At 42.4% G+C, this 144,179-nt stretch overlaps 2 protein-coding genes across 7 annotated transcripts; one reads left to right on the top strand and one right to left on the bottom strand.

Moving 5' to 3' along the window:
• Positions 1-898: 898 nt before the first annotated feature.
• On the bottom strand, positions 899-78,368 carry MORC1 (MORC family CW-type zinc finger 1). 6 transcript variants are annotated; one of them, XM_053304822.1, is made up of 27 exons: positions 78,247-78,368; positions 76,500-76,553; positions 72,589-72,623; positions 70,757-70,825; positions 60,370-60,457; positions 59,581-59,689; positions 58,118-58,277; positions 56,775-56,880; positions 53,020-53,145; positions 48,415-48,494; positions 43,666-43,739; positions 34,842-34,915; positions 34,103-34,246; positions 32,853-33,007; positions 28,190-28,318; positions 26,412-26,517; positions 25,222-25,357; positions 17,656-17,724; positions 13,280-13,519; positions 12,444-12,536; positions 10,202-10,277; positions 9,083-9,158; positions 7,211-7,357; positions 5,780-5,870; positions 4,933-4,983; positions 3,245-3,427; positions 899-1,576 (listed from the first exon to the last, which is right to left on the bottom strand). In XM_053304822.1, exons 1-27 carry the CDS (start codon positions 78,315-78,317, stop codon positions 1,415-1,417), a joined length of 2,904 nt encoding a protein of 967 aa, XP_053160797.1. In that variant the 5' UTR covers positions 78,318-78,368; the 3' UTR covers positions 899-1,414. The 6 variants fall into 6 exon arrangements, with proteins under 6 accessions (XP_053160797.1, XP_053160798.1, XP_053160800.1 ...); XM_053304823.1 differs by lacking the exon at positions 70,757-70,825; XM_053304825.1 differs by lacking the exon at positions 53,020-53,145.
• A 2,651-nt stretch (positions 78,369-81,019) lies between these two features.
• Positions 81,020-88,053, top strand: C3H3orf85 (chromosome 3 C3orf85 homolog). The gene is made up of 4 exons (XM_053304828.1): positions 81,020-81,090; positions 82,891-83,027; positions 85,394-85,479; positions 87,547-88,053. The coding sequence occupies exons 1-4, from the start codon at positions 81,042-81,044 to the stop codon at positions 87,623-87,625; spliced, it is 351 nt and encodes a 116-aa protein (XP_053160803.1). The 5' UTR covers positions 81,020-81,041; the 3' UTR covers positions 87,626-88,053.
• The last annotated feature ends 56,126 nt before the right edge of the window (positions 88,054-144,179 follow it).

The raw sequence follows: 144,179 nt of genomic DNA on the forward strand, positions 1-144,179 counted from the left end.
AACAGCTAGCTACTGACCATAAGCTCATAGTTGCTGGTTTTGTAGTCTATTTCAGAGCAGCCTACTGTCAGTGGGGCAGGGGTGTGTGTGTCCATGTCAACCGCTGTGGACCAGAGGCAGCAACACTAGCAGGAGAACTCAAGGAAAAAGACTTCCTGCATTACTGACCCACGTGTATGCCTCCAAATGCCATTACCTCTGAGTTTAAGGGTTCTGGAACCTTCTTGCTTAGAGCAGCAGAAGCACAGTTCAATAGGACCTGGTAAACTTGGGAGAGGACTCTGAAAGTCATCTGCCCCCCATACCCCTGTTTGCTACCACCACAGTTCAGAGGAGCAGAGCCAGCAGCCACATCAGTTCAACATCAGCCTGGGTGAGGAAGCCTCCCCCAGAGACTAAACACATCTGGTTGCTGATTTGGAGGGAGGGCAGTTCCGTGCCCCCTGCTGAAGATCTGATGAACTCTTCATCACCAGCAGGATTCCCTCACCAATGCTCCAGTAGCTATTGCAGGAGAATCACTGATACTATCTGCTCAAGGCAGCAGTGGCAGCAGGAACACCAGATGGACTGGGAACATCCAATTGCCCCCACTGTCAGCCACCATTTTCAGGGAAACAGAGCTGGAAGCCCCATGAGCCCACAGATAGCACCTTTTATTTTGGATCTGTCATTGTGAGGTAAATATAATAAGCTTATTAATCTGACTGAAAACCATTATGGATGAAAAGCGGTAAACAAATATTGAAAAATAAAACAATCAAAATGAATCTTAGGACTGTTTATATTAAGATATGAACACATTACCGGAGGAATGTACTTAAAATAATCCCTGTGGATTTAATGCCTCAGAGTGTATAAACACATGTCAATTAACTTCAATACTTGGAGACTCAAGGAAACTGCAAATTATCTTCTTTTATTATGCAAGATAATTTGTTATCAACAATATCTTAAAATGAAAAGCTTTCATTTTCACTAAAAAAACACACCATGACAGTATTAATATTGCTACAAGCAACCATGTGACTAGTGGGGTTAATACTTCCAAACAAAGAGAAATGACATTTAAAAGACTCCAACATAAATGTTCAGTACCTCCACAAATCTGTGGGAATACTTGCATGGTTTCAACAAGCACTTCTGTTGAACCAGCTCTGTGCATTTCAGTGGGCCATGTGAACGTTCCATTTATGTGACTGAATGCTGCACACTGCTTGTGAGATTACTCCTAGTATAACCAAAACATGGTAGTCAAAATAAATAAATAAGTGAAAGAAAAATGAAGAAAAGAAAAGAAAATGTACATGACGACATTCTACCCATTGCAAGCTCCTCCACTACAGAGTTTAAGACTTCTGAAGGAGATTTTTGGGGTGGATTGTGTCCTGCCCATTATATTTTTACATATGCATTACATAGTGTTAAAAGATGTTTCGCTTTCTTCACCCAGCCGTGCAGATATGCTTGCTTCAGTGGTGCAGGTGTTCACAATGGCAAATGTACTTAGATTTTCTTGGAGCAGAAACTCTTCCAGGTAGCTATCAATGTCTTCCAGGTTATTTATAAGAGGATGCTGAAACAGAATCCATGCAATAAGACATCACAACATTTAGAGACACTCCAGTGAGAGAGTTCACCAGAACAAGTAGCCCTTGAAACAGCAACTGAGGTTCAAACTACGTTATGCCCAACTGTATGTAACAGTAGCCCAGACACAACTGTTAGAAGAGGAAAGGCAAATTATGCATTTGGAATTGCATGGGGGGAAAGCAAATGGGGAAGGTGATTTCCATTTTTTAGGATGTCAAAGGAAGTATGAGATAACTCAATATAATAAGCATATCATACAATCATAGGGCAGGGTTCACATGATTGATCTAATGTCAGCTCAGTGGGAATCTTGAGATTCCTGCGGTGTGTGTGCACCAATGGTCTAACTCAGTATAAGGCAGCTTCTTCTGCTATGCTTCCTAACTAACTAAAGGAAGCCAGTGAGGGGCTAGTGGTTAGAGTGCTGGACTAGGACCAGGGAGACCTGAGTTCAAATCCCCATTCAGCCATGATACTTGCTGGGTGACTCTGGGCAAGTCACTTCTCTTCATTCATTCGATTTCTATACCGGCCTTCCAAAAATGGCTCAGAGCGGTTTACACAGAGAAATAACAAATAAATAAGATGGATCCCTGTCCCCAAAGGGCTCACAATCTAAAAGAAACATCAGATAGACACCAGCAACAGTCACTGGAAGTACTGTGCTGGGGGTGGATAGGGCCAGTTACTCTCCCCGTGCTAAATAAAGAGAATCACCACGTTAAAAGGTGCCTCTTTGCCAGGTTCTCTTTCAGCCCAACCTACCTCACAAGGTTGTTGTGAGGAGAAACTTAAGCATGTACATCACTCTAGGCTCCTTGGAGGAAGAGTGGGATATAAATGTAAAATGAAAAACAACAAACAAACAAACAAACAAACAAAAACTTAGGATATGAGACCATTGCTTTGCATGTTGATGGTCCCAGGTTCAATGCTTGGCATCTCCAGGTGCAACTGGGAAATACCCCTATCTGAAATCCTAGAAAGCTGCTGCAAGTTAGAGTTGACAATACTGAGCTAGAAGGACCAATGGTCTGTCTTGGTTTAAGGCAGCTTCCTAGGCTATATCCCCATGCATCTTACCAAGCAGATCAATCAACTGATTAAACATCACAGCCCTACTAGAAATAAAAAAGGGATCCATTCTCTTTTCTCAAATATAGTGGGATACACAAGTATAGTGGCTGACACCCAGAGCAGGCAACTAGGAAAACATATAGAGCTGCATCCCTGTGCAGAGGTTACTCTGGACCCAGCTAGTGTCTTGCAGAGCAGCAGAGCATGTGTGTATGTGTCAGAGAGCAATTTTCACTGTTCTCCCCCTGCTACCCAAAGGGGCAGTTCTTGGGGACATATTTTTGGAAGGCAAGGCATACTTGGGCACGGGAGGGCAACAAATACAGCATCCCCCACTCCCCACATGTGCTCTGTTGCTTGGCAAGACTCTGGCTGAATCTAGAGAACAGGGACGCAGCTGCATGGCACCTCCAGTTGGCTGCTCAGGATGTCCCCTGGTGCCCCTACTTTGTATAATATCTGGACAAGGCTAGTGAGAAACAACATGGTGAGAGGAACACCCTTCTCCCCCACACCCCCAATACAAAAATGTGGAAAACACTCAATAGCCCTAGAATTAAAAAACAGGACTTACTCGGTCAATTTTCAGCAGCAATTTTGCTAGTTTCCCCCAGAGATGTTCAAGTTTTTCTTGTTCATCCTTTATTTGTAACTCACACAAAGCAATCTTCCCTTCAATGGCGTGGGCAATTTGAAGGGCACATTGATTTACAGACTGGATTTTTTCAGCAAATCGTCCTTCATATTGTGAAAGATACTGAAAAACACATACAGTACACTCTTGATATTTATTGTACAGTTTTAAATATGGTTTTCTCATTTACACGCCACTATTAATTTCTCCCCGTCCCTTTAATAAAAAAAAAACAAGACATTGTTCTTTTTAAAAAATATTGCTCAAATATTCCATGGAGCAAACATTCTAATGTTTCCCACAGGAAAATAATGGAGAAGATGCAACTTACCGAAAGGTTAACCATTATCTGGCTTAAATGAAGGAATTGTTGAGCTACAGGTTCTCATGAGTACAGGAGTTTACTGGAAGTTATGATCACCTTAAGTGGCGCAGCAGGGAAATGCTTGACTAACAAGCAGATGGTTGCTGGTTCAAATCCTGGCTGGTATTCTATCGGGCAGCAGCGATGTAGGAAGATGCTGAAAGGCATCGTCTCATACTGCGTGGGAGATGGCAATGGTAAACCCCTCCTGAATTCTACCAAAGAAAACCACAGGGCTCTGTGCGTGCCAGGAGTTGAAATGATCAGAATATTTCACTTCGCAAGCACTGGTATATTGCAGGTGGAAGTTCTATAATATGGTAGTTTGCAAATCATCTGAGAGACTCTCACACAGCCCACTTAGAGCAGCAGCTGAGACTCCTGAGGTCAAGATACCTGTGACTATATTTGCTATCATGCACTTTTATGGTGACTCTTCAAACTCGGTTTAAGGATGACAGGGGAATATTGCTGAAAATTACACACTTCAAAATCAACTTCTGCTGCTCCTGAGCAAAGAGGATTGTGCTCTAAGAATGCTGTCAAAGGATGCAAGTGCTTAATTTCCCTAAGGCTCGCATGAGAGCCCTGCCATCTGTTTTGGGAGAAAGCTCTCCTCCTGTAATTTCAAGTTATGAGGACAAGCTGCAGTTGCTCAATGGTTTCAGAAAGGCACTTTGCATATGCTCAGATATACTTTTTCTAAATATGGAAGTGGATGGTTTTAAATGTGCATAGCTAAAGCCAAGGTTGCCAGTGTGTGTGGGGGGGGGGAGGGGGGGGAGTTTCAGATGATTGCTGGGAAATTTGGCTCCTGGGCAGCGGGTGCTCCTGGCAGACATGTTGTCTGAACCTGCCAAAATCTGGTTCCTGAGCCTTCTGTCTGACATTTGCCTGATATTCTCTATGTATTTGTAACCTACATTTGAAATTGGGCAGAGAATGTTGGGTGGAAAGCATGGGAACCGGACTTTGGCATTTTCAGAAAACACAGCCACCAGGGGCACGCACTCCCCAGGAACCAGACTTCTCAATATTCATCTGAACCTGACATATGATTCCAACGGTAGCAATTTAACGGAAGCAATGATGTCCTTTTCTTTTTATTCACTTTGTACAGTTAAGGGAGTCAGCCTATGTCCCAATATCTCATGGATCACATTTCTGTTAATACATCTCATACCTTTACACACTATGATTACTACTATTGACCCGGTGAGAAATTAGTTCAGAATATTAGTTGAACGGGTTAAATAGCCTTTACCTGGTCGATATATAAAGTTACATTCTTGTTCTGCTCAGAACCATCTTTCAGCTATTATAAATAAAACAAAATGCACAAATTTAGATAATGGTATAAGATGTTAAAAGCTGTTTACACTCAGAAATAGCTAGAGAGAACTGAAAAATGTAAAATCATGGGCCCAAGCCCACACTGACTGAGCTAGCCCCATTTCAGGCAACATTAGTACTGAGAAACAAAAATACCAAAGAAAGAAGAAAACACAGTGTAGGGCAAGAGACATGACGTTGGGCAGCTAGAGCAGTGGCCCACTATCCTTTAGTACTAACAATATATCTGTATATCCATCTCCCATACCTAAAAACAAGAAACCTGTGTGATTAAATGCTGTTGTATAGCTAATTATAAATATGCTGGCCAACATCCTGTCTAGTGAAGTGTGAGTGCTGAGAAGCTGTGGTACTGCTGCTCTTTCCTAATGAATGCCTCTGTGTGGCTGTCAGGGACATATTTTCAGGTGGCACAGAGCACTTCTGGAGGAAAGGGATGAAATTGTGCATGCTTCCATGCACATGCACAGGTTGGTGCTGTGTTAGTTGAAGGCATCCTCAGCACTCGTGCTTCTCACATAGAATTCACACTTCATTATTCAGGACGCCGTCCCTTGCTACATAATCATAAACATAATTTAATTCAAAATTTGTTTTAAAATGTTGTAATAGTTTTTAGCATTTTTTAAAATTTCAAATTATTGTAATGTTTTTAACCTTTTATTTTGTTTTGTTTGTATTGTTTTATTGTAAACTGCCCAGAGATATAAGTTTTGGGCAGTATACAAATATGTCAAACAAACAAATAAATAACTTACCTTGAACATAACTAAAATATCTTCAGTGGACATACACATAAGTTGTTCTACTGAAAGCTCACATTCAGGTAGAAAATAAAGCAGGATCTCTCTAGAAATGACAACATAAACAATATACCAAAAGAAAAGTCCTCTATTATTGGTTCAAAATACTGAAATTCAAAATCACAGCAGATTTAAATTCCAATCCTTTGTTTTTAGTCGGAAGGAAGTTCCACTGAACACAGTGTGACATGCTGGTACAAGGTTTTAGGCCTGGAATCTTATGATCTATTTTTGTGAGCTACTGGAAAACACCTATATCGGGAAGGAGTGATATAGGAAGATATTGAAAGGCATAATTTCATACTGTGTGGGGGATAGCAATGGTAAACCCCTCCTGTATTCTACCAAAGACAAGGACAGGGCTTTGTGGTTGCCAGGAGTCAACATCGACTCGGTGGCACTGGCACACTTTACCTTTAACTATGCTAAGCAGTAGCCCTCATACAGATGCTAGAGCCTAAAGGAAGGGCAAGGGTAAGCTACCAGTATTGAGACCCAACTCCTTTCTCGGCATTGGCTCAAACAGTAGATGTATAGTCACAAACAGAAGGCAAGCCACAGCCGGACCTTCCATAGGAGCATTTCAGTAATGATTCCACACAGTGGCTGACATTCAGACTAACAAAGCTCTGTTGTGAGTTCAGCTAACTCAGCTCCACTGCTCATGCAGACTTCTCTTCTCCTGGAAGTGCTCTGTGCCACCTCCCAAAAATGTTGCAGAGAAATTACTTACCTTCTACAAGTAATTGTATAGGAAGCAACTTTAACTGATAAACAACAGTTTGATATTTATTACTAACTAAAATACAGGCTAAGTAAATAATAAACAGGCTAACAGTCCCTCGTGCAGAGAGAGGGAGAACCTCTCAGTTTGAACACAAGTCAGCAACTGAAGAGGAGACAAACAAAACTAGAGTCCACCCTGCCAAGCCAATACATAGATACATTCAAACGGACAAAAGTACTGTACTGTATAGAGAAGAGCACAGAAAATGTACACAATGGGAATTTTGTCAACAAAAAGTTCCCCTCACAGGCATATTTTTGGGTGGTGCAGGCTGTTTCTGAGGGAAGGAGAGGTCATAGAATTCTACCCCTGTGTGTGTGTGCGCGCGCACACACACACACACACACACACCCCTGCAGCACTGGTATGGAGCTATTCAGAAGCACCAGTGCTTCTCCTGTTGCACCAGTTCTTCCTTAGTCTGGATGTCAGCCAGTGTATATAATTCATTAGTTTAGAATCCAGCAGACCCATCACTCATCTGCGATCTTGATTCATATTTAGCATAAAATCTTGTTGTCAGGAAACAAGGGCAAAGCAAATTTCTGGATTTTCCAGAAATGGAAATCCATCCATATCTGCATGGATGTAGTGCTTACTTTATGTGAGATGTTAACATTTTTATCATTGTGTTTTCAGAAATCCCTTGGGAAGTCTCCTGTGTCTGTGAAACTGCAACACTGGAGTCCTTCACAGCAACAAAGACTTGCTCTTTACTGTCTTCTTTTGAAGCCTCTGTGGAGCCACTGAATATAGATAACATAAATAAGTTAGTCATGACTAACTTGCTGCATTGCTTTTATGGTGCTTAGTCATGCTTAGACAGTGCTTAGTCGTGGCTGACTTTCTTTGGATACAACCCGCTGAGATTAACGGTAAGTTACTGGTCACAAGGAGCTCAAGCAGCACAACTGCATCACAACAAGAGTTCTAATGTCTTCCCAGGGAGGCAGGATGGTAAGGCCTCCCCGACTGTTTAATGGCCAGCTAAAGCTGCACAGAGATTCAAAAAATAAAATAGTAAAAATAAAAATAAAAATAAATAAATAAATAAATAAATAAATAAATAAAATAAAAAGCAACCATTCCACCAGAGACTGATGAAGAGGAGTCATATTGATTAATGTCACAGGAACACAGAAAGCTGCCTTCTACATGAGTCAGACCCTTGGTCCATCTTATTATCTACGTATTATCTACATAGTGTAGTGCTTAGACTGCTGGACTAGGACTGGGAAGACCAGAGTTCGAATCCCCATTCAACCATGAAATTCACTGGGTGACTCTGGGCCAGTCATGTATCTCTCAGCCTAACCTACCTCACAGGGTTGTTGTGAGGATAAAAATAACCATGAACAGCACTCTGAGCTCCTGTGAGGAAGCATATGGGCTCTTCCTCTCCTCTGCTGGGCTTCTAGCCCAGGGGTTTATCTTCCTGACCTATTATTTTGAAGCAAGCCACATTCAACGCCCTTCCCCCGCACACACACTTTTCAGTGAAAAAGGCCCTCAAAGTGTCTAGCAAGGAAATAATAAATCAATAAGATGACAGTAATTAAAAACAAGACAACATAACCCACCACAAATATAATACCACAAAGGAATAGCCAAAATGTTATAGATTAAGGCTGCCATGATAACTGCAGCCAAAACTTTGTTTCTAAATTATGATATGCTGAGGCTCAATCCTGCTTGGCAGTTACAAATAGTGGCTGACATCCTAACAAGGCTGTTGTGCTAGGCAGTTGTGCAAAGCCTGGAGTTTGCATTCCAGACAAGCAACAAGCTAGGTGCACAATCTGTGGCATGCCTCATATGTTTTATAGGGAACATTTGTGCAACACAGTGCACAAATGGGTGTCCTGGAAGCAAAATTTAGGTTGCTAGGTAGGACCCCCCAAGGGTAGCATTCTCAGAAATGCTACCTGTTCCACGTGCAGGGCCAGCAAGACAGGCAGAGCTGAGTCTCACTGCGTGGATGAGGGTTTTAGATTTGTTAGGCACTGGCATACATTTTGAGACAAGATGGGCCTGTACAAAAGAGACTAGTGAATCTGCCCAAGATGTGACATGCCTCTAGTTCCCTCAAATGGAGTATTACTTTTATCACTTTTACAAAGCTTCACAAGCCATACATTTATTTATTTGACTTATATTCTGCTCTGTCCCATAGCCTGAGAGTCGGTTATTGCATTTTGGGAAAAGTTAGTAGCCTGCCTGCAAGGGACTCATTATCCTTTATTAGCCACTGCAGCTACACTGTGGTTTACTTCTTTTCTAATGCTAACGCCCGCCCCCCCCCCCCCGCCCCTCCACCCCGGATCAGCACCTTAATTATGACAATTGACTCAATATTCTTGCCCTTTTTCCATTGTGACTTCCTTGCCCATAAAAACCTACTGTAATATTATATACATTGTAACTACTGTGTAACCCAATGTGCAGTCCAGTAAGGATTCCAGTACACTCACCTTTTCAAATCCTTTCCCTCAAAATGTACAGAACCATGACTGAAGCAACTGTCTCCGTTTTCCTCACTTTTTTCCTCTTTTATAAATGGGTTAAAGAGAAATAACAAGCACAGTTAACAGTTGGAGATTTAATCTTATGAGCAGGTCTGGATGGGAGGCAGAGCTCTGTGCAAGGTGCTTTCCAGACTAGACCCTACACCAGGGTCAGGACGTATCTCGGAAGTGTGCTTTCACACTTCTTGTCTCGTGGTACCGTGTAACCAGGTACCAATGGTACACAGGGTACCATTCACATTTCCAATGCCTTGTTTCGAATTTAAACGTTGTGAAATAGAGCCAGGATGTCGTATATCCGGCATGAAAAAGTTGCTTTCTTTTCGGGTTGTTAGTTGCCACGAGACTGCTCCCTCTACTCTTTTTGTTTCAAATCTGACTTGCCCAGATGGAGGCATTTTGCTGCTGATAAGCAGCTAGTCTGGAAAGTGCCCAAACTGCTACGATTTTCCCAGAGGAAGAGTAGGAAAGAAACCTGGTTATGTGGAACTGGCCCAGTGTTAACAGAATGAGAGTTGGAGCCTGTTCATGGATTGGAATGCTATACAGCTCAATGTGTGGGTCAGGCTTCGTTTATGTGTCACATTTTCATAGAAGCCAATAACATTTGCAGCCTCCTTGAGTACACAATGAAATAGCAGTAAAGGGGCCTTTACTCACTGCAACACTTCTCCTGCACAGAGCTCTCTAGCTGCTTGTGCACTTTTAAAACGAACTCACTCACAGTCATTCTTACAAAAATATGTACATTGTATACAGGCATCTGAATGCATGTACAGTACAATGTATGAATAGAACTTTACCGTGTGCTAGATGGAATGATCCTTGTTGCTTTCACTTACGCAAGCACATGCATGAAGAATAAACCAAACTATTGTGTGGATGCAATTCTCTTCCCAACAGAAGTTTTTGGTTATGTATATGGGTCCTCAAGCATGTTTCTTTCTCCAGTTCTAATTCAAAACTATGTGCAAGTGGAATTACTGATTTTGATCCATACAGATTATAAAAAGAATCTACTGATTAAAACATGGAGCTATTGAAAGTGTTCTTATTTGATTTTACCTTTGTGCATGACTGCAAAGTCATCATATTCTTCATATTTTGGCAAATCTTCAGTATCACTATCAGATATTACAACCTACAATGTAACATTTAATATAAATGTATTATAATTTTAATATTATAAACAGGGTTTTTAATTAAAATATTTAGAAACAGGTCCTTGGAACTACAAATTTCATTAGAGACTTTGTCCCAGTTTGGAAGCTTGCCATTTGGCAATCTCTTTCTGCATATCACCTATTCATGCAGCTCATATATTTCAGAAAGTTCTCCTTATGGTGTCCTCCAGAACCTGGATATTCTTCCTAGACAACTTCTCTCTTGTCTATATCTCTCCCAAACCAAGTACTTCTGGGATCTTCGCTTGAGATGCATCATCATGCAACTTGTCTATGGGGCAGGCTTTACTCCTCAAGACTGGGAGAGAGATAGCTGCTGTGTCACAATGTCATGAGCATATTACGTGATGATATTTTCTATATCTTGACCTTCAAAGCTACTTATACACATATTGAAGAGGGCTTACCCTTGAAGGGTTCCGCCTCTTGACACTTCCTAATTTGATACTGATCAATTAATAATTATTCTTGTAGCAGGGAGCACTTCACTCAAACATCAGTGAAGATTTCCTGGGCTAAATTACTAAGAAACAACAATGAAAGCAAAACAAAACCTTCCTATCACATTTGCATTTCAAATTGTTTCTTTGGGAACTCCAGCAAAATTGATTTTAATCTCCTGTTATTACCCCTTATAGGCATCTATGGCCTAGACTAATCTTAAGCGATTCCAAGATGTTTGTCTGCATTACTTTCCGGAAGCCATCTCTTATACTTGTTGATTGTTTCTCATTATTGCTACTTGTTATCACCACAGACTCTCAAAGTAATTGTAAAATGTGAGATCCATCCGAAATAGGTTAGTGTACTCTCATTTGCTGGCATTCTTTTTGTTTTAGCTAGCCCACCTGCTATTTACAGTAAATGGCAGGGACATAATTAACTTAGAATAGCAAGCTTTTTTAAAATAAATGTGCTAATTACTTCTGCTACAGTTTATGGACTGTTTTTTCTTCTTCTGTCAGCGGCATTGACAAACCAGCACCGTAGAGCAGAGGAGCCACAAGTAATTAAGGCAAGTTGTATTTCAAAGTAGGGGTTTAAAATGCTCAAAGCAGCCAGTAGCATATTAGGGGGCTTTAAGTAATTTAATCCCTGGCTATGCTACATTTTCTGCAGTGAAAATTGTTTTTTCTACCAGGGCATTATAAAGACAGACAAGTGCATTCTTTTTGAATATTGTTACTGCTGCCAACTGTACAAGACCCCCCCCCCCCACCGCCCAAAGTATGTATTACCATGGAGTGGTGGAAATGTGAATTTCATTCAATCCACACTTGGCTCAAACTATATATGGCACTGTTGGATTTGTTTGTTTAACAAGAACTGCTCAAATCATGTATAAACAAGGGAGGCTGTTCTCACACGCAGGCAAAATCGAGCTAACAAAGCCAAGCCAAGCCTTGCCCGTGTGTGAGAACTGCTAGGATCATGCCCGATCCCACCGACATCTTGGTAGCAAACCAAGCGAGCCAGCCACCCTCTCTTAACCAATTTTGCTGACTGTCTGCATGCAGCCAGGGCTGGGAGACTGTGGGGCTCTCAGCTAGAGTCAGGTGGCTCCCCATAATGCATTGTGCACTCGCGGTGGTGCATTATGGGAGTTCCGGGGGCCTTCCGGCCTCCACCAGCTGCCAGTAGCAGCCGGCGAATGTCTGGCCAAGTGACCCGCTCATCCAGCAAGAAGACCAGGATAATCTGCGGTGGAGGTAAGCATGTTAAGGCTTCCTCCCCTGCAGTGTGGAGCCCCTTCTCCGTGATTGTGAGAACAGGCTCAGTGTGTGTGACATGTGTGTGCACACCTGATTTTAAGAGCAAGGGGGTGCATGGGCAAGGAGAATGGGGCCCTCTTCTCACCCGTGATTTCTTTCCAAAGCTTCCTCCCTGCAGGCACTGCTGGTCAACCTCACTTCTGATATTGTGGGGGGTGGTAACCCATTGGTAGAACAATGTAGTCATATCCATTCTCACCGGAGTCCCTATTTTGCCTCAAAATTGGACCCATCCATCTCTTTATACATGACTGAGGAGATCTGGGTTTAAAAACATGGGTCTACCTCTGCCTTGTTTAGCCTGAGGCTTAGGATCTGTTTTACACAAAGAAAGAACAAATGGGCTCTTACACAAATAACTTCTGGCTCGCTATCTGTTTCTATTTTGATGACCTCAAGTTTTTCATTATATGGCTGTTCATCTTGTTTTTTCAGAGGTAACACCTGCATTAGAAATAGAACTAGTAATTAATTACACCTCAATAACAATGGTATCAGTGGGTAGTAATAGCACATGAAGGAGTGCCTTATTCAAGATAGAAAATACTTTGCTTCTTTCAAGCAGTGTGCCAGCTTCATTACTTACAATTAATTATGACAGAGTGAATTGCCACAGAGGCCAGGTAGCTCAAGGCTTCAGGTACACAAGACTTCTAATGCAGAATCAAGCAGTCTGCCCAGAATAGTGGGAATTGTGTGTATGTGTGTGTGTGTGCGTGCACATGCATACATACACACTAGTCTGGAACAGAAGCTCCCATCTTTATGGACCTATCTTGGACTATGTCCTCATGTTAGTGCAATATATTTGCAAGAGTGCAACACTAGTCTGGATGTTTGCCATTGGTTTAAGTAGTTTGATTGTTCATTGGATGTATCTTTTTAATGTTGGTCATGTTAGCTGCCTTGTTGGGGCCTAGGCTTGAAAAGCAGGGTATGCATATTTTAAAATAAATAAATATTACCCTCTCTGTAAGAATCAAATTGTGTCCTCACATGATGAGAGCTGAAATTTATCATCCTAACCTAGAGAGACACTGCATTCATGCAACATTTTGATCATATCGTTTTTATATATGATGACCGTATCCTTTTAAGCAAGATTTGAATTACAGTAAGGATGATGAAGCATACCAAATACTTTAAGACCCACTGAATGTTTTCAGCACACAATGCCGATACTGTACCATTGACATATTGTGATCCTTCCTATCCTCCAGCATGGCAAGGGAATATTCCTCTTCCTGACAAGGATGCTGTTTCCCCCTAGAGAGAGTCTTTTGCTTCGCGGGTGGCTGCTTTTGATGGCTCGAGTTTTGTATGCGTCCTTTATTTGTACCACTTTTAATCAAAAGTCTGCAGGCTGGAGATGGATCTTTATAAAAGGCTTTCCTTCGGCACACTCTCTTCTTGACATTCTCATTTTTCTTGAAAAAGAAATTGGCATCACTTTTTTTAGCCAGGACAGAATTGTTCCACTGGGGAAAATATATATATCTGGTAGTTGGAGCCATGAGAGAATATAAATTCTGATTTACTTGGGGACAAATCCCAAATCCACTGAGGTTCTTAGAGATTGTTTTGAGGTCCAGGGGCTGCCAAATTATTTATTTTGCTATGTCATTTTGAGGGGTATTTGTCATTTTCAAACTTCAGATTTGCCATTTTGCATTAAGTAATTTTGCATGGTATTTGCATGGTATTTGCCATTTTGCAAGAGAGAACATATAATGGATGTTATTATTTTCTTGGTAGAGGATAGAATGAAGTATAGGTGAGTACACACAAAGTGCATTCACCATATCCATTCCTCACATCACCTCCCTTTCTGCACACCCCTTTTCTTCTAACACCCCTCTTATTACTAAGATGTTAGATGTTAAGCAGAAGTTAGGCTTTTACAGAGGCATGCTTAAAATCAGACGTGACATGCTTCTTATTAAGCCCTATTGCTTAATAAAAGACAGGCCCATTTTAAGTATGCCTCTAGCCCTATTCCCATGTTTAATATTCATACAATGAGTGTACAATGTATACAAGTACAGATTCTATCTATCTATCTATCAAACTTCTATACCGCCCAAACTCATCTCTGGGCAGTTAACATAAAACAATTAAAACACATATAAAAAGTTAAAACAATTCAACAATTTAAAATCAACCATAAAATTAAAACACAATTTTAAAAAGCTGGGAAAGCTTGGGTGAAAAGATGGGTTTTCAGATGTTTCTTAAAAATTGCCAGAGATGGAGAGGATCATATCTCAACAGGGAGCGCATTCCACAGTCTTGGGGCTGTAACCGAGAAGGCTCCTCTCTGTGTAGCCATCAGATGGGTTGGTGGTAACTGGAGACGGACCTCCTCAGATGACCTCAATGGGCAGTGTGGCTCATAGTGAAGAAGATGTTCTCTTAAATACCCAGGGCCTAAGCTGTTTAGGGCTTTATAAGCTATAACTAGCACTTTGTATTTTGCCCAGAAACCAACTGGCAGCCAGTGAAGCTCCATCAGCAAAGGAGTAATGTGGTCTCTCCGAGATGACCCAGACACCAACCTGGCTGCCACATTCTGAACCAACTGAAGTTTCCAGACTACATACAAAGGCAGTCCCATGTAGAGCGCATTACAAAACACAGGTACAGTTATTCACATGTTATTCTGAACACAGGCACAGCAGTACACCTTCATCTGTACCATGCATTTGAGGGGCCTGTAACCAGGCTCACTTTTAAAACAAATGTAGGTACTGTTGTTCACACAAAAAAACATGTCTGCGGGTACAGAGAGTACACTGCTGTGAACACAGATACACTGAGTATGAACATAGATACAACATAATGTCTAAACTAGGGGTGTGCACGGAACCGTCTGGTCCCGTTCAGTTTGAGTCTGGACCGGATCTGAACCAGACTGGGCCAGTTTGGTGTGGCACCCCCTCAAATCCCCCCAGTTTGGGGGGTGGGGTGGGGTTAGTGAATAATTTTATTTTTATTTTTTTACTTCGGGGAGTTTTTTTTTACTTATCTCCTTCGGGGGAGTTTTTTTTACTTATCTCCTTCGGGGGAGTTGTTGGAGGTGGCAGGGGGGTAGTCTATGGAGGTTCCCCCTCCCCCGCCAGCCTCCCTTGTTGCCACCAATGGCTGTTTGGCTGGCTCGGGCCTTCCCCCTCTGATGTGGTGGCAATTTTGGAGGCCACTGTACCTGCGCAATTGGCCTCTGTGTGACCCAGGCCATGCAGAGGTCAATTGTGCAGGTGTGGCAGCCTCCAAAATGGCCACCGTGCTGGAGGGGGAAGGCCCGAGCTGGTGGCGACAATAAGGGAGGCCAGCAGGGGGAGGGGGAACCTCCACAGACCCCCCCCCGCTGCCTCCAACAGCTCACCCGAAGGGGTAAGTTTTAATTTTTAAAAGAATCCGAAAACCCCCCGAACAGTCGGGGGGGGGGTGTCGGTCTGGGGTCAGACCGAACAGGGGATGGTTCAGTTCGATCCCCAACTTTCGAACCAAACAGGTTCAATGTCGAACCTGTTTGCACATCCCTAGTCTAAATATGGCTTCCATAAAATGCATTCAGTCAAATGCCTAGTATGGTTCTAAGGGCTGCACAGCACACCAGAAACCATGATTGATTGATTTATTGTTAAATTTCTATACTGCCTTTTAGTAAAACAATCTCAAGGTGGTTCACACAAAAGTTAAAACAAGACAATTAAAAAATACAGTTAAAATATTAAGCTAGAACATAAAAATACAGATCTGATTAAAAAGGATTAAAAAATAAGCACAATATAACCATAAAAATTACAAACCAGCAGCAACAGAAACAATCATACAAAATCCTGTGTAAAAAGCCAAGATTTTACAAGCTTCCTAAAAACCAAATACTTTCTAAAAAATGATCAAAATATTCACACTAAATCACCAAATAAACTTCATGAAAGATGAACCAAGTATCTGATTTGAGTTTGCCCCATACACATAGGCAATGAACGACGGGTAATGTGCAAGACCAAATACAAATATATTCCCAGGGCAAATATATTCCCAGGCTAATTTTTAATGGCTTCAGAATGTAACCAACAATACTTATCTGTTTATTATAATATTAAAATATAATAAGCAGGTAAGGGCTGATGGTTATATTCTGAGGCTATCAAAAATTAGCCTGAGAATATACTTGCCCTTTCTATTCAATCTGACATATTATCCATCATTCATTGCCTGTGTATACAAGTGGAGTAAAAGCTGGGACCTGGACCTAGACCTGGAGGGGACTCAAATCCTTGTTAGGCTTGCCAAACAACTTGGGAAAATGCACTCCTCCACACTGTTAGATGGAAATAACGAATCTACCTCACAAATAATGATTATAAGTCTCTGTGCATTGAAGTTTGTATCCAAAGGACATTGAGTGCATCAAAAACAGAAGCTCTGCAAAAGGGGCTCTGCAAACGTTTGTGGAAACACTAGCACAATAGTCCACAGAGTGCCATAACAGGATGGGCTCTCTGGCAGTACAAGCAGAAGCACATCTTTGGATTTAGGGTCAAACCAGACAGGATACTTAATTTGGACTTGCAGGCCCCCCACCCCCAAATGAAAATAGCAGGTACAGTAGACCAAATCAGGACTATGGTGTATGGGGAGTATGCATCACACCTTTTATTCTCAATCTGTGGTGTTGAAAGATTCCTCTCCTCACCCACCCACCCCACCCCACCACCACCCACCCACCCCCGCCAGCTGCAGAGGAGCATTTTCATTAGAATTGCGACACAAGGGGAAAGGGTTAAATATATCACAGTTCCAATTCTGATTACCCCCGCCTGCTATTTCATTTAGGGGGAACAGCAAACATGCCCAAATGATGTGTTAAGCATCATATCTGAGTTCACTCTTTAGTTTTACGTTTCTTAAACAACAATCTAGAGTTGAAGTGCAAACAACAAAAGTTCTTCCGGCAGCAGAAGATATCTTCTACGTGTGGAAGATACCTCGGATGAAACCCTCTGCATACCATGCAGCTGCTTAATAGCAAAACAACATAACAAATGCTTGAAAGATCCAATACGATTGATTTCTACTCAGAAGTAAGTTCCACCAATTTCAGTTAGGGATGTGCATGAACTGATACAGCACCTCCTTAGGGAAGCGCCAAACCGGCTTCGGCACCCACAGCTCAACTGGTTTAGTGGGGCAGGGAACGATTCCCTTAAGAAGCAGGTAAGCAGGACCTTACCTACTCTGATGCTGCCCTGCCGCTTTTCCAGGCACGGTGCTCGCTCTATGTGCATAGTCATCAACACCATGCTGTCCACACAAATGGCCACCCATGTGCATGCCGACACCACACACAGGCTGCGGGGAACAGAGCAAGCGCTGTGCCCAGAAAAGTGGCAGGGCGGCAACGGAGCAGGTAAGGACCTGCTTACCTGCTTCTCAAGAGAACCGCTCCCCACCCTGCCTGGGGCTGCCTGAGCCCGTTCGGGCACATCCCTCAATTCAGTGTGGGGCATTCTTTCAGTTTGGTGTGCATATAAGAATTCAATCAATTCTTACTCACATTCTTAGCAGGTGTTTTGCTGTTATCTGTATGCTGGACAATTGTATGTGGCTGTATCAAGTGAAGTTTCTGTAAGAAAAAATAACACTTAAGCAGACATTTGAGTATATTCATTATTCTTATCAACTGAAGCTATGGTCCTATCAATGCATGCCTTGAAATAACCTGGACTTAAATCACAGGTGCGACATTTCTTGTACAGAACTCACTTCTGTGTGGAACTAAACATATTGCAAATGTGTGGATCATCACATATAACTGTCATACACATGTTTTTTCCAGGGTATGTACACTGAATTTACAATCAGCACAAAATACTCATGATCGTATTTTTATAATATATGCTTCTGAATGAGAAATTTTGAATATCAGTAACTGGATGATTGTTCTTCAGCGACAGAGTTAATAGTTTACTCTGCCAGGAAGGAAACTGCCTTTGTTCCCATTAACAAAAGTTGATCACTAATCCAGGAACTAGACTTGTTCCCCTTATCAGTTGTGAAATATGCACTCCCTTGATGAGGTTGGCATCAAGGCTGAGATATAAAACAGAGAAACTCAGGTAGTCTCACATGTGTACTATATTTCCCAAAGCAATTCCCACATTCAGGAAAAGGGGATGCAAGGTACTTTACTTTATATGTTGTCATTCTCAGTAAACACATATACTATGGTATATGTGGTCATTCTCTAAAAATATAACATTAATTCTGTCACTGCCTTTTGTGTAGTAGCATTATAACATATATTCAATAGTAAAGGCTGATTCACCTTTGTTTAGTACTGTAGCTATGTGCTTGACATGTTATATAATTATTACTTATAATTGCAAGAAATAGAAATTTTACAGTTTTGCCCAGCTAAGAAACAGAATAATATACAGTACATGTTCAAATGCATCACATGTGAAGATGGTTATATTGTTCAGATGGTTTGGAGTGAGAATGAACATTTGATCAGTTCCTAAAGCACAACCTTATGGGCAATCTAAAACGATGAGCATATACTGCCATGTACATACTGCTTCTAGAGATAATGTATGATATACAAACATGGAATGTATGCTGAGGTCCATTTTACACATAACCTTTCCTTGTGGGTAAATTCACTATGAGGTGCTTTTGCCACGTCAGTTTCATATTGTGATAATATTGTTTGACTCAATCCCACATGTACTAAGAGATAAGCACTAGTCACACATTATGTTAAGTACATGTAGAAAAGTACACTTATCTATGCCCTTCATTTGAGGGGGCCTATGCCCAGGTTCAATTTTTATGAACACACATGCAGTCATTCACACATAAACATGTATATGAGTACAGAAATGCACTTGCACATACAACATCATGTCTGAATAGGCCTTGCATATCAGAGCCAGCTCCAGGATACTTCTGGATGGAAAGCCATACAGTCTGCTTCCTGACACCTGAAAGCTGCATGGAGAGAAAGTTGAACTACCGCAATCTCAAATGGCAGTTCAAGGCCAAACAATGTTAGTGTAGATTGTACAGTCCCAAAGTGACACTGTAGGCCAAGTACTTATTTTCAGCTAGCACTGGCTAGTTTATATAAGAAAAAGCAAGCATGTTAGTGCCAGAGATGTGCTTAAAGTAACATCTTGTATGGCAATGTGATGTTGATGTAAGCAGCATGCCCAATGGATTTTTAAAAAAGTGTTGCTTAAAAAATAGCAGATCCTCCCCAACAGCTCTGTGGAAGACAATCCTCAGTGGCATAGAACTTGCAGAAGCAGAAGATCTCAGCATCAATCTCTTGTATCTCTTCTTAAAGTGTGCTCCCCATCGTAGAGATGGGGTTTGGAAAGACATATGCCTGAGATCTTAGAGAGCTATTGAAAAGTAAAGTAGATTATTAATTATTATTTTTGTTTACAGTCAGACAGGTGTTATTGACTGGTTTGTTTTATCCAGACATTGAGTCCTTCCCAAGGACCTGGGATGGCTGAATTTTATTATCAATATGGTTGCTGTTATTATTATAGATAGCGTCGCAGAATATAGGCTGTTCCCAGTAAAGCTGATTTTTGTAATTGACTGATGGTGATTCACCTCTGAGGAAGGTGAGAGCTATGCCAGAGGTCCAACCATACTGGACAGTCTCATCAGAGGAGCCAGACGAAGAGTGACAATCCCATTAACAATATGGTGAGACATAACTTTAATAAATCTATACCAGATCGCTCGTTGCCCGGGTCAACAAGGACCGCACCAGGTGGTGGAGTCCCTGGACATCTGGTGGCAAGTGGGTTACAGGACTCAGGATCTTCAGTTGAGCAACCAGGGCTGGAGACAGCAAAGTTACTGGAAGAAACGTCGCTTAACTGGAAAAAATATAGGAAAAACACCAAGAAGGAAATAATGATTTGCTATTACAAGTCTAGTCCAACTAGAAGAGGTTATTTAAAAAGAATCTGCCAAATTTGGAAAGAGAAGCATCCAGATACAGGAATAATAGAACAAAGGCTAGCAGACCAGAGAAGATTCATAATAATAGAACAAAGGCTAGCAGACCAGAGAAGATTCATAATAAGAAATAAAGTATTCACAGGAGTTGAGCCGGTAGAACTGCAAAGAGCAACACAGACTCAAGATATGGAAGAAGAACTACCACCAACTGAAGAAACTGCTCAGGCACAGGTGGAGGAAGTGATGGAAATAGGAGGATGCCACTGTTGCCGAACTGTTTCAAAATCAAAACCTGGCAAAAAAAAACCCACCACCACCACCACCTTTGCCTTCACCTAAAAAACCTGAATGCCATTTAACAGAAAAGCAACAAGAACTAAAGCAAAAAAATAACTGAACACATGGACCAAATAACCACCAGGGTTCGACTTCCAGCTCTAAAAACAGTTGCCAAAAAACAACTTGCTCAGGCATTAAAAGATGTCAATGCTGCACTTGCACCAATAATAAGTTATTAGTGCAATAACTTGCACCAATAATTTGCAAGAAACAAACCAACTAATGAACAGTGCAGCAACGATAACAACACAAGATCTCAGATATAAGATCAGTGAACCTCTAAAAAAGGAAAGTAGTACATCACCTAAATGGAAGATAAGATTAGAAAATAAAATCGTCAGGCTTAGATCAGATGGTAGTAAATTGAAAGATATGAAAGACAAGAAGCTGACAAATGAAAACACCAAACAGTATCTGATTCAAAAATACCATCTAGATGCATTCATTTATTCGATTTCTATACCGCCCTTCCAAAAATGGCTCAGGACAGTTTACCCGGAGAAATAACAAACAAATAAGATGGAACCCCGAAGGGCTCACAATCTAAAAATAAACATAAGATTGACACCAGCAACAGTCATTGGAGGTACTGTGCAGGGGGTGGACAGGGCCAGTTACTCTTCCCCTGCTAAATAAAGAGAATCACCACGTTAAAAGGTGCCTCTTTGCCAAGTTAGCAGGGGTAAGCCAAGTTAGCAGGGGTTTCAAGGAAAATTAGAGGAGTCCTGGAAATAATAAAGCAGCAAATAACAGCAGTGTCAAAGAAGATTAGCAGGTACGAAGCCAGAATTACACAACACAGGCAGAATCTCTAATTCCAGTCGAATCAGAGACGTTTCTACCAAAGCATAGAAGGAGAAAAAGAAACACCAAATAAAGAAGAAACAGTGCAATTCTGGGAAGAATTATGGGACAATCCAATAGATTATAATAAAAAAGCAGGCTGGGTGAAAGAGGTCGAAAAATGTAACCAACAAATACAAGATCTAATAATAACACCAGAATTTATAAGTGAAAGAGCAAAGAAAATTAAAAATTGGACTGCTCCAGGCGACGAACTGCATGGCTTTTGGCTTAAACACCCAACAAGCCTTCATAAGCAACTATCAAAAAAGTTCAATCAAATTTTACAAGGAGATGATATTGAACAATGGCTAACAACTGGGAAAACTCATCTCATCATGAAAGACCCAGCAAAAGGTGCAGTTCCAAGTAATTATTGACCGATAACCTCAATGGCAGGAATAACGTACAAGCCATATGGGAACACCATACAAGCCATAAACACCTCGGCTATACCTTTTATCAGATACACTGCAGGAATAGTAGACTGGACCCAAGCAGAGTCCAGTAATTGGCACCCTAGGTGCAATTCCAAAACACCTTGAAGAGCACCTCAACACCATAGGGGCCACAGAAATAACCACTAGCCAATTACAAAAAGCAACTTTACTGCGAAAAGCCTATATTCTGTGACGATATCTATAATAATAACAGCAACCATATCCTCTCTAATAAAATGCTTGGTGTTCGTCCGTGGACGGACACCAAGCGTGCGTTCATGTCTGGCCTGTTCTGGGCATGCGCGCAGTGCATGCCCAGAACAGAGCAAGGGAGGCACGAACGGTAGGACCCGGCGGCCATGTTGGGGCCGGGAGAAGGAGAAGTGGCCGCCGCCCACGCCGGGAGGAGAGTGCGGGCGAGGCGGCGGCGGTGGAGCTGCGGCCACGGCCAGAGGTGGCGGTGGCTGTGGCGGGGCAACTGGCGGCGGGAGTGCGGGTGAGGCGGCGGCAGGGCCAGAAGCGGCCGCTGCAAACAAAGGAGAGAGGCGCCGGGGGAAGAGGTGGTGGCGGAGCCGCCGCCGAGGCCTGGCACTGCCGGCAAAGCCGGGCGGGGGGGGGAAACCTTGGGGCCCTAGCCCGATCCCACCATTCCCGTCCCCCCCCATATTACTAAGGGCCCTTTCCACTCAAAGCACCAGTTTGAGAAGAGCCTTTGCAGAGAGAGAAGCTCTGCTAGGAAGCTCCTCTTTCCTGTAGAAATGGTGGGATCGGGCAGCTGGGAGGGCGGTTCGGCAGCAGCGTCCGAGGCGGCGGGGGCCGAAGGCATTACTAGCGCCTGTTTTTCAACGGGCTAAAATTCATTTGTTGATAATAAAATTCAGCCATCCCAAGTCCTTGGGAAGGACTCGATTTCTGGATAAAACAAACCAGTCAATAACACCTGTCTGACTGTGTAAACAATAATCATTATTATTATTAGTAGCTAAGTAGATAGCACTGGATGGACCAATGGACTCAATACAAGGCAGTTTCATGAATCCATAAATCTCCTTAAAAGTATTTTCCTACTTGTGCGGCTTTTTTGGATCTTGGATAATATGGATTTTATACAAATGTGAAGCTGATACAAATATTTCAAAAATGCAAGGAAATGTTGTGAATACTGACTAAAAAAGAAATACCATCCCACTAAATAGGGCAATTTTCAGTGGAGATAAATTTAGGCAACATTTTAACTACTTTTTCCATTTCCATAAAGTTGTTCCTAACTTTTATATGCAAAACAAAAATACATTTGTTTGCTTGAATAGTGTAGATGTAAACATATGAATAAATGGCTCATCTCTGTGCACAGGGTGTCCTGTTGAGTCTATTCACTATCCAGAAGTTTGAAAAGTGAACTGAAATACCAAAGTCAATTTTGTCCTTGCAACTGTGACTTCCCCCCCATCAAAAGCACAATTCTTTCTTTGAAATTTTCATAGCAAATGAAAGTAGTTTATTGTAATATGTGCAGGATATTTGCACAGTTTGAGCGATATTCAGCGCACTTATCCTTAAAAAAAATCCAGCAGGCCAGGTACTGCTGACAAGATAAAGGCAAACAGAGTGTGCATAGTATAGTTAATTGATTAAGAGAATGCACTGAACATGAAAGGTATGAAGTATATGATGAGAAATTATCTTAAACAGAAAAAATGGCCCCCGGCATGTTTCTTAAAATAGGAAAAGATGAGTAATCCTTGGGTTTTCTTAGATTAATGTGCAAAATGTTGGAAATTCTCTGTGGTGAGAGAATCCCTTTCTCATTATAGCAGAGTGCACAGAGGCACAACACACAGCGGATTTAGTTAGGCATGCGTGTATGCTGAGAGTAAAGTAACTTGGAGCCAATTCATAGTTTCAAATCAATATATAAGGCATTTATTAAGGAACTCCATTCTAGATAGGAAAGTGAGGAGTTAGGATCTCTAATCTATCTATCTAGCTGGATGCAGATGGATTCTGCATCTTCTCTGCACACATGGTGCAGGGAGAGAGGCTTGCCATGTTGCAAGGTAGAAGGGCAGGTGGGGAAGAGAGAGAGAGAGGAAGGAAGTTAATCCCTGAGATTAGCAATCTACATATCCAAAGGGATAGTGTCAGAGCAGTGGAGAAGGGGTGACCAATGTCTTGACCCTCTAGCCCTCTGACTCACTAGTCTGTCCTCCACTGTCTGACAAGAGACAGCGCAAACACCCTTTAACTTCCAACACAAAAGAGGCTGCATATGTATTCATGATCAAAGTTAAAACTGTTGGGGTAGTTCCCCCTCCACTTTCCTAGAGGCTACCGGAAGACCTGTGTGCCCTGAGGGAAAAGGGAAGCCCTGGCCAGGAAGCTTTTGCTCCCTTTCCTGAAAGAACCATAAATAGCCTGAAGGAAATTTGGGTTGGTTTTGATGATAAAATTCCCACCCTCTCAGTCAGGAAGGGGACACACAGAGAGCACTCACTGGGATATTCTCCATGGACATCCTAGTGCTTTCCTGGCAAATCCCTTTATCATCTTGAGGGGAGGAGAAATTCATCTAAATAACCCCTCATATTTGTAGACTTATTTGGAGTATGTAGAGAGGACATTTGGATGAACAGGCTATCTGATAGGGATAAGTGACACATTTTTGTCACTTATATACATTTCCTGTCACCATATCTCAAAATGAACAATGTAGAACTGGAAAAGGTGCAGAAGAGGGCAACCAAGATGTTCAGGAGCCTGGAAACCTTCCTTATGAGGCAAGGCTACAGCATCTGGGGTGCATTAATTTAGAAAAAAGGTGATTAAGGGAGATATGAGAGAGGAGTTATACATGCTGTGGGGTGAGTGGACAGAACCCCCCTCCCCAATGCCGCTGGGTTAAGGCCGAAAACTGGCAGGAGAGCACCCAAAGTGGGCAAGGGGGTCATTTAGAGGTCCGGCGGGGGGAGGGGGACCCTCCGTGGACCCTCCTGCCACCTGCAGGAATTCCTTCAACGGGAGTACAAGGTAATTTTTTTTAAAGACACTTCTGGTCCACAAACCCTCCGAGCCTTGGGGATGGGGAGTGGAGTTGGTCCAGGTCTGGACTGAACCGGGGGGGGTCGGTTTGACCCCAAACCATAGAACCCCCAAACCATCAAACCCCCAAAACAAAAACTGTGAATTGTGAACCCCCGAACCGGTTTGCACATCCCTAGGAGCAACAGCAGGAGAGAGCATGCCTTCATCTCTTGCCTGTGAGTTTCCCAGAGGCATATGGCAGGCCAGTGTGGGAAACAGGATACTGGACAGGATAGGCTTTAGGCCTGATCCAGCAGGGCTGCTCTTAAGGATTTATTTTTCTCATCTATAGCACCAGAACTGTAAGATGCCAAACCTATCCTATTCAATAAAAAGTATGAAGTATTCAATTTTAAATCTTACAATTTAATTCAAAGACAAAAATAATAATACAACTCTATGGACATTTTCATAAACCTCAGCAAATAGCTCACTTGAGATAGGTATTCCAGCTTCCTTTTACGTTGCTGAATGGAATCTATTAGTAGCTTTTGTCTGTCCTTCACTGACCGTGATGGTGGGTTGAAAGTGCCCAAAGGGATGGAGGGCAAACGTTCTGGTATATTACACCTACAAAGTGATATCAATCAAGGCAAGAAAAAGAAATGACAGTAAAGAAATGTCTTTCTGATCACAGACCATTCACAAAGGAAACAATTCAAAGCCCTGCCTGCACAGGAGCTTCTCTTTCACTCAAATAATGAAAAAACCTTCTGAGTATGCATAAGCATTCAAGATGCCTGCAAAAAGTCTCAGCCCACAACCCTCCCTTGTGTATATGTGCATGCTCTTGGTTGTCCTCCTCTTGTGAATGGGTGTGGAGTATCTCCAAGATGATGTCAGACACTTGCACAGTATGCAAACCTGCTACATTGGCACCATAATGGCCAAGCAGCACTCCATAAACTTCATGCAATCACAAGTCTAGCACCATTTTGTAAGACTTAGGCTTGTGCCCATTACTGCTATTGGTGCTGCTACAAAGTCTCATGTGAGATTGCTGTATTTTTGGCAAAATTTATTCAAAATTTGCCACTTCTAAATTTGACCCATCTTCTAAGGTGAGTTTTTAACCTGTTTTAGTTAGTGGTTGCCCTTGGATATTCCCCTCTGCATATGGCGATTGTTCCCCCAGTCACAGAACCATGTCAAAGTGCAGAGAACACTTTGTGCAAGCAGAGTTCTGTATGTGCATCTGAGACAACAGCTTGTGGTCAGGCTTTGTAATGGCAGCACTGCTCTCCGGCTGAATGGTGGCCGCTTCTCACGTAATTTTTGGAATGGAAATTCATGCTCTACATAGTTCATATGTATGCTATGAAAAAGTAACATTTATAAGAGCAGATGTATTCAAATGTTAATATCTGTACATGACGTTTCAGATTGGGTTCTTCTCTTGCAAATAGGCCTACACATTGTATTTCTGACATATTTTAATGCATTTTAATGTACAAATGTGACAGTCCTTCTTCAAGCAGATTATTAATAATTCACATGCTCAAGTTGATGTGAATATAAAATCATTGCTAGTAATACATCTTTTTGTTACCGCTGTGTATATCAAGGAATATGAGCAAAGAGGAAACTCTGTTACACATTGTAGATCTAATTTTAAAAAGCTTACTTATTTTCTAGAGGGTTAGGGCTCTTTGCACAATTCCAGATGCCATGATGTCCTCCATTATTTATATCGGTGTCGAATGACAGGAGTCTCCATTTAAGGCAAATATCTAATTATATTAGTAAAGATATTTCAAAATTAACTATTAGTTAATTATTTATTTTATATGGCATGCAAATCAGTTACCTGAATTGTTTAGTCTTAATTATCAATGCCTTGACAGGTTTGATTACTAACAGGTTAGTGAATGTGTGTGTGCTATTGTTTTTAGAGAAATATTCTTTCCCTTCAAATTTAGATTGTCAAAGATTCAAATTTACAATAGTGAATAGAAAAAAAAATGTACATGAAGGAAGCCTCCAATTGCACTGACATTTGATAATTAGTAGGCCTGTGCAAAGTCAGATCGGCAATGCTGGAACTGATCTGACATTGCTGCAATCTGTTAAAAAAAACCTCAGCCAAGTTCTGATCCCATACTGGGTCCCCGATATCTGATCAAAATGGCCAGAAATCATGTCGGACAATTGGAATTCATGTTGGAGTGTCGGAAGCACAAAATGATGGAAACTGCCATTTTGAAACCCAAAGCAAATCAGATTGTTCCCCACAGAGGTCAATGGGGAAATAGAAAAAAATAAATAAATCAGGAAAAACAAACACCTGGGCCTAGGACCTCAAAATTTACGGTGGTAAAGTCCACACTGGCAGGGGAATTCTCTGTAGGGAACTTAAGTGAATCGGACAATCCTGTCATTTTTAATGTTTTTTGTTTGTTTGACGAGGGGTTCTTGCTCAAGAGCACCATTCTGGCAATGGTAAAATGGTGTTCTTGCACAAGAGCACCATTTTCCCATTGCTGGTTATCTAGAGCAAGAACACCACTTTGCCAAACTAAACAGGTGTTCATGCACAAGAGCAACTCATTAAAAATAAATCATTAAGTGTTGCAGGATTGTTGAATTCATTTCAAATTAACTACATAGAATCCTTCTAGCCTGTATTTCAATTCTGCCGAATTTCAAAGTCCTAGGAGCAGCCCTTTATTTTTTCCTGAATTGTTTCCATTTTGCCATTAATCTCTATGGGGAACAATTCAATATTAAGTTGGATTTCTGACTGGAATTCTGACTCTGACCCGACTTTTGACATCCCAAGGGGCCCACAAATCAAATTCTGATATTTTTATTGGGTTTGGATTGGATCCAATTTTTTTGTATGTGCACAGCCCTAATAATTAGATGAGAGTCTTCCTACATGCCCCAAAGAGAACAAAACACAGGCATTCCCAAAAGTCTGGCTTAGCCTTCCTGACCTCATTCTGTTTGTACTTACTCCTCCATCTCAGCCCAAAAGGTATTTCCTCACGCAGAGAGAGAACATTAAAAGCAAGTATATTTTAAAATACATCTATATTATACCATACAAACAAAAAGCTGATAACTTGCTAATAATCCTCTTTATCAGACACTAAGGCCTACAAAGCCACATATGTTATATGCTGGCAGCCTTTACAACAAAACATGAAGGAGATCTCTGTTATATTAGCTGCCCTACAGTATGCTTTTAATGGAAGTAAAAGGTGAAACAAAAGAGTTGTTGATAAGAGGAACCTTTCAGAGGAGGAGGAAGTGAAAAGCACAGCAGTGTACAGTATGTGTTATGAAGAGGAAAGCTCTTATGAACATGTTTGAAGTCAAAGAAACAAAGAAAACCCTTTTATCCTGCTGAATTCTATTTTTTCACTTTCTCTTTTTATTTGTTCAATTGTATAAACTCACCACACTGAACAATGTCGGGAATTTCCACTGCCCGCCTTCTCTTGTACTGAATTGTATCTGAAGGTTTCTCATTCCATTTGTCATTTAGATATCCAAAGTCATTCCAGAACAAAGTTTCTCCTCTTTGACCTTGGAGGACAAATACTGTATGTGTCATGTTATACTATATATTGTTAGTAGCAAGACAGCAAGCAGCTAAGTGTCACCAGGAATCATTGGTCTGGGGCACATGTGTGGTTCACCATACATTATGTTCAACATTCATATGAGTGTATTTTATTTATTTATTCATTTTCTATACTGCCCTTCCAAAACTGGCTCAGGGCGGTTTACACAGAGAAATAATAAATAAATAAGATGGATCCCTGTCCCCAAAGGGCTCACAATCTAAAAAGAAACATAAGATAGACACCAGCAACAGTCACTGGAGGTACTGTGCTGGGGGTGGATAGGCCCAGCTACTCTCCCCCTGCTAAATAAAGAGAATCACCACATTAAAAGGTGCCTTTTTGCCAAATTAGCAGGGGTTTACAAAGGTACAGACCTATACACAGGTACAGTCATTTACATGCTGAATGCATGTACAGAAGTACACTTCCTTTCTGTACCATGCATTCCAGGGGGCCTATAACCAGGTTCACTTTTAAAATGAACGCAGGTACAGTTGTTCATACAAACACATGTAAAAGTGTACAGACATCTGTACACTCATACAGTGTAATGTCTGAATCAGGCTCATGAGCTCTGGATTGGGTTGCACAGACACTGCATTGTGCAGGGCTAGCACGTTTACTGTAGCTTGGGGCCTAGATGTCTACATCCGTAAGAGAACACCTACTGAAGCTATTCTCACGAGCAAGCAAACCTGGGCTAAGGGAGCCCAGCCCAGTTTTGCTTGCTCATTAGAACCAGCAGGCTCGAGGGCAAGCCCAGTGGCTCCACGGCGGCAAGGCCACCTATGTAGCCACCCCCTTCAACGAGGTTAATGGAATGAGCAGCCCGTTAACCTCGTTTTCCAGATCACGTGTCAGCTGCAGGTGCTTGCACTCGCACGTAATGCACTCCCACTCCCACAGTGCATTACTGGGGCTCCGGGTGCCACACGGTGGCGCTTTCCTTAACCCGACCCCCGGAGCTGTGGGGTGAGGCATGGCAGGGCACGGGTGGCCCACAGGAGAGCCGCTGCTCATCTGGACGGGTGATCCGCCCACTCAGCGACAGGCAAGTGCTCATCTGCGAGGAGAGCGGGTCAAAGCCACCCTCCCTGCAAACCTTCTCTCAGTGTTTGACACTGCTCATGTGAAGCACCTCACTCTCTCTGAGCCCTGGTCAATCAGCCGCTTCTCTAAATGATAGGGTGTAGCCTATGAAAATGGGGACTCAATGTGAAAAAGCCCTGCCTTACCCTGAGCAGGAAGGAAAGGCAAAGAAGGGCTGTTTGGGAGTTTTGGTAGCAGAGAGGCAACCAAATGAAGGCAGCAAGAGCACGAAGGCGGCAGGTAGCCCAACTTGTAAGCCACCAACCTGGACTTGAAAAGTCTTCTGTTTTTGCTGCCTGTGTAGGACTGCACATGGGGGGTTGGTAAGCACCTGGTTTGCTACACTACATAGCTGGTGGGCTACATGCTGCTTGGTGGATCACATGTTGTGCAGGCCTCCTCTAACTTCTTTTTCGTGATTAGAAAGAAATGTAGGTAAGAGTCATTTGAGAACTGTTTGCTTCTGTGAGTAAGAGCAAAAAGACACACGATGAGCCTGAGATTCAGCAACTGAAGAGACTTCTTCTCTTCTCTAAAAGTTAACACAGAAAGAGAAGCCAAACAATCTGGGAGGCAAAGACTCAGAAAGGTTCAGGCTATGATTTTAAATGTTTCAAATTTGCAAATATGATTGATTAAAACCAGGTTTTAAAATGTGTGCAAAAGCAACGGCACTCAGATTAAAAATGCAGAGGATCAACTACATTTGCATATGCACACTGATGCAATTTATTTTTTTAAAAATACACAGACATGTTTGCCTGTTCTCTCAGCCTCTCTGCTAGGTAAATAGTAATTGCTTGTCAGATTTTATTAACAAGAAGTGTCTTGCAGTTTTCTCATTCTTTTTATTCTCCCCTTGTTCACATGGTGCAGTATTAGCTTCTTCAGTTCTGAGATGCCTATTTGGGTTAGAATCGTACAGACAATGGTTTTCCACGTTTCACTCTATGGATGCGAAAGCTGGACTTTGAAGAAGCAAGATAGAAAACATATTGTGACGTGTTTGAGTTTTGGTGCTGGAGAAGACTTTTGAGGATACCATGGACAGTCAGGAAAACAAACAAATGGATCTTAGAACAAATCAATCTAGAATTTTCACTTGAGGAGCAAATGACCAGGCTCAAACTATCATACTTTGGACACATTATGCAAAGACGCAGCTCCCTTGAAGTCCATAATGCTGGGAAAGATTGAAGGAAAGAGAAGAAGTGGACGGCCAGCAGCAAGGTGGACGGACTTGATTACGACAGCAATGTTTGATTACCACTAAGAGATCTTAAAAGCCAAGTTGAAGATCATCCTGGAGAGAATCTATCTATGTGGTCGCTAAGAGTCGACACCGACTTGACAGCACTTAATCAATCAATCAGTCAATCAATTTGGGTTAGCAGCACTGCAACTAGGGCTGGTCTTAAGAGTATTTTTTTTAAAATTACTTAGCCAATGGACACCATGCCGAACTTTGGTTAAATCTGGGCTCTGCACAGTGTCTCTGAACCTCAGGAGTGAGGTTCCACTCCCCGCTCCCATCCCTGCATGAGCATATCTAGGTTATGATAAAATTGGTTGTGATGTTTGAACCTACCAATCTTAGTTTGATTTAGCCTTCAAATAAGCCAAGATCTGCACCCAAGGTTTGGAGTAAGGCACACATTTGTATTTTGGTAGAATGAATACTAATTCAGTGTCAGGATGAGGGAGAAGCTTTGCCACCGTGCTACACAAAGGGTACTTCAGAAGACACATTTTTAATACTGGAAATATTAATGTTTGATATTGTTACGTATGCTCCTCACTTCTCTGAAGTGGAGAGAAGTTCTGGGAGATGGGAGTGGTATCTGGGTTTTACTTTCTTTGGAGGAGAGATTAGGAGTGCACACAGGCCGATTTTTGTGGTTCGATTTAAATTTGGATCAAATTTGAACTGAACCGCCGGTCAGTGAACTGGTTCAGTCAAACTGACTGGCCAGTCCAGTCCACTTGATTGAACCAGGTCAAACAGGTTCAATCCATTTTGAGGGTCTGAGGGGCTATCCTTGTAAAGGAAAATCCGGTGAGGATTCCCTTTTACAAGCAAAGGCTTTTACTTTAAAAGGCTTCTAAGGGTAGTGAGAGGTCACGAAAAGTAGGTGCTTACAGATCCAGCAGTGGCTCCTAGAAATCCCAGTGCTCCCCCCAGCAGCCCATCCGCACTGGGGTGTTGTGGTTCCAGCCTCTGCGGATGCGCAGAGTCCATTTGCGTGACCTCTGTGAAAGCAGAGAGGTCATTTGTGTGACCACGCCAATCATGGAGGCCAATTTGGTTTGCAATCAAACCATCGAACCAGCCCAGTTTGTGCACACCCCTAGGAGAGATTGCTGGAGGTTTATGATATCTTTGCAATATTGGGTTTATTTACAAATACACAAGTTGAGCATCAGGAGAAGGGGAGCAGAATTGACTCCTACAAGCAATATATCACATCTGGTCCCCAGAGAGTGCCTCCCCCAAAGTACCTTCCATTTACTTTCAACTCAGTCTACAGTTCAAGTGTTCAAAAGTATGCCTCTGAACATGGCTGTAAGTGCTCAAAGTGGGGCAATTCAGCCTGACATGGAAGTGCCTGCCATCACAGTTGCAACGCTTCCCTCTATGCTGCTGTTTCCATGAGTCGCACAACTGGGAAGTGAGTGACGTGCCAGGGCAGGACTCCCAACCTGCTTTCAGCTCTTGTAACCATCTTCTGAATGCCTGAACAGGGCTATTCTCTACTTCTATTCCAGTCTCTCAGTAACTCTCTTCAGACATTATCCAAAAGCCACTCTACACAAGTTGAGCATCTAAAATGGGGCCAGAAGTCCCACCCTGGCCCCATCAGTCATGCCTCTCGGCTTATTATTGTCTAAAGAGGTGAATGCCACATCCATGATGGTGGGTGCTTTCATAAGCAAGAGGCTTGGCCTTTAAGGTCTCTCAGTGGTGCATTCATTGCTGTCGTAATCAACTCCATCCACCTTGCTGCTGGTCGTCCTCTTCTTCTCTTTCCTTCAACCACACAGAGCAGCCTCTCCACATGGCTGGCAATGGTGGCACCATCAAAAAGTATGGCGTGGGGGAAAAGGGGGAACACTGCATTTCTGAAGTGTGTGTGTGTGTGTGGGAGCTTTGACCCACATATCAGATTTCTGAAAGAGAAACAATCGTATATTTCATTTTAACACTCTCATTCTAAGCATATTTTCTTTGATAATTACTAGAGGTAACTTTCAAGTAAGCATGTTTAGGACCGCAGCCTTACTCAAAATTTCCAGTTTATGATTCAGCAATGTCAATTCAAGCAAAGCACTTTGTCTTTGGATTTAAAGGGGACACCATAAAGCTACTTGGTTGTATGAATCAGCTCTCAAAAATGAATACTTACTTATTCCTATGTCTTTCCAGTACTGAACAAGATACTGTCCCATTGATTTCAATAAGTGATTATATTCCTTAACATTGGCAAAGGCCTGCTTGTTGTGTGTTGGCTCCATAATTTCTAAGGGCACATCTACCATTCCTATAGCTCCAGCGCCAAAGCTGTAAAGATGGAAATGTATCATCTTAAGCAGAAAGGATAGGGCAAGATTTTAGTCACAGATGCTTCCATTTACATGGCAAACAGGTATTTCTGCACTGATGACAGAGACAAAATATGACTTAATACTGGTTTCTTAAAATAAATCATTTATAATCTGGATTTATAATCAATATTTGTATTTATAGTTCACTCTGTGCCAAAGTCCCAGACAGGTACCAACATGCTCGTCTCAGTCATCTATATAACAACCATGCAGGGCCCTCGTCTAGGGAAAGAAGGTACCTCTACTATGCCCTGTGTTTCAGACCACATGGATGAGTTGTCAGGAGAACCTATACATCTGGTTATTACAATGCATGGACAGAATTTATTATTTATTATTTATTTATTTATTTAGCACATTTTTATACCGCCCTAACCCAAGGTCTCAGGGAGCTTAAAAACAATAATACTTCTGGTTGTCTTTTGATATTTTATTAATCATATATTTATAAAATTTTTAGAAATGCTCCTGAAGAAAGCTTAGAGCTGAAACATGTTGGGCACATGAACCCATGCTAATAAAGAAGCTTGTCTACATTTTTGAATATCTTAAGACTGGGTCTTTCTTACCTTACCGTGATTGTATCAGACTCTTCCTGGTTTTTGTCCCCACCCCCGCCTCTTACATGTTAAACTCTGCTGCATTTAGTTCCCACATGAGTGGGAACTAAAGAAAAATGGCTCCTTAGAAGAATGCACGAGCCATATGACAATTCTACAAGCAACTTATGGCATAGAGTCATTGACAGTCACATTTAATGCACAGAAACTGGGTACATATTTTCTGTATGAACATGGAGAGCAATTTGTTCACTCAAGAGAGTGGCTCAGCAGTGTCCTCAGCTGAAGCAACAACAGCCAAGTACAAAATGTGAATAAATGAATACATACAGAAATGCAGATTTATTTCCCTCTGAAATTCATGTGCCTAGAAAGCAATAATACTAATCCATAGTTAAGAGGGACTTTGAAGCCTGCTGGCACCTAAAAGAAATGAATTTTTAAGCAGCCTGAATAGAGGCTCCTCAATGTTAGCACGAGAGAAAACATACTAAGATTCTCTTTTCTGCTGTGGTCCCGCTTTCTCAAACATCTGGATCAAGCGATTATTGCTGTAGATAAGCATTCCATCTTGACATCTATTTTGAATGTTAATTCCAAATATTAAGAAGAGCTTTTTTGGCTGTCTCAAATTTCTAAAGAGAGAAAACAAACAACAAACTATTCCAAATTATTTTTCAGTTGCAAATAACTTCATTCTGAAGGCTGCCATTAGTAATTTAGGTATATAATTAGGGGTTTTAAAAATTTAGCTATATAATTAGGGGTATAATTTAGGTATATAACTAGGGGTTTTAAAAAACCAAGTTAAAATGATAAAAGGATTGTAATCAGGGGGGGAAACATGAATACTTCACAGTAACCCTGTATAAGGCACACACCATTATTACAAAAAGAAATACATATTTATTTAAGGATACAGGAATGGGGTCCATGAGTAATATTTATTTTCTTGTTTATCACCAAGTAAGGTCTTAGGAAGATTTCATTTAAAATGCTTTCCTAAGTGATTCAATCCAACATTTTAGTCATTTGTTTTACCAACACTGAACAGCATTTTCCAGTGTTGTAAGGAAAGTAAGTGAAGGCCATTTCTAATACTGATTTTGAACAGCAGCAACTAATTCTCAGAAGCACTGCAGCATTTGAAGAACCATTTAGTTATTTAAAAGCAGCCATTCTATGTCTGAATGTAGACATATGTCCAATATGTTAAATAAACAAACTTGCCTTTGTTTCTCTGCAAATTTCCCCCTCATTCTCTTTTCATTTTCTATGGCATCCAGTAATGCTCCCTGAGCAAACTTTGCATTTCAAGAATCGGAAAGGAGAAGGAATAGAACAAATTATTTTATCATGTATTTAATTCAAAGAGCATTCTAAAGAGGAAGCATTCTTAGGGGTCTGGGTTACTGGAGGCTAATTTTTTACTAGAAGCTCTGCTCCCACAATTAGCTAAACATTTGCAGGATTTCTTTAGAGCAAAAACTGCACAACCTGTGGACCATCTAGCCCAGTGTTTCTCAACGTTTTTGGAGTCATGGACCGGTATATTCTTTGTGCCCAGTCTCCTGAACCAGCAGTTAGTAAAGGGGTCACCCCACTTTGCCCCCAACCCAAGGCACTCTCAAAACAATTTCAAACTGGGGTGTGTGTGCTTCCGCAGGGAGCTCTTCAGAGCTCATTTCTAGGCAGGCAGCCCTCGCTGCTGGGATAACACTCATTTAGCTTCCTCGAACTGAACGTTATCCCAGCAGCAAGGGCTGCCTGCCTAGAAATGAGCTCTGGAGAGCTCCCAGCAGCGGTGGCCCCCATTAGCTGGTAATAGTTTTGTGGGGGGATTAATTCCTCATGGACCAACATGGACCAGTACTTAGCGCCTCACGGACCGGCACCGGTCCATGGACCGGTGGTTGAGAAACACTGATTTATAGCCTAATATAGCCCATCAGCAGGCATCATGGCCTGCCAGTTGTTGTTGTGTTGTTGTTTTTCCAGTAGGGGGCAAACAGCAAAAAAACCAAAACTCAAACAGAATGTTTTCCAAGCCCCTGTGGGTCTACCATACATGACTCATGGACAATATTAAAGATGGAAGGTTGAAAGTTGCTTTCAAGTATTAGTGTATTGTTAACAGGTGCTTAAGATGCTGTCCCGCTCTCTCTAATCTTCCAGTGCTAAAGTCACACAGGCTGCCCCTTGATATGACAAAGACATAACATGCTATTCACACAGGATCTCTCTGAAAACATCAGAAAATGACTCAATGTGGTGTTGATCCACTTTTGATGCATTTTGACAGGAGGACAGGGGAAGTGCAGTGCATTATTTGTGCTCTCCCTGGTTTATAACACTAGAAAAGGCTCATTACCTTGCTACTGATGGAAGACAGAGGGCAGTCAAGTGAGGTCAATCCTGTCAAAAAGCAACTGGCGTTTCTTTTACTGGGATTACTTTGGCCTGCCAATGTATAAAATTATCTCTACTATACGGAGAGAATGAATGAGGAAACACAAGACAGCTGGGTGGATGGAGCTTACTGCCTAATAAGGGAACAGCTGAGCTTCCATATACATCTATGCTAAAAATCTGGATTCTACAAGACACCTTCAATTTCCCCTTCCTTTGTATCCTCAACACAAAGGGATACAGCACAAAACACTGCAAAAAGGGGCTTCTACTGGTACCCTTGGAACCCTCACATATACAAGTCATTAAATTTTGGAGAGTGAAAGCATGAATTATAGTGCCACAGGGAGCCACCAATTTAATGTGTACAATATTTGCTATACTTCCATATCTAAACGTATAATACCCTTTCTTTGTATTTTGTTTTTGCTCTTCACATCTTTTAAGGTAATCTACGAAGCTCTTCAACAGAGATTAGGTCTTAGCTTGCAATTGGAGAAATGACATTCATTGATATAGTACAGTATTAAAACAATTTTGTAGCACTAATGGCTGTTTTTGCTGTACATTCTTGCACACTTTGCACTCATTGCTATATGTGTATATTGCAGAAAACGATCATGGGCTCATTCAAGAGTAAGCAGACATACTTAAGGCTGCAGCCCTGAGGTACTAGATGTAGTCGGACACATGTGCCTGCCACCAACAATAGCAAGGCGACATTTCCTTCTCCTCCTTCACCAGTAAGGTATGATAAAGTAATGAGTGATGCAATGGCATTATGCTCCTGCATTCTCAGCCCTTGCTTCTTTTCACAGACTGAAGTGGAGCAGAGACAAGGAAATTGAGCACAACGACATCATGACACACCCTTTATTTCACTAAACATTACTGGCAAAAAAAGAAGGTGACATGGCACTGCTGCTTTGGGTGGTAGTCATGCATCTACTATGTCTAGTTCCGCCCTCACTGTATTGACTTGGAAGTCTGACCCGCTAAAACCAATGAGGCTTGCTTATGAATGAACATTTTTGGCTGGGCTGAAGTCCCACAGAAGTGCTTTAAAGTAAAGCTGTGCCGTTGAGTTGGTGTCAACTCCTGGTGACCAGAGCCATGTGGTTTTCTTTGGTAGAATACAGGAGGGGTTTACCATTGCCATCTCCCTTGCAGTGTTTCCCACAGTCTGGGAAACATACCAGCGGGGATTCAAACCAGCAACCTCTTGCTCCCTAGGCAAGTTACTTCCCCGCTGCGCCATTAGGTGGCGTAATGTGTAGTTAAGTTCCATAGCCTTGAAGGAGGCTTAAGCACTCTTACAGCACAATCCTATGCATGTTGGAAAGAAGTAAGTTCTACTGTGTTCAATGTAGCTTACTCCCAGGGAAATGTGCAAAGGTTTACAGCCGTACATGTTTGTAGACTGCAACCAGTACATGAATTTGTTATGAAGGGGTCTGAAATAATAGCAGTTTTGTAAAATCTAAAGTTCCACAATTGGCTTGAAATGCCTGTTGGCGAGTCTGACCTTTTTGTCCCCAAATCACAATGTGCCACTTTCTCAAATCTGTGCATGCAGACATAGAAATGATGCGTAGTGACTCTAGTGGACTTTCCCATCAAAGTTTCAAAAACACTTTAATAAGGGAACAGAACTTTGCCTTGTTCAGGTCTTGTTTGTCGGTTTCAATTCTCAACCTTGAGAGAAAACCCTCTTGGTGCCTTGTATCCAGATTTTTACAAACTGATGGCCAAGATTGGATGTGACAGTAGCAGATTGTGTGGGAAAACACAGAATCTCTATAAAGTGGCAGGTAAGGGAACCCCTGCTAACTGGGCAAAGAGGCACCTTTTAACATGGTGATTGTCTTTATTTAGCAGGGGGAGAGTAACTGGCCCTATCCACCCCCAGCACAGTACTTCCAGTGACTGTTACTGGTGACTATCTTATGTTTTGTTTTAGAATGTGAGCCCTTTGGGGACAGGGAGCCATCTTATTTATTTATTATTTCTCTGTGTAAACCGCCCTGAACTATTTTTGGAAGGGTGGTATAGAAATCTAAATAAATCATCATCATCATCATCTACCCCCAGTGAGACACTACCTTGGCGTGGTTGTGGGGCTTGTGTGCTCTGAGGAAGGTGAGAGCTATGCCAGAGGTCCAACCATACTGGACAGGTCTCACCAGAGGAGCCAGACAAAGAGTGCCTCTCCCATCAACAATATGGTGAGACGTAACTTTAATAAATCTATACCGGATCGGTCGTCACCCGGGTCAACAAGCACCGTGCCAGGTGCTATAGTCCCTGGACATCTGGTGGCAAGTGGGCAACAGGACTCAGGATCTTCAGTTGAGCAACCAGGGCTGGAGACTGCAAGGTTACTGGAAGAAACGTTGCTTAACCGAAAAAAAATATGAAAAATGCCAACAAGGAAATAATGATCTGCTATTACAAGTCTAGTCCAACTAGAAGAGGTTATTTTAAAAGAATGTACCAAATTTGGAAAGAGAAGCATCCAGATACAGAAATAACAGAACAAAGGCTAGCAGGCCAGAGAAGATACATAATAAGAAATAAAGCATTCACAGGAGTTGAGCTGGAAGAACTGCAAAGAGCAACACAGACTCAAGATATGGAAGAAGAATTATCACCAACTGAAGAAGTTGCTCAGGTGCAGGTAGCGGAGGTATTGGAAATAGAGGATGCCACTGTTGCTGAACTGTTTCAAAATTAAAACCAGGCAACTTCCCCTTTGCCTTCACCTCAAAAACCCAAATGCCATTTAACAGAAAAGCAACAAGAACTAAAGCAAAAAATAACTGAGCACATGAACCAAACAACCACCAGGGTTCGAATTCCAGCTCTAAAAACAGTTGCCAAAAAACAACTTAATCAGGCATTAAAAGTGCATCAATGCTGAACTTGCAGAAATAACAACCAGTAATTTGCACGAAACAAACCAACTAATGTACAATGCAGCAACAATAACACCACAAGAGCTCAGATATAAGATCAATGGACCTGTTTAAAAATAAAAAAAAGTAGTACATCACCTAAATGGAAGATTAGATTAGAAAATAAAATCTCCAGGCTCAGAGCAGATGCTAGTAAATTGAAAGATATGAAAGACAAGAAGCTGAAGAATGAAAACACCAAACAGTATCTGATCCAAAAACACCACCTAGATACAAGTAAAGTTAGAGAAGTCCTGGAAATAATAAAGCAGCAAATAACAACAGTGTCAAAGAAGATTAGCAGATACGAAGCCAGAATCACACAACACAGACAGAATCTCCAATTCCAGTCGAATCAGAGATGTTTCTACCAAAGCATAGAAGGAGAAACTGCAAGAAACATAGAAACACCAAATAAAGAACAACCAGTGCAATTCTGGGGGAAATTATGGGACAATCCAATAGATTATAATAAAAAAGCAAGCTGGATGAAAGAGGTCGAAAAATGTAACCAACAAATGCAGGATCTAATAATAACACCAGAATTAATAAGTGAAAGAGCAAAGAAAATTAAAAATTGGACTGCGCCAGGTGACGATGCATGGCTTCTGGCTTAAACACCTAACAAGCCTTCATAAACAACTATCAAAACAGTTCAATCACATTTTGCAAGGAGGTGATATTGAACAATGACTAACATCTGGGAAAACTCATCTCATAATGAAAGACCCAGCAAAAGGCGTGGTTCCAAGTAATTATAGACCAATAACCTGCCTGCCAACCATGTTCAAGTTATTAACTGGAATAATAGCAGATGAAGTCATGCAACACTTGTTAACTAACAAACAGCTTCCAGTTGAACAGAAAGGAAATTGCCTGAACACCAGAGGCACAAAAGACCAGCTGCTGATTGACAAAATTTTAGAAAACTGCAAGAGAAGAAAAACAGATCTAAGTGTTGCATGGATTGACTACAAGAAAGCCTTCGATTCACTGCCTCACACATGGATACTAAAATGTTTAGAAACAATTGGTGTCAGCAAAAACATTCAGATATTTATTTTAAAAAGCAATGAGCATGTGGAGTACACAGTTAAAAATCAATGGCGAGACACTTGGACAGGTTAGCATTAGAAGAGGCATTTTCCAAGGGGACTCACTATCCCCTCTGTTGTTTGTAATCACCATGACCCCACTTTCACAAATACTAAACAAAACAGGCCTTGGATACCAAACATCTAAAACATCTAGTCAAATCAACCATCTGCTGTACATGGACGATCTGAAGTTGTATGGAAAGTCCGAGTCAGAAATCGAATCACTGCTAAACACTGTCCGTATATTCAGTAGCGATATAGCAATGGAGTTTGGACTAGACAGGTGTGCTGCATTAATAATGAACAGAGGAAAAACCACAAAAACAGAAGGAATAGAACTACCCAATGGAAGCAACATCAAGAACCTGGAAGAGAAAGAACTTGGGCATTCTCCAGGCTGATAACATCGCACACACTGAAGTTAAAAGAAAAATCGGAAGTGAATACATCAGGAGAGTTAGAAAAATCCTCAAGTCCAAACTCAATGGCAGGAACACCATACAAGCCATAAACACCTGGGCTATGCCTGTTATCAGATACAATGCAGGAATAATAAGACTGGACTCAGGCAGAGCTAGACATGCTAGATCGTAAGATCAGGAAAATCATGACCATCAGTCATGCTCTGCACCCCCGCAGTGATGTCGATAGGCTATACCTCCCTTGCAGCTCAGGCGGAAGAGGAATGCTGCAAGTCCATCAAACAGTAGAGGAGGAGAAAAGAGGCCTTGAAGAATATATCAAGGACAGTGAAGAAGATGCACTTCAAATGGTCAATAATGAGAAACGATTCAACACCAATGAAACAAAGCAGGCCTACAAGAAAGAACAAATCAAGAACCGAGCAGAAAAATAAGCCCCTGCATGGTCAATATTTGCACAATATAAGTGGGAAATCAGATATCACCAAGACCTGGCAATGGCTTAAGAATGGCAGCTTGAAGAAAGAAACTGAGGATTTAATACTGGCTGCACAAGAACAGGCACTAAGAACAAATGCAATAAGAGCAAAAGTAGAAAAATCCACAACAAACAGCAAGTGCCGCCTTTGTAAAGAAGCAGATGAAACCGTGGACCACCTAATCAGCTGTTGTAAAAAGATCGCACAGACTGACTACAAACAAAGGCATGACAAGGTAGCAGGGATGATGCACTGGCACATCTGCAAAAAATACAAGCTACCTGTAGCCAAAAATTGGTGGGACCATAAAATTGAAAAAGTGGTAGAAAATGAAGATGTAAAAATATTATAGGACTTCTGACTACAAACAGACAAACATCTGCCACACAATACACCTGTAGTCGAGAAGAAAGAAAAACAAGTGAAAATAATCGACATAGCAATACCAGGGGATAGCAGAATAGAAGAAAAAGAAATAGAAAAAATCACAAAATACAAAGATCTACAAATTGAAATTGAAAGGCTGTGGCAGAAAAAGACCAAAATAATCCCAGTGGTAATTGGCGCCCTGGGTGCAGTTCCAAAAGACCTTGAAGAGCACCTCAACACCATAGGGGCCACAGAAATCACCATCAGCCAATTACAAAAAGCAGCTTTACTGGGAATAGCCTATATTCTGCGATGATATCTCTAACAACAACAACAACAGCACTGACAATAAAATGCAGCCATCCCAGGTCCTTGGGAAGGACTCGATGTCTGGATAAAACAAACCAGTCAATAACACCTGTCTGACTGTGTAAATAAATAATAATAATATTTAAAAGCAGCATGAGTTAATTGAAGCAAGGAGCTCTATCCTTCCCCGACTTATGCTTTCCCCCTGAAACTAAATTTTTAAGACCTTTTTTTATTTTGTGGGGAAGAAGATGGTAGTGGGGAAAATGATTTTTTAAAGTGGCCTGGGGTATAAGAGTGCAGGTGGGAGAAATATTCAGCTTTCTAGAGAACTGGTAGGTTCTGGGCTTGATCTTCAAATTAAGCTGTGCCCTTAGTTCTGGCAGTTCAGAGATCCACCTGAAAAGGTTCTAAACGCTACTGGAGGTCCTTATTCACCATTAGGCCACCACCATAAGTTAAGTGGCCAAGTGGTGAATCTGAATGATTAGGACAGAATGAAGCCGTCTTGACATGGAGTGTGACAGTTCTTTATGTACAGCTTGTAACACACTATTGACACCTCCTAGATATTTAGCTGGTGCTACGTAAGAATTAATAGTAGCTGTAGTAGTCATAGATTGCAGCTGACATCTAGCAAGTGTAGTGGGAAAATAGCAGTAGTGAATGTTCCCATGAATATAAATGATCATTTGTGCAGGTACAATTAGGCTATAATTATCACATTGAAAGTCCTCCGAAGTGGAAAGTGCCTTCAAAACATTCTTTAAGAAATAATTGAACCTGAAGTTGAGGCAGCTTAATAATAACTTTAAAAATCCTCAGCACTAGTAAATACGCAATTAACAGCATTTAAAAATCTTCCCTACTGTTTAAAGGTCATGCTAGGCAGAACTTTCAAAAGCCTAGCATTAGCAATGTTCATGGTCTATATTTTTACGCAATTAACTTATAAGTTTAATCAGGTAGCAAGGCCAAATGAGACAAATGTTGACGCTCTACGCTGGCAGTTGTGGGCCAATAAAGGTGGGTTGCTATATAAAAGCACAGACATTGAGAATTACTCACTGGGAAATCCTTCTGCCCAAGGCCACTGAAAAGGATTGGAACCATGCAAGAGCTAGTGTTAGGGACTCCAGGATGCGAAACAGGCATTTTAGAGACTGAGGCTGGGCCCTAGCCTAACATGGACTGTGTATGAACCTTCTTCAGGCACCGAAGGATTTTGCAACATCAGCCCCCTGTGATTGGCGAGTTGTATGAGGCCTCTGGATTGGGCAGGCATAGAGCCTTTCCAGCTGTCAGTAACACACACTATGGAGGAAGCTTGTAAATAATTTAAGACAAGGGTGTAGAGAGAATCCAGTCACATTGCCGCAGATTGTCACCACCTTTTTTTCTGGAATCTGATTCGCAGGCCACAGAGGAAGAAGGCTGCTGGTGGGATTTCTGCGGCACCCAGCTGCTGGTCAGCTCTAGCTTTTAATGATTAACTCACAACTGCCAGAGAGGTAGTTTGAAAGGAGTGGCTTAATCATGGAAAGCAAGAGCTGACCAGCAGGTGGCACAGCAGAAATCATGCTAGGAGCCTTCTTCCTAAGTGAACTCCCCATCAGATCCCAGAAGAGAAGACAGCGACTATCTGTGGAAGTGTCTGGATTCTCTGTAAGCTCTTGTGTTATGCTTCTTTGCAAGATCATTTCATAGTGTGTGCTACTTATGTCTAGAAAAGCCCATAGTAAAAATGCTAGAAGCTTCTGTGTCTGCTTAACAAAGAAATTGCTTTTGCTTGCTGGAGTTTTGCTAGCCTTTTCAGCTTCCTGATCAAACTGCTGACCCTAGAAACACTGAGGTAGAGGGTCCACTTCTGGATTTGGTCTTGGTATGTGGTTCCATGCTGTTGCACAGTTTCCATTCACTTCAATGGGACCTGCACATAATAGGTTCCAGGAAGAACAAGCCTATTAAAATATCACATCTTAAATATATTAAGCATTTGAATTTTGTTTGAATACCTCACTGTTTTCATGAAAAAGAGAGTCCTGCCAACGTTTTAGTGTGCACTTTGCTTCCTTCACAGTATCTTCAGCTACAAACATAAGCAAAATCATTTCTCAAGTTATTTTGGAGACAGGCTGCACAATCTACTGCACCACTGGGCAGAATATTAATAATAAATAATAAACTTTATTTGTTAGCCACCCCATAACAAACTGTTCTCTGGTTTATCCCAGTGGGCACCTTGAGCCTAATCATATTCAGGTGACACATATATAAGCATACTCTGCATTCTTCATTATTTAGTGTTCTATGCTCCCAGTTCTATGCTCACTTGCCTATATAAATAAGCAACTCAATTTCTCTTATAATTATTTATTTTTATTTATTTATTTAAATGTATTTATACCCTGCCCCTCCAGTACACTATGTGAGCTTGTGATGGCTCACAACATTAATAAAATAGATACAATGTAAAAATAAAAGATTAATAAAATTAAACAAACTAAAAGACCAGACGAAAGCCACAGTTAAAATGACAATTTTTTAAAAAGTTTTACATTTGAAGTTATTAATAAAAAGCTAAAAACCAGGAATGTGCACGGAACCAGGTGGGGGAAGTTCAAAGGTGTGTGTGTGGGGGGTGTTGACTTTAAGGGTTAACTTTAAGGGTCCCTCCATTTAGTCCCTCCCGCCAGCGCTCCATTGCAAACTGGTCCGGCAGGGTGGCAGCGTACCTCTCTGCGACGCTGTCCACTCCTCAGATCGGAAGTAAGTGCAAGGACCTGTCGGGTGTGCACACATCACAAACGCACCCATGTTGTATGTGCGCCACGTGTCTGATGCGCACATGCACGCCAAGTACTTCCACTTACTTCTGGTTCAAGGAGCGGACGGGGTGGCAAGGAGGTATACTGCCGCCCCGCTGGACCAGTTTGCAATGGAGCGCCGGCGGGGGGAAAGCGGAGCAAAGGGTAAGTGCACCCACCCCCACCCTTAGAGTCAACCCATCACCTTTGTTACCAGCTGAGCTTATTCTGCCTGCTCCCAGAAGCCTCCCTGGTTGCAACTGCATCTCCAGGCTTGGAGATTGCACTTTTGCTATGCTCAGGAGCTGCACCACAATGTGAGCTCACAGTCTATGTTATACATGGGGACAAGTCACTTAGTTGGCAGTGGATTGATCACCCCAAGATTTGGCTGCAAGCCCCACAAATTGGAAAGGGGATTAGATCCACACTCCCTCTTCCTGTGCGGGGGCCTGGGCTAAGCAGACTCCAGAACTAGCAACTGCAAGTGTCTGGCATTCAGGATCAATTCAGACTTGGAATGAAAACTTAACTCCCCTCTTCCTCTCCCAAGAGAGGTGACACCTGTTGTTAACAAAGCAATCAAGCCAGAAAGTGAAGGCAGATAAGACAGCAGACTCTATTACAATAAGGATGAGTCAGTGATATAAATTTGAAGAGGTGCTCATCCAAACTCTTGATAGAACTATGTATGTATGTATTGTTAAATTTATATACTGCCTTTCATTAAAAATCCCAAGGCGGTTTACAGCAAAAATTTAAACACAAGATGGTAAAAAAGACACAATTAAAATATTAAGTGAAAAATATTAAACAAATCTGATTAAGAATTTAAAACAAAAGCATAAAAACAGTACAAATTACAAAGAGCAACAGCAGAGAAAATCATATAAAAGCCTGGGTAAAAAGCCAGGATTTAACATGCTTTCGAAAAGCTGTAATGGAGACCGAGGAGCAAATAGCCACCGGGAGAGCATTCCAGAGTCTGAGGGCAGAAACAGAGAAGGCCCCGTCCCGCGTGCATGACAACCAAGCCTCCCTCATTGTCGGCACCTGGAGCAGAGCCCCCTCAGATGACCTCGTCAAGCGGGCAGTAACCCTTGGGAGCAGGCGGTCCCTCAGGTATCCGAGGCCCAAACCGTTAAGGGATTTATAGGTCAAAACCAGCACCTTGAATTGTACCCGGAAACAAACTGGTAGCCAGTGCAGCTCTTTCAAAATGGATGTGATATGCTCCCACTGGGCAGCTCTAGATAAAACCCTAGCTGCCGCATTTTGCACTCCAATTGTCCTCACAATCAGCCTTGAATACAATAGGCAATTCACACACCTTCCTACTCAGGAAAGACAATCAGACACAATGCATTCTGAAGGTCCCTGTATGGACTACCTTATTCAGCAAAGTATGACAAAAGAAAAATGCCCTCAAGGCACATTTTGGGATATAAGTATCCCTAACTCCATGACCCAGTGTGCTTCCTCATGTATTATATTACACCTGGGACTCCCATTGAGAAACATCTCAGTGTTCCCTTGTGCATCTCACTCTCGACCCCATCAGACTGCAACAAGAAACTCCAGCAGACCACCTTGGTGTTCCCTTCTTCAGGGAAGGTGATATAGCCACTTACCTGCCTTCTTCAGGGCTGAACCTATCCCTTTCTCTTATTTCTGAAATCTTGCCCCTCCATCTTAAAGTACCTCTCTAGCCCACCTGGGAATTTACACATAATTTGGAATAAGCTAAATGTGCCTTACAATGTCTATTTTAAAACATATTTGCATTAAATATGTAGTGCCTTACAATGTCTATTTTAAAAGATATTTGCATTACATTAGGACCACCTAGTAAATTATATTTGTTTCAATAAACTCCTTTTTGTTAATTAAAATCTCTCTCTCCAGTCAATTTTCTTGAGTTCATACGCTTGCACAAATTAAGGCTGATTGGAACTGTCTCCCCTTTTGAGCTAAATTCCCCACATTTGCCCAAACGGGGGGTGCCGATCAAACACCCTCGAGGCAGTTTCATCAACCCCTTTGAACCAGCAGTTGTTCAAACTGGTTCGGAGTCCCATAAAGGGCCTCCGAACTGGTTCCGTGCACATCCCCACTAAAAACTGAGAACTATAATTCTGAGATCATTCCATAACCTTAAGCAATATTCAAGAGTGTCTTGAACTACAATAGTTAATCAAGGGGGGATACAAATGACCAACATACAACTGGTAAATATGGGCCAGTTTGCTAGTTTCTTAAATTCGTGCTGATGCATAGCAATACAAATAACCATGGCTGTACTCCGTAGGGTCCTTTGGTTGTTGCCCCACTCTCTTGATACCAACTAGTTCTGTTGCTGTGAAGACCTATCTCCACTGCTGCAGTATTTTGGGCTCCCTTGGAATTTGGAAGCTCCCCTAGGCTCCAGATCACAGGGGCCACTGGGCCTTTACCCTGACAAGCTGCACTGCACCTCAGAGCATCAACAGAGGAAGAAGTGGGGAGAAAACACACTTCTCGTAGGCCTTGCTTGGCAGTGTGGCCATCACTCTTTTCCTGGTGTACTGGAGCATGCCATGGCAATGGGGAGGGAAAGAGTAAAAAAATAAAGCTTAAAAATAAATAAAAAAGCTCTCATTCACAGGAATGAGAGGTTTTATAAATGTTAGTAACATATACTATAAACTGAGCTTGGAAATAAGGATGTTGAGAGTTTACAGAGAATCTACACCCACCCACAGATTGTCGCTGTTTTTTCTTCCAGGATCTGAGTGGGGAGGTCACTTGGGAAGAAGGCTCCTGGCGTGATTTCCATTGTGCCCCCTGCTCACCATTTCTTGCTTTTCATGATAATTAATTAATATGGATACATCTATGAAATTTTTTGCCATGGGATGTGGTGATGGCCACTAGTTTGGATGTCTTTAAAGGGGGCTTAGACAAATCCATGGAGGACAAGTTTATCAATGGCTACTAGTCTGGTGGCTATAGGCCACCTCCAGCATGATGCCTCTGAATACCAGTTGCAAGGGAGCAACAGCAGTAGAAGGGGCATGCCCTCAGCTCTTGCCTCTGGGTTTTCCAGAGGTCTGATGAGCTGCTGTATGAAACAGGATGCCGGACTAGATAGACCTTGGGCCTGATCCTGGCAGGGCTTATGATTAACCGAGCCCTTTTCAAACTTCTTTTCTGGCAAATGTAAGTTTATCATGAAGAGCAGGAGCTGGCCAGCAGGGGTGCAGCAGAAAATGCACCAGGAACCTTCTTCCCATGTGACCTCCCTGTCAGATCCAGGAAAAAGAAGACAGTGACAATCTGCAGGATTCTCTATTTCATCTTGTATTTATTCACAAACTCTGTTTTACTGCCACCTAGATAATTTCTGACTCTGCTGCTGCTTCTGCTGTTCTCCCCGCTGCTCTGCCATTGCTGATACAGGTAAGGAGAGTGGAGGGCTGGTAGGGAAGGGGTGAATAACTTGTCCAAGCTGTCTCAAATTGGCTTGGCAAGTGGAGCAGATTGGCTCCCCTATTGGGGAAAAAAATCTGGACAATTTTCAAGCAAATGCAAATGGAGTTTTAGAAGTTCACCCAACTCTAGATATATATGGCATTTGGTTTGATAAAGGTAACCCAAATCTAGGGAAGAAATGCACTTGCAACCAACTAGGGTCTTTTTTTACAGCTTATCCAAAGCATGATACCCACATTGTTCACTGTGTGCTGGACCCCTTGAAACCACCTATTCAATAGGTGAAGTACCACCGAGAAATACTGCAAAATTCTCAGTGCAGTGGGGAAATCTGTATTCCCTCAGATGATTTCTTGTAAGCACAGTCAACATTAGAAGTGCTGTACAAGTGCAATATAATTCTAATTACAAATAAAATTAGCAAGGAGAATACTTAGGGATATAAACATTAAAATGATATTATTAACATTCTAGTATGCTGCCTACCAGTCTTCACTTCCATTTCTGCTTTTTGCAATTCATTTCTGGCAACTTCTTTGAATGAAGATGAAATATATGGATACTTCCTATTAGAGGACAAATAACATATAATCATGAGTTACATTTATATAGCATTCAGTATGCAAGACTAGTTTTATGCATAGTAATGCTATGGAATAGTCACCTGTTATTCCCATTTTATAGACAGGGATGAGAAGCCAAAGGTGTCTCTTCACACAATTGCAGTACTGTGTTTCATATTCTTTTTTTATCTGCTCCACCACTGACACATTCAATATAACTTCTAAATGGTGGGTATGCACATAGCATGTCATCCGTATAAAAAATAGGGAAAGGAAGATGTGTGCAATTCAATGCATGCACATGTCTTTATATAAAATGTGTTAAGGCAAGCTATAGGCAGGACATTTATTATCTTTGTTCCCTACGGTAAGTTGTGTTTACACAGTTCTTGAACATGAGTCAGCAGCACTGCTATCTCCTGCTAACTTGGCAAAGAGGCATCTTTTAAAGTGGCGATTCTCTTTATTTAGCAGGGGAAGAGTAACTGGCCCTATCCACCCACCAGCAGAGTACTTCCAGTGACTGTTGCTGGTGTGTGTCATGTTTCTTTTTAGAATGTGAGCCCTTTGGGGACAGGGATCCATCTTATTTATTTATTATTTCTCTGTGTAAACCACCCAGAGCCATTTTTAGAAGGGCGGTATAGAAATCGAATGAATAAATAAATAATAAATAAGTCTCAAAAGGTGTATCAATTGTTCAAAAGCCAGTCAGGTATTCCACAACTGAGCTAGGATCTGAAGTTACCCCATGCATGCAGTGACCTGGACTTCAGGTTTTGTCTCTCTAATATAGCAATAGCAATAGCAATAGCACTTACATTTATATACCGCTTTATAGCCGGAGCTCTCTAAGCGGTTTACAATGATTTAGCATATTGCCCCCAACATTCTGGGTACTCATTTTACCGACCTCGGAAGGATGGAAGGCTGAGTCAACCTTGAGCCCCTGGTCAGGATCGAACTTGTAACCTTTTGGTTACAGGGCGGCAGTTTTACCACTATGCCACCAGGGGCTGCACTCCTCACTTCCCCAAGCAATGATTTCATATTCATTGCTACTCAGATTCTGGTTTCTTTGGAAGGTGAAATGTTCTTTCTGTAATATTGTATGTACAAGTATATAGGTGGACCATCAGATTATTTATTTATTTATTTATTTATTTATTTAACACATTTGTATACTGCCCGAAACTTAAGTCTCTTACATGGAGGCAAATCATAGAATTCCAGAGTTGGAGTGGGTCTTGTGATCCATCTAGTCCAACTTTCAGCTCAATTCAGGAAATAACGAGCAGAACATCTCTGACAGATGGCCTTCCAGCCTCTACTTAAGAACTCCAGCAGGGAGAACCCACTCGCTCTCTAGACAATTGATTCACTTTTTGAACTACTGTGTCATGAATGTTCTAATGATCAACTGAAGTTCTACCCTCCTATAATTCAAGCCCATTTGACGCAGCAATCCCTGCTCTCTGGGCAACATAAAATGTCTCTGCCCTCTTCCATGTGACATGCCTTCAGGTATCATGTCCACCTCTAATCTTCTTCAGGCTAAACACAGCCAATTCTTTCCACCTTTCTTCATAGGTTGTCTTCCAGGCCTTTGACCATCTTTGTTGCCCTCTTCTAAACCTGTTCCAATTTCTCTACACATTTTAAAAAGTACAGCATCTAATACTGGCCAGGTTATTCCAAATGAGTTCTGAATAGTGCGAAACAAAGTAGAACATTGTTTCTTGTGACTTGGACACTAAGGTCCTACTAATGCAGCCTAAAATTGCATTAGTCTCTTCTGCCACTGCATTAATAATAATAATAATAATAATAATAAATAAACAATTCAATTTCTATACCGCCCTTCCAAAAATGGCTCAGGGAGGTTTACAAAGAGAAGTAACAAACAAATAAGATGGCTCCCTGTCCCCAAAGGGCTCACATTCTAAAAAGAAACATAAGACACACACCAGCAACAGTCACTGGAAGTACTGTGCTGGGGGTGAATAGGGCCAGTTACTCTCCCCCTGCTAAATAAAGAGAATCACCACGGTAAAAGGTGCCTCTTTGCCCAGTTAGCAGGGCAAAGTACTGACTCATGTTCAGCTTCTGATAGACTATGGTCCCGAGATCATTTTCACATGAGCTATTGCCAAGCAGATGTCTCCCATCCTAACCCAGTGCATTTGATCTTTTATTTTTACCTAAGTGAAGAAACTTGCATTTGTCCCTGTGGATTTTCATTGTATTAGTTTCAGCCCAGTTTTTCATTCTATCAAGATCATTTTGAAAGTTATTCCTGTCTTCTGAGGTTTAAGCTATCCCAGTTTTGGGTCAACTATGATGTCATGAGAATTCCTTTCACCCATTCAGCTAAATCACTGATAAAAGTGTTGAAGCATAGCAGGCCCAGGATAGAGCGCTGCAGCACCCCACTTGAAACCTCCCTCTAGTCTGATGAGGAGTCATTGATGGGCACTCTTGGAGTATGGGTTTCCAGTCTGTTGGGAAACCACCTGATGGGATTATCATCAACCTCACATTTAACCAATTTCATAACCATAATATGGGAAACATTGTTAAACACTTTACTGAAATCAAGATATAAATTTTGGCCACAACATTTCCATAAACCTCTAAGCTAGTAACCCAATTTTTAAAAAAGGAGCAAGAGGTAAGATCAGTGCAGCAGGATTAATTCTTGACAAATTCATGCTATCATCTAAGAATCAATGCATTGTTATCAAGTTGCTTACAGACTGCTTTATAATCTATTTACAGACTGTTTTATAATCTCTGATATCCTCCTTGATATCAAAGTCAGACTGAACTAGTTTGTAGTTTGCCAGACCCAGGGGAGACTGAATCAGAGGAAGGAGGAGGTCCAACCTGGCCTAGGTTCCCAACCATGGTGACAGCCCCCTGGATCCATCAAAGCTGGAGCAGCTGAAATCAGTCATTCTCTAGATAAGTCCTGAAGCACTGAGGACCCCTTCCCTAAAGCCTCCTCCATTGATCCCGGGTCACAAAGAGCAAAGGTGATGCTGAGCCAGGGTTGAGTTTGGGGCCCAAAGGCAAAGCACTCACTTGGTTGCTCAGAACTTCCCTCCCTATGGGTCTACTCAAGAGGAGTGGGAGACAGGCTCAGCTGCCTCCTTTGGGAGTCTGTCTTAGCAGTTCAGGAAGGAACATGGCCGTAATAGGTCCCATTAGAGCTTGTGGCTTCAGTCTGCCTTGCCTGACCCATTTACGACAGGCATGCTGACCAAACACTGCCTTAGAGAAAAACCATAGTGAGAGGAGCCATTCAAAATAACCAGACCTAAATCTTGTAACATCTCTTTAAGAGTTGTTATGCTTGTACAGCTTGCACCTGTTATTGTGGCCAGACATAACAGAACTAGCTAAGGTGTTTCATTATGCTTAGTATTTATCACAGTGCTTATCAGAAGTTGTATTGACTTCTATCATTTGCTCTGTTGCAAAAGTTAATTATTACTCTTGAAGTGCCAAGCTCAGAGGTAGGCTGATGAGTGGATTAACCCTACTAATGCTTTCATATTGCTCTATCTTGAATTAAGGCGGCTATGTGGTTTGGTTTGAACCTGATTGTGGATCTGATGGTGTAAGGACTATATGGACTTTAGGGGCTTAGTGACCACCAGCACCTAGATCTCTCATCTCAAGTAAATGTTCAACGAGCTATTAATAGTCGTAAACTGACATTTAACAGAAGGTCAAAACTTGACTTGACACAACCCTCTTTGCAATTATGTAATGGTTATGGATTTTAGAACCATTCCCACATAGTGAAATAGAGGTTCTTGGCATTTGCCTTAAATAATTGATCTTGTAAATTCACTTTTTAGTGTGTCATTCATGGTTTACCAGACTTTTCCTAGGTGTTTGTGATCACAAACACGCCGGCATCAACAAAAGCTTCAGTGACCTGCAAATACTGAATCCAGACACCCACCCACACATAGTACAATCAAGTTGGCTGCAAAATTGTATACTTAGATTATTCAGCCCCTGTATTTTATAGGCCTCCTACTGCTGAGTTTAGTGAGAACTGGATCAGGTCCCGGTTTTACTGGAGCTTGCGTTCGGCCATTCATTTGGCATGCTAACTTTTACTTAAAATGTATGCTAAATGTTGTAAGATTAGAAGTCCATTAAAAATGAACTCCATAAGTGGCCTGTAATTATTTAGTGGCACCTTTACAGAACTGCCTGAACAGCTTTCACTCCAATGAAAACACATGGAGGGGAGGGGGGAGGTGGAACCCTGTGGTGAGCCGATTATCTTATGTAAAGTGTTCCTTGCTCTGGGTCAAAATGTTTGGTCACAGCTGATTACCTTTTAACAGTTTGGCCTACCAGTGTGATTTGAACTTGGCTGAGATTATAAGTTGCTCTGCCATCAAAATCAATTTCTTGCCATGGCCAAAAAGGTTTACTAATGCTTTTAAGCACATTGCTTTGAACATTTAAATATCTGGCCGTGCAACAGTAAGAGCGACTGACTCACCTGGGTCTGTAAAAGCAATAAGGCAAGCGTTTGGTTTCTACTTTCTTGGCTTGAATGAATATCCGCATGCGTGGGTCAAAGTACAATATAGCAGTATAGGCTCTCAGCGACCGTTGTTCTGGAAGGCTGGCACAGAAGGTGTTTAAGGCTGAATAATTTTAAGCCCACAAAGGGAGAACTTTACCGGATAGAGGAAATTAGGTGCATAATCAGCCTGAATGCAAAATGCAAACAGACTCTGACACCACACAGAGCATTCACTTTACTCTTGAAGGTCCATAAGGTGTTAGCTCTTTTTCAAAGCAGAATAAAATTTTGAAGAAAGTTTACATATAAATTATAGTTAGTTTAAATACTCCACAATGGCAGTCCTGTCCATCTAATGGAGAAAAACCTTTTTCAAAGCAGAATAGAATTCTGAAGAAAATTCATAAATAAATTATAGCCAGTTTAAATACTCCAAGATGGCAGTCCTGTCCACCTACTGGAGAAAAATTGCAGCAGGAAAAGGTTCAGGAGAAACATTAACTGGATATGGAGGGCAAATATTTTAGAAAGGCAACGGGAAGACATTATACGCATCGGAGGCATCAACTTAATTATGAGTTGGTCACTTTGCACCACAGTGCTGGTGTTTGGGGTGGGATGACTGGAGTCACTACAATACTTGTGCTTCATCAATATGCATTAAATATGCAAAGCAGGAATGCATCCACAGGATCATGCATGTGTATAACATTATGCATTGAGTAGAGAGAGAGTGGACAAAGAGACATTTTTCTCCCTCTCTCACAACACTAGAAACAGGAGTCATCCCATTAAACAGAAGGTCAGGAAATTTAGGACCAACAAAAGGAAGTACTTTTTAACACAACACATAATTAATCTATGGAATTCTCTGCCACGGGATGTGGTAATGACCACTAGCTTGGATAGCTTTAAATGGGGCTTAGACAAATTCAGGGAGGACAAGTCTATCAATGGCTGTTATTCTGCAGGCTATTGGCCACCTCCAGCCTCAAAGGCAAGATGCCCCTCAATACCAGTTTCAGGGGAGCAACAGCAGGAGAGAGGGCATGCCCTCACCTCTTGCCTGTGGGCTTCTCAGAGGCATCTGATGGGCCACTGTGTGAAACAGGGTGCTGGACTGGATGGGCCTTGGGCCTGATCCAGCAGGACTGTTCTTATGCATACACAAATTAACACATAATTCTATGCCCTCTTGCCAAAGAATATTAAAACACATGCCTTGCTTCACCTAGTCCAGAATTTTTTGCAAGAATTCTAGCAACCAGCAAACAACTGGCCAGCTGGACCACAATTTACCTTCTGTCTGTTCACCCCTACTTTAAAGCATAGGCAGAGTAGCCAAGAAATGAATTTGGACAAAAATCCCCAGGTGAGAGCTGTAAGTATCAGAGTAGAAGCAGGGAACATCACACAAGGTTCAGTGTTGGACCCTGGACTGATCTGTTTGTTCCACCTTATATTGCTATCATTCAGTGCTGGACTACTTGGCAAACAACACAGACTGCATTAGAATCGTATTCTGAGCTGGAAGTTTGTGGCTGCTTTGCAGCTTAGCTACTTGCATTTAATGTGGTATCTCTTATCACGTGCCGACGGTGAGAGAGGCTCAGCTGTCGCGCACGCGGGACAGGGCCTTCTCAGTCATTGCCCCCAGATTTTGGAATGCTCTCCTGGCTGGTATCCGCTCCTCAGCCTCTATTACAATTTTTAGAAAACAAGTAAAAACGCGGCTCTTCACCCAGGCTTTTATATGAGAGTACAGTTTTTACTGCTGCTGCATTGTGTTACTGTTTTATATAGGTTTTTAAACTTCTAATATTATTTTTATATTTAATAGTTGTACTTATAGAATTAATTGTGCACTGTTAATTATATTGTAAACCGCTTTGGTATTATTTTAATGAAAAGCGGTTACAGAAATCAAGCAATAAATAAATAAATAAAATGGGTTCCATGCAAATGAATAGACTGAGACCAGCTGTTACTGCAGCATTGTTAAGAAGCTAAGTGGGTGTGGACCTAATCAATCACTGAAAGGGAGACCACTGTATGTGCAGGGGCTACAGCTCATACAGTAGAGAAGAAGCTTTCCAAGGAAACGGTCTAAGGAATGGAGATACTTTTCCATGGAGATTATTCCATGCATCTCCAAGCAAAAGCATCTCAGGAAACAGGCCTGGTAAAGACCTCTGCCTGAGAGAGTTGCTACCAGTCAACCTGGACAGTCCTGAGCCAGATGGACCAATAGTCTGCCTCAGGAGAAATAAGCTTCATAGGTTCACTAGGAGTCCCTGTAAACTGCTCTGGTATTTCTAAAGCAAAAGCAGGATGTAAATAGTGTGTTAAAAAAATTATACTTAACACCTGATCTGTGTGAGCACTGTGAATACCAAAAGTACAGCTGGGTGACATGTTGAATTTACTCTGTATTATTATCCTAAATAAATTATCTTTGACTGAGTCAAAATTTCATGATAAAGCAGTCCTCTGCTAACTGAGCAAAGAGGGACCTTTTAAAAGTGGTGTTTCTCTTATATATAGCAGGGGAAAGCAACTGGCCCTATCCATCCCCATCACAGCATCCCTCTGGTGGCTGTTGCTGGTGTTTATCTTATGTTTCTTTGTTAGATTGTGAACCCTTTGGGCACAGGAAGCCATTTTATTTATTTATATCAATGTAAACTACTTTGGGAACTTTTGTTGAAAAGCGATAAATATTCTTCGTATTTGTATTTTCCAAAGTCTTAGGGATTGCAAGTGTTGCGGAGAAAAGCATGATGCACAATTTAGCCCTTATACAGGAAGGCTGGATGGTATGGGGGCATATCACAGGTCTGCTTTTAGAAAGCATGTTAAATCGTGGCTTTTTACCCAGGCTTTTATTTGTTTGTCTCTGCTGCTTTTCTTTGTACTCTGTACTGCTTTATGCTTGTGTTTTAAATTGTTTAATTGGATTTGTTTTATATTTTTAGCTTAATATTCTAATTGTGTCTTTTTTACAATCTTGTTTTTAAATTTTGCTGTAAACCGTCTTGGGATTATTATTTCTTGTTTACACAGTCAGATAGGTGTTATTGACTGGTTTGTTTTATCCAGACATTGAGTCCTTCCCAAGGACCTGGGATGGCTGAATTTTATTATTATTATTATTTAATTATTAATTAGATTTCTATACCGCCCTTCCAAAAATGGCTCAGGGCAGTTTACACAGAGAAATAATAAATAAATAAGATGGCTCCCTGTCCCTAAAGGGCTCACATTCTAAAAACAAAAAACAAAAACAAAAAACAGCAACTGTCACTGGTGGTACTGTGCTGGGGGTGGATAGGGCCAGTTACTCTCCCCCGCTAAATAAAGAGAATCACCACGTTAAAAGGTGCCTCTTTGCCCAGTTAGCAGGGATTGTTTTAATGAAAGGCGGTATATAAATTTAACAATACATAAATAAATATTTCTCCAACATAGCCCAGGCTGGGGAGAGGAGGCACACAAGAAAGCCGCCCCCTCCAGGTACTGATCCTGCTGAAGTGCTGAGAGGAAATAGGATGGACCAACCAGCTAGACTAGAAATGTTCGGGCATGCTGGATCTAGTCAAAACCCAGGAAGCCTGAGTGCACTGTGGCTTGTTTGCATGTTCAGAGGTGTCTACATTTTCTCCTCTGTGCATGCAAACAGTGGGCTGGATTGCACCATATTTGGTGCTTGTGATGACTCCTGTGCTTACCTCTCAGGTGCTCCAGCAATCAACAGATCTGCTTCATCTGTCCAAACATCAAATTCTGGCTCACCACTGAGTGCGAATTTCAAATTGTATATTACCACCAAAGTTCCTGGATGGGAAAGTTAAATCTATCACCAAAATATCAAAAATAATGTCAAAACATCAATCTAGCCATCAAGCAATCTGTCTCTGAGAAGAACTTCGTGGCAGGAGCAGCCCTGATCTGGACACAGTTATCTGCTCCATGTCTGGTTTGACTGGTGGGGCAGGTGCTGCTGGCGAAGGCTTGCTCCTTGCCCAACCACTGACTCTGGGAAGGGAAGAGGGAAGCCCCACCTCCTTTGACAGGACAGTGGATAATGACAGTTTAGCAAACATTTCTTATATGCAAGAAATGTTTGAGAGAACTGACTCAAATACAGAACTTACTTGACAAATAAAAGGTGGCTTGGACAAGTGGTTAGTAACACAGTTCAAAATGACCAATAATTTCACTGGTTGACATCCTGACTAACAAAGCATGTGTGATTTGAGGGACAATGGGGGTGCATCAGGAGCCCTTGTGCAACTCCTCCTGATGTGCACTACTGTGCAAGAGCCACTAGAGTTCCCCTGCCCGCCCCCCTGTTGGAAACATTGCTGAGAGTCATGCTTTTCTAGCCAGGATATCAGCCACTGAGTGTAAAGGGTAAGAATAAAGATCTTCAGAGCAATCAATGAGATGGTCATGGCGCATAAAAAGTTTAACATTAAAGAGAGCTTTTGTGCATGCACCTAGAACATTAGACTTCAACCTTTCAGACCCATGCTTAATCCCAAACTGCAACACAGAACCCGTTTCATATTTTTGCCATACAAACCCATTTTTCAACCTTTCTTTCTAGGATGATTAGGTGAAAGAGTCAGGCCTCGTATAATTTTTAAAAAATAATGTAAAGAAGAGAGATGGAATTTGTCATGGAAGAGTGAAAGTGCCAATCCACCAAAATATCTCCCTCTGCACATCCACCAGCTGAAGATCCATGATGTAGAAGACAGCTGACTCTGGGTACATGGTCTGCTGAATGCTTACCACGCACGGCTGGAATCTCATTTTACATTCCGAACCAGGAAAGCACTTTGTGGTGGGGGGGAACCATTGAAAATTACAAGCTGGACAAATCTGGATTTCAAATAAAGCAGTTATGAATGTTGGCAGCATCATTATCATTGAAGGGGTCCCTGGAACCAAGGTCATGAGAGCCAGATGGGAACCCCTGCATACCAGACTGAGCTCTCACACAGTCAACTGCTGACCTCTACTCTAGCAGACAGGATGACTAAAGTTGCAGGTGTAATAAACTTACCACTTTCCCCATAGATGGCATCAAACTGCTTCAACAGTTCAGCTTCAGTGTTAAAAGGAGCATATTTGCAAATTATGGACAACTGTGTGGCAAATTTCTGAGGGTCATCAATTATTGGATTTCTTGTACTACTTGACCATGAAGGTATTGGGACTATGATCTATAAAGGAAAAGAAAACGAGAGAGAGAGTGCCCTCAATTCAAAGATAGAAATACAACAGAAGGCTACTTGATACTTTCCCCCGCTGAACAGATCATCAGCACCATCATGACTATGCTTTCTGTTCTATTCTCAACAGACTGCCAAATATCACAGTGCTGATTATATGCTCTGTTGTAGTGTCCGTATGGTTCTGGACCATGGTGTATGCACCAGCAGAGCTCTTGCCTCCATATGGGCAGCAGGGCAGATCCATGAACAGAAACCCAATTTCTAGCTGTGGATCAGTCTTGAAGTATCACAGCCTTTGTTGTATAAATAACATAAATCTTGGGCAAACCCAAAATATCTCAATAAACAGAACTCTTGATGCAGAGGAATAAACTGGAGTTATGTTGCACAAATTAATGTAATGCATTTGTTTTGGGCAAGAAATCAAAGCAAATGGTGGCTGGATGCACTACAATTCCTATATTAAATCAACAGCACTAAGAAAAAGAGCTCTTGTCTATGGTGTGCAAGGAGGCATGGAGAGAAATACATGTGTCTTTGTAATGTCACAACAGTCAGACCTAACCAAATGATTTGGACTATCTTCAGAGGGCCAAACTTGGCCACTCATTTTGCTCCACTTATTTAAAGTGAGATGAAGTGAAAAGTAGCATTGGAAGTGGGCCTAATTCCTAACTGTTATGGGCAATTATTCTGAAACTTCCTCCTCATGCTCAATCTTAGCAGATGTTTATGAAGCGTAACAGGCATAAATGATAATTCTGTCTAAGCCAGAAGGTTTTTGAAACAGCCATGGCTACTGTGGCTGAACTTGATTTCTTATAAACTAGCCAGAGGCACATGGAACCCTGTAAAATACAAGACCAGAGTATTCTATAATACATATTTTACTGTAAAAATAATCATTCATTTACAGCATCTTTGCATGTTCCAAACATCAGGTCAACATGTTACTTTGCAAAGCAGCATTTCTAATTTTGATCACTGTGGTTGAGGGGTTGAAGGACTGGATGAAAGTAAAACGTAGGTAATGAGCTAAAATGGTTTAATTTAAATGGATGTTTGATTGAGGTTCTTCTTGAAGCTAATTAAAATGGTTCTGGCTTGGTTTTTAGGTTCTGCTAATATAATACTGCTAATGTTTTCTGGCAGTTGTTTTTAGCATTTTATTGCCTTTAATGCTCTTTTATTTGGCTGTCAAATTTTAAATAATGATTGTTGGACACCTTGCGGGTCCCACTAGGAACATGAAAGCAAATATAAATATGTTAATAAATAAGGATAGCCAAACCTCATTGAGACCTTCTCTTTCGCAGAATGTCCGAGAGAAAAGAAGACACGTCATGATGTTCTCTTTCTTGGTGAATAATATGAAGTCTTTCCCTATACGCATAGACCCTCTATAGTAACAGTACAGGAAAAGACAATTTTCATAACCGTTGCATCATCTGGATGTTAATATTCTTAATGCAGTATATGCAGAACATCAAGAAGGGTGTGGTCACTTGGGGGCAGGGGCAGGAAGGATTTTTGTCCTAAGCTAGTGCACCTGAAGGTTTTCTACTTACTTATTTAAGATAGCTAAATAAAATATCCAAAACCATCTTTTGGGATAGCACTGTGGAACACTTTTTCTTTAAGCGTTTGACAATATGAAGCAAAGACTATAGAAGCTACTTTGTCATTTGAATTTGCATCTAATGAAGTGAAAACATAGGCGGCAATAAATGTGTTCATGCTTAAGGTGAAACAAGGCTCTTTGCTGAATTTCACAGTCACTGAAAATAATGCTTGGAACAAGACACTGAATTTAGGAGACAGAGGAAGACCCAGTTTTGGAGGAACTGAATGAAGATTCTATTGTGATTTGTTGCTTCTTGCAGGAGTTCCTGCTACCTGCCTCTGCCCGATGCTCAGTTTGTATACTGTAAATAAATTAAATATTACAAAGACACATGAAGCTTCCAGTGATATCTCCTTCCAAGGAATTCAGAATCAGGGCCATGCCATCTCTGGAACTTTCCACTAAACAAGAAAGTGGTGACTGCAGGTAACAATAAAATGTATAAATAGCTCTTACGATTTAAGCCCATTGCCATAGTGTCCAATCATCTTAGGTATGGTCCGCTTAGAAGATCTTCCAAAATAAACCAGATCTGTAGCTTCTCCTGCAACAGAATGGTCATATGGCTTATCTCTGGGGTACTGGCTGATATACAGTGCAAGGATGCCCTGGTGTAGCGAGAGAGTTCTCATTCTAACTGCACTGGTGCAGCAGGGAAGTGGTAACCCCCTCTTCCCCAGGAAGCCCCCTGTGGCACTCAAAAATATGTCCTTGAAGGTTGTACTACCCTCAGGGACATATTTTCAAGTGCACAGAGGGCTTCCTGGAAGAGGATGGTATAAAAAATTGCTGCTTCCCCATTGAACCAGTGCAGTTAGATGCGAAGTTGTGTTGGGCTGCTCTCTTGTTGCACTGGGTCCTCCTTGCTTTCTATGTCGGCCACTATCTTTGTGCATATTTCAGGCATATAAATAATAATACATAACATTTATACAGCACTTTACATACATTATTGCATGTAGTTTTTACAACAAATAAAGTAGGTATATTAGACCTGGTGGCTGAGGCTCACCAAATGCCTAAGGCTGCACAGAGTGGGCTCACAGTAGAGGTAAGCTTCAAGCCCAGGACTTCCTGATTCATCGCTACTACCCGATGAGGTTGTTATCACAAGCAACCAAGACCAGGCTAGGGCAGCTAAACCCAGGCTTGGCTGCCTGTGAGAACTGGCGGGAGTCAAGCGGCTCCTGCCAGCACTGCAGCAGCAGCAAAACTGCCTATGGAGCCCACCAGTTAGCCAAGGTTAAGGGCATGAGCGTGCCCTAAACCTGGGCTAACTACTCCTGTGCGAGCACTGGCTGCTCCCAGCCGGTGCTGGCACAGGAGCGGGCTCCCGGCCATCACCAGGGGGATCCCCACAATGTACTGTGCGTGGTGTATTGTGGGATTTCCAGGGAACAAGACCACACATACCGATTCCTGCACGGTCTGGGGCAGCAGCAGACTGTTTGGGCATGCAATCCATGCACCCTGACCCACCCAGACTTGGCAGCTAGATCATCGTTGGGGAAGGTGAGTTTCTGCTGCCTTCCCCACTGCCTACCCTCAAGCCCTCTCATGCGATCGTGGAAAAAGGGGTCTATAACAGCTTGGCTTGTTGTAGTTCTAGTCTACAAAATACTTAAAATGGGTGTTTAAAGAACTAGGAAATAGTGATTAATCCTGAGACAATCATCAGACTACTTTATTCGGTTCCCAAGCAAATTCTGGACATTCAGGTTGATTATTTCCTATCTATTTCCCCATAATTAAAATAATTGCTAGAGGTGGCAAAAGAGAATGATTCCAGTTCTAGATTTGGCCCTGGGCAGGATGCATTAGAACCTCGGTATGCATTTGCACAGCACTTTGAGGGTAAAGTCGCTTGCATCCGCCATGGGTTTGACACTATGGCTGATGCAGGATCATTGGGAGAGGTGCTCAGAGTAAAATCTGGTCTAATTTTACTGGAAGAGTTTCTATTATGGGTTCCTGAGGATGTGGACAAGGTGTTTAGTCAAGTTCGACTGACCACATGCATGCTTGACCCTTGCACTTCATGACTTATTAAATCTAGTAAGGAAGGAATTTTTAGCTGGGTCCAGCAGGTTCTATATACCTCACTGAGAGAGGGAGTGGTCTCAGCTTCACTGAAGCAAGCTATTATCCAACCACTCCTAAAGAAACCCAGTCTAGACACAGAGGATGTAAACAACTATAGGCCTGTGGCCAATATAACCTTCCTGGGCAAGGTGCTTGATCGTGTCATAGCAGATCAGCTCCAGAGACTTTTGGAGGAAACAGATTCTCTCTAGATCCATTTCAATAAGGCTTCAGGCCCAGCTTTGGAACAGAAACTGCTTTGATCCCTGTGAGACGATCTATGCAAAGGGGCAGGTGGGGGGGGGAGTGCAAGCCTGATAATTCTCTTGGATCTCTCAGCGGCTTTCAGTATCATTGACCAAGGCATACTTTTGGATAGGCTGGCCAGGTTGGGTGTGGGAGACACTGTTTGGAGGTGGTTCCACTCAACCTTGAGTTCCGTTCCCAAATGGTGGTGCTTGGGGACCCTTGGAAGTTATCTGTTTGGCCTGGCCTTCCAGGGATTTTAATTTGTTGTAAATTGTTTTTAACTACTGTAAGTGTTTGGCCTGGTTCTCCAGGGTTTTTAACTATTTAAATGTTTTAACTGTTAATTAGTTTTATGCTGTCTTTATAGTTTTGATTGCAACTGTTAATTGATTTCAATTGTTTTCATTTTGATGTAAACTGCCCTGAGCCTTTTTTGGAAAGGCAGTATATTAATCGAATGAATGAATGAATGAATGGCTTGGGACTGGGTTACCTGAGACAGCGCCTTGCCCCATATGTCCCTGCCTAAACCTTAAGATCTTCAGAGACCCTCCTCCAGGTGCCCCTGCCAAACGAGGTGAATTGGGTGGCTATCAGGGAGAGAGGATTGCCTTAGTGGTGGTTGCATCCCATTTATGCAATAGCCTCCCCAGTGAGGTTTGCCTGGCTTCGTCACTTTGTTCTTTAGGCACCAGGTAAAGACCTTTTTGTTCACCCGGGCGTTTTAAATTCAGGTTTTCAGATTTGAGCTGATTTTTAACTAAATTTTAAAATGAGTTTTTAAGCTGCTTTATTGTATTTTGTATTTTCTTTTCACTTTTTTGTCCATTATGGTTTATTGTGTTATGTGTTTTTATTGTATGTTTTAATCCTTTGTTGTGAGCTGCCCAGAGAACAATTTGTTATGGGGCGGTTAACAAATAAAGTGTATTAATTCTTTATTATTTCTTGTTTGCACAGTCAAACAGGTGTTATTGACTGGTTTGTTTTATCCAGACACCATCATTATCATCAGCATTATTATTACTATTATTATTCTATATATTAAAGCAGACCCACACAACTTCTGAACCACCAAGCCAAAAGCAGCCCACCAGCTGCTACTCACAAACGGCTTTGATAAACCTTTCCATTTCTGTGTGCCTGGGACTGACAAAACAAGGGTTTGCTAAGCTTTTGGGAGATAACAACATATAGCTGCTAGGCTGCATTCAGCCTAGCATCCATATGTTGTTACCTCCCAAAAGCATTCAGCACAGTGGGTCACAAGTAGTGATAAGCAAGTTTCCTCTGGCTTGTCTTATAATTAGCTCAGATTTAGCTAATTACTAGATAATAATAATTATAGTATAGACATACTAAGATTATTATACCTTAGATGAGCTCGCAGAGAAAACACTGGTATTTTCTAGGATTTTTCTAAGAGTTCTCTAAAAGCTCTTGGAAGTTCTCTAAAATGGTTTGGAAAGGGCTACCACAGAGGAGCTCATCCCTAGTCCTTACAAGAAAACTTACCTTTGTGGAGACCAGTGGCAGGGAGGGCTAGTTGGTGACAGGAGAGACCCTGTAGGTCTCACTCTTAAAGCCTGGATGCCCTGAAGAACGCTCAGGATACATGGAATGCATGGGAACTGAGGTTTCCAATGTTTCCCAGGCAGAGCTCTACCTGCCATGCAGCAGGTTGAAGCACATCACTTCAGGAGGCAAATCTGGAAGAGCAGAGAATCTGGAGCCACTCCTCAGTTGCTCACCTCTGTGATGCCTGGCAGCACCCAGAGCTACTGGCACCACTCTAAGCAGATGGACCCGGTGGGCAGAAATCCTCTTCTCAATGCCTCCTTTTCTTCTTCCTCCCCCTCCTCCATGGCTGCTGACAGTGCTGGGCACATCAGCACTCTTGCTCACCACTAACCCAGCAGCAAAGAGGTTAGATGCTGTGGCAGGAATAGCCAAATGAAGGTGTGGGAATGAGTATCCATGTGTGGAGGGACTAGGGATATGTGCGGTGTATTTGGCACCCTTTGGGGGCAGTCCTACTCCCATTTCAATGAATTGGGCTGAGAAGCTTTGGAAACTCTCATGCACATGAACACCAGCGGCAAAAGATACTCATGGGAATGCTCAAGGTTCCTAAGGATGAGGTCCAAGGGGGAATCCCCGGTCTCCAACTAGCCTCTGACCCTATCACAGAGCTGCTCAACTTCAGACCTCCTGCAGATGTTGGCCTACAATCCCCATAATCCCTTGCTATTGGCCACTGTGGCTGGGGATTATGGGAGTTGAAGTTCAAAAACGGGGGGGGGGACTAAGTTGAGCAGGCCTGTATCAGTTCTCTGCTTGCAAAGCTAAGTTCCCTTAGGAAGAGGGGGAAACTGTCTGTCAGTGGGTGGCTGTCTGTCAGTGAGCTCATTATAAGTTGAGCCCAGATTCTGAAGGGGGTTGGGCTCATAATGGGGCTGGGATTTTTCAGCTCCCCCAGTTCTGAAATTCCCTGCTGGTATCACTAGTCATTAGTTATACAGGCATTAAAATGAGCAGGGGAGAGCCTTAATTATCACAGAAAAACATAACGCAGGGATGATGTGATCTGATTCTAGCACAAACATGTTCTGTAATTAATTGGAGCACTACTCAGTCCTGAGGTAAGCAGTTCATGAAATGTCTCTTTTGAACTTGAGAAGGTGCTTGATGTGGCATACAATGTGGGCAACAGCTGTTTTTAATTTGCACGACAGCCCCTAGATATATAACTATTTGTTTCAGCTGAATGACCTTGATGGATGTGGCTTCTCTCGTTCCTGTTAACAGATGTGGTTTTAAAAGTGTACATCGGTCTTTAGTATCTGTATTTTGCTACAAAACATACAGTTTCTCTTTGCTGGGGTGTGGTTTTTCTCACACTTAAAACTATAATTAAGAGTGCAAAAACATTAATATTTAAACAGGGATCCTCAAGGGTAATATGATGATAGCTAGAAATCTGGGAAATTCAAAAGGCAGTTTAAGCATCTCTTGTGTGAAATGCCCTGTGTGGTTTCAACAAGGCAAATCCTTGTCATATATCTCTTACTAAATAGTAAGAGAATCAGCATCCAATTCACACTTATTACTCAGCAACCCTGTTGAAGTTTCTAGAGCTTCTTCAGTGTCAGATTATGAGCCCCTTGGGGCTGGACTACATAAAAATAGGAATGTGCCGAAATGCGATTCAGCATTTGAATCGCGGGCACATCCCTTCAAACACAAGGGCTTATAGAACCCGTCCTTACCTGTTCCTCTTCGGGTTGCCACCACTGCTGCAATCCCAGTTATGCCCACTTCCTGGAAGGGCATCTCCCATGCTGACCACGCAAACGGAGGCCATGCGCATGTTTATTTATTTTATTATTTATTGATCAATTTGATTTCTATACCGCCCTTCCAAAAATGGCTCATGGTGGCTTATACGGAGAAATAATAAATAAATTGGCATCATGCAGGGGCAGCTGGGAGATGCCCTGCCAGGGCATGGGAATAGCTGGGGGTGGGGGGAGCACCGGGATTACAACAAAGGCAGCAATCGGAGGAGAAGGTATGGACCTGTTCTCCTCCGCTTTAAAGGGGCTGTGTAAGCCCTCATTTTTAAAGGGATGTGCCATGATTTGGATCCTGAATCACATTTCAAGCACATCCCTATTTTTAAAAATGCTGTAAACTACTCCAAGCCTATTGGACAGAGCAGGATACCTATGTATCAAATAAATGACTTGCCTATATTTATCAATCCATCATAGGAAACAAACATCTGAAATATAGGAAGCTGCCTTATGTTGACTCAGAGCATTGGTCTATCTAGCTCAGTATTGTCTACCCTGACTAGCAATGGCTCTCTAAGGTTTTAGGCAGGAGTCTCTCCCAGCAGTACCTGGAGATGTCAAGGATTTAACCTGGGACCTTCTGCATGCAAAGAAGATGCTCTGCTGCTGATCTTTGACCTCATTAAGAAGAGTAACATTTTTCATTGTTTAGACACAGTAAACTGAATTGCGCATCAGCACTCTTGAAAACCTCTGAGCACATTAAAAGCCCATTATTCATGCTCAATACATTTTGGATAAAGCAGAGCCAAATTAGACACAACAGCGGTAAACACAAGTGTCAGAAATAGGTCGCCAGTGAATCTCTATAGAGTGGGGCTGTATTGGGAGAGTAAAAGCACGGTATGAATGGGCAGGAAAGTAGAGCTGAGCTGTTTCCCAACCCATGGTTTTTCCACCCTTAAAATGCCTGTCCCATGGGAACCCACCAAATCCCATCTATATACATATCTAAAATGATATATTAATGTCTACCTTGTAGCATTCAAGTGGCTAACATCAGCTGAAAGCAGCAGGAATGTGCATGAATGGCTTATGCAGGCATGGGCAGGGCAGGGCGGGGAGTGGTTCCCTTAAGAAGCAAGTCCTTACTGCTCTGCTGCCGCCTAGGGATGTGCAAAAAATTTCGGGCACAGAACGATCTGTGCCCGAAACGAACAATTTCGGGTGATTCGGGGCCGAACCGAATCACCCCCAATGTCCCCCGAATTTTTTCGGGCACGAGCCGAATCACCCGAATTTCGGGGGGAAAAAATTCGGGTGATTCGGTTCATGGTTGATTTTGGGCGATTTTTTAAAGTTTTAGTGACTTTGGGGCAGTTCGGGGGCATAGCATGGGATCTGGGCAAAAGGAGTGGGGTGGGGTGGTAGTGCATAATGGGTGCAGACTAACACCCCAATTTCAGGGGGATTGGGCAAAGGGCTGATTTTTGGTAAATTTCTGAAATTTTCATGTCTTTGGGGCAGATTGGGGCATATTGGGGCAGAAAGTGGGGCCTGGGGCAGAATAGTGGGGTGGGGTAGTAGTGCCTAATGGGTGCAGGCTACCACCCCAATTTCAGGGGGTTTGGACAAAGGGGTGATTTTTTGAGAATTTTTGAAGTTTTGGTGACTTTGGGGCAGTTTGGGGGCAGAAAGTGGATCTGCCCCAAAAGAGTGGGGTGGGGTGGTAGTGCCTAATGGGTGGAGGCTACCACACCAATTTCAGGGGGATTGGGCAGAAGGCTGATTTTTTGAGAATTTTTGAAGTTTGGGTGTCTTTGGGGCAGATTGGGGGCAGAAAGTGGATCTGCCCCAAAGGAGTGGGGTGGGCTGGTAGATAGTGCCTAATGGCTGGAGGCTACCACCCATCCCCAATTTAAGAGTGATTGGGCAGAGGGGGGAATTTTGGTGAATTTATTTTTATGAGGTTTGTCTTCATAAGGTGAAGTGTGCTAAATTGATTACTTCCTCATATTATTCATAGTAAAGGAAAGTGTGAAAAAGTGAAAGTGGGTGTGAATTCACACACGGTGTGAATTCTCATTCTATCATAGCAAATGAGATTTTTTTCAATTAAACAACTCTCATGACCCCACTTTCACTTTTTCACACTTTCCTTTACTATGAATAATATGAGGAAGTAATCAATTTAGCACACTTCACCTTATGAAGACAAACCTCATAAAAATAAATTCACCAAAATTCCCCCCTCTGCCCAATCACTCTTAAATTGGGGATGGGTGGTAGCCTCCAGCCATTAGGCACTATCTACCAGCCCACCCCACTCCTTTGGGGCAGATCCACTTTCTGCCCCCAATCTGCCCCAAAGACACCCAAACTTCAAAAATTCTCAAAAAATCAGCCTTCTGCCCAATCCCCCTGAAATTGGTGTGGTAGCCTCCACCCATTAGGCACTACCACTCCACCCCACTCTTTTGGGGCAGATCCACTTTCTGCCCCCAAACTGCCCCAAAGTCACCAAAACTTCAAAAATTCTCAAAAAATCACCCCTTTGTCCAAACCCCCTGAAATTGGGGTGGTAGCCTGCACCCATTAGGCACTACTACCCCACCCCACTATTCTGCCCCAGGCCCCACTTTCTGCCCCAATATGCCCCAATCTGCCCCAAAGACATGAAAATTTCAGAAATTTACCAAAAATCAGCCCTTTGCCCAATCCCCCTGAAATTGGGGTGGTAGCCTGCACCCATTAGGCACTACCACCCCACCCCACTCCTTTTGCCCAAATCCCATGCTATGCCCCCAAACTGCCCCAAAGTCACTAAAACTTTAAAAATTCACAAAAAATCAGGACTTTGCCCAATCCCCCTGAAATTGGGGTGGTAGACTCTTCCCATTGGGCACTACCACCCCATCCCAAAACTTTGCCCCTGGGCCCCTTTTTACCCCCCCGAATCGATTCGGATTCGGATTCGGATGAAATCCGAATCCGAACCGAATCAAGGGTGATTCGGGTGACCCAGATTCGGGCACAAAACAGAACGGGGGTGATTCGGCTCGGGTCCGAGCCGAATCACCCAAAAATCCGAATTGCACACCCCTACTGCCGCCCTGCCGCTTTTCCGGGAACTTCACTCACTCGAGCAAAGGCGGCAGCAGTTGCGGTGCTGTTCCCTGCAGCCTGTGCGGGCAGTGTTGGCACACACATGGCCGGCGCACATGCTGCAGGGAACAGCGCCTCAGGTAAGGACCTGCTTACCTGCTTCTTAAGGGAACTGCTCCCTGCCCAGCCAAACTGAGTTAGGCACCTGAGCCAGTTCTGCACTTTCCAAAGGAGTAGCTGAAACAGTTTGTGCACATCTCTAGAAAGCAGCATGCAATAGATAAAGGTAAAGTGTGCTGTCAAGTTGGTTTTGACTCCTGGCAACGACAGAGCCCTGTGGTTGTCCTTGGTAGAATACAGGAGGGGTTTACCATTGCCTCCTCCTGCGCAGTGAGATGATGCCTTTCAGCATCTTCCTATATCTGCCCAACACAGGTGTTTCCCATCGTCTGGGAAACATACCAGTGGAGTTTCCAACCGGCAACCTCTGGCTTGATAATCAAGTCATTTCCCCGCTGCAATACCACATAAAAAATACAATGCGCGCAAAAGTGCATACAGAATTTGGTCCAACTCCAATTGGGGTATGCCACCTTGTGTCAAGTTGCACCCACAGAGACTACCAGTGGCTAAGACATTTTGCCCAAGATTAGAGTGTTTGTCTGGCGCAGCAGCCTGAAATAGAATCCCCATCTTCTCATTCTCAGTCTTGTGTGGCTAAAAATATCAGCCTCCACCTTGTTTTGCAGCTGCTTCTCGTGGGGCTTTACATAACGAACCAGACCCACCTGCTGGGAGCTGTTGCAGATACACAGCCACCCTCTCCTTTCCCCTTCTTTTGCAGTGAAAGTTTGCATGCCAAGTTTCAAAGAATTAATTTGGCACAGCGGGGATTCTGAGAACACCTGATATGTTTGTTCTGGGAACAGGTTATTTTAAGCACTGGTTAACCTAAGCTGCAAGACACAGACTCCACCTCATCATCTTGGCACCAGTGCAAAGCAACCATGATCCCTTCCTACTGATTAAGCTGTTTGTACTTAACACCAAAGGGGGCAAAATGTTCACTCTGGGCAAAAGGAAGCTGCAAGATGAAGCAAGAGACTGTTTTGCACAGCTACTCTCATTGACTGAACCACTTCTCCCATGTCACAGCAATATTCAGCGGACATGAACAATTGAAACAATTAGTGGTGCAAAAATCACACAGTTCTGTGATTCTGGGCATGCCAGTGTGGTTTTTTTTTTACTGGCATTCAGAAAACTACACATGACATGAGGGAACTCATGTCCTTTTTAAAGTTTCAAAGCAGCTGGAATGGGATTCGGCATGGCTGTGATGCTGGGGGACGAGGCCCTTATCCTTTCCCCTACTCCCCCATGTTGCTTTCCTGATGAAATTTCCCCCTCAAAGCTGCTACAAGGAGGCACATCTTAAAGTGGTGATTATCTTATATTTAGAAGGCAGAGAGCAACTGGCCCTATCCAACCCCAGCACAGCATCCCTCCAGTGGTTATTGCTGGTTTCTACCTTGTGTTTCTTTTAAATTATTAGCCCTTTTGGGATAGGGAACCATCTTATCTATCTATCTATCTATCTATCTATCTATCTATCTATCTATCTATGTAAACCACTTTGAGAACTTATGTTGATAAGCAGTATATAAATTTTCACCGTCATATTAAAAGCCTCACTGAGGCGGGGAAAGACACAAGACAGTACCCAGCAAGGCTAATAGGAGCTTGGGGTGTGTGTGTCAATTTTCGGGACAGGAAACCATCTTCTCATTTCTTTGACTATATAAATCATTTTAAGAATGTGTGTGTGTGTGTGTGTTTATATATTTTCAAGGAAATAAGCAAAAGTTAGAAGTCTGTTCTGAATCACGTGTAAACCACTGGAAAAAATGTTTCTGACAAATAATGGTGTGCATGATGTTGGTGGAAGTGTCAAGTGGTCAGCCACGGTTGAGTAGCCATGCTCAAGCAACTGAATAGACAACTCTGAATCCAGATTTGTTAGAGGGTTTGGTTCTTTTGGTTGCATGGATCCTAGGCCTCCCCCGCCCTTGGGACTTAAGTGCTGAGCATGAATGCATGTATTAACTTACGAGGGGTCATGCCACATCCATTATCCAGAAAGCATAACATGAATCCTCCTTGCAGATTCTCATTATTCACTGCAAGATAAAGCATGAAAAGGGATATTGATAGCTCTTAATAAAGAAGCCACACATCAAAATCAGACGTAAGTCATATCCAGTGCATGTACAATCTATGTATAGTCTACATAGATGTACAGATCTGTATACACATTGTTGTTATTCACACATTAAGTTCAATATATATCCAACAGTACATTTCCTATCTTTATTGTGTATTTGAGGGGGCCTGTACCCAAATTCACTTTTTAAATGAACGCATTTAAACATTCATACAGAAACACTGGTGTGTGTATCAGACATCTGTTTAAAAATTACATGATAAACATAAATGTCAAATGGACTTGAAATAATAAAACAAAAGCATTCAATTCACAATTGAATAATGTCACTGTAAACCTAAACTTGTTTCCAATCATATGGGGGGAGGGGGATATTACAAATATTCTAAACAATCACATGAGTTGATCAAGAAATGCACTCTACAAACAGTTAGCATTATTATTCATTCTATATAAGCTGTTTTCTAAGACCTCTTTAAAGCACATCACAGAGATCTTGGAAAACATATAAATAAAAATGAATATTAATGAAATGTATGCAGAATCATGCCCCCATTAAGAAAACCCAACATAATTTTGGATTTTTTTCATAGGAATATAGGAAGCTGTCATATACTGAGTCAGACTATAGGGCCATCAAGCTCAGTATTGTCTACACCAACTGCCAGTGGTTTCTCCAAAGTTGCAGGCAGGAGTCTCTCCCAGCCCTACTGTATGCTTTGGTAGTTTCTTAGTTCAATAAAAAAAATCTTGTCCTATAAAAATCTTGTCCTATCCTGCAGATGCCAGGGAAGGAACTTGGAACCTAGATGCTGTTTCCAGAGTGGGATCCTGTAAAGAGTGTGTGTGTGTGTGTAGTCAGAAAGGAAACGGGAGACGAAGGAGCAAATGAAGTTGTTTCTGAATAAACTCTTAGTTAAATCTACATAAGATTTCTTTGCGTCTATGAGGGAAGCAGCTATTAAACAACCAGCAAAGGGCTGAACTAGAAACTTCTCCCTGCATTGTTACATTTTACTGTGGAGAAGAAGCAGCCAAACATGGTCTCCCTCATCTGCAGTATGAAGTGATTCAGTCCATTCTACTTCCTCACTGTGTTGTATTCGTAACCACGGTCTAGTACACGTTTCATGAAAAACCTATCACCTTGCACCAAGCATGACATTTTTATTTGTGACTTGCAAAAGAAAGTTGAATATCAAAATTCACACCCTATGAATACATTTGATACCAGCCTCTCTGTGAATGTTCAACATCTCAAATTATGAGTCCACAAACACTTTGATAGCAGTAAATTATTAATTATGAATTAGTTTCCATCAAGATACAACAAAATAAGACTAGTCCCACGAGCAGCCAAGCCCAGGCTTGGCTCCCCATGAGAGTCGCCAGGATCCACGCAGATCCCAGCGCTTCCACACTGCCCAACCCGTGTGTGCTTGGGATGTTTGCTGCCCCAGCGCACACAGAGATGGGCACCTAGAGTGCCCATCCGACAGGGGAAACCCCTAATGCAACATGTCTGGTGCATGGTCTGATTCCTGGAGGCTGGGATGCATCGTCCCGGCTTCCGGAGATCCACACGGATTGTCTGGGAGCGTGGTCCACGCTACAGGCAACATTTGTTTTATTGTCTGGGGGAAGGTAGGTGAAACCTTGCCTTTCCCCCCTGCCTGCCTGGTAGGTCATGTAAATACCCTTAATATATACTGAACTCACCAGTAAATATATCAAGTCTGGTGGCACCAGCATCTCTGCAAATGTTTAAAAGAATATGAATATTACAAAAACAATATTACATGTAAATACATACAAAACAAAATCATTGCAACTAAGAAATCCATGTTAGCTGGAAATGCAAGAAACTCTACTTATAATGTATTTAAGACTGCAGACCTAGGCACACTTATTTGGGAATAAGCCTCACTGAACATAGTGGGGCTTACTTCTAAGTAATCATGCCTAGGATTGTGCAGGACATCAGACAATTGCCTGTAACATACACATACTGGCCAGCTATTGTGTATATTATATATAATAACAATGACTATTATTTATACATTTAACATAATTTAACACATAATGAGGCTCTACACATGATTGGTGTGTATTGACAGGAGTGGTTTGGTGGTCAAGCCCACTCTCCCCACACACGAGCAGAAGTTGAGCCCTGGGTGGCCGAATTAGTTGCCCACATGATAACTGGCTCCGTCATGGAGCCAGTTTGGGCTTCAGGGATTGTCCTTGAATGACCCACATGAGTGGGGGGGGGCATTCTGGGGAGATCCCTGAGGCTGGGAGGTTTGCTGTAGCCTCCTGGTCTGGGGTCTACTTGCGTGTCGCCACGGCACAGAGCCATACTGCAACATCTCACGATCGCAAAAATGGGTTTAGCAGAGTGCTCACTCCGCTTACCTTGTTTAAGGAGAGGGCTACTTTGGTGGGCTAGCCACTGTTGATCCACTGGGTTCGCCAGTGAGCCTGCTGGTACTCACGATGAAAGAACACCAGGCTGGGCTCCCTTAGCCTGGTTTTCTTCCATCGTGTGAATAGCCTCAATGGCTGACATCATAACAAAATACTAGTCCTTCCAAAGAGTTCAATGAACTAGCTCTTCAACTAACTCATTTTGACAATCTCCCCTTTCTTCGAAAGTCTTCCATGCCACTCAAATATATGTTCCTGGGGGTTGCTCAGTCTACACACATACACACACACACACACACACACACACACACACACACACAACCATGGGCACAGCATTAGACTGGAACTCTTCAGAAATACTGGTGCTACACCAATGCATCTTCCATAGCACTGGTGCTTTGTTAGACTGAATGTCTCTCACTGTTAAGAGGACAGCAATTGCAAAAAAAATATTAACAATTACAACCTGGCAGGCTGTGGAAGTACCAGTGACTGACAACAGCCCAACAATAATAATCATGCACCCATGGAAACAGAGGCTTTCACAGATTCTCAAAATTCTAAGGAGGCAGGGAGCCCATAAGGCTGCAGGGAAGTAAATTTCTCAAATTCGCTCTTCTGGTGACAACTTATTCCTAAAAGTAAATGTAAAGTTGTGCTGTTGAGTCGGTGTCGACTCCTGGCGACCACAGAGCCCTGTGGTTGTCTTTGGTAGAATATAGGAGGAGTTTACCATTGCCATCTCCCGCACAGTAGGAGATGATGCCTTTCAGCACCTTTCCTATAGTCTGGGAAACATATCAGTGGGGATTTGAACCGGCAACTTTTGGCTTGCTAACCAAATCATTTCCCGGCTGCACCATTTTGTGACTTACATTCTCCCCTAATGCCTGTGTTAGATTGTGAACTGCCCAGGGACTTTTTAATATGGGGTGCTATAGAAATGTAATAAACAAACAAACAAATTCACTTGAAATAACAAGTGTCTTTTAACAAGTGGGAATAGAGGCAAATACTTCAGTCAATCCTTTTCAATGAAGCAAGAGAAACTGAAATGGAACCAAATGGTCAGAGTCAAAAGGCATACAGATCTGCTGCAGCATGGATGCCACAGGTTCTGCTATGTAGGAAAACCTGCATCCAGAATGCTGTGTAATCGGCATCGGCCAGCAAATCTTGCATGGTGGCAGCAGGCGGGAGGGGTACTTCCAAATAAAGGCATGTGCCTATACTTGGTCTAGGGGGCCCCCTTCCCAATGCTGCACACCATCTAGGGGAAGGGCTTGTTTTTCTGGTGACAACCTATTCCTACATTCTCTCCTAACTTGTACACATTTTAAAACTTTCTGAAAACGAAAATGTTGTAGTTGCTGAGCCTTCCCTAAATGTATTCAAGCAGAGTTATGCACTCATGCTAAATGGGCAGAGGCACTTTTGAAAGTGGTGTGTCTTTGGCAGGAGCAGGAAGTGTCCCTATTCAACCCCAGCTCAACATCCCTCCAGTGGCTTCCGTGTATTTCTTTGTAGATTGTGAGCCCCTTTCCCCCAACCCTGGACAGGGATCTATCATCCAATTATGTTTTTCCTTGTAAACGGATTTGAGAACTTTTTCACTGAAAAGTGTAATAATATGGACAATAACACAAACAATCAAAACCCAACTGCAAAGTACTCTCCATAACCCTGCAGCAATGTTTCAACCCATTCACTTTTGAATGCTCAGACGGAAATGTTTTGTGAAGCTTTTGCCATTATTATCCTTTTTAAAAACAGCAAGGTCTTCTTCTTTTTAACTCCAGACACATACTTTTATGGTTTCTTTTTACAAGACCCTCAAGACAGACTTGTTTTCTCAGCCTTTTAATTAAAATGGAAAACTGTTTAATTGTTTTTATCCTGAGAAAGTGTATTGTTTGTTTTTATCGTTATATTGTAATTCGGATTGTGTATACTGCCTAAAGATGTATGCATTTCAGGTGGCATATAAATATGATAAATATATACATACATTTACATACATAGAAATCCCATTATTTTACGAACATAAATAAATAAGCTAACATGGTCTTGCCCACACACAGCAGGCTTATCCCACTAACTATCACTTACACAGGGCTGATATACAGTACAATGGTCTCTTTAAAGAAAAATGGTGCGCAACACAAAATGTAAACTCCAGCCCATCACAGAAGGCCAAGTGGTGGCCAATGAGAAACATCCAGTCCGCACTGCCATTATTTGCAGCCAGTCCCTACCTCCTGTAGTAGAGTGGAAGTACAAAGCACTCTTTCTTTCACCTGGCAAGTGCCCCTTTTAGTGGGCGCTTTCCAGATTAGACCCTGCAATGGGCTCAAGTCATATCTCGGAAGTCTGCTACCACACTTCCTGTGTTGTGACACTACAGTCCCTACGTGGACAGCAAAATGTTCACATTTCCTACGCCTTGTTTAGAATTTAATCTCTGCGAGATAGAGCTAGGACGTTGTGTAAGAAAGCTGCTGTTTTTTCAGGTTGTTAGTTTCTGCAAGACAGCTCCCCCTGCTGTTTAAGTTTTGAATGCAACTTGACTGAACAGAGGCATTTTGCTGCTGTTGAGCAGCTAGTCTGGAAAATGCCATGGCAAATGGAGGAGAGGTGAGTCCAGAAGCAGCACTGGCCAATCTGACAGCAGCGAACTGTGAGACAAACATCCCCCAATTAGGAAATGAAAGATCACTCCTAGGGTGATCTTCCATTTCCTAATGGCAGTCCTATCTCATCTGGGAGACAAACAGTCTACCAATCTCTTCTGGCTGAGGACCAGACACTTTTCATTTAAGCTGATTGGGGAGGGGAGGAACAATAATGTCTCAGTTGCAGGGGTCAAGCCCTCAAGTTCCTTGGCTAGTGAGAGTTAGTCCAGTCCCCAGGCTGAAGTAGCGGTGTACACTGCAGCCCCGCCCCCCGGCAAGAGTGTGGACAAAAGCATTGTGAAAGAAAAAGATTGTATGGCAGAAAAAAAAATTAATGTGGCAGAAATACTCCAATATTCTTTTCTAAATTTTAGAAAAACCTTGAGTAAAACAGCTGACTACTTGTGGCAGCAGAACAGTAGAAAAAGCATCTGTTTCCTTGACATTCCGTATAATCTAGCCAGATAGCACCCTCAAGCCACAAGTACTGTTACGCCAACAACATTTTGCTCCTAAAAGGGTAATTCTTACCGGGAATTGTCAATCAGTTCAGCAACGGCTCCAAAGAGAAAGTCATGCGTGGTGCTAGAAAGAAGCATTAAGAGAATAATAAAAGAGAGACGTTGCAAAGAGTAACAAATGGAACACTTAAGTACTGTATTTGGTGTATTTGAGAAACATCTTGCCCTTAAGACACGGAAGGCAATTGTCTTGACACTGGACAACACAACCGAAGTATGAAGGGGGCGGGATAGATCAGAGGCGGCCAACCTGATACTCTCCAGCATTGCTGGACTACAACTTCCATCTCCCCCAGCCACACTCACAGCTGGGGATGATGGGAGTTGTAGTCCAACAACACCTGGAGATCCTCAGGTTGTTCCTAAACAGGATATAGAAGTATGAACCCAAAACAAAATGTTGCAGTACACCCCTAGCGTGCATGTTACTTGAGCCTGTGCATTTTTCCAAAGAGGTGCATGCTGTAAACATGCTGGTGGGAGCTTTCGTGATTGACAGATTTGGGTGTAGTCTTATCTGAACTGGGACTGTGGTGAAAGTGTAGGCTGTTTAAAGCCTCTCTACTTCCCCTTACAAACTCCTGATCTATTGGGCTCCCTCTATAAACTATTTACGGGTGGGGGGGGGAGCAAGCAGTGGCGCTCTCACCACTGGACTTCAGGGACAAAGTCCAGAGCCTCCACACCCCTTTAGGACCCCCAAACTTCTTTAGTCTGTCCTGGGTGGTATGGTTGCTGTTGGCCCACACTACGCCAGGTGGCCGAGTGTGATTGTCACCTGTGCCAGGTGCTTTAGAGACAGAGGGGGGAGTGGGGCAAGAAATACGTAGGATGGGAATGTGTTAAGCTGCATGTTGAAAAGTTTCTGCTCGTGCAAATTTGCACAGATATACCTGTTCTGTATTCTAGTGAGTTCAGTTGCTGTTTGTGCCCTCAAGAACCCATGTGTTAAAAATACTGCGTGTGTCATGGTGTGTGTGTGTAGGGGAATGATGCTTAACTTGCTGCAGGGGTGTGTTCCTATTGTGTGTGTGTGTGTGTGTGTGCACGTGCACTCGAAAGGCCTTTAGGTCCAGGTTTCTAAATTACCTAGGTGCACCTCTGAAAGCAAGCACACAAAAACAAGGCACAAATTTTGTATGCTTCTGTGGCTAACAGAACTTCTCCTGCTGTCCCTGTCTTAGGGAAAGCAGACCTCAGGAGTTCCAAATGTCTAGTTTGGCCTGTAAGACTGTCTTGCTCCAGAAGCAGGAAACTAATGGGAAAGTGTTGGGCACAGGACGACACAGGGCAATCTAGCCTGCAGGGTTGAGCACCATCACTCTTGAGGGGCTGTGCCTCTTTTTTCTTGTTCTTTACACATTGCCCCACTCCACCCCCTTGCCTTCTCAAGTTCCCAGAAGAGCCTAAAATGCTTCAGTGAGTTTGGCACTTGTAAGCCACCCACAGGCACAGTTCCTCAAATGGACTATCTATGACGATCTCCTGTTGATTTCCTATTGTCTTTGCAACCAACACCTTCGCTGCGGCGAGCACTTGTGCCGTAATTACACTAATACCTCCGCGCTATAATATGAAGAGGAAAACTCTGGCGAAAGGGGAATTGGTTCTTGGAGGAGAAGGACGCTCTTCCAGAATCACTCAGCAATGGGGGATGAGAGACCGTTTTTCTGTTGGGCTGGCAAGTACCACAAAGGTAATACAGAGATATACTCTCCCCGCAAATCCCGCTGACACCCTTGAGCGGCTCCACTCACGAGTTTGCATGCAGATACTCCAACCTCAACTCCGCCCTGCAAAGATCCCCGTAGCGGGATGCCTTGGCCATCGTCGCAGCCCTTTAAAAAAAAGGAAAAAAAAGATCGAAGGGAACTCGCCGAGATAACCAGTCAGAGGACACCCCCTCGTGGTCTGTATGCGAAGAAACGCGTCAAGGGCGGTGCCCAAAGCAAGCCTGCAAAATAGGGATGGGTTAGTGGGCAACGGGCGCCCTCTAGCGGGGATATTCTTCGATGCTATGGCCATTGGAACTGTTTTGACAATGTGGTAGTACGCGAGTAGTTTCTGAAATGCGAATTAATGGGCTGTATACGTTTCTGGAAGCTCTTCCTATTCTTGGGAAATCTTTTGTTCCTCATCTTGGGAATTAAAGAACTGGAAAAGATGTGGATGAGGGCAACTGAGGACCTAGATCATCATCATCCTATTTATTTATTTATTCATTCATTTCATTTCTATACCGCCTAGTATAGAAATCTCTAGGCTGTGTACAGATTAAAACATAATATAAAATCAAACATTTAAAATTCATAAAAACAGATTTAAAAAATCACAATAGATAAAACACACATTAAAATTTAAAATTCAGTTAAAAGCCTCATATCTTCCTTATGAGGAAAGGCTACAACATTTGGAGTACTGAGTACAGTTCTGGTCACCATGGGAGAACTGGAGAAAGTGCAGAAGAGGACAACCAAAATGATCAAGGGCCTGGAGCACCTTCCTTATGAGGCTAGGCTACAGCATCTGGGGCTTTGGAAAGAGTTTGGAAAAGAGGCAACTACGGGGAGACATGATAGAGGGGTATAAAATTATGCATGGAGTAGAGAGAGTGGGCAGAGAGAAATTTTTATCCCTCTCTCACAACACCAGAGCTAGGGCGTCATACGATGAAACTGATGGCCAGGAAATTTAGGACCAACAAAAGGAAGTACTTTTTACACAGCACATAATTAATTGATGGAATTCTCTGCCACAAGATGTGGTGCTGTCCCTGTCTTTGGGAAAATGGACATCAGGAGTTCCAAATTTCTAGTTTGGTCTGTGAGATTTTCTTGCTCCTGGAGCAGAAAACTAGTGGAAACTAGGATGACTTTAAAAGGGGCTTTGAGAAATTCAAAGAAGATCGGTCTATCAATGGCTACTAATCTTGATGACTATAAGCTACTTCCAGGCTCAGAGGCCGGACACCTCTAAATACCAGTTACAGGTCAGCAAAAGCAGGAGAGAGGGCACGCCTTCACCTCTTGCCTGTGGGCTTCCCAGAGGCATCTGGTGGGCCACTGTGGGAAACGGGATGCTGGACTAGATGGGTCTTGGACCTGATTCAGCAAGGCTATTCTTTGCTCTTATGTATTCAGTGATTAAAAACTCTAAATACTGTATTTAGCACATTGTGAGTGAATTGTGCACTGTATGCTAAGAGGATCCCTACTAGATCGTACCCTGAGTCTATCTTGTTTCCCATAGTGGCCAACTGTACGCTTCCCAGAAGCCCAGAAATGGGACACATAGGCAAATGCTTTCAAGCAGCTGGTATGCTGGTTGTCGCCACCACTGCGCCTGAAACATAGGAAGCTGCCTTATTGGTCCGCCTAAGTCAGTAGTATCACCTCTGTCTGGGAGTGGCTCTCCAGAGTTTCAGGCTGTGTTTCCTAGCTTACCTAGAGATATCAGGTATTGAACCTGGAACCTTCTGCATGCAAAGCAGATGCTCTACTAATGAGCTACAATGAAGCCAATTGAAGTCTATGAAGCCAAGTGAATAGTAGCCATTGAGACATATCTTATGAATCCTCAAGTACTCTGAGTTTGGAAATATGATGCCATTTTCCCTGTTATGACAATATCCCAAGTCCAAAAATACCAGTCATTAATTGGCAGGGCAATATCCTTCCAATATGATGCTAAAGACATTTTTGGTCAACGGTTCCATCCACATTTTTTTTTCTTATAAAGGGCTTCAACAAATTCATGCTTTTTTGGTGGCAACTAATTTTGGTGGCTATAGGTTGTATCCAGGCTCAGAGGCAGGATGCCTCTGAATACCAGTTGCAAGGGAGTACCAGCAGGAGAGGGGGCATGTCTTCATCTCCAGCTTGTGGACTTCCCAGAGGCATCTGGTGGGTCCCTGTGGGAAACAGGATGCTGGACTGGATGGGCCTCGGGCCTGATGCAGCAGGGCTCTTCTGATGTTCTTATAAATAATTCAGCAATACATTGCTGTATTTTTAACAGAGGTCATTAAGATTATGAAGCTTTACTTTGCCGTTAAGCTTTACTTAATGGAGCTTTACTTTGCTACAACACAGTTCTTCCACCGCTTGCTCAAGCATTCTACGTGGCTTGTTTGTTTGGATCTTGAAGCTATTCAGGATGTTATCAGCCCGAACTGTCCAACCTTTGGTTATTCAGTGGTCCGAATGATGTGCCTTGGGGCAGATAGGAGTCCTGCACTGTAAGGAATCTTACCTTCTGCTTGTTGATACTGCTGAACAATTGAAACAGGTTGAGCATTTGCGTAATCAAAGTTTAGTCGGTTAAATGTACAGTCCTGAGGCCAAAACATGTCTGGACTACATCAAAACTGCCATGTAAAAAGTCCAAAGGCTACAAAGAGGTGTCTGAGACATCTGGATGCAACGTGGACCCTGCCCTCTGCCTGTGCAGTGTATGTAGTAAATGATTAATAAAGTGAAGGGCATCAAAGTACAAAAAGAACTCCAGCTTTGACTGGTTAAGTATGAAAAAAGGTTGTCAAGGGGAATCTACCATGTCTCCTAAAATGCTCCACATTGCTCTGTGTGCTGTATTGCTTACAGGTAAGCTCTTAGGGGCCTTCAAACTGATACCTGAGCAAACTGATATCTGACTAATCAATTATCTCTGCTACTGAAAAATAAACCCAATATATGTTTCTTTCTTTCTTACATTTATATATAGACCCTCAGATTTGTAGTATATAAATTTTATTTTTTTTATTTTTTAAAAATCAATCATTTAAACAGTTAAAATGATAAAAAATGTGACAAGATAAAAGAATGAAAGAAAATGCACAGGATGGCAAGGGAGCAACCACGAAGTATGCTTGCTTCCGTGTAGATTTAACTGTGTACTGGATCATGTTTCAAAAGGAGCAAACAGAAGGACTTCGAGTCGAACTGCATGTTAGGTTGAAGACATTATTAGAATGACATCTATAACTTTTCCTTATGGAGCCATGGAGGATCCATTCCCGACTGGAACCATGGTGTGCGGGAGAGAGTCTAACCTTTGCTCCTATCATTTGGGCCTTTATGGCTATTTTGCCATAGGTGAAAAGTCTCTATTGGTGCCAATGGAAACTGTTCTCGTGGAGGAACTCTTGGGGCAAATAGCAGTGACAAGAGATGGATGCCCAGTCTGGATTAGGACCCAGTCCAGACCATGTTAAAGCCCCATGCTTAATATGATGGTGCTGATTCAGATCACCCCTTGCAGCTCTTGTTTAATAATAATAAAAAAGTAAAGCATTTCAGCTATGATGATGTTGGCCTCTTGGCACAATGCAGATCTGTTTCTGTGCAATAAGGCATAGTTCTTTTCAGTTAAAGTACTATGCCTTATTGCACAGAAACAGATCTGCATTGTGACAAAAGGCCAACATAATCACAGCTGAAATACTTTAATAATAATAATAATAATAATAATAATAATAATAATAATAATAATCAAGAGCTGCAAGGGGTAATCTGAATCAGGACCATAGCATTAAGGATGGGGCTTTATATAGTAAACTTCTGTTAGTAAAAGTGAGTGAGCATTAGCACCTAGCAGATCATCTAACATTCTTCAGGTTGTACCGAATAACATTACCTTTAGATGTTTTTATACATTGGGTCCTACTGATCCCAGATCTGGCTGGAAAGAAATTCTACCCCTCTCCTGCAGTTCAGAACTGCTAATGATCCAAGGAGTATTTTGTCCTTGTTTTGGAGATCTCATGCTATATGTTGTGCATATTTGGGGAGGGGGCGGTGAGGGGAGAGGGATGCCTGCTATCAGTTTTATATGGACTGCATGAGTGTTTTCTAAACCTGTAGTAGCAAGTTTGACAATTGCCTTTTGTAACGTATCAAGTCTATGAGTCAGTATAGAAAATAGACTCAGAATAAGGAATTCAATTTGTGATTTAGGCCTACTTCTCACAGTCAGCAGATGGGACAGTAAACCTGTATCTAGACTGTACCACTGCAGACAAAGGCTCACATGATGGAATGCTCCTCTCTGAAAAAAGATTGCTACATCTAGCATGTTAGGCAGAAGGCTAGGATAAAAGCTGAATGCTTCTCCCTGACATGCTAGCTTCTACATATGGGGATATTTTATTGCACATCGGTGCATTTAGTAATGTGAGGTCCCACCAGCAGCCGGAAGTTAACAATCCAAAAACAAGCTTGCCATGTCTGCTGCAGTGCTTTCTAACATCTTGGGTTTTGATTTTAAATTGCTTCCTTTAAATACAATCTAATCTCTTGAAAACATGTTAGGGGACATTAAAGCTACAGCAGAAAAGCTTCTTGTTAAACATGCAGATTATGTGAATCGGTCACTGTGTGATTCTGGCAGCTTTGCTGTTTCAGGGGTTTTAGGAGCACCATTTGCCTCCGAAGAAGAAGCCAATCAATTTTTGCGTCTTAAGAGACAAACACCATATTCTCACAGCTATTGGGACCCAAGTAGCAGCCAGAATGCCTGGGGCTACACTCTGGCTGAACAGGTATTTGTCCTTTTCTAAGAGTTTATCATAAAGACTTCAGAGAGCCAGGGTGATTTGGAAGGTTGAGGTTTTACCTGTGGTGAGCAGGACTGACATCCTTGCTCATCCGTGGAATCACTGGATGACCTTGTGTCAGCCTGCATTTCCTGATCTGGAAAACAGCAGTAAGCCCTTTTCAGCCATTCAGAACATAAGGAGAGTCCTGCTGGATCAGGCCCAATACCTTTCTCATCCAGCATCCTGTTTCCCATAGTGGCCTACCATATGATTCTGGGAAGCCCACAAGCAGGAGATGAAGGCATGCCCTTTGTCCTGTTGTTGCTCCCCTGCAACTGGTATTCAGGTCAATTGGATACCAGTTCCAGTATCCAATCTGAACCCAATCTGAATCCATTTCAAAGTCAAAGTAGCCTTTAGCTACCCAGACTAGCAGCCACTGATAGACTTCTTCTCCATTAACTGGTTCCTTTTAAAGCCATCTAAGCTGGTGGCCATCACCACATCTTGTGGCAACAAATGCCATAAGCTAATTATGTGCTATGTGAAGAAGTATGTCCTTTTGTCATCTTACATTCCCCGCCAATTGGTATCATGGGATCACCCTGCTAATGGTCTCATGTAAGAGAGGAAGAAAAACGTCTATTCTCTTCACACCATGCATAATTGTATAAACCTCTGTCATGTCTCCTCTTAGTAACTCCCCCCCCCAAAAAAACCCCCTAAAAAGTTTCAAATGTTTTAGCCTTACCTCATAAGGAAGGTACTGTAGCGCTCTGATTTTGGTCCCCTTTTCTGCACCTTTTTCAATTCAATAATATCCTTTTTGAGCGATGGTGACCAGAACTATACACAGTATTCGAATTATGAATATAATGAATATATGGGCATGAGGTACAGCAACATCTTCCCTCTGACCTATTTCCACTCATCAGAACATATACAGAGGGTCCCTGCTATATGCATGGATGCCCTCTGCAGGCATTGCAATGAACATAGATTTCAACTGGCTGCCAAGATGCCATCTCCACCCATGTGCACTTACCCATGAATTTGCACTGAATATAGCTCAGTGGTTGCACATGTTTTATTTGCAGAAGGTCTGAGGTTCAACCCCTGGAATTTCCAGATAGGGCTGAGAAAGACCTCTTTCTGAAACCATGGAGAGCACTGCCAGTTGGTGAAGGCAGTATATTAAGCTAGATGGACCAATGGTCTTACTTAGGATAATGTGGATTCATATTCTCTATATTTTTTATAACCCACATGTTGCAAAATCCACATTTGAATGATTCACCTTAAAAGTGCTAGTGATGTAGTGAAAAGGGATGTTGTGAGGGTACATGAAATAAAGCTGACAAAACACATATTAGAAAAAGAACTATGCAAAATAATTGTTGTGGCTCTGTAAATAACATTATTATCTAATAGTAATTTAGGATAAGGTTAAATAGCTCAAGTTGTATTTTGCATATCAGAAAAAAGATATTAGTAATGGATTTTTAAATGGAATATTCTGATGAAGGTGTTCAAAGCTCTATTTATTTTATGAGTATTATTATTATTATTATTGTTATTATTATTGTTATTATTTTATTTTATTTATCATATTTTATACCAGCTGATATGTAAATATCATCATCATCATCATCATCATTATTACTATTTTAAAATGTTTTCCAACAAAAGTTCTCCAAGAGGTTTACATAGCCAGAGGAATGAGAAGATGGGTCCCTGTTCTTAAAGAACCCACAATCTAATAAGGGCAGACCAGCAAAAGACTCTAGGAAGGATGCTATGCTGGCATACATAGGGACAGTGGCTGTTTCCCTGTGAAATATAAAAGAGCTAACACTTTAGAAGGCTCCTCTTTGCCCATTGAGCAGGAGTTACTCCTCAACCAGCCTCACCATTCTCTAGAGGCACCTCTGGTTGAGTGAGTGAGGCCAGGGAAGGGAGTTATTTGTTGAACGGAGATCTGGAAGACCAGCGTGAGTGAGGGTCCCTTGCCCCAAACCCTGCAAGATTCTTGAGCTAGCACTTCTCCTAACTGCTTCTGTGTTAAAAATATATGATTGTAAAACATCATCTCCTGGGGCAGACATTCTTAAATGATGTATTGAATTGGGCATGAGGCCATAGCTGAGTCATAGAGTATTTGTTCTGCATCCAGAAGGTCCCAGGTTCAACCTCTGGCGATTCTACAGTAGGTAGGGCTGAGAGAGACTCCTGCCTGAAACCTTGGAGAGCCACTGCAAGTCATTGTAGACAATACTGAGCTAGATGGATGAATGGTCTGACTTGGTATAAGGCAGCTGCCTATGCAATGTGTTTCCTGCCTGAAGGAATGTATCTTCTATTCTATTCAGGCTAGTGAATCCTGGACTGCACTGAGGACGACCGCACAGTATTACATGGATCTGGGATCTTTTGCATTTGATGCCGACACAGCCAGGTAACTGTCCATTGTCAAGAATCCTCAGGATCTACTGCATTAAATGTGACATATCATAGCCACAACAGGCATTCTGGCCTGAACCCTACGCCAAGGTTGACCAAAACGGAGACTCTCCTGGGAGCTATTCGCACATGGCTTCATGCTGTGGGGTAAATGCTGAGTGAAGCCACTTCGAATTACACTCGTGGCATTGAGGAAAGCAGCCCCTCCCCTGTGCGCTTGGGTTTTTGTTTTGGTGCAAGTTCGCATCGCATGCCTCCGTGTTTTCCTTCTAGCCAATGGGGGGCAGGAGAGAGAGAGATATATATATCTAAAGAGCTATATCTGCATTTCTAAAGAGAGTATCCCTATTATTGTGCTAATGATTCTACATCAGTGCCTCTCCCTATTTACTCAGGCATTTTCAGGAAAAGTAGCTTAAAACCAGCATTTTTAAAACCCGGAAATAGAATTCAGGATTCTAGAATGGAAATAGAATTCTAGAATTCAGGAGACAAAGCCCAGTTTGTATGTGGAGTGTTTCCAAGGATCTCAAAAGGGACTTTGGGGCAAATTTGGCTGGTGTGTGAATGCACACTCTCCCTTCCGAAGGAGATTTGGGATAACAGCCCTGTCTGTAAAGCCCCCAGCTTCTGTTGGACTACATTTTCAATGGAGATACCAATGCAACTCCCCCCCAAGGGAAATAGCACATGTGGGTGCATGATTTGGATCAGGACAGCAGTGGGGGCAAAGGGTTAAAACCTCCTTGCCCCCACAGTTCCAATCCAAACACCCACACACCCACACAAGCTATTTACACACACACACACACACACACACACACACACACACACACACACACTCATACAGGGTCAGATAATATATTGAATGTAACTAGCAGTTTGAGTGTAAGCTTAAGTATGCGACATGAAATAATAATCCTGCCCATACTTCCCTCGCTTTCCTTTGTTGCCTCCTATGTGCCTTTCTTGTAGATTGTGAGCCCCTTGAGGCAGGTACTTGTCTTCTGTTTTTTCATTCTTTGTAAAGCACCCTGGTGCCCATGAATAGCGCTAGAGAGACAGACAGACAGACAGACCTCTCCGGAAAATAGAGTGAAAATCGGTAACCTGTTTCTTTTATAGTAAAAGGGTGGAGATTTGGTGCCACAGAACTCCTTGCCATTCCCATGACCAACAGAATCAAAATAAATTGTGCAAAATATCTAAGTATTTCCTAAATATTTTGAAGAATTTGACCTTTCTTAGCTTAGCCTTCCATTTTGTGGATCTTTGATGAAAAACCAAAAGCACACAGAGCATACATAAACATGTAATTCCATAATACCCCTATTCAGGCATTATGTTGTAACTGCATTCAGATGACTATACACGTGCACATGCTGTTGTGGGCATGACTGTAATGGCCATGACTGTAACTGTGTTCATTTAAAAAGTGAACCTGGGTGCAGGCCCCTCACATGCATGTCACATACAGGAAGTATACTACTGTAATTGCTTTCAAAGTAATATGTGAATAATTGTACTTGCATGCAAATCCGCATGCAAAGAGAATGCGGGCCTTCTCTGTAGCTGCTCCTGGGCTGTGGAATGCACTCCCAGCAGAAATTTGCAATCTTAATTCCTTACTGACCGTCAAGAGAGCCCTTAAAACCCATCTGTTTGGCCTGGCCTTTCAGGGTTTGTAATTAGTTTTAATTGTGTTAATGTTAACCTGGTTTTCACGGTTTTAATTATTCTGATAGTTTAATTGTTTTTAAAGATGTTTTTAAATTGGTGTTTATATTTATATTTCTGTTTTTAATTGTTATTGGTTTTAATGGTTTCTGTTTTTAATTACAAACTGCCCTGAGCCATTTTGGAAGGGCGGTATAAACATTGAATAAATAAATAATAAATAATAAATTTATTTATTATAAATTTATTTAGTTATAAATTTACACTGTACACAGATTATATGAGTGCTGAGCATAACATGTAAGTAGGGCTAATGTAAGAAAAGCAAATACTTCCGCAGTAAGAGTTCTGCAGATTTCTTACAAAGCCATTATTGTTTTTACAGGGACCACATTAGATCGTATATGGATATGTTACGGCAATCTGGTGCTCATCTCCAGCAGCAGACAGGAGAATGGAACTGAACAGACACATTCTGTAAAAGTGTCCATGTACCAGACTGTACAGTGGAGATATTTGTCCAGACTAAGGATGAACAGTCAGAGCCTAAAGTCGATTGCTTGCGTCAGCTGGACTTTTACGAAAATATTAGCACCTGAGACAAACATTTATCTCTTGGACATTCAAGCATTCATTGAGCTGTCAGAAATATCGCCCTCCTGTGCTCAAATTACAGGGAAGCCAGAGGGGGTCTGACCCCCTTACCTTTTGTAATGTCCCCTTAGCTATTGTTTTTAGAAGGCTAAGAGAGGGTTAAGAGTTGGCTAAATCATGTTCATTGTCTGATTGTCCTCCGTTTTAATATTTGTAAGCCACTTTGGGTGTTATTTTAATTATGAAAAGGTGGTGTATACATATAACAAACAATAAGTGAATAAATGAAATGGGGGAAGTCAGGGGTTGGGAATTATGGGTATCTTTAAGCCCCGCACCAATAGTTTCCTCTGTAATTCAAGCTCTGCTGTCAGATAAATGTGAATGGTACAGTCCTCTGGAGAACTTGTCTAAGCCCCTCTCAAGTGAATGGGCTGCCCTGGAGAACTGTAAAAACATTTCCTAGTGCCCCAGGCTCATTGAAAACAACCATAATTTGTTGTAAGAGAAGAAAATGTAGTTCTGAAAAGATTGGTTGCTTGACATTCAATTTCTAGGAGTGGGGTGCGCTTAGGGATTTTTCACATGTTCACATTTCAAGATGTGGGACCCCAGGCTCCCTAATGGTGCAGTGGGGAAGTAACTTGTCTAGGGAGCAAGCGGTTGCCGGTTCGAATCCTTGCTGGTATGTTTCCCAGACTATGGGAAACACTGCGCGGGAGATGGCAGTGGTAAACCTCTCCTGTATTCTACCCAAGGAAACCACATGGCTCTGTGGTCGCCAGGAGTTGACACCGACTCGATGGCACAGCCTTACTTTTACTTTACTTTAAAATTTCACAGCAAAGTCCCAATGCCCTGGCTCAGGCCTTTTCCCCCTGGTTCTTTTAGACAAGATATTGGCTGAGCTTGGAGCTGTCTTACTGGGCAGGGTTACATCTCCTTTATGGCAGCAGATGGCTACATAACATATGGGCCAGTATGACTTACTTCTGAGTAAACGTACATAGAACTGCACTCTATGAAATTGCAATTGGATAATGCCTCAGAGTAAAGGGGGGATATGGCATATGTGTTATGTACCTTTAAGAAATACTAGAATGCACTTACCCAGGTTCCCTCTGGCTGCTTTGTGGGTGTGGTTAGAAATAGTCTTTGTTGAGTTTTTTATACCTGCAAGTAGTAGTATGTAGTACCTTCATGTTTGTGTGTAGTTTCAAGAAAGAGATACTGAGGTCATTCACACAATCAAAAACTGTGTTCTACCTGGGTTGGGAGCTGTGTGCTACCAATTTTCAGTGTGGAAGCAAGGTCAGAAGAAAACCTGGGTAGAAGTGATTGTGTGGAAGCAAGGTGAGAAGAAAAGCTACCCACATTTTCCTCCTACGTTGCTTCCACACAACCAAAAATTGGGAGCACACACAGCTCTCAAACCTGGATAGAAGACAGTTTTTGATTGTGTAAATTACCTCACTGTTTTAAGAATCCTTCTCTCTGGCTGATGCTTACCAAGGATAACAGAATATGTAGGGGCTCTACATACTGAAGCTATTCCCATGACCAGGAGAGATCGGGCTAAGGGAGCCTAGCCCAATCTTTCCTGGTCTTCTGCTGCCATGGGAACTGCATGGCTCTGCACCACAGCAACACATGAGGAGACGACCGCTGGGAGGCAAAAACAAGCCTCCCAGCCCCGGGAGTCTCTCCAGAAAGCCTCGCTCACTTGCACGGGGCATCCTGGAACTTCCAGGACTGGGTTGCCCCCGATCCCCACCACCCCTGCCAGTTCTGTGACAGAGCTGGCAATCATGTGGGTGGCCGATCTGGCCACCCAGGGACAGCTCCCTGCACTAACGCTAACAGTGCTTCACACCAATCGTGTGAAGCATCTCACTGAATGAGTACCGTACTCCCTAAACAAACTTTGGTGAACTCCTTTTGCTTGGGTTCACTAAACAAAAGAATATTACATGCCCTACCCACATTCTGTCCCTTCCATTTAACCAGGATGGGCAAAAAGCCATCCTACCCAGCTACCGTCTCCCACACAATCACTTTCCCCTCTTTCTACCTTGGCTTTTGAGTTCACACGACGGTTGATTGGAAGCGTGCACAAGATTCCTAACATGGCAGGTGGCTCCTCTGGCCCGGTTTCAGATTGTGTGAATGAGCCTACTGACCAGTGCAGTACAATGGGAACAGTGTTCAGGGTTTGGGCCCGGGGGAGGATTCAAGTCTCGAATGAACCATGACACTCAACTCACGTAGTGGCCTTCAGAAGGACATGGTAGGCCCAACTGCACTTGGCACGCAAGTGCATGTAACTGTGATCCAACAACCATTTTTGAAGAGGAAAAGCGACTTCCAGAGAAAGTGTTTGGGAGTGGAGAAGCAGTCGTCAAGGAGATGCTTAACCCCAGTATTTCCCACCTCCATATCACTTTTCCCTGCAGGGTTTGTGTGTGTGTAACAAACAAACATACTTCACCCATGGAGGAAAAGCTGTCAGAGGGTGACTTGGAGTGGGGAAACAGAAGGCAGGGGAAGGGTTAAGCAGCTCCTTGAAGCAATTGTTTGCTTCTACACTCCCAGTCACCACTTCCAGAAGTTGTTTTTCCTCTTCAAAAAGAGAGATTGAGTTTTTTGTCTGAAAAAGTGTTATGATGTATGGTTTGACCCTCATCTTTCTTCTCGTCTCTCTCACACGGTTTTGTTGTGAGAACAAATGAGATTTAAAAATCGTAAAGTTCTGCAAATTCAATTTGTTGAAATGGATAGGAGGTGCTATAGTCTAAGCTAACTGATAGATCTTAACTGATCTGCTGGAATTATATTTTGCTAAATAAAAGGACCATTAATAAAGTAAATTCAAAAGGGCAAAGAAGTTGACTTCATCTCCAAGTGATAATGTTACTTTCCCCCCAACACATTTATTTTGTGTTTAGATGGCCCCTTTTCTGCCTTAGCCAGCCGCTCTTCCCAGTCTTTCCTCCATGATTCCTTAGTTTAGCACACAGCACAGGACAAGAGTGAAGGTCAGAGAGCACCTGATAAGTAGCCCTTCTGGCCTCCCTTGTAGAAAGCCATGGAAAGAAAGAGATCCCTTTAGAGAAAGCTTCCCCAGACAGTTGTCTTTGAAGAAAAATATATCAGAACTGTGGCTGTGTCCTCGAGTCTTGGTGGGGGTACTGGTTAGAATTTGTTTGTGTGTGTGTCCATGTATGTGTGTCCTAGTGGCACAGGGTCACCACATACCTGAGTCATTAATGCGTCATATTCTATCTCTTCCCCTGGAATTCCCACTTCATCCCCTACCGGGTCAGGGGGTGTTCCAAAGTAGAGGATCCTGATAGATGGAGGGGAGAGGGCTTCCACTACAGAAATTGAATCAACTTCCAGACATTTTTAAACTGGAGTTTTGGGTCCACATCTATCATTTTAGAAATTAACCTCTGGCTCTGTCCTTTAGAGTACGCCTTGCACCAAAGTCCCACAGCAACATAACTTCTAAGATAAATTTAACCACTCCTTGAAAACAGACACCACACACCAGAATATACAGGAGGCCCTCTTTATTTGCAGGGGTTCCGTTCCCACCTATTTCCGCTGATAAAACCACAAATAAAGAGACCATAGGTTTAAGGTTCCTTAGCACACTGAAGTATGCTGAAAATCAAAAGAAAAAACAGGGGGACAGAAGTACTAAGCACAGTACCTTGCTTTCCAGCTCTCCAGCAATGCCCCCCAAACTTCCAAATCCTCCAATAGTTGTTCTTTTTTGAAGGTTTTCTTTTTGGCAGAAGAGAGCCACCAAATGGCTCCACACTACAAAATGGCAGAAGTAAATGATGTCCGAAGTCATTTCCAGCCACTTGAACCATGGACGGGCAAAAATAACCCTATTTTTGCCCCTTGAATAAAGAAAATGGGTCCCTATGACCCACCTGCAGATATGCAAAACCACTGGTATCGAGGGCCACCTGTGCTTTGAAGCAGCAGTGGAGATAAATTGCATTATCACGTTGAGGTCACAAAGGATATAACTCCTCTACCAATCATGTGCTTAATATAAATAATGCATTATGCATGTGCCTGTCACATTATCTTGTGAGAGAATTGTTTTTCAGTTTTGTCTGTGCAAGTATTTGTATAAAGTGTCCTTAATGTCACTTGCTCTGTGTATATAAATTATTTGTCTTTGCACATTCAGAGTACTGCAGAGGAGGCCAACTCTACACTTTGCATTCGATAAACTAGGGCCAGACTAGATGAGATATTCAACACATCATGGTCTCTCTGCAGCAACTAGCATCTTGAGGGGGCAATTATCCGATTTTGGTGGGGTGATTTTGGCAGAAGCCCCCTTCCACCTTTTAGTTCTCTTCTAACTGTGCCAAGGTCCTGATTGGGCCCCCTCGTGGTTTGTAATTTAAAAGGGGGGACACACACCCACATTGGAGACAATTACATACAGCACAGTCCGGTGATCATGGAAGGGAGAAGCACGTGTGCTGGCTCCATGTGAGTCCAAACAGTGCTCTTCTATTGAGCTTGTAGGGCCTTCATGGTTCCTAAAAATTGCATCAGAGCTGCAATGACCCCGTTCCCAGTGGGAAAAATGGGAGCAGCATGCTCCAATGTGAGCCACAGAGGCTATGTGCTTGGTCGAGGTCATGCTCCATGCACCTTGGAAGTAGAAGGAAGTATGCCTGTTCATATGACCTTTGGGGGCAGAGCTGGAGGCAGGAGAGCTCCTACCCCATTAGCAGCACCTCTGTTTTGGTCCACAAGCTCTGGAAACATGGGCAAGGTGGAAGAAACATCCATTTTTGAAATCAGCACCTGCAAACTATGAAATGTCCTCCAAAAGCCCCTCTGCCTTCCCAGCATGCTTTGCACTGTCAGCAGACTGGAAAAGCCTCGTGACACAGCGGCTGTCCTCTGATGGACAGAGGAGAGCTGGTCTTGTGGTAGCAAGCATGACTTGTCCCCTTAGCTAAGGGGGGTCCATCCTGGTTGCATGTGAATGGGAGACTTGATGTGTGAGCACTGCAAGATATTCCCCTTAGGGGATGGATCTGCTCTGGGAAGAGCATCTAGGTTCCAAGTTCTTTCGCTGGCATCTCCAAGATAGGGCTGAGAGAGATTCCTGCCTGCAACCTTGGAGAAACCACTGCCAGTCTGTGTAGACAATACTGAGCTAGTATTGACTCAGAGAGGTGAGTCTCACTATCAGTGAGACCCGTCTTCAGAGGGTTTGGGGGAGAGCGGGCTTAGCCCACTTTACCTGCAGACAATCCCCAGACAGCCCAGGGCAGCCAGATTGGCTGCCCACATGACTGCTGGCTCCATCATGGAGCCGGCAGGGGCTGTGGAGATTGGGGGCCGTGTGGCCCCCAAAAGTTCCAGCCTGCCCCGCGCGAGTGAGCGAGGCATCCTGGAGAGACCCCCAGGGTTGGGAGGCTTTTTTCAGCCTCCCAGCAGGGGACTCCTCATGTGTTGCCGTGGTACGGAGCCATGGTGTGGCAATACACAATCAAAAAGATGGGGTTAGCGGAGCGCTCACTCCACTATCCTCAGCTAAGGGGAGGGGGAATTAGGAGGGGTTGCTGCCGGGAGCTACGCAGCTCCTGTGGCAGCAGACGATCAGCACAAAGCTGGCTAGGCTCCCTTAGTCCGCTTTTTGCTGATCGTGAGAATCTCCACAGTATATGGAAGCTTCCTATGTTCCTATGTTCCATTGGCCATGAAGGAGCAGGTGGATCCAGCCCTCCAAAGCTGCTGCAGTTCCAGGATCACAGAGTGTGCTTTGCTAACTCATGCGTCCCTTCCCAATGGCTGCTTGGGCATGATTATCATGTAGGGGAGGGTGGGCAGGATGCCGTGTGACCAGCCAGAAGAGATGTGTGAGTTCTCATGACCAGAGAATCAAGATAGGAGAGCTCTACCCACCTCTGCCCTCAGTTAAAAGCAGAGTAGAAAAGCTGGGTTACCCTGCCTGCAAAATCCTGGGTTGGAAGGATTTGTGTGAAGGTAGCCCATTTTCTATCCTGGTTTTAAAGGACACATGAACCAGTCGAGTATCTCATCATACTTTTTCAGGCAGCAGGGATGCTTCAGCCCATCTTGGATGTATCCTACCCCATGTTTTGGGAGAAAGGGTGAATAATTAATAACATTGATAATAAATATATATGAAATAATAATCATAACAATTACTACATTAATAATAATATTTAAAAGCCATAGTAATATGTGCAATTAATATGCGGGAGTACCCATTCATGTCAGTGGAGAGGGAAGATGATACATGCAAATGAATGAGCCGAACATGCTGATTGTAAGGGTGCATACAAAACCAGTTTGCCTGGTTTGATGTGAGTCTTAAATAGATTCAAACTGAAGCAGGCATGTTCAGATTTGGCACCCCAAATGAGGGGCCCATCTTGGCTAGAATTCAAGCTGGTTCAGGCCCTGTTCAGGGGAGCCAGGGACTTTTAAAAATGGCAGAATTACTGCCTCTGAAACCTTGGGGGCGGGGGATGTGCTGCTGTTGCAGTCGTGTGGGGAGGGGACTCTGGTGATCCCCCCTCTTCCCACCAGTCTCCCATGGGCTGTTTTGGCCCATTTTTGGACCATTCCAGCCCCTTCCCAGCTTGTGGTCCAAGCTTGTGGTGGCCATTCTGGAGGCCGCCACACATGCACATAGGCTGTTTGTGTGGCCAGGTCATGACCTGGCCACAAAAATGGCCTGTGTGCACATGCAGTGGCCTCTAAAATGGCCACTGTGAGCTCAGAGAAGGTGGGAATGGCCTGAAAATGACCCAAAATGACCTGTGGGAGACTGGTGGGAGGCCGGTGGGGGGAGGGAGAACTGCTGGAGGACCCCCCCCATGGCCTCGGAGATGGTAAGTGTTGGAGCTAGAACCCTGGCAACATCAGCTCTCAGCTCAATGTCTGATAGTGACCACTGGGGTTTTTTTAGGGTCATGGATAAAAGTGCTGGACTCCTCCCGTCTTTGTTCTTCCAGTGTTCATCTCTATTTTGTCTCTCCAGAGATGGCCGTTTGTTTAGTCTCTCTCCCCTTTCATCCTGAATCTCAGCTTTCCTATCCTTTTGTCACTTCTAAATAAATCCTTGTTGTTTCTCAAACTTAAAGAACTGTCTCCGGACCACTTGCTTGGCTGAATTCTCCCCAAACTGGCTCCAGGGGCATATCTAGGGGTTGGGCAGGCAGGGCACGTGCCCTGGGCGCCACTTGAAGGGGGGCACCATTTTGTAAAATTATTTTTTTTTTAAAAAAAAAAGTTTGCCAAAAACAAAATGGCCACAGTGCATGCTCAAATGGCCTCTGTGAGGCCCTAGGTCATGCCAGGCCTTGCAGAGGCCATTTGAGCATGCACGTCGGCCATTTTGTTTTCAGTGGCCATTTAAATTTTTTTTTTTAAAAAAAAAGGCCACTGCACATGCTCAAATGGTCCCTGCGAGGCCAGTGGAGGGAGGAGGAACCTTTGCAACCCCCCCAGCCTTTAGGAAGCCCCCCAAAGGGGCTACAGGTAAATATATATATATATATATATATATATATATATATATATATATAATATAATATAATATAATATAATATAATATAAGTCACTATACACATATTCAGATTGGCACTATGTACAGAGAATCAGGGCTTGTGAATACTGAGCTGATACTTATGAGCTAGGATTGTATTCATTTGCTCTTAGTTTGCTTCTTGTGATAAGTGAGTTAAATGTGATGTCTTGCTAATATGGCTATTAATGGTGAATTTGTCTTTGAATCAGTGTGAAATCCTTAATATTAAGGCCCACTGGGAGTTTCTTGCTCTCTTTCTCTCATTTTAACTGTCTTTCTGAAAGACTAGAATATATTCCAAGCAGTGACACAGTTTACTCTGCATATCCTTTAATTATTTACAGAGTATTTGGGAAAAGTCAAATTCTCCATTTATTTTAAAACTTATGTAATGGTGATGCTACAATACATAGTAGAGAATTAGACAGGCACTTCTGTTTAGTTTTCCAAGCACACCTCCACATGGTATTTGGGTGTTTCATGAGCCCCAGCGTACTGAAATTTGTAGTTTTCCAGCATTTTTTGGTCTGGCTAAGTCCACTGCTAAAATAGTTTTTGAAATATTAAAAGATTAACGAGCCTGACTTGTATTTTTCAGCTGATATTATGGTAAAGTTATCTGAAAGATGGGTGACAGATGCTTGGATAGGGGGAGCAATTTCAGTGTTTGCCCTAGGCGCTATTTTCCCTAGATACGCCTCTGACTGGCTCTGCTCAGCTAATGGGAGCTGAACTGCTATTCCTCCCCTACAGTAAGTCTGCCATTAAAAGGAAAAAATATCAAGCGGGTCCAGCTTGAGGGCAAGCCTTCAGACTGGGCTGGCTAGATGGTGAACCAGCTCGAGATTGAACCGGTTTGCACATCCCTAGCCAATTGGCTTTCGCGGTGGAAATAAACAGACCACAGCCTTCCACTCTTTAATGATGTTCTGGATGGATAGTTCAGCCAGACCAGAAACTAGCCTTAAAGCTAGCCTATTGGAACAAGCTACAAAGGAGGAAGATGGGATTCAGGTTTGGCCAGCTTCTGCTGGATGCTTTGTTTTTGTCTCCTAGTTGCAGAGATTCCATACTGATCTGTTAATAGTTGGTTTGGATGGCTGTTGTTGTGGTTGTTGTTGTTTTGTATGAAATAAAATAAGGCTGTAGAGATGCAGCACATTCTACCTTGAAAATGCTCCCCCTCTATTTTTATAAATAGTGATTTATATCTACACAAACAGGAGGAGAGCTCATCTTGTGGTAGCAAGCATGAATTGTCCCCTTTGCTAAGCAGGGTCCACCCTAGTTGCATTTGAAAGGTAGATTACATGTGAGCACTGTAAGATCTTCGGGGCCACATTGGGAAGAGCACCCACATGCTTGCATGCAGAAGGTTCCAAGTTCCCTCCCTGGCATCTCCAAGATAGGGCTGAGAGAGATTCCTGCCTGCAACCTTGGAGAAGCCGCTGCCAGCCTGTGTACTGAGCTAGATAGACCAATGGTCTGACTTGGTAGAAGACAGCTTCCTATGTTCTTCCAGTAATTTATATCTACACAATAAATGATTATATTGGATTTTTAAAAATAAGTAGCTTGTAATTTCCATGCATCGCTGTGGGACAAACTTGATAAAACACAATTTATTTGTGTGAAAAAAGCCTGGGAGTAAAGGCACTTTATTACAGCCCTCTCTGTAATACGTACCACACAGGAAAAAACAGGTGTTAAGTCCAAGCAACTCTGAATATGGGTGAAATATTCTCTAGCAATCCTTGCAATGCATGTGACATTATTAATACCAATGTTTTGCTAAGATAATAGCCAGTGCGACTTATCTGCCATAGCAATTAAAAAGTGCTAATAAAATAATATTGAGATAAATTACACAGGGCTTTCCATTACAGAGCTCATCCCACAGAAAACCTAATTTTTACAGCATGGACCACAATTTGTTAGCAAGTCATTTTGAAAAGTAATGCCATGATAAATTTTAATAGTACGGATAGTGCCGGCTCCATTGCCACATTAATTATGCATTTATAGCTCAGCGGGCCAGCATTCACAACGCGGGTGTATGCCGCCTGTCTGCAATGCAACCTGAGCCAAATTACAAAGGTGTCCAATTCATCAACAGTGGCGGCTTTTGACATCGTTATTCTGCTCCAGCCTCTCTGTGCATTAAATTACTGTCATGCTTCCTTACCTTTCTGGCTTGCGGAGGGAGCACCAGGGGTCTTGTTGACGTTCTTTCAGGACTTAGTGGCTCTGCTGAATGCTAAACATTTAAGCAGTTTCCCCAGACTGCTAATTAGCTATGCTATGAGGATGTATGTACCTCTGGTCCTTGTTGATTTGTACAAGGGTTCATAAATCCAGCTGTATGTTCACATACCAATAACCTGCTGGGCCCCAATCGAGTAACTGGTCATGATACTGCCATCTCTTTGGGGTGCAAGGGACTGTGGGAAGGCTGAGGTCAGCCCCTTGCTCCCCCATCCCTCAACAGGCAATCAGCACCACAATCAATTATCTGATGTAGGTAAGAACAGTGCAGGTGCTGTTTGCCTGTGCAGTTCCATGTACAAATGGCTCTAACTTAAGGCTGCACAACTTTGGTCCTCCTGTAGATGTTGGCCTGCAACTCCCATGATCCCTGGCTATTGGCTACTTTATTTGGGGATAATGAGAGTTGTAGTCCAAAACCTGCTGGAGACCCATTGTCCCAGCCCTGCTCTAACTGAATTGGGTCACATATGTAAATTGTACTAGGTTAGTGCAAGAAAGGCAATGGTCATTGCTGATTTGTCATACATTTACTTATTTTTTAAATGGTCTATCCCACCAATCCACTATGAAAGTCCTCTGGGCAGATTTTAATCAAAATTAAAATCACAACTGAAAATAAGCTGAAAGAAACTACACTATACTAAAACAGCAGGACTAGTACTATCGGCCACATAGGATAAACACAGAACAACAAATGTTGGTAAAAAGTAGGAGTGTGTGACACGATGCTGAATCTGTTACAGTCTAATTGGCCTGATTAATCCTGATTGGAACCGCTGTCTGGTTTGAATCAAACTGGTGCCAAATTACGGCCAGGTTGGGCCAAATGTATTTTAATCTGGTTTGGCCTCTGAAGGTTCCCCTCTCCCTTGACCTGTCTTTCCCTCCCTGTACTTACCTTACTTGAACTTCAGGAGAGGATGCTCCCAGCAGCAAGGTAACAGTGACTCTGATGTGTGGCTTCAGTTTCAAATGGAGTCCAGGAAAAACTGCAGTCTTAGGAAGTGGGGGAAGTTTAGATTTTACTTGGAACTGTTGCCTTTTTAGAGGCTTCCGCAAAAGCCTCTGAAAAGACTACAGTTCCCCAAAACTCTGTGCTTTTCCTAGAGGGTTAAAAAACAAACAAACTTCTCCCTCGACTCTGTCTGAAACACAAGCCACGCAACCAGTAACCTCTTGCTTCTCCTTCAGCCTGGTCAGGTAAATAAAGGGAGGGCACTGAACTCTCATCCTGAATCAGAGTTATAGCTTCAGACTAAGCTGGGCTGAATCAGTCTATCTCCCTGAAGCACTAATTCAAGTTGGGGAAACCCCACCCCCCACGGCACCAAGGGAGGCTCTGAATCTAATATTTGCTGATTCATATACCCCTAATTAAAAGCTCAGGTGAATATGATGCTAAATGGTCCCTAAATTATGGTCCCTCAATAACAATGAGGGGCACTAGGTGGAAGAGCATCCCAGGAATGGGGAGTCACCACAGAAAAGGTCCTTCTCTTCAGTAGACACCTGTTTTATTTCTGAAGGTATAATTAATGTATCAGAAGATGATAGAGGTCTGTTCATCTGTACAGCTGAAGTAATATGCTCAGTTTTGAGTTCCCCACATTAAAAATGTAGTTAAATTGAAAAAGTATGGGATAGATGATCACTTCTTTGCCTGTTTTAAGAGACTTCTGTCTTTGCTTTTGCCCTACAGTTAGCACTTTAGGAATTTATGCATGTTATACTTCAGAGGATACTTGCATTCATATCTATGCTGCCCTCCAATGGGAAAGAGGCAGATTGTTTAGATGTTCCATACCATCTTCCTCTTGCTAATTCCATACTAGCAATCTGTCTTCTCATTTGCATAAGAACCTGGGTCTAAGAGTCAAATTACACATTGTGTTAAGTCCGCCAGTAGTGCAGACAGGCTAAACCTTTCTTTCAAAAATAGCAGCTGCAGGGTGGGATCACAATCCAGACTGGGACCATGACAGGGGCAAAGAGTTGAGGTCCCCTCTCCCTGCCATGGTTTTGATCTGGAAGGGCCCCCTGCAGCTGCTACTATGAGGGAGGAAGTCAACCCATCAGTGCTAATGATGATTTTAATGTAACATCTGGTTTGGTAATTTGGGTTACAGACCTCATGTTTGGCTCCACAAGAGCCAAATCATAATGAAATCCCCAGCATTTAAAACAAAAGTACAAATGAGTGTGGAAGGAGACTCTTCCTCAGTAAAAGTAAAAATCTAGACTAAATAGTGGAGAAAAGTGCATTTAACTTTTGAGAATGGAAAGGTTGATAGTTAAAGGAGGGTTTTTATCATCATAGGTGTCTGGGACGAACTCCCTTGTTGTTCGTATGTGTGGCGGCTGCTATGAGTGGGGTGGAAAATGAGCCCAGGATGAGGCTCATTTGCACTCCTTTTACTCCACCCTGGCTGTATTCCCCATCCCAGTTGAAGGAAATAAAGAAGAAAAGAGGTTGTTTAAAATGGATGTCTCATCCTGAGCTGAAATGGATGGTTCAATGAGAAGCATCACAGTCAGAAGTTAGGTTCTAATTACAGGCATGGATTTCCAAAATTATCTCAGACAAAGACAAGTACTTACTTAAGAATGTGACTTTATTTCAGCACTTACCACATTTCTAAGCAGGAAGCCACAAAACAAAGTACTCAACCAGTATGAGGGACCAACAGATTTCTCAGAGAAGATCTGTGAAGGACCCCGAACCATCTAATACAATTATTTTTATAACTTTAATGATAATGATAGTTGGTGATGATAGTTCTGGCTGGATCTTCACCTGCTGATGCACATTACATGACCAGGCTTCCAAGAATACTTGTCCCACGTCAATGTTGGTGGTCACTTGTTTACTGTCTTTTACCTCCATGCTGAAATGTTCATTGCCTAATTACCTGTTAGGCAGCAAAACATTTCCTAACAGCAAAACATTTCTGGACAGAAGCAGCAAAACATGGAGGCTCTTCTCATGAGAGCCTCTAGGGGGTTTGTGGGGAGAGTGGGCTAAGCCTGCTCTCCTCACAGACGACCAGCCAGTCTGCTCTGGGTGGCCGCAGCAGCCACCCACACAACTGCCGGCTCCGTGATGGAGCCTTGCGGCCCCCAGAAGCTCCAGTATGCCCTGCGCAAGCACGCAGGGCATACTGGAGAGACTGCTTTTAAGCCTCCCAGTCGGGGGTCTCCTCGTGAGTAGCCATGGCATGGAGCTGCACCACGGCTATTCACGATCCAAAAAACCAGGTTTGCGGAGCACTCACTCTGCAAACTCAGTTTAAGGGGTGGGTTACTTGAGTGGGTTACCTGCTCAGGAACCACCAGGCTTGCAGCCGAGCCCGGTGATACACACAGACTGCAAAAATTGGGCTAGGCTCCCTTAGCCTGATTTTTGCAGTCCGTGTGAATAGCCTCATGGCCTACCATCCTATAGCTGCTAATAAGGCCTGTACTAAAGTTTAGTCAAGCTAAAAACTCTGCATATCAATAGTTATAGCCAATATACCCTAATAATCAGAAATTACACAACTAAACCTCCAACAAACTCTGCAGTGAGATGAGGCAGGAGACAGGGAGGCAGTTAGGATGAGGTGAGAGGAGTGCGAATGAGCCTCACCTGTGGCTCGTTGTTTCATAACTACTTCCTTCACAAACACAAAGAAATCTTATGTAGATTTAACTATTATTCAGAAACTATATTCATTTTCTCCTTCTCCTTCCCTTCCCGTTTCCTCTCTGACTCCACCCACACCCCCTTCCATACACCCTCTCCCCACTGGGACAAACTTCTCAACAACACAACATAAAAGATTACGAGATATAATACAATGCATCCCTCCCGTTTCAAACAACCAGAATGGAATTAATTTAAAATTCAGTGGCAAAATCTTGAAGTCTTTCAGGTGGTCTCCTTTCGCACACACATCTCCTAATTCTTGGGTTCTCTGGCACAGGAGCTGTTAGTGAGGGTTTTTCTGGTACCGATTGTTGGAGTTCCAGTGCATTGACCTTTTGCACCAACTATCCTAATGACCACTAGGGGCACTAGGAGTAGAGATAGTAATTAAGGGTCTCCCTAGCTGTTCTACCTGTCTCTACTCTATGACCCCTGACATGACTCTTTAGGTATTTCCTGTGCTGTGTCAGAAGAATCCCTTCCTTTCCTCTTAGAGAGTAGATGGAAACATCTCTCTCTCCCTACCTATTCATGATGTAGTTCTATAGATTAGGATTATGTCTTTTCTATACAAAGTGTACTTCACCAATAAATACTTAGTATTTAGTTCTCCAATAATCTCTATGTGTCTTCTCTAAGTAGCGGCAATAACTAAACTCTGCAGACTACCCTGTGACTGGAGTGGGTAGCTTCTTTAGTGCTCTGCTAATTAATCTGGGGTAAAAATTACAACCCCCAATACCAAGGACTAGGGGTTATATGTTATATCAAACAATAAACCTTCTGAGTTACCTCAAAAGAAGGAAGACCTCTTCTGTTTCTGCATCCTAGAGATACTAGTATTTCAGTTACAACAAATAAGATGCATTGTAGTTTAGAAGTTGATATGCTCCAATGAACACAAGAGGCAAGATTCTTCCTTGATATTAATGAATGTGTTTTGATATGCTCTTAATCATTGACCGTCACATGGAACTGGACCAGCTGCTCTCAGCATCCACAAAGAGGCAGAAGGAAACCGGAAAGAAAACTTCAGTGTTCTGTTGTGTCCAACAATTAAGAAGATGGGGCTCAAGTTAAAATTACACAAAGCATAATTAAACACTGGAATTAATGGCAAGTCATGTATTTTGCTGTGAAGCAAGGCAGCTGGGCTGAATGGCAAGAAGTCCTGAAATGCCTGACATTGACAAACTAAAAATGACACACTGCCCTATGCTGTTCATGGGAACAGGGAAGAGATTTCCTCTAACTACTGGTAGTAATGGGTGCAAATAAGTGCAACTCTGAAACAAAGTGATCAGTTTACAAATAACTCTACGGATGCATTCTGTGAATGTCATATTATATTATATTTATTTATTTTATTCTTTTACACAGTCAGGCAGGTGTTATTGACTGGTTTGTTTTATCCAGACATCGAGTCCTTCCCAAGGACCTGGGATGGCTGAATTTGCTGTTGTTATAGATATCGTCACAGAATATAGGCTGTTCCCAGTAAAGTTGCTTTTTGTAATTGGCTAGTGGTGATTTCTGTGGCCCCTGTGGTGTTGAGGTGCTCTTCAAGGTCTTTTGGAACTGCACCCAGGGCGTTGTTGTTGCTGTTGTTGTTGTTGTTATTTATTAATATACTGCTTTTCAACAACAAAAAACCTCTCTTGAAGTCTACATAGAAGCTTCTCTATGTTTCTCTTCTGTTTCTCTACCCCACTTTCCCACCAATAATCACACCGCTGAAGCAGTGATGTCCTCAAAATGAGAATGAGGGAATCACTGCTTCTTGGGCAAATGGCCACTTCAGGCCAGTGATTCTTGGCAGGAAAACAAGGCAGAGATTAAAAGTGAACTACCCCCTCCCTACACACCCCAAATGTACCTGTGCCTGTTTTTTTTGTTTTGTTTTTTTGTTTTTGGTTTTTTTGTTACAAAAAGAGGAAGTTCCTCTATAGCATGTGTCCACACGAATGTATCGTTTGGCCCTGAGATTGGCATATATTATCTTTTCTATTTCTCTTCTGGGCAACATTTGCCTAATCAATATAAAAAATGAGCATCAAGAAATATTACTCTCTGGCCCTGTTGCAAATAACATTGTTGCTGGTATGAGAAGTAAGCCTCAGGCACATGTCTTCTCTTCTCCTTTCCCAGAACAGAAAGTATTAAGTTGGCTGGGGAAGTATTAATTTTTATTTATTTATTTTACATATTTTGTAACTTACGTCTCTGGGCGGTTTACAACGAAATAAAGACAACATTAAAACATTAGTTAAAAACAAAAACAAGAAATTTAAAATATGACAATTTAAAATTTTAAAACAATATTCCAAAACAACATTAAAAACACTCAAAACAGTATCAGTTAAAAGCCTAGGTGAACAGGTGTGTCTTTAAAGACTTTTTAAAAATTGTCAGAGATGGGGAGGCTCTTATTTCACTAGGGAGCGCATTCCAAAGCCTCGGGGCAGCAACGGAGAAGGCCTGTCCCTGAGTAGCCACCAGACAAGCTGGTGGCAAATGCAGACGGACCTCTCCTGATGATCCCAATGGGTGGTGCGGTTCATAACGAAGAAGACATTCTCTTAAATACCCAGGGCCCAAGCTGTTTAGGGCTTTATAGGTTATAACTAATACCTTGTATTTTTCCAGGAAACATATTGGCAACCAGTGTAACTCCTTCAATACAGGGGTAATATGGTCTCTCCTAGATGACCCAGAGAGCAGCCTGGCTGCTGCATTCTGAACCAACTGTAGTTTCCAGATGACATACAAGGGCAGCCCCACATAGAGTACATTACAGTAATCCAGTCTGAATGTTACCAGCAGATATACCACTGTTTTGAGGTCATCTATCTCAAGAAACGGATGCAGCTGGCATATCAGCCGAAGCTGATAGAAGGCACCTCTGGCTACCGCCTCAACCTGGGACACCAAGGAGAAACTTGGATCCAGAAGCACTCCAAGACTACCTACCTGTTCCTTCTGGGGAAGTGTGACCCCATCCAGAAGAGGCAGATCAAAATCATCTCCCGAGTTCCGACACCGCACAATGAGTACCTCTGTCTTATCTGGATTCAGTCTCAGTTTGTTATCCCTCATCCAGCCCATTACCAACTCCAGACAGGCATTTAGGGAGGTTATGCCCTCTCCCGATGGTGCTGACATGGAGAAATAGATTTGGGTGTTGTCAGCATACTGATAACACCCTTCACCAAATCTCTGGATGATCTCTCCCAGCGGTTTCATGTAGATGTTAAACAACATTGGAGATGATACGGATCCCTGAGGGACACCATACAAGAGTTCAGATTTTGAAGAACAACAGTCTCCAGGGGATACCATCTGGATCCTGCCCGAGAGGTAGGTGTGGAACCACAGCAGAGCAGTGCCTCCCACTCCTAACCCCCTCAGATGCTCCAGAAGGATACTATGGTTGATAGTATCGAAAGCCGCTGAGAGGTCCAGAAGGACCATCAGAGTCACACTTCCTCTGTCAATTCCCAGGTGGAGATCATCCATCAGGCCGACCAAGGCAGTCTTCACCGCATAGCCAGCCAGCCATAGGCAGTTTGAAATGGGTCTAGATAATCCATTTCCTCCAAGACTGACTATAGCAAGTATTGAGTTCATTTATTGTCTGGATTGGACAAGGGATATGAAGAGCAGTCCACAAAGCCTCCACATATAGCTGAACCTAGCACCATACCAGGCATACATTGAGGTCATTCACACAATCCAAAACTGTTTTCTACCAGGTTTGGGAACTGTGTGTGCTGCCAATTTTCAGTTGTGTGGAAGCAAGATAAGAGGAAAACCTGAGTAAAAGTGATTGCGTAGAAGCAAAGTAGGAGGAAAATCTGGGTAGCTTTTCCTCCTACCTTCCTTCCACACAATCACTTCTACCCAGGTTTCCCCCTTACCTTGCTTCCACACACCTGAAAATTGGGAGCACACACAGCTGCCAAACCTGGGTAGCACAGTTTTTGATTGTGTGAATGACCTCACTACATTTTACCCAGCGAGTACAAAGCAGAGAGTAAGAAGAGAAGGCATGACCAAAAGTGCACCTACATCCCTGCATCCACTTGCCTGACATACCAGTTACAAAAACATTAGTACAAACAGGGGCTCTAATTTAAGCTGGAATGGAAGAAATAACAGAGCCCATTTTACATATAGCTACCAGAACCTCCTAGGAATGAGAATCAGCAGCTTACGATAGAACACACAACTTCTGGTCTGTCTGGCATGCTCTTTGTGATGAAGAGGCTTGGACTATAGAGTTGTTCTCCCCACCTATATAGTCTGTTTGTCACGGCAGTCCCTTCATTAAAACAAGGAGCACAGCAGGAGAAAATGAGCTTTTATCACCAAGTTAATTGCTTTCTTCTCTGACATATTACAAGTACAATCATGTGGAGGACTCCTGTTCTCATGCAGCTTGTGTAGCGGCAGATCCTGGCAGAAATAATCTGTGTGCTTTCAAGTTTGCTTTTATTTAGAGGAACAGTAGAGTCCACTTATGCTAAAACATTCTTTTTGCTACAAAGCAGCCCATTTGAACAATAACCAGTTCTCCGGTTTGCCTATTGACTGCTTGGAAACTGCTCAGGATGTAGAATGAGGAATGTAAATGGTGTTTTATGCTGTCAGGTTCACTTTAAGCATGTATCACCGGATGGAGCAGATCCTTTTAACGGTTCTACAATAACAGAAACAAGATTAGGACCTCCAACCTAATTTTTGCATGATTCTAAAAGCTAAATAAATCTCAATAATACATTGGTTATAAAAGCTCTTTTAACATGTTTTCCCCTTTGGAGAATTATTCCCTTGAAGGATGATATTCATACTTCTATTAATTGTTTTAACATAAAAATATATTTCCATTGGTTTTATTGCACAGATATAATTAACATCACTTGTGGGTGGTTAGGTACAATTATAGTTTAATACATAGTTTTCAGTGTGTTTCAAATATATATCGGCAGTGGAAATTGTTCCATGGTTTAACCATTAAACAACTGACATTCTTTCCCACTCAGTGAATGCACAGAGGGCCGGTGGGATCATGGCCTCTCACCCTGCCCCTCATGATTCCTGCTGCAGCTGCTGGCTCAATTCCATTTATGTCGGTGTGCTTAGCAGAACATCTGTAAAGGGTCCTACACTCGTTTCACACATCCAGCCTAACATGTGGAGATTGGGGGTATGGCCCATGTTAATTTCAGTGGTGTGGCCAAGAGGTGCAGCCCTGCTCCCACACACATGTTCAGTGAATGAGTGAAGGAGGCAAAAGTTTTATCTCCTCCTGGCATTCCATTAATATATGTGCTGTGTTTCCAAGCATGAATGTGTGCTTTCATAGAGAAAGAGAGACTCAACAGACAGTACAAAGAGCAGCAAAAAAAAGCCAGTCTGATGAATATTGACATGTGGTAAGTGGTGTGCTAACAATGCAAGATGTAGCCTGAATTCTCCTTATACTCAAGCTGCATTTGCTTTCTCTGATGTGAATTAAGATTGAAGGAAATGGGGGAAATAGTTCATTGGTGCTGCAGAAGGCATCACGTGAGCATGATCACGGTGACTGCACTTTTTTCACTAGCATTCTGAAGCAGTCATTATCATGAATGAAGATAATTTTAGACTAGATGAAGAAGGAAATGGCAATTCACAGGAGCTGATTACACTATGGCCTTTACAACAAATGCTCAGGTTTGGAGGCTGAAGAACTGGGCTAATCTGAGGTGAAGAGAGAGGATGTTCTAAACCAGAGGTTCTCAACCTGTGGTCCTCCAGATGTTGCTGAACTACAACACCCATCATGCCCAGCCACAGTAAATTGCAGCTGGAGATTATGGAAGTTGTAGTTCAGCAACATCTGGAGGACCACAGGTTGAGAACCCCTGTTCTAAACTGTCTTGAAAAACTAAAAATTAACAGATCTCCAGGGCCATATGGCATCCACCCAAGAGTTCTGAAGGAACTCATATTTGAAAATGCTGATCTCCTAGCAACATGTAACGTGTCTCTACAATCAGGCTGTCTATAAGAGGACAGGAAAGTAGGTAATGTAACTCCAATTTTCTAACTGGGATCCAGAGGGGGATCCAGGAAACTTCAGGATGGAAAGCATACTTAATTGATGGAAAGCATACTTAAGGACAAAATAGAAGAAAAAGCCTTGCTGAAGGAGAACCAGCATGGCTTCTGCTATGGCAAGTCTTGCCTCACTAAGCTTTTGGAGTACTTTTTGAGCTTCAACAGGCATGTCGATAAAGGTGATCTGGTTGACATAGCATACTTGGACTTCCAAAAAGCTTGCTTGCTTGCTTCTTTCTTTCTTTCTTTCTTTCTTTCTTTCTTTCTTTCTTTCTTTCTTTCTTTCTTTCTTTTCTTTTCTTTTCTTTTCTTTTCTTTTATAAACTGCCCCATCCAGATGCTATGGGCGGTGTACAGCCCACCAAAAGCTATTGAGTAAACAAATTTCCCCACCAAAAGCTATTGAGTAAACTTAGCAGTCATGGGATAAAGAGTCAGGTTCATGTGAGGACTGGTAACTAGTTGAAGGATAGGAAACAGAGGGGTAGGAATGCATGGACAATTCTCTAAATGGAGGTAAGTAAGCAGTGGAGTCCCCCAGGGATATGTACTGGGAATAGTGCTCTTTAATTTGTTTATAAATGATTAAGAAGTAGGGGTAAGCAGCGAAGTGGCCAGATTTGTAGTTGACACCAAACTATTTAGGGTAGTGAAATCCAAAAGAGATTGTGAGGAGCTCCAAGAGGATCTCTCCAAACTGGGTGAGTGAGTAACAAAATGGCAAATGTGGTTCAATGTAAGCAAGTACAAAGTGATGAATATTGGGGCCACCCCCCCCCACACACACCATACCCCACTTCACATATATATTGATGGGGTCTGAGCTGTAAGTGACTGACCAGGAGAGAGATCTTGGTGTCATGGTGGACAGCTCATTGAAAGTGTCAACTCAGTGTGCATCAGCTGTAAAAAAGCCAAATTCCATGCTAGGGTTCATTAGGAAGGGGATTGGAAATTAAAATGCCAATATTATAATGCCCTTATCCAAACCTATAGTGCAGACACATTTGGAGTATTGTGTAAGTTCTGGTCATTGTAACTCAAGAAGGACATTGTACAACTGGAAAAGTTGCAGAATTGCAATTCATGTACATCACAACCTCATGTTTTGCTAGGAACTTTTGCCCAAGAGTGCAGTTCCAAGAACCCCAGGACAGCACAGCTATACAATCTTCCTGCTCTAGTGCCACTTGGTTCATTCAGTGCAAGTACTTCATTAGTCTGGATGTCAGCCAGTGTTCCTGGGACTCACTGGGTGAGTCTTATCCCAGCATTGGGACATCTGGGAAGAGCCCCTGGTGGCACAGTGGCAAAACTGCCACCCTGTAACCAGAAGGTTGCAAGTTCGATCCTGACCAAGGGCTCTAGGTTGACTCAGCCTTCCATCCTTCCGAGGTCGGTAAAATGAGTACCCAGAATGTTGGGGGAAAATATGCTAAATCATTGTAAACCACTTAGAGAGCTTCCAGCTATAGAGCGGTATATAAATGTAAGTGCTATTGCTATTGCTATTGCTATTGCTATCTCTGGATTAAGCAAAATATATGTAAAAATGTGCCTACCAGCAATTGCACTGAAAATCTGTTACTGAAAAGGGGAAAGTGTATAAAATGGATGAGGTCTTCTGTTTCAAAGCAAAGCAATGTAGAACTTTTAAAACATTTCCCTATTTTCAGATCTGAAGAGCTACATATGTTAACCTAAGTGGGGAGAGGAGGGAAGGAAGGCTGGGATCAATGACTAAGTCAAAGCCTGGAGTTTCATGGACCATTACATAAAGCAATATATAAGAAGATGCAGTGTCTCTTTATAACACATTGGGAGGCAAAGATACAACCGTTGATACCAGCAGGTATATTTCGACAATGTTTTACTGCTGGAACACTCCTGCTGGTACAATGTGATTAAGAGCAGGCACTTTGTGTTTTCTTATAAGACTGTATGGCTGTTCATGATTGCAAATGTCGGGAGCAGGTCTGACTTGATCCCACAAATGTCATTTCAGGGTCCTTTGGGCACTTCAGAATGTTGCGATCAAGTTCGGGATTGGGGCAGGGTCATTTCCCTCCGACCATCCAATTAAATGTTAGAAGTTACTGGGAAATTCTCACTGTGTCAAACATGGAAGAAAAGTAATGTAATATAATACTTTGATGACATAACAACAAAGGATCTAGGGGGGAGTGGTGTGATGCAGGAGAAACCTGGAAATAGTCTGCTTAAATTCTTTAAAATGTAAGCTAAAAAACCAGTGTAAAACTTAATCAATCAATCAATCAATCAATGGGCAAGCACGAGGGTGGGCATATAGATACTCAATTATGCCTTAAAACAACAACAACAACAACAAACCCAGCCACAACTGGCAATAAAATGCTGCAACTCCTGCTGCAATTCAGAGCTCTGAAATTTACTGAACCACGCTGAAGAACTCTGAACCAACCTAGGCTTTCCAAGGTTGCATCTGGGTTTTCTCCAACATCATCCAATGTGGCCAAAATTTTTGACCTCCCCAAATCAAACTTGCACAGGCCTATCAGATTGTCTTCACATTGTAAAATCAAAGGGTTTTCACATAGGAAAAGACTGAGGATAAAAGATCCAGGAAGACGAAGTGGTCTGGGCTGGCCCTTGATATAGGATTCCTTGCTCTGTCTTCCTCCACTAGTTTCCCCTAGTCCACTCTCCCAGGCTTTGGTTATCTGATGCTATTGTTGCTTGCTACTTCTCACTCTTAGCCTGCAATCTTGGAAAGCAATAGGTACAGTAGCACCTATCCTGAGAAATATCTTGCTTTGACTACAGAATCAGCCTATTCCCAGCTCTGCCCACATGATTCAGTATTGCTTTTAAGTATGTGTGCCCCTATGAATCTCCCAGCATGTATAAAAAGCAATGGGCTCAAAGAATGCATGCTGAAGAAAAGAAACCGCAGCAGCAACTGCTGACTTCAGCTGCAGCTCACATGCATCTGAAGAGATGTGCTCAGGACTGCAAGTTGTAGAAGAAAGGGTGCTGTATCCCAGTTTATTGGACATGCATGTATGACAGACCATAGAGGAGGCAGTAGGATCACACCTATCACAAATAGGCAAGAGGTGCCTATTTGCCCCACCTCTGCTCCCAGTGTGCATTTGGCATAACTTGCAAAAGAGCCTACATGCAAAAAGGCCTTTGATAAAGGCCTTGCCAAAATGTAGGCTCCTCAATCACATGTACAGAGCCTATGTGTGCATAATCTGTACACATGTGCAAGCTGGCAGTGGCAGCCCAAGACCTCAGCATGTCTGAGGCAGGGTAGTAAATGTCACCCTCCGCCCGCCGCCCGCCATCTCCTTTTTATTGTTTGTGGTGACAATAGCTGCTGTAGCTTCACTAGGTGGGTGCTTGTGCATGCATACACACACCCATCTCCAGCTCATCCTCCTTTGCAGTGGTGACATCTTCCAGCACTTGACTTGGGGCACATCCTGATATCTCACTTGTGAGCCACTGCTGGGCTACTAATAAAAAGGGGCAAGGGGAAAGCAGCACTGGAAATGATGAAAGGGCAGGAGAGTTCTGGAGATGCTATATAAAGCTTCTAGTATCGACTGCCCTAGTCTATAGAGCTTCTCTAGTACTCTATTGCTCTTTCATCATTTCCTCTCCCTCCTTCTAGTCCAGCAGGAGTTCATGAGGGAGACCGAAGAGCAGTGTTCCCTCTAACAGGAATTCCCAGATGTTGTTGACCACAGCTCCCATAATCCCCAGATGCAGTGGCTTTTGCTTGGGGATTATGGGAGTTGTGGTCAACAACATCTGGGAATGCCTGTTAGAGGGAACACTGCAGAAGAATGCACATCAAGTCAAGTGGAAGAAGGTGTTCCCACCATGAAGAAGGAAGAGGAGGAGGAGGAGAGGAGGAGGAGGAGGAGGAGGTGGTGGTGGTAGAAGACTGTCTTAAAACAGCCTCTTGCAATGGCAGTGGATGATGGGCAGCAGAGGGAGGCAGGTGAGGTGGCAGGAAACATCTTGCCACCCTACTGGTATCCATCACTTGAGATGCCTCCCTCATAAAAGGATTACCCCTAGTAAGCTATTTCACAAGTTATGCTGAATGCACTTGGGATGGGGTAGAGCCTGTGAGCTTCCCTTTCCACATATGTTGACTATATAGGTATGTAATTATGTACAGTTTTCAAGGCCTGAGCATTTCAAAAGCCAACACAGACTGGAGAACCTTAATGTTTTTGCTTGCTTACATAAATACAGTAGGGTTGACAACTTCTAGGATTGACCTGCAATCTCTAGGAATCAGTACCAATCTTCAGGTGACTGTTGAAGCAATCCTGGAGACATTAATGGCTTGATATTGTGAAAAATATGGGGGCCGGGCGGGGATGGAACCTCCAGGAATAGCTTCTGTCAGAGTTGGCAACCTTAGAATACAGACAAAGTGGAGACATCCTTTAATTAGCCAGTAAAAGAACAATGGTTGACATGATGTGGGAAATTACTTAAAGTAGTCCCATTGAAATTAAAAGGACAAGTTAGGCATTGTTGAACTTTCCCTTTAATTTTCATGGGACTGCTTTGAGTACTTTTCCTCCTCATGTCAGCAAGTTTTATTTATATACTGGTGTGTGTATGGTTGGGTGTGTGGCACTTTGAGAAGTTGATCTCATTTTTGGAACCCTAGAATACAGCCATGCAGGGCTGGCTCCAAGTTTGAGGGATCTTCAGCAAAGTGAATTCCGTTGGGCCCCCTTCTCTATGGTTGGGTCTCCCTCCTCCGTTTCCTTCATTCTCAATAAGCAATAGCAACAACAATGTTCCAACCAGTTGCTGCCACCTGTTTCACACCCAACAATGCCCCATGTAGCTTAACAACTCTACATAGGGCATTATGGGAGAAATAAAAAAGCAACCACTAGACAGAACACTGTTGCTGCTGGCATGCCAAGAATGGGGACGATCCCCCGCATTGGCTATAGTGCTGATGCCAGCCCTACAGGCAAGCACTTCCGGGTCCACTGGACTAGTGCCACCCTAGTCCAGAATAAGCCATAGGATGGCATAGCCTGGAATTAATTACATTATTTTGGAATCCTGGCTAAGATAATGGAATGGATATATTTTATATGGGAGACCTAGTTGATGGGCTCTGCCCCAGTTCCTAGGCACAGGGTATTGATTTATAGGTGATGGTTCAAAGCTACTATTTGTATCTGTCACAGCTGAAATGGATATATAGGCCTAGGATGTCTGTCATCACTGACCTGATGCTTAAGGATAGCATTAGGTCACTGTAGAAACTAGGGTTAGCCAATGCAATGATCTATAAATCAGTAAAATTATGTGTTCAAACCATTTTTTTGCTGACTGTTATAGAGTCTATTTTATTGGTCTTCATACTGGCTTTTAACAGGGATTACCACATCCACGGCGTACTTAAATCATTAGCTGGTCTGAGTAAGTTGCCTTTCACCCTGCTGCTTTAAAATTCCCTTTTTGCAAATCATCATTTTTTGCCCTTCAGAAGTTAGTCACACAGAGTGAGCACAAGGAGTAATGGCCATACTAAATTAAAAGTTATGAATGCAAGGAGTTTGCTTTAACATTATCTGGCAGACATGAACAAATTGGAAACGTTCAGTTCTGTAGTCTTGGATATTTCTAGCAGGCTATTTTTAACATAAAAGTTCTTGTGCACACTGTGTTTTAAAGCTTAAATTCTTTGGGAATCCCTAGAGAAAAGTGTATTTTAAAAAGACATTCTTTTAACTAAGATATTATAGTCCTCTTTCTGTATTAATGGCTACTGAATTGTGGGTTTTTACACACATTTCTTTTGCTTCATTTGACAAATGCCATTGGCAGATGTCTTTTAAAGAATAATGTAATAGGAGTCATGGGGAACATACAGGCTGGTAGGGGTGTGTGAACCAATTTGGGAACAAATTCAGGTGATTTGGAAACATAACAAATGGCCCCTGTGGTCCATTGGCTAGATTCGGGTCCAAATCGAATCACACATGACTCGATTCAATTTGAGATTTGGATTCCTCCTATTAATTCCCCCAGATTTCCCAGCTTTCATTTAAAAAAAAAAAAAAAAGCTCTAGCATAATTCTATTCAGCTAATTTCAGTGGCAGGATTGTTCATGCAAAATTTGATATCTGTAGGTCATCAGGAAGTATGATATTCAGAATTTCTTCCAAACACATGCACACACACACACACACACACACAGGTTTAAATTCTAACCCAGCATACTGTATTCTGGTGTAAAAAGTAGTGCATCCAGCTAATTTCAGTGGCAGGATGTATATGCAAAATTTGTATCTGTAGGTCATAGGGAAGTATGACTTTATTTTGCACCAACCAACCATTTCTACAAAATATATAATATATATTATATATAATTCCTTCAAAATATATAATGCCTGTACATGAGGCATTGCTCAAAAAGAGCTCTGTAGGGAATTCCTTGCACCTTTATTTAATGCCCCAGGACAATTGTGCAGTCCCTTAGCATGGACCAAGCTAAGAGAAGCATCCTGACCAAACTGCACAAAAGCTCAGACCTTATATGCACATTCTGTGTAAGCCCGCCCTGACCCACAAGACTAGCAATAGCCTTGTTGTGCCCTATCCTTTGGTCCTCTGCTTGCAATCACATTGACTGTGTGAAGCATTACAACGAAAGCAAAGCAGAATGAATCATTTTGGCTCAGCCCCAATCAAAATTATCCACATTATGCCACATAGTTTATACCTAACTCCAGTATCATGGTCAATCCTACAGCATTCGGCAGCATTCCTCTTTCAGTTCTCAATAAATACTAACAGAATAGTAATGGACTTCTGTATCAGTGAAGTTAGACAACTTTTCGATGCAGATCAACTGGGTTATGATTGGGTTCTATAGTTTATCTGCTATCATAATTTATGTGCATGATATAAGCTAAAATGTTACTGTGATTTCTTTAAAAATTATCCACGAGGCATCCTCTATTTGTACTTAGTTGCTGATATGCCATCACAGCACAAATGTGTTCTCTATTCTAGCGAATTATGAGGTCGACAAAATCCCTTCCATTACTTTTAATTATCATCTCTGTTTTTGAAGTAGGCATGGCAGGATTTTTTTTAGTCTTGTACAAGATAGCTCCCTGGAGACTGTTAAGCTTTTTCTGATAGCTCTGGATAGCATCTAGCAATTTCTTCACTTCAGAAATCAGCTGAGGATGCAGAGCGCAGCCTTCATGTTTACTCACATTTTGGAGCTCATATCTGCTCATTTAAGATAAAATCCCCAAGACCAGCAGCAATTCTCTTTGTGTTAGGTGGGTCTCCCTGAGGGGGTTCCTTCCTCGATTAATCCCAGTGGGGACATTTATTGGACCAGAAAGCCAAGTGCTGTGCCAACCACACCCAATCCTCCCCTAATCTGTGTCATGCAAGAGGCTATCTTCTCCAGCCCTTGAGTTGAGTCAGGGTTGAGGATCAGTAGTGAAACCCCTCATCCTGTTTCCTTTCCTTCTGTTGCTCAAAGAAACTGTTTTGAAATATGCTTTAGATCTGATCCTTCCTGTTTCCTTTAATCCGCTTGTTCCTGCCAGCTTGTTGTTTCTCTCAGGAAAAGAATCTTTTTAAGAAGATTTTGATTCATACATTTCAGGAAGTGGTGTCATTGTACAGGAGTGGACCCATGCCTGCAACTAAGACTACTCTTATCTGCAAAGATAAACAGTGAAGAAGAGGCACATGGCTTTGTCTCCCCTGCCCCAAATGCTCATGGAGGCTGGTGATCTTTTTTAATGCTTTGGGAAGCTGTGTACTGCAGATCCCTAAACCAGTCTGCAACAACAAAGCCTAAAGAAGCTGATGCAACCAATAAAAGCACAGGCAGGCTCCCTATTGTGTGCAGAATAGACTCATAGAGTTTGGAGGGGTGTATGTCTTGCAGACCAACCCTTAATCAATGTAGGAAACTCAGAGCTAAGTCATCCCCAGCAGATGCCTTTCTAGCCTCTGCTTGAAGACTGCTAGTGAGGGAGAACCCACCCCTGGATAATTGCTTCAATTTTCAAACTCTTTTTACTGTTAAGAAGTTTTTCCATTAAGAATGTGTTGGAGAGGGACCATATCTCTGTGATAACAGACATGCTCTGTATGAAGATCTTGGGTTCAATCCATTGTTTCTCCAGTTAGATAGGATCAGGTAACAGATGGTGAGGGAAGCTTCTTCTGCCAGTGACCCCCAGAGCGCTACTCCCAGCCATAGTCAATACTAGGCTGAATAGGCCAATGTTTTGACTCAGTATGAGGCAGCTTCATATGTTCATATGATATTGACATATGAATGTGCGTCATATTAACCAGCCCACACTGTTCCTTCTTACAGATGTGAACAAAACAGTTTGCATAGTCCCTAGACTCTTAGGTTCATCTGGCAATGATCAAAGAGTGGTTCTTTATACAGCCCCCTGCTAACTAGACAATGAGGTGTCTTTCAAATTGGTGATGCTTGTATATTTTGCAGGGGTGGGAGTGGGGAGACGGAGTCTATTCAACCCCAGCACAGCATTCCTCCAGTGGCTGTTACTGGTCTCTCCTTTTTGTGTGTTTTCTTAGACTTAGACTATGAGCCCTTTAGGAACAGGGAACCGTAGTAGTAGTAACAGCAGTAGTAGTAAAATTGCTTTGAGAACCTTTAATTGAAAAGCAGTATATATATTTAAAATAGTAGCAGTAGTAGTAGTAGTTAGGGAGATCCACCATGCAACCTTTAAGATGCTAACTGTGCTATCTCTAGGCAAATTTGGAAATCTAGGTCTAGACATTTCTGTCCTGGGGAAAAAAATATCCACAACACTAGTCTATATCTTTGCTGATGGATTTGCCTGCATTTGTACTTCCTTCAGATAATACTCTTCAGTTAAAGGATTGAATTAAAATTAATTCCCCTGGTTTTCTTTGTATTCTGTGTAAGGAATGATTTTCAGGAAGGAGTCTTTCCAAGTCCTACATGGAGATACATGGATTGTGCCTGGGGCCTTCTGCATGCAAAGCTAATACTCTACAACTGAGGTACAGCCCCGCCCCCAAAGGTAGCATACCTCAGTCTCCCATCCAGGCACTGACCACACCATGACCTGCTTAGCTTCAGCCAGGCGGCTGTATTGTGTGCTCCTAGGCCATGCTTTGGGACTCTACTTTGATCCAGTGAATTGAATTATGTGTGAGCATCTGAAGCTTTCGGCTGCAGCTGGACAGATGATGTATAGAAAGCCCAGTATCCATCAGTTAAAAGCTACTGGTTGTAAAAGATATGGGAAGTCATTTATTTATTAAAATATTTCATCACACCATTATCAATAAGACAGCTAACAAAACTTCATTAAAGTCCTAATATATGTTTTAAACAACAGTAGAATAATAACATGATAAAATCAGCAGCATAAGGTATTGATGCCCGTTAAAGCCTTAAATGGTCAGGATACTTGAAACCTATATAATTATTATTGAAACCACCTTCTTCCATGTGAACCTATAGTAAGATTTTCTTTTGAGGCCTTGTTCTATGTGCTTCTCCATCTGAGGTCCACTGAATGGATAAACAGAGGTGGGGCCTTTTCAGCAGTAGCACCAACCTTGTGGAAAATCCTCATTATGGAGGCTCACTTTGTTTCTTCCCTTGTATTTTAGGCATTTGACAAAGGGTCTTTTGGAGCCTTGTGACTCTTCTGTTGTATAATTATGGCACTTGACAGCTGGATGTACTGCTGTGCTACTGTGAATTTCACACTAGTATGGGCAGTGATTGTCGGCAAGTAAGGAATGTCTCATTCCATATGAGAGCCAGTTCGCGAAGATAATTAACCTCCTTCCTGAAACCTTGGAGAAGCTGCTGCCAGTCAGTGTAGACTAGGGCTGCACAACTTCAGCCTTCCAGTGTTGTTGGACTACAACTCCCATCATCCTCAGCTACAATGGTCAATAGTCAAGCATGATGGGAGTTGTAGTCCAAGATCAGCTGAAAGGACTAAACTTGTACAGCCCTGATTTAGATAGTACTGAGCTAGATGGGCCAATGGTCTCACTCACTATAAGGCAACTTCCTTTGTTCCTATGTAAAGTCTAGTATTAAAGTTTCCATTGACAAATTACCAGTTTCCAGAATATTAACTCAATGGTTTGTCCACCAGTGTAAGATGTGTGAGGGCTGTTGGTGGAACACAAACATTTGCCTTATCTCTGCTGTGTAAGCAGTGCACAATAACCAGCGTGTAGGGATGTACACAAATTGATTTTTTAAATTCGATTTGTGCCTGAATTGAATCACCCCTCATTTGTTTTGTGTCCAAATCTGTCCCCCCAAATCGTCCCAGATTTGATTTGATTCAGATCAATTCGGACCACTTATAAGGGTCATGGGGCACCAAATTTGGGCGGTGGGTAGGTTCCCATTGGTGCCACCTACCACCCAAATTTCAAGGCAGTGGGGCACTTGGTTGATTTTTAATGATTTTTTTTAAAGTTTTTACTGGTTTTGTACATTTCCACCATAGAAAATAATGGGGATTCAAACTCACCCTATCCTAACCCTAACATGGACCCCCTTAGAATTATGCCGCTCAGGCTGCTCTGTCTACACAGTTCTTGTGATGCTTCTTTAAACCTCCCCATGTATCAGCTGAGAAGCGGGGAGGTTCTCAGCTGATACGTGAGGAGGTTTAAAGTTTAAATAGTCATCTTCCCCACACAAGCTGCTCCATCCACTCTCACGGTGAGACTGGATTGTTTAGCTAAGGAGCCTAACCCCATCTGGGGGGTTAGGTCAAGTGTTCTGATATCACAGTTTCTACAAATGTTACCCCAGTGATATTAGAGGGCCACCTGAATTTCATTTATTGAACTTGCCAGTGTAATCTATGCTAAATGACTTTGCACAGTCAATGACAGGCCGACACCTATTATTAATTAGGAAAAAAATGAACCAAAAGAACTGAAACAATTTAATGTTTTGCTCAGTTTGCATACCCATTCAACAAAAAATTCTTCCCAATTCACAATGCAAATTTCAGCATGAAAATAGAAACATATAAAACCTTAAGCTTGGCCTTAATGTATCTCTCTCATCAGCAGTTCAATCCATGATTTGAATAACATTTTATAATTTCTTAAAAAGCACTTGTAAATAATATATGGCCTAGAGAAGTCTTTGAAACGTAAGTCCATGTCTATGGGAGGATAATGCAGTCAACTGCTTAGAAGAGAAACTGATCTTATAGAACAGCACAAAATAATAAATTGATTTCTTGCAGTCTCACATGCCTAATCCTTATTTTAAAAAAAAATACAAAAAAATATATTCTACCAATTTACCAGTTGAGTTCACAGCCCATCAAATTAGATACAGATAGTGTGGTATATGAATTAAAACAGAATGAATGCAGGCATGTGATTATTTCATCATGGTTTACTGCAGCATGGACTTTAAAATCTGAGCTCAGTGGTTTATATCTAAACTCTTGCTATATTTCATGGTCATGTATGATTCTGTGAATGATGCTTTGAAAGTTACATTTCTGTAATGAAATTAAGTGCTCAAAACCACTTATGGTTTTTATTGTTTTAACTGATTTTAATGAATAATAATATTCCCTGCCCCTCAAAGGGCTCACAGTCTAAAAAGAAACACAAAACAACAGCCACTAGAAGGGTACAGTGTTGGGGTTGGATAGGACCAGTTGCTATCCCCCTACTAGATATAAGAGAATCACCACTTTGAAAGGTGCCTCTTTGCCTAGTTAGCAGGGGACACTTTGTTTTGAATACATTTTGAAACTAAACATTATGGAAGTATATGAGAGAACATTCACACATGCTATTTACTCTATCTATCTATCTTATCTATCTATCTAACCCATTTGTATACCGCCCCAAATACAAGTTCTCTGGGAGGTTTAGCAATGGAGAAGGCCCGTCCCTGAGTAGCCACCAGATGAGCCGGTGGCAACTGCAGATAGACCTCTCCAGATGATCTCAATGGGCAGTGTGATTCATAGCAAAGAAGACATTCTCTTAAATACCCAGGGCCCAAGCTGTTTATAGGTTATAACCAAAATATTGTACTGTGCCCGGGAACTTATAGGCAGACAGTATAGATCTTTATGACAATAAGCATGTTTTCTGGTTTGCTTAGAAAAGTAGCATTGTTGTGTTGCCTTTACATATTTTTGAATTCTCCACACAGACCACAAGTAATGATGCTAGTTATTAACATAGTAGAAACCAAAAGAAACTCTAATTTTTGGAAGTTCATATTATACCTGGCACTCCCTCCAGCCTTATATTTTTAGTTCCTTCTGTCAGGACTGGAGCCCAGCAGACAGTTTCATTAGACAGAGAAGCAACTACTTAGGCAGCAAGTTATCAAACAGAAAAGCAGCTCAGGCTAAGGAGGTAGGTTCAGGTCAGCAGCTTTACAGGGCCAGGTGGGATCACATTGGCTCCTTGTGTCACCTGAGCCTTGATGAGCTGGAAGCTGTCATATCAGTGTGGTTCTGATACTTGGAAGCTGCCACTGTGTCTCAGGGAGTAAGTTTCTGGACTCTGCTGCTAGAATTCCCAGTGCAGGACACCTTCTGACCATTTCCCACAATTCCTGAAATTTCATTTCTCTTCTGTCTGCACAGCCCTGTATTTATTTATTTATTTAACATATTTTTATACCACCCAAAACTTACGTCTCTAGGCGGTTTACAAAATAAAAACAGAAAGTAAAACATTAGCCATAGCAATAGCACTTACATTTATATACCGCTCTATAGCTGGAAGCTCTCTAAGCGGTTTACAATGATTTAGCATATTGCCCCCAACATTCTGGGTACTCATTTTACCGACCTTGGAAGGATGGAAGGCTGAGTCAACCTTGAGCCCTTGGTCAGGATCGAACTCGCAACCTTCTGGTTACAGGGCGGCAGTTTTACCACTGCGCCACCAGGGGCTCATTAGTTAAAACAAAAACAAAAAGTTTAAAACATTGCAACTATTTAAAAATTTTAAAGCAATATTTTAAAACAGCATTAAAACCATTAAAACAATATTAATTAAAAGCCTGATTGAACAGATGCATCTTTAAATGCACAGATGCATCTGTGCTGGATGGTGTTAAACCCCCAAAAGGAGCAGGCGCACAGCCCGGGAGTATTCCTGGAACCAGGCCCCACCCTGGTATCCCAGGCGAAGGCCATGGCCAGGAGTGCCCTCCACCAGCCCCGGCCGATCCGACAGCTGCACCCATTCCCCAGAGAGGACGACCCCAAAATAGTGGTGCACCAGCCGGCAACCTCCCAGCCCGACCACAGCAATGCGCTCCATGTGCAGCTGTACGTAGTGCGGAAACTCCAGCCAGTCCAGAATGCGGCAGGAATAACACCTTTTCACTGATCATAAAGGCCATCACCATTAGAAATGAAAAATAATAATTAAGTTGTCATGTCCAGCTGTTACTTGTATAGGGGGGTGTCCATGTTGCTGACATCACATTTAAATGGTTCTGAGATTGGACTACTGCAGGTAATGATCAACCCACCCTGGCCATTACTAGCTGCAATCCAGGTGCAAGGCTCATCACACCATGCACCTCATGTTTATGCTGCTGGCAGACCTGGTAACATCAGGTGTTCTCCCCTCTCTGTTACCACTCACTAGTGATGGTTGGGTAGTGCTTTCAGCTTCCCTGCCTGCATGCTCTTGGGATCCAGCTCTACATATTGGCAGATATATGTGCAGCATTTGCATACTAGAATTATATGGCCCAGGTAGCAGGTGCTGCAGGTGCACAGACCAGCACACAGGGTATGACTCCTTTCAACACGTTACAGGTCATGTGGAACCCCTTTATGGTGATATACATCATGAATATTTTTTAACTACTGGAAATGTTAGATGTCTGAAGAATTGATACTGAGCTGAAATTTCTCCCAAGAGAACTTCTGACTTGAATTGGTGGTGTTGGGGCTTAAGGGTAGCTTACCTTATGCTGGCAGCAGCATAGTGATCATCATGATAGCTTTCCCCTCTCTGCAAGGCCTTTAAACAATGCTATAAACAGCATTGTTTTGAGAGGGTGTCTGGGGAAAAATAGGCTTCTACCAGTGGTTGTTATTTCTGTGCCCCCTAACCCACCTTGGCCATCATGATATGGTGTTCTAGGCTTTCTTAGGAAAAAGAAGTCACAGCAATGGCTTCTTCTGGCAAAGCTGCCATTCCCTGCCCCACACCCTTTCCCCCTGCTTTCAGCTCATCTGAAAAATCACCAGAGTGCCTCCTCCATTTTGCTGATTGTCAATATGTGAAGGAAGGCAGTTCAGGTCAGGTCTCTGTGAAATAGAGATCAAGGCATGAAAGCAGACTGTCGATGATGACCTGCAAGTTTCCCAATGAAAAACAAAACTGAGAAGAAGAAAAAGCAGGTTTGCCAATAAAATGCTGCGATTAAGAGAACAACGCACAGATTGTCATTGTGCAAACAAAGCAGTTTTCCAACTGGAGAGCATCTGGCACAGAATGTAGCTACACATAACTGGAAAACTAAACAAAGATTGCACACCATGATTTCTGTCTCCCAGAAAAAATCAAAAGTGGTGACAGCTGTAGACAAGTCAAGATGAATGCCTAGCCACTGCCGTTCTTACAGAGTTTAAAAGTCTTTTTGGAAGGGGAACAAATGAGAAAAGAGTCAGAAAGAGCCCCTGCCACTGAAAGCGAGGGACTGATTGAAAAAGGGAGCTGCTAGAAGTTATTTCCCTGGCACTCATAAATGAGGAGGGAAATAATATATACCGTAAACCTATTTTTTGTATTCATCATTGCATACTCAAATATATTTATCATTGTATGCTCAAATGTCTGTTCTATTTTCTATTACTTTTTATCTCATTGCCTAGGGTTGCTAGCAAGGTATGGTTTTTTAATTGCTTTTTTGTTTTGCCATTTCACAATTCACAAAATTTGGGAATTGTAATACATGAACTACTTCACCTTCTATTCCCCCCACCCCCCGCATTTGTATATGTTGCATATGCATTTGAGTTTGATGTATTTTTGCTCCATTTTTGGTTACTTGGTCCAACTGAATTGTTGCATACTTGCAGTATCCCACCAGACCACTGTGTGGAACCGAACCTTTATTTTATTTTGTTTATTTATTTGTTCAGTTATTTATTTTTCAGATTTGTATACTGTCCCAAACTTGGTGCCATTCCAAAGCATATGACCCAGGGTACATTTTTCTAGTGTTGAACTGGAAGGAATTTGGGGGCGGGGGGTTGAGGGGAGGGCTCAAATTTGGAGGAGGGATGGGGCAAAAGTATGAGAAGAAACCAGCCTATCCTTTTTTGGGCCAGATTTCCTATTTTGCTACCACTGCCAGTTTAATGGTGGCAGTCCACCTGGAGGCCATGATTTTCTTCTCATAATGCCCACAGGGAGCAATGCTATGTGATGATATTGTAACACTCTTTTGGTTGATTGATTGATTAAGTACCGTCAAGTCAGTGTTGACTCTTAGCGACCACATAGATAGTTGCTCTCCAGGATGATCTGTCTTCAACTTGGCCTTTTAGGTCTCAGTGATGCATCCATTGCTGCCATAATCACTCTTACGAAGGGAATTATTGGGGGTGGGGGAGGTATGGCAGCCAGTAAACAGAAGGAGAACTGCTTCAAATAAATAGTTATCATTGTAACATTTGAGGAATCGAGCCATGAAAAGCCATTGGTTACCAGTCCGCTTTCAGGATAGATTTAAGGTGCTGGTCTTAACCTTTAAAGCTCTACACAGCTTGGGTTGGCGGTACGTGTCGGAGTGCGTTCACCTATATGAATCTGCCATGGCCCTCCACTCCACACCATTAACAGTGATCCAGTTGGTGGGGACTAGAGACAGGGCCTTTTTGGTTGTGGCCTCTTGGTTCTGGAACACCCTCCCCGAAGAGTTTTGCCATGCTCCCTCCCTCAGTGTTTTTTTTTAAACAATGATATTGTTTTTAATAACACATATTTCTTAAAAATGCTTTTAAATGTTTTATCTACTGCTTATATCTGGTAGGTTCTTTAGTTTTTATAGTTCTCAGTTTTTAGCTTTTTATTAATAACATTTAATTCGAAAGTTTTTTAAAATTTGTAATTGTAAACGTGGTTTTAGCTTGTTCTTTTAACTTGTATAACTTTATTAATCTTTTATTTTACATTGTATCTATTTTATTAATGATGTGAGTTGCCTCAAGCAGCAGTGTACTGGAGGGGTGGGGTATAAATATTTTAAATTAAAAAATAAGACTGGGTAGTGAATCTGGCTGACTTGTCTTGTTGTCTTGCTATGAACCAAGTCTATCACAAGGCAACTGATGAGCAGTCATGATCTTTAACAAAATAATATTTTTCTTCATAGTGACTGGAGATAATGTTCTTGATGAGTGGAAATTTCCCACCTTTGCTTTTGAAATGTTATACCCTGTAGCTAGTCAAGGACAGAGAAAAACTTTGGATTTTTTTTTTTTTTTTGTAGTTTTGACTTTAAAGAGATGCAGCTAAGCTGGGGTTCAACCTTGGAATAAGAGTTGCCAAAAATAGTTGTTCTCACCAACATTTTGGAGTGCTTTGGGAGTGTCAACAGGAGTGTGGATAAAGGTGATCCAGTTGACATAGTATAATAGAGCTTTTTAAAAAACTTCGACAAAGTTCCTCATCAAAGACTCTTGAGAAAGCTTAGCAGTCATAGGATAAGGGGACAGGTTCATGTGTGGATTGGTAAACGACTGAAGCCAGCAAACAGAGAATAGGTAAACATGGACTGTTCTCTAAATGGAGGGAAGTAGGAAGTGGGGTCCCCTAGGGATCTGTACTAGGACCAACACTTTTTAATTTATTCATAAATGATCAAGAAGTTGGGATAAGCAGCAGGGTGGCTAAATTTGCAGATGACATGAAAGTAGTCAGGATACTGAAATCCAAAACAGATTGTGAGGAGCTCCAAAAGGACCTCTCCAAATTGGATGAGTGGGCAAAAGTATGGCAAATGCAGTTCATTGTTTGCAAGTGTAAAGTGCTGCATATTGGGGCAAACCCCCAACTTTTAGGGGTTTTCATAAGTGTGGGTGTTCATAAGTGTTTCTTCCTTCATGACAGGACCAGATCTAGATTTTTGTAGACCTCAGGCAAAAGAGTTGCAGTGGGGCCCACCTAACAGTAGTACTGATACTTCTGCTGACCATGGCAGGGGCTGTGCAGATTCAGAGGGAAGGGCTGGTTGAGTAAGCCAGTGATGAGTAAGTGAGTGGCAGCTACTGCTGAATCTTGTTGCCACTGTCATCCCACAGTGGGAGTTGGCAGTCCCAGAGACACATAGGAAGGGAGAAGGCAACTGCATTGGTGAGTGGGCAGTCACATTAGTGGTCTGTTGCTCCTCCTTGTTCACTGATTTACAGTGGCTGTTCAACAGGGCCAGATTGAGGAAGGAAGTCAGCAATTGAGCTCAGGGATGTGCACAAAACTGGAATAGCCAGTTCACGCAAGTCTGAACCAGACTTGAGCCAGACCATCCCAGTTCCATGCACACTTGAACTGGACCTGATTTGAGTTCAAACGGAGCCAGTTCAATATGCTTGGAGGCCTACTGGTAAAAGGGGAATCCAGTAAGGAATCTGAGGAATGGAGTTGGCAGTTGAGCTGATAGGTGAGAGAGCCAGTATCAGCAGTTGCTCCTCCTCCTCAGCTGCCATCCCATGGTGGGATTAGGTGGGCTCATGGACCCCTTGTTCAATTATAGTTATGCCCCTGCAGAGGGACAAGTGGAATCTGGCTAATGGGAAGCATCTGTTTCTCCTTCCTGCCATAGCCTGTCTCTTTGCCAGGGCACCAGTCTCTTTGGGTCTCTTTGCCAGGGCATCAGTCTTGACAGATGTCCGACTATGCCAGCCACTGATGTTGGGCCTGCTTCACTGGGGAAAATGGCTAAGCAACAAGACAGCCTCCTGCTCAGTTCTTACTTTGAAGACTTGAATAGTTCCTGGACAATGAGCATTACTGGTTAACAAAAAAAACCAGATGCCCACTTGCAAAACCAGCTGGAACGATACAAAGTTTTCCTACTTAACTGTGCTTAGCTCTTTCATCTTCAAAGCTTTTTTATAAGCATTAACTAATTAATCCTCACTACACCCCAGGGGAAAGGGAAAGAGAGTTATGTTCAATACTATTATTTCCCAGCTAGTCCAATTAGGCATAATTGTGTCTCATTTAGGCTGACCATTTAAAAAGCAAAGCAAACAGAGGCAAAAGGAGATTAGAAAACCTTTCACATAACCAATGAGAAAAACAGTGTGATTGGCAGCACAGTTGCATGCTTCCTGCTCTCAGGTAAGCAGAGGAAATTCATGCTGTTGAATGGATGCATGTGGTGTGGGTGGCGGCGGGTGGGCGGGGGCAGGGGAGGAAAGCTCTTCCACAAGCATATTGCAGGGAGTTGTTGTTTCTACATTTCACATAATAGAAAGTTAAAGTTGTTATTATTATTATTATTACATTTATATCCCGCTCTTCCTCCAAGGAGCCCAGAGCGATGTACTACATACTTGAGTTTCTTTTTCACAACAACCCTGTGAAGAAGGTTAGGCTGAGAGAGAAGTGACTGGCCCAGAGTCACCCAGCTAGTTTCATGGCTGAATGGGGATTTGAACTCGGGTCTCCCCAGTCCTAGTCCAGCACTATAACCACTACACCATGCTGGCTCTGTACAAAGTTATGTACAACTGTAGTTCTTCTGTGGATGGAATACATATTTCCTAATTATCACTTTCTGAAGAAGTCCTGAGATCAATTATCTGCAGGTAGGTGCAATTGGCATCAATAGACGTTAAAATAAAGGGACCATAATCTGACATAGGCATGCTTAAGCCAAACTGATGGTGGGGTTCAGATGTCCAGCCACAAGAACATTGGAGGAAACCAGAGGTTACTGGGGGGGGCATGTGCTCCCGGCGTGGGCACCTACTTCTGGCCATCTCCAAGTCATTCAAAACATGTCGTCCCAGACATGTTGGGCTGCTAATGTTTGGCTCCCTCTGCCCCCTTGACAACTGCTGTCCAACTTCAAATGTTGGCTACAAATTTTGGGTGGCTGAGGGAACCCAGCACTGATAACTCAACATTTCTGAGTTTGGATAACATGGAAATGGCTAAAAGTAGCTGCTTGCACTGGGAGGGTGCACTCCTTGGGAACTCCTGGTTCCCTCCAACTTGCTTGTGGCCAGTTGTCTGAACCCATCACTATCCCCCGAAAAGTCAAATGTGTGTTTTGAATAACTTATGTAAATCAAACAGATTGGGTACCTTGGCACAAACTGAGCCTTAATCACAATTTGATAACTGGCACCAAATTTAGTGTCAGTCAAGAAATGGGACTGAAAACATGTTTGGTAACATCTCAGTAGTCACAGAAACACTCAGCCAATCTTTCAGAGGCCAAGGACTAGGGCAGGGTTTCTTAACCTTGGGCCCCCAGATGTTGTTGGACTACAACTCCCAGAATCCTCAACTGCAATGGCCAAAGGTTAAGAAACCCTGGACTAGAGATTTTGTGTTCCATATTAATGGCTAGCAGGTGCAATTAAGGAGAGCTGCCCCTTGGTAGCCAAATCACAGTGCCTTACAAAAGCCACCAACAAATCCTGACCCAGTCTACAAACCTACAGAAGTTACTGGTGAGAGCTGAAATAAATCCCTTCATCAGCAATCCTGGATTACATCATTGTGAATCCAATCACTGTTATCACCTGCACTGTAATTTAGAAAATGTTATCTTCAAAAGCAGAATAACTGGTAAGACCTACAGTTCATTTGAAATTCCAGCTGTTACTGAGGAACAGAGAAGCCAAATGCTTAATAAAGTATATTTCTTTGATCAGCCACTTATTTGCAGATTGATAGATAGATAGACAGATAGACAGACAGAAGCAGTGCCATCATTAGTTATCTTTATTGCATACTACCTTTCACAAAAATCTTTTTTATGAAAAAAGAACCTAGCATCTACTTTCATTGTCAAAGCTCCTCCCTGGGTCATAGGAAGTAAGAGTAGATTAAAGCTCTCTCACCCCTGAGTAATTTACAGAAAGTCCTCACACACCAAGCCTTAGGGGAAAGGATTTACAGATCTCAGAGTGATGTTTCGAGATATGTATGAGCCTTGGAAATTTTAAGCAGTGATTGTGTTTGTGGACTTGCAGATTAACTACAATCTAGTATATACTGGTTGCAGGATTGGAACAAAAATGTGAATGAATAACTTGATACAGAGAAAGATGAGATTGACAGCTACCTTGGAGGCCCTGGTGGACTAAACATGGGTTATATATATATATTTAAATCAATGAAATAAATCTGGAATGGAAAGTTATTTAGCTGCAAACATATTTGGGATCTGCAAACATATTTGGGATACAAATTGTATTCTGTTCAGTAATCTTTTGCAGTTCATTTGTTTGGACATTTGCCCTAAGGGAGATCCTGCAGGGAGTGTGGGGAGGGGAAAAGAGAGGGAAAGGGAGGAAAGGAGAAGGAATGTTGCTGAATAAATCTTTATTTAAATCTACTTGTAATTTCCTTGTGTGTATGAGGGAACGATGGGTGTGCACAAAACCAGTTTGCCCAGTTCAGTTCGTATCCAAACTGGACCAGGCATGTTTGGTTTTGGCACCCTGAATTAGAACCTTGGCTCAACTTGAATTCGAGCCGGCTCAGGGTTCTAAAGTGTTTTATATATATATATATATATATATATATATATATATATATATATTCACCACCAGGCTTGGTGGCCTCTGGGGGTGCTGCCGCAGCCATGAGGTGAGTCTCTGGTGGCTCCTCCTCCCCTTGCCAGCCTGCCCCAGTCTTCTATGGGCCAGTTTGGCCCCTTTTCGGGCCAGTACAGCCCTCTCTGTGGTCACAGTGGCCATTTTTGAGGCCACCACACATGCCAGCCACACCTGGCCATTTGCGTGGCTGAACCCAGCCATGCAAATGGCCAGGGCACATGTGCAGCATCCTCCAAAATGGCTGAAATGACCAGAGAGAGGGCTGAAACAACCCCAAAATGGCCCCAAATGGCCTATAGAAAACCAGGGGGAGGCCGGCAGGGGGAGGTGGAATCACCATAGCCCCCTGTGGCTGTGGTTTTACCCCCCGGAGGCTGCCGAACCCAGGGGTAAGTTTATATATTTTTTTTAACATTTTAGAACCCTGAACCAGCCTCAAGCTGGCCCAGGGGATTCGACTCAACCTCGCACCCTAATGGGCCCGGTTCGGCTCGAGGTCGAGCCCTTGATCCGGCTCAGTTCAATGGCATACCAGCTTGACCTCAAACCAGTTTGCATATCCCTAGAGGGAAACAGCTATAAAACATAAATGTATTAGTAAAGCAGAAGTAAAAGATTTGAATGTTGTATGGACATTTTAAAATGACTGTAGGTAAAAATATAAGAGTAACTCAGCTGCTGTTTTCTCTTTTATGCTCTATTTCTTATTGTCAATTTTCCTTAAAATTTAATTTAACCCTCATTAAGTATAGGAGTGCTTTTTTATGTGCAACAGCTATAGCAAATAGTAAAAAGGCATTTCTTAGATTAACCATAAATTCCATAAAACAAATAAGAAACAAGTTCTATAAACTAAATAAAGGCATTCTTGAGCAATCACAAAAAATAGTCAAATCTAGGCTTTTACCTCTAATCCCCTTTTCTGAGAAACTGGAAGGAACAGAAAACAGGCTTGTGTTGATTTATTTTGTATATTTCTTTCTAGAATGGAATGAGAGTGGAACAAATGCACCACAGATTTTACAATTTTTCAATAATGACAGTGTTGATTTTCATACCGTAAACTGCCTGATCATATTAATTGATTGCTCAGGCTGTTTTTAAAGCCTGTGTGAGGATGTGCCTGTGAATCTGCATGGCGGTGGGGGGGGGGGCGGTGTCTCCTGCTTTCAGTTCAGTGCACCATTGTGGCAATTCATGGGAAGTTTTTACTAAACAATGAGCATGGAAGAATTCATTCCCATAGTGCATCTTGAGTGTAAATGACATTGAGTCGTTTCATTGAGTGACAATGAAAACTGTAACCCCATCTCCTGTCTATGAGCAAGCACAAGAATGTATGGATTAGGTGGATGGGATTGTCAAGCATTTACGAGTCTCACCCAGGAAGCCAGGAATAGTTCTGGTCCTCTGTAACCCGTCTTTTCCAGATCAGGGGGTTAACAAAGGACCAAGATGACCCACCTGTACCTCATTAACTTCTCTCTCTCCAAGTTAAACTAACAAGGGAATTTGCATACTAGTCACAAACTCAGAAGCCTGTACATCTTCTCATTGTGTGGGAGCCGGCAGCTGCATAGGATGGGTGTGGCCAAGCCACCCAGCTCCCAGCTTTCATATAATCGGGCCATCTTCGGATATCATGCTAAACCGCAGGTGAACTCACTTCCGGTTTGCCCCCATGACGTTCAAATTATCAGAAATGCAGTTCCTAGACTCAGTCATGGTACCAGTTTTGCCCCCAAACCTGGGAATGAAACCTTGGTTTGTAGTGAGTTCCACTCACCCAACTGAGGGTCCATTCCCTCCTCTGTTATATCTGGATTAAGATCTCACCCCAACGTGGAGGTGAGGGAGGAAGCTTCTATTGGCTGGCATGGGCTGTCCTTGCAGGGTCGGAGGAAGCTGAAGGAAGACCCTGTCCTTCCAGGGTCAGAGGAAGCCAGTCCTGCCCCCTTTGCCAGCTCCCAGATTGTGATTGTCTGGGAGTGTAGGATGGGTGGGTGGGAGTGAGTATGCAAACCATGGATCCATTGGACCCATGGTTTGCCATTGTGTCCACACTCTCCCCTCCTCGTGCCTTGATCTTTGCAAACACATGACTGCTGACTGAGAGTGTGCACGGCTCTCCTACACTGTCTGGGCACTCTTCCTATCCTGTTTAGAGTTTTAAGAACAACCCTACTCTGTTTCAAAAGTATGTGAAGAAATAACCTTTACTATTATGAATATTTATATACTGCTCTTCAACCAAAGTTCACAAAGCGGTTTACAAAGAAAAATAAATAATACATGAATAAGATGGTCCCCTGTCCCAAAGGGCTCACAATCTAAAAGAAACATACTACAGCCACTGGAGGGATGCTGTGCTGGGGCAGGATAGGGCCAGTTGCTCTCCCCCTGCTAAATATAAGAGAATCACCACTTCAAAAGGTGTCTCTTTCCTCAGTTTAATTTAATTTAATTTAATTAATTAATTTAATAAGCCCGTTCAGAAGAGTACAGAGTACACTGTAGACCTAAATGAACATGATGTTATCTCATGTTGAATGATGGAAAATATTTTGTGCATTAAAGGCTCATATGCTCTAATAGGGCTCTGACTTGCATCTCATTCAGTGTCAAAGGCCATGCAGATAATAAAGGATGCTGCTAGCAAAAAGTGGTTTCAGAACTACCTTGCTTTCTTTCTCAGGAGCTCTGAACAGAGTATCATAATGAAACTATAAGGCTCTTTTAATTTGGAAAGAGGAAGTTTTATTCAGAACAATGATAAAACTAGATGAAAATACTGGGAGCTGTTCTGGATGTGGTACAAAGGGAAGAACGTAGTGTCCACATCCCTGAAGTATTTTATTCTAGAAAGAAGTAATCTACATACAGTAAATATTTAAAAATCAAAATGCTTTTGCAATGAATCAGGCAAAGGTCCTTAAGCACATTTGGGAAGCCACAGAGTTTTACGATCTTTTAAAGAGAGAGCCTCATTATAAAAAATCAAAAGCCATTATAGAATAAATTAAGGTTGTATAAACATATTACTTTTCCATCAGTGTTGCATTTGCAGGCATTAGTGGGGTTCCTGTTTGGTGTTAGCAACTAGGCATAATGAAACCAGAGACAAAGTAAAAATGGTGACCGTCACTTGCCTTCTGGTAAAGAAAACAGATGCCTTGCATACCAACTGCAGCTGGCCACATATAATGCTTAGGAACAAAAGAAGGAAATATTTTGTTTCCAAGGATTTTTTTTTAAATGTCACAATATTGTTTGTTAGACAAGTCCTTAAAGCTTCTGAAATACTCAGTCAAATACGACCTTTTAAAAATCCACAGTTTCTATGCCACATTATTATTTGTTTTGTATTATCTTTCATCCAGAGTCTATCTTGTCAAGGACATGTTTTGTATGCCCTAGTAGCTGTTGATTTACAACACTCTATGGACTCAATCAAGAGCTCATTTCACAGACAAAACCAGATTTTCTTGCATGAATCTGCTCTCTCATGTGTGCAAAGGTCTGCTTCACGGGGGGTGGGGGAAGGATCATATCCAATCATGTTGTAAGGCACACATAAGTCAAATAAACAAACCCCCTAACCCATTGGAATGCTCATTGCTATAATGCACAGGTTTCTGCTCTAGGATCTTTCCCTCCAAGGTTACAACAGTGTTCACACAACCCTCTGCTGCTTTCTGGTTCTCTGAATTGGGGCACGTGGTCACTCACAACCTACAACCTGAGCCATTTTGTAAGGGCGGTATACAAATCAAATCAAATCAAATAAATAAATAAAAATGCAAAAATATTATGGGACTTCCGACTACAAACAGACAAACATCTGCCACACAATACACCAGATATAACTGTAGTCGAGAAGAAAGAAAAACAAGTTAAAATAATCGACATAGCAATTCCAGGGGATAGCAGAATAGAAGAAAAAGAAATAGGAAAAACCACAAAATACAAAGATCTACAAATTGATATTGAAACGCTGTGGCAGAAAAAGACCAAAATAATTTAATAAGTGGTAATTGGCACCCTAGGTGCAATTCCAAAACAACTTGAAGCGCACCTCAATACCATAGGGGCCACAAAAATCACCACCAGCCAATTACAAAAAGCAACTTTATCAGAACAGCTTATATTCTGCGACGATATCTATAATAACAGCAACAACATTGATAACAAAATTCAGCCATCCCAGGTCCTTGGGAAGGACTCGATGTCTGGATAAAACAAACCAGTCAATAACACCTGTCTGACTGTGTAAACAAGAAAGAAATAAAAATGTCCAAACTCATTGTTTGGACTTATTGTTAATTATTGTTATTATTGTTAATAATAATAAGTCCAAACTCATTTGGACTCATTGAGTCCAAACTCAATGGCGGGAACACCATACAAGCCATATGGGAACACCATACAAGCCATAAACACCTGGGCTATACCGGTTATCAGATACACTGCAGGAATAATAGACTGGACCCAGGCAGAGCTAGAGACGCTAGATCATAAGACCAGGAAAATCATGACCATCAATCATGCTCTGCACCCCCGCAGTGATGTAGATAGGCTATACCTCCCTCGCAGCTCAAGTGGAAGAGGAATGCTGCAAGTCCATCAAACAGTAGAGGAGGAGAAAAGAGGCCTTGAATAATATATAAAGGACAGTGAAGAAGATGCACTTCAAATGGTCAAGAATGAGAAACTATTCAACACCAATGAAACAAAGCAGGCCTACAAGAAAGAACAAGTCAAGAACCGAGCAGAAAAATGGAAAAATAAGCCACTGCATGGTCAATATTTGCACAATATAAGTGGGAAATCAGACATCACCAAGACCTGGTGATGGCTTAAGAATGGCAACTTGAAGAAAGAAACAGAGGGTTTAATACTGGCTGCGCAAGAACAGGCACTAAGAACAAATGCAATAAGAGCAAAAGTAGAAAAATCCACAACGAACAGCAAGTGCTGCCTTTGTAAAGAAGCAGATGAAACTGTGGACCACCTAATCAGCTGTTGTAAAATGATCGCACAGACTGACTACAAACAAAGGCATGACAAGGTAGCAGGGATGGTACACTGGAACATCTGCAAAAAATACAAGCTACCTGTAGCCAAAAATTGGTGGGACCATAAAATTGAAAAAGTTGTAGAAAATGAAGATGCAAAAATATTATGGGACTTCTGACTACAAACAGACAAACATCTGCCACACAATACACCAGATATAACTGTAGCTGAGTAAAAAGAAAAACCAGTTAAAATAATTGACATAGCAATACCCGGGGATAGCAGAACAGAAGAAAAAGAAATAGAAAAATTACAAGATACAAAGATCTACAAACTGAAATTGAAAGGCTGTGGCAGAAAAAGACCAAAATAATTTAATAAGTGGTAATTGGCACCCTAGGTGCAATTCCAAAACAACTTGAAGAGCACCTCAACACCATATGGGCCACAGAAATCACCATCAGCCAATTACAAAAAGCAGCTTTACTGGGAACAGCTTATATTCTGCGACGATATCTATAACCATTGACAATAAATTCTGGCATCCCAGGTCCTTGGGAAGGACTCGATGCCTGTATAAATCAAACCAGTCAATAACACCTGTCTGACTGTGTAAACAACAACAACAATAATAACAACCTTTCAACTGTAGAGTAGGCCCAATAAAATCTCATTTATTTCAGTTGATCCTATCTTCAAGCCTTTCTTATTTTGAGCCAGCATTCTCCAGGGTTCAAGAACTTAAGAAGCCGTCCAAAGATCCATCTGTTCCAAAATTCTATCTCCTGCTTGGTCTGGAGACTTCTGGGGAAACTCACAAGCAGAGTGTGAAGGCTGTTTGACAGTGGGACAGTCTGCCTTTTGCAGTGGTGGGCTCTACTTTAGAGGATCTCAAACAGAGGCTGGATGGACGTCTGTCAGGGATGCTGTAACCGTTTCCTGCCCTGAGCAGGGGGATTGGACTAGAAGATCTCCAAGGTCCCTTGCAACTCTAACATTCTACAATACCATGAAAGCAACAGCCCTCCCTAACATGATTGTTCCCAGCATTTTGGAACCTGCCTCTGAAGTTCAGAGGTAAACTGCCTCTGAAGTTCAATTTAGGTATCATATCTTATAGCCATTGATGGTAGGGATGAGCCCGGACCGTTCCGGAGGCCATTCTTAAGGCCTCCAAACCCGTCCAGACATGAGGGCGGTCCAATGGTCCGGCACTGGTGTGCGGGGCTCTTTAAGGGTGGGGGAGGGTGTACTTAACCCCCCCTGCCGTGTTTCCCCCACTGGCGCATTCGTTTGGTAAAGCTTTTGGGGCGGCAGGATACCTTCCTGCCGCCACTTCCCCCAGTCATCGCCAAAAGGCTTCAAAAAGCCTTTTGCGCGAGCACATGCTGCGCACGCATGTCACATCTCCGTGTCACGTGCGCACATGCGTCGCAAAGACGTGACATGCGCATGCGCAAAAGGCTTTTTGAAGCCTTTTGCCGACGACTGGGGGAAGGGGCGGCTGGGAGGTATCCTGCCGCCCCAAAAGCTTTACCAAACAAACGCGCCGGCGGGGGAAACGCGGCGGGGGGGTTAGTACACCCTCTCTGCCCTTAAAGAGCCCCGCACACCAGTGCTGGACCTCAGCTCTGTGGTTCCGTGCACATCCCTAATTGATGGACTTGTCCTTTAAATCTACCAACAGATTCTGGTTGTATTACTTTGCTTAGAAGACACTTGGAAATCAGACCACTTTAGCCAAGTTCCCCCTCCACACTCAAAAAAACCCCAGCAACTGAACTGAGGAAATTATCAGATTCCCTTCACAAAGCAATGTAAAATCTATGGCTCTTGGCTTGGAATATGAACCGGAGCAAGTCAAAATGCTTGCCGCCAATCTGAAGTGCAGGTTACATTCCCAGATATGCCGCTGCTAACTGGGCAAAGAGGCACCTTTTACCATGGTGATTCTCTTTATTTAGCAGGAGGAGAGTAACTGGCCCTATCCACCCCCAGCACAGTACTTCCAGTGACTGTTGCTGGTGTGTGTCTTATGTTTATTTTTAGAATGTGAGCCCTTTGGGGACAGGGAGCCATCTTATTTGTTATTTCTCTTTGTAAACTGCCCTGAACCATTTTTGGAAGGGCGGTATAGAAATCGAATTTTTTATTATTATTATTATTATTATTATTATTATCATCATTATTATTATCATCATCATCATCATCATCACAAGCTTGGGTTTTAATTTGAGTTGGAGAAGAACTCTCTTTCCACCCCAACTTCTGAGGTGTGAATTCTCATTCTATCATAGCAAATGAGATTTTTTTTCAATTAAACAACTCTCATGACCCCACTTTCACTTTTTCACACTTTCCTTTACTATGAATAATATGAGGAAGTAATCAATTTAGCACACTTCACCTTATGAAGACAAACCTCATACAAATAAATTCACCATAATTCACCCCTCTGCCCAATCACTCTTAAATTGGGGATGGGTGGTAGCCTCCAGCCATCAGGCACTATCTACCAGCCCACCCCACTCCTTTGGGGCAGATCCACTTTCTGCCCCCAATCTGCCCCAAAGACACCCAAACTTCAAAAATTCTCAAAAAATCAGCCCTCTGCCCAATCCCCCTGAAATTGGTGTGGTAGCCTCCACCCATGAGGCACTACCACCCCACCCCACTATTTTGGGGCAGATCCACTTTCTGCCCCCAAACTGCCCCAAAGTCACCAAAACTTCAAAAATTCTCAAAAAATCACCCCTTTGTCCAAACCCCCTGAAATTGGGGTGGTAGCCTGCACCCATTAGGCACTACCACCCCACCCCACTATTCTGCCCCAGCCCCCACTTTATGCCCCAATATGCCCCAATCTGCCCCAAAGACATGAAATTTTCAGAAATTTACCAAAAATCAGCCCTTTGCCCAATCCCCCTGAAATTGGGGTGGTAGCCTGCACCCATTAGGCACTACCACCCCACCCCACTCCTTTTGCCCAAATCCCATGCTATGCCCCCGAACTGCCCCAAAGTCACTAAAACTTTAAAAATTCACAAAAAATCAGGACTTTGCCCAATCCCCCTGAAATTGGGGTGGTAGACTCTACCCATTGGGCACTACCACCCCTCCCCAAAATTTTGCCCCTGGGCCCCTTTTTACCCCCCGAATCGATTCAGATTCGGATTCGGATTAAATCCGAATCCGAACCGAATCAAGGGTGATTCGGGTGACCCAGATTCGGGCACAAAACAGAACGGGGGTGATTCGGCTCGGGTCCGAGCCGAATCACCCGAAAATCCGAATTGCACACCCCTACTCCAGACTGGGTGAGTAGACAACAAAATGGCAAATGTTGATCCTTGTTAGTAAGTGTAAGGTGATGCATATTGGGGCAAAACCCAACTTCACATATATTGATGGTGTCTGAGCTGTCAGTGACTAACCAGAAGAGGGATCTTGGGGTCGTAGTGGACAGCTCATTGAAAGTGTTGACTCAGTGTGTGGCAGCTGTGAAAAAGGCCAATTCCATGCTTGGAATCATTAGGAGGGGGGTTTAAAATAGAAGTGCTTATATTATAATGCTCTTATACAAAATTATGTTGTGGCCATATTTGGAATACTCTGTAGAGTCCTGGTCACCATATCTTAAGAAGGACATTGTAGAACTGGAAAAAGTGCAGAAGAGGGCAACCAAGATGATCAGGGGCCTAGAACACCTTCCTTATGAAGCTACAACTCCTGGGGCTTTTTTAGTTTAGAAAAAAGGTGACTGAGGGGAGACATGATAGAGGTCTAGAAAATCATGCACGGTTTGGAGAATGTTGATAAAGATAAAATTTTTTCCATCTCTCATAACACTAATACAAGGGGTCATCCCATGAAACCGATTGCCAAGAAATTAAGGACCAACAAAAGATGGCCATGTGGGTTGTAGCTTGGCAGTGATTAAGAACAAGGATGTAGTGGGGGACCTATTTGCTGCCTGTGGCATCACTGCAGCTGTAACAAGCACAGCCAGGAAAGGGGATGTGGAAGAAACCACCACCACCAGCAGCCACCAGGTAAAGTTGGAGTGGGATGGCATTACAAGCTACTTCAACACATAACTGCGCAAAATAGTAGACTGCAAGGGATTCCACTAGGGAGAAAATGGGGATGGGAGAAGGGGTCTGAACTCCACTGAATTTTTAGTGCTGTCATTGGGAATACCATCAGGTCCAAAAGGATCTTGTAATTAGGCTCAGAAATAACTCTGAGCACTCTTTGATTTAGGATGATAATTTGGTTAGCTCGGCCCATTTTGAATAATGCCCAGGATGGTAGCAGGGGATTGAGAGATGTGTTTACACTACTTCCCACTAACCCCAAATGTGAGGTGGTGTGGTTGGAGTGTTTCACTCACTTAATTTTACTGATGGAAAAGACCCATGTCTAGAGAAACTTTAGAAATGTACTTCTACCCCACCGATTTTAATGAAAGTGACATGCCTACCTTTCTTAGGATTGGCCTCTATCACTTAAGAAAAATGCTTCTCCATGAGAAGTGTATTCACCAAGATAAGAAACTATGGTTTAAAAAAGGCAAACTTAATAGCATGCACAGTGACTACAGTTTTCTGCTTAGGCAGAGTTCACTAGAGGGAGCACTATCACTATTTCCTTCTCAAAGCTAACATCTTTTTACAGAAAAGGCTGGTTTGTAGGCTGACGTGTTATCAAGCTAAAAGCCAAATGACAATAATAAATGTGCTGAATATCACCACACTGTAATTGGGGGAAGTGATCTCTTAACAAAGAAAGGCATCTTGATACATGCCGTTCTATTAAATAGATACTGTTATGGATGCTGGATTACGATTCTTGTATAGCAGATTGTTTGCTAAGAATAAGATTTACTATTGGTTGATATTTCCTTAGTCATTGACTGATCTGAAGAAGGTTAGTGTTTCCTTTCACTCAGTTTCATTTGAGAGCACCGGTGTGTCTTCGTAGCATTTGTTTTATTTACAATATTCAGAGAGAACCTAATTGAAGTAAGCAGACTCCTAAAAGCTGGTGGCAATACTGTTATTCCTACATTAGATCTACTAAGAGAGAATTAAGAGCCCACTGGATAGAGATGTCTTTTCTCATTGCCGGTAATAGTCGTGTATATGCTGCTATATAAATAATCTTTATATATATTTCTCTAAGGCGTACCCATTGCTAATCCCACGCATGGCAGCTCTTGCGAGAGTTTGCGAGCTGGATAGTGATGGGGACAGGGCACGAAAATGGAGGTGGCAGTGGGTGGGCATGGAGGGAAAGCACCGGTCAGCTAGCCAGTGAGGGAAAGCGCCAGCACTGGGCAGGGAAAGGAAGCACTGGCCAGCAAGGGAAAGCACTGCCGGTGGGCCGGCAGGGAGGGAAAGCGGTGGCCAGGCTGGCTGGCTGGCGGGTGGGGAAGGCAAGCGCTGGCCAGGCTGGCCAGAGAGGAAAAGTGCCACAGGTGGGGGGGGGAGGGAAAGCACTGCTGGTGGGTGGGGAAGGAAAGCACTGGCCAGGCTGGTGGGTAGGGAGGGAAAGCACTGGCCTGACTGGTTGGCAAGGGAAAGCAGAATGGGAGGGGGAGAATGGACTGAGGCTGAATGGAGAGGGGAGGGGAAAGAAAAATGGACTGGAGCTGAAGAGGGAGCAAATGAAGATGGGGAGGAGAGACAGGGAAAACCTAGGGCGCAGATGCTCTGCGCCGGATCAGCTAGTACATATTAGCTCATTGAAAGTGTCGTCTCAGTGCGTGGCAGCTGTAAAAAAGGCTAATTCCATGTTAGGAATCATTAGGAAGGGGTTTGAAAATAAAAATGCTAATATTATAATGCCCTTATACAAATCTATGCTGTGGCCACCTCTGGAGTACTACGTACAGCTTTGGCCACTGTATCTTAAGAAGGATATTGTAGAACTGGAAAAGGTGCAGAAGAGGGCAACCAAAATGATCAGGGTCCTAGAGCACCTTTTTTATGAGGCTAGGCTACAGCATCTGGGGCTCTTTACCTTGGAAAAGAGGTGACTAAGGGGAGACATGATCGAAGTGTATAAAATTATGCATGGAGTGGAGAAGGTAGCCAGAGAGAAATTTTTCTCCCTCTCTCACAACACTAGAAGCAGAGGTCACTCCATGAAACTGAAGGTTGGGAAATTTAAGACCTACATGAGGAAGTACTTTTTCACACAGCACATAATTAATCTATGAAATTCCTTGCCATGGGATGTGGTGATGGCCACCAGCCTGGATGGCTTTAAAAGGGGCTTAGATAGATTCATGGAGGACAGGTCTATCAATGGCTACTAGTCTGACGGCTGAGAGCATGATGCCTCTCAATACCAATGGCAGGGAAGCAACAGCAGGAGAGAGGGCATGCCCATATCTGTTGCCTGTGGGCTCCCCAGAGGCATTTGGTGGGCTACTGTGTAAAACAGGATGCTGGACGAGATGGGCCTTGGGCCTGATCCTGCAGGGCTGTTCTTATGTTCTTATGTTATGTAACATCTTCCTGGGAAGCCGTTTACCTTACAGACTCAGCCAGTCTATTTGAACAAAAGTTACAATACATCCTTAGAAAAGAAGAACAATTTAGGTTTCTAGGACGGATAAACAACAATAAATAACGACAACCTAGGCCACATTTGCACGTAATGGGAAAGCGGAGTTAAAGGGGCTTGAGGTTGAATTTCTTGTACGTCTGAATGTATTCAACCATGGTTTGGACACAAAAGTGACCCGAGGTTTCCCTCATGAAATTCCAATTTGAACCTTTGGTTTATAGTGAGTTTTGCTGCTCCTAATTGAGGTTTCTTTTTTCTTTTCTTTTTTCTTTTTGCACTATTTTTATTAGTTTTCTACATATCAATGTGACTTCCCGTTCATCTTTCAACACAGTTATACTGCAACATCCATATTTGCTCTCATGTAAATATTTTCTTTGTATTTATATATCTGGTTATTATGTCCTAATCATTGATTTCATCACCATAGTAATCTATTAGTTTCATTACTATAACAAATTCCCCAACTGTTATTTTTCATTTCAACCCCCATTAATAAATCCAAATTCATATTGTTTTTCATATATCACAAAAAGGGTTTCCAATCTTCTATGAAGTTTTCTATACGACTATCTCATACTAATACAGTAAGTTTTGCCATTTCTGCATATTCATATGCCTTCATCAGCCATTCTTCTTTTGTTGGAATTTCCTCAGATCTCAATTTCTGAGCAAGAATGATTCTAGCCGTCGTCGTAAGATATAGGAATAAATTTCTATTTTCTTTCGAGATTTCTTCATTAATTATGCCCAACAGAAAGGATTCAGGTCTCTTATGAAATACACATTTCCAAATCTTTTAAAGTGCATCATAAATCATATCCCAAAACCTCTTTACCTCTCTGCAGGACCACCACGTGTGATAGAAGGACCCCTCGCTATCTTTACATTTCCAGCACTTATTAGATACATTTTTATATATTAAAGCTAGTTTCTTAGGTGTTAAATACCACCTGTACATAATTTTTATTAAATTTTCTTTTAAATTATAACACGATGTAAATTTAAGATTGTTCTTCCATAGCTTCTCCCAGGCCTCTAAGTTAATATTAGCCATTTTGAGCCATTTTGAGACTGAGCCATTTTGGAAGGGCGGTATAGAAATCGAATTATAAATAAATAAATAAATAAATAAATAAATAAATAAATATGACCTACATCTTGTGCCCATGTTACCATTGTTGATTTCACCATTTCAACAAATTGTACATTTTGGTAATTAGTTTTACATCACTTTCACATAACTCTATTTCAAATTTTGATCTCTGCTCTTCAAAGCCTATTTTCGAATCTTTTTTAAAAACCTCATTTAACTGATAATATTGAAACCAGTTGGTCACTCTATCTTTTAGTTCTTCCTCCTTTTTCAGTTCCCATTTATTATCACATTTATTCAACACTTCATTATATGTTGGCCATCTGGTTTTCATATTCGCTTCTTTACACATAACAGCTTCTAGCGGGGATAACCACAGAGGTACCTTGTTTTCTAAGTATTTCTTATTTCTTTCCCAAACTATTATCAAACTTCTTCTAATGTAATGATTAAGTAAGTCCCTATGTACTTTGGTCTTATCATAAAATAAATATGCATGCCAACCAAATCTTCTATCAAAGCCCTCCAAATCCAAAATTCTTGGGTTTCTTAAGACTATCCATTCTTTCATCCATACCAAACATGCTGCATCAAAATACAATCTTAAATTTGGAAGGGCAAGACCTCCTCTTTCTTTATCATCAGTTAAGTTTTTAAAATTAATTCTGGGTCTTTTCCCTTGCCAAATAAAGTTAGAGATATCTTTCTGACAGCATTTAAAACAGGCCAAAGTGTTAATTACAGGTATCATTTGGAATAGAAATAACATCTTTGGTAGTACATTCATTTTAATAACAGAAATTATACCCAGCAGCGATAATTTTATCCTATTCTGTCTTTGTAAATCGACTTTCACCTGATCCCAAATAACCCCACAGTTATTTTGAAATTACATTGAGTTTTTATCAGATAACCAAATACCCAGATATTTTACCTTCTTTTCAATTTTCAGTTGACTTATTTCATACAACTTATTTTTGGCTGGCATGTCCATAAGGTCGTCAGTACCTTAGTTTTTTGCCTATTAATGAAAAAACCTGCCAGTTGACCATAGGAACCTATTTTCTCTAAGCATTTGCCCAACCTTTCAATTGGATCTTCTAAAAAAGGAAACCTGAGGTTTCCGTTATGTCCGAATGCTCCTTGGAGTCCCAGTGAGCTCTAACCAGTGTTGAAGGCAAAGGCGTTCTTACCCCTGGACTTCGAGGCCAAAGTCCTGGGCCTCCACAGACCCTGGGGCCCCCCCAATCCTCTTTAGTCTGTTCCGGGTAGTGTGGTCACCCAGCCAAGCATTATGATGCTTAAATTGCAGGGGTGGGGGCCCCTCCAAAGGCCTTTAGGTTCAGGCTCCAAAATTATCTAGGTGCACCTTTGGTTGAAGGAGGAAGCTCCTGCCTTGCTCTGCCTGTGATTGGCTGCTTGGGCTGTCCTTCATCCCAGAAGGAAGCCCACACAGCCAGTTAGGGTACTGGCAGTTATGTCCAAATGCGGACAGGCAACCGCATGGGAGGAGGACTGAATCATGGGTCAGTTGGATGTACTGCACCTTGCGTTAGGTGTGAATGTGTGTGTTTACAATAAGCAGAGGCATAGAAGCCACTGAGGAAGAATGTATAGTCAAAACTCATCTTGTGGCAGTTATCTGCTATCAACTGTATTTTGTACATATGATGTTCCTGGAAGTAATTGGATCGAGAAGCTACATATTATAATTTTGAAGAGACTTTATTGAAAATAGTTGGTATATATTAGTATTGCAATATTGTAAGTGGCATTGTGGATTATTGTGAATATTTTTTCTTTTAAGTTGTGGCATATTGATACTTGGAAAATTACTGATAAATAGATTACATGTACGTGTAATTGACCTTTGATTCTTTTGGAATAGTTGGCCCCATATAAGAGGTCAAGAATTGTGACTCCCAGAAGTAAACCTTGCCAAAGTTGTTGGGAAATAAAATACAAGCTAAGTCAATCTTCCCTGGAATCAGGAAAAAAACCAACAACCCCCATATCCTAACTCTACACTATGGCTCCTCCCTCCTCCTGTCATCTAGAACTTCATGACCAGGGCTCTACAGAACACCCTTGACCTGACTCCATTTCTCTTGCCTCCTCTCCATGTGACTAGCTTTCTATGTGCTCAGGCTCAGCCCATCCAAGGCTGTCAGTCAGGCTGAAAGAGGGGTGGGCTGAGCCAGAACACAAGTACATAGCCAGCCTGTCACATAATGAAGAGGAGGAGGAGGGAGGGCTGATGCCTGACACTCCTCTCTCTGCCCTCCTGAAGAGGGAGCCAAGGGTGTAGCATGCAAGTGAGTTAGGGATGCAGGAGGGTTCTATGTACCCCATTTACCCCCTAAGAGGCTTCAACGTACGAATATAAATATGACAAATATACCATTTTCCAACAAAAGTTCCCAAAGTGGTTTACATAGACATACACACACACATGCATACATACATAGGCTCCTTGTCCTAAAGGGTTCACAATCTAAAAAAGAAACATAAGACACCAGCAACAGCCGCTGGAGAGATGTTGCTGGGGATGGATAGGGTCAGTTACTCTCACCCTGCTAAATAAAAAGAATAACCACTTTTAAAAGGCACCTCTTTGCTCAGTTAGTGGCGGGGGGGGGGACACGACAGGACCCCCAGGGGTTCGAGTACCCCTGGTTGAAAACTCTTATCCTAAACTATGAGAGAGGATAATGTGAGGGAGACATCACTTTGGATAAGACAGATCAAGTTGGGTTACTGCTAGCACAATGTAGTTTCATGTTTTTATGTCTTAATCTGTCTCATCAAAAATACTTTTGATATGAAATTTTAATGATTCCAGAACCTACAGTATCTAGGAACACAGGAAGCTGCCTTCCTATGTATACCTTGTCAGAACGTTGGTCCATCTAAACCATCACCCTGTTTGTGTGTACTGGTGTCTCCATGTGGGGGCGATATACATGGCCACTGCAACCTGCACACTTGGAGAAGTTTAAAAAAGTTCCACTATGCTCATAGAAAAATAAACCATCATCCTAATAGAAAAGATGTGTCCAGGGAAATAGAAAGCATGACATTTGCTGCTGGACTAAAATACTCAGTTGAAACAGCTTCACTGCTATGAAACAAAGTGTTCTTCTAAGTTCCTTTGGGAGATCTCAAAATGAACCTGAGGTCAGAATGTCTATACATTTGTAT

This window comes from Hemicordylus capensis, chromosome 3 (assembly GCF_027244095.1).
Source record: "Hemicordylus capensis ecotype Gifberg chromosome 3, rHemCap1.1.pri, whole genome shotgun sequence".
In the NCBI taxonomy this organism is placed as follows: Eukaryota; Metazoa; Chordata; class Lepidosauria; order Squamata; family Cordylidae; genus Hemicordylus; species Hemicordylus capensis.

Bases quoted from the DNA above. Each gene is read 5' to 3' on its own strand.
- MORC1 (XM_053304822.1), bottom strand. From the start codon at position 78,317: ATGGCCAAGGCATCCCGCTACGGGGATCTTTGCAGGGCGGAGTTGAGG. The intron at 59,690-60,369 runs GTAAGAGCTATT...CTGTTACTATAG, and splicing joins TATGGCAATGGGCTTAAATC to AGGGTCTATGCGTATAGGGA. The intron at 28,319-32,852 runs GTAAGTATTCAT...TTGTCCTCCAAG, and splicing joins CTGGAAAGACATAGGAATAA to GTCAAAGAGGAGAAACTTTG.
- C3H3orf85 (XM_053304828.1), top strand. From the start codon at position 81,042: ATGTCTCCTAAAATGCTCCACATTGCTCTGTGTGCTGTATTGCTTACA. The intron at 83,028-85,393 runs GTATTTGTCCTT...TATTCTATTCAG, and splicing joins GCTACACTCTGGCTGAACAG to GCTAGTGAATCCTGGACTGC. The intron at 85,480-87,546 runs GTAACTGTCCAT...TTGTTTTTACAG, and splicing joins TTTGATGCCGACACAGCCAG to GGACCACATTAGATCGTATA.